Source organism: Scedosporium apiospermum (assembly GCF_000732125.1).
Source record: "Scedosporium apiospermum strain IHEM 14462 chromosome Unknown SEQ_SAPIO_0087, whole genome shotgun sequence".
NCBI classification, from domain to species: Eukaryota; Fungi; Ascomycota; class Sordariomycetes; order Microascales; family Microascaceae; genus Scedosporium; species Scedosporium apiospermum.
This window is the reverse complement of record NW_015971788.1, coordinates 842,000-956,177: the sequence shown is the minus strand read 5'-3', so window position 1 is coordinate 956,177 and position 114,178 is coordinate 842,000. Positions and strand designations below refer to the sequence as shown.

Below are 114,178 nucleotides of genomic sequence, written 5' to 3'. Positions count from 1 at the left end.
ATTCTGCAGTTGATTCAAGGCCAACGTGAGACCCATGCAACCGAGCTGATATTACTACTTCGTAATTCGCCCAAAGCTCAGCACACTCCAGATCTTTCCACTTCCCCCGGCAAACATAATACCCACAAAATCTTCCTCTTTCGGCCGTTGATGTGGGTAAACAGTTCCCTCATGAGGCTGAGGGAACTATTTTCCATCCTGAATAGGGTGGATTGGCGTTACCACCAACGCCGCACCGGCTTTTGGCATCCGGCAGTTGATCATCAGTGTGTGGGAGGCGAGTTTTCTCTTCACTTCATTTCTTTTACGGCGAAACGTCTCAGCCATGGAATAGAACCACATGCTGTCATGACTTGAAGAGCAAACACTACACACAAGTCTCATCCAATAACGTCGACCGTGAACGCAACTTGGTCTCCCGTCATTCGCAGCGCACGCGCATTGCAGATATCACTCATTGATTGGATACGGTACATCGGAACTCCTGCGAAGTCATGGTGTTGGTGGCGGACTCGAGGTTTGCGATTCTCGAGGTTGTATCATTGCATAGACTAATCCTCCAGGTTTGTCCAGTCCAAACTCATCCTCGCAGAAGCGTGTGCCTCGAGCTTCCTCGCAGTGTTTGCAAAATTGATTTCTTCATCCGCTGGAGCCAACCAAGCGCGTGAAAGTTGGAACGTAGTATCTTGCTTCACATAATATCACCTTGGCTGGATAATCCACGACCCTGCGGAACCAAGAAAAGGCCCCGGGCACATATGGAAAAGGGGGGGAGATGAAGAGACTGCATAAACCCAACCTAACTTGGCCCGAGGGTGCGTATGGATTGAGAAAGGTATTGTCGGCTCAATCATACTAGCAATCGCAGACTGGGCGAGAAGGTTGTGTCTCTTCGATGTTGGCCCTGCGCGGGGGGATGTTTGCTTCATTCGAGGACTATCGTTTGCCCTCCCGCTGCGTACGAATCCGTTTCGCCCCCACACTCCTCCATGATAAGCAATAGGACTTGGCGTCGACATGTACGACCAAGCAGTGAGCCCAACATCGTACAGAGGGAGGTACCGAACCCGAAAAGGGCCGCAGCGGGGACAACAAGACGACTCACTCCCCAACAATCGTGGGAATCAGGTATTCCTTGGCACTATTTCCCAGACACTGATCGCCTCTTGGTCCCGATTACGCACAAGACTCCCGGTGACCTGTTCCTTGCAGATAAAGACAAGACCACGTCGCAGAAAGAGTAGGGGGGGAAAAACGACTGAAGATTTGCTTCGTGCGACCATGCAGGAGGCTTAGATAGGCAAATGGAGAAAGGCCGTTCGCCGGTTGTGCTCAACGGGAGCATGCCGAGACAATAGCAAACTTAAGAGCTAATGGTCGTTAATGATGTGTCGAGTGTGAGCGAGGATTAGGAATTCGCCCGTTCTGATACAGTACCTTTTTTTTCACTTTGGCCTCTTCTTTTGGTTTGCTCTTTTCGTTTGGTCAAATTGATGAAAAACAAAAGCTGGGGAGAGATATGTGCTACAGTTCGTTTTCTCCAAGCAGCACCGAGCATGGGGAGCCGCAGGATAGAGCCATGTGTGTGCCTGCCACGGTTTCCCTTCTGGAGCTGAGGCAACATCCAACGGAGTGAGACTTGGCCTAGACTGGTCAGAAGGGGAACACCAATCGAGTTGCCTCACATGAATGAAGCAGTTTCCCACCGATGTTCCCTTACCAGTGCTATGTTCGTTTCCGCCTTGTAACATCTTTTTGGGACTTGTGTGAGAAAGTGAGGAGCACAATGCTTGCTTGCCCTGTCTCTCTCTGTCACATTTCGGTTTTCCGTTTCCTTTTTTTTGTTTTCTTTTGTCTTTCCGTTTCTTTCAAGTTTATATTCAGCTCGTTTCCTCTGATATCAGGGGACATGGGGGGGAGAACCAGGACAAGACTGGGGCGAACCTCTTATTCAAGACTCTTGCTTGCGCCACTCTCAATAGTTCATTTCCTCTCCCGTCTCAGTCCGGAGGTTAGGTCGGCGTGGAAGAGACAGGTCCATCTCTTCGTACCATTTATTGATGGGAGTTGGTTATTGAAGATGAAATCGTCCTGCTCCATTTGGACGCGTCCAGTTTCCCTCGATTCAGATGAAAGTATATATGCACGAGGGTGTCAAACAGCTTCCTGCCTGACTTGCTCGAAGCAAGACAGCAAACACTCTCTGAACCTCCTCCCACGTCTTAACTGGATCCTGCCCCTCTCGACAGTAAGGGCAGGTCCCCATCCATAAGAGAAACAAGAGAAGCACGGTAACATACATCTGCAAAAAGGCTATAAACTTATCCACAATGGGCCCAGCCAACATCATCGATCTCAGCCAACCCAACCCCTCATTCCCCGACTTCCACCCCCGCCATCCCACCGACCCAGCCCAAGTCACCGCCAACGTAGCCTGCCGCATCATCCTCGGCATCCTCGCTAACCTCAGCATCTGGGTGCCCCTCCGCATCCTCTACCGCCACGGCGAATTCGCCGCCGTAGTCCTCCTGTCCTCGACCATGCTCCTCAACATCCTGACCATCGTCAACGCCCTCATCTGGCGCAACGACGACACGAGCTCGTGGTGGCTCGGCTACGGCTACTGCGACGTCTTCCCTTACGTCTACAACCCCTTGCTCATGGTCTACAACACGAGCATCTTCGCCATCATGCGTCATCTCGCAGACAAGATTAGTCTTATGCGTGCCGACTCGCCCAGCGTGAGGGAGATGAGGAGGAGGAATCTGATTCAGGCGCTGATTATCTTTCCTGTGCCCATTGTGCAGATGGCTTGGATGTATCCACTTGCGCTGCATCGGTATGCTATTTTTGCCCTGGCGGGGTGTACGTGGATGCCGTTTGGTTCGTGGCCGTTGTTGGTGTTTGTTATTTTGCCGAGTCCGCTGTTTGCCTTCGGGACCGTCTATTATGGGAGTGAGTAACCGATTTGTGAAGATCCCGGGAGGAGGAAGAGGACAAGGAGAAGCAGAAGAAGTTGCAGAGTTGCTAACTCGGCCGTGTCATGGTTTTTTTTCGTTTCCCTGAAAAGTCCTCACATACGTCCGCTACAAAGAAGTCGCAGCAACAACATCCTCCGCCCTCACAACCTCCAACAGCGCAGCCAGCAGTCGCGCGCGCCGCGCCAAACGCCGCCTCTACTTCATGACCGTCTGTATCCTGATCCCCTACTTCCCCGTCCAGCTTCTCTGGCTCGTGCACAACATCACGAACTTCACCCCGCTCACTAAGTACGACTTTCCCGCCCTCCAGGCCGGCGCTGTTGATGGCCTGCCCTGGAACACGATTCTCCTGATACCGACGAACGGGGTGGCCGTCGTGTCGCTGATCGATAGGTACATCGCCATCGTCACGGCCATCCCCATCTTCGTCTTCTTTGGGATGACCAAGGATGCCTTGAACATGTATAGGAGATATCTCCTTGCTGTGGGTCTGGGATGCGTCTTTCCGTGTTTGAAGGAGGAGTATGATCCGGACAGGAGACATGATCCTAATCGGTCGACGACGGGAATCCTTGCAACTTCAGAGACTACGCAGACTACCCAGTAAGGCCCCACCCCTCTGTTTTTTATACCTTTTATTTCTCCCACGTACAATCGGAGGATGCTAACACCACGTAACCAGATCATACACCAAATCTTGTTATGCCGAACCTACCATAACCCCCATCTCCGACCCAACTACCCCCACAAAGCCCACAAAACCCTTCTCCGCACTCCCCTCCATGTTCAGCCGCGTAGACCTAAAGATCTTCCCCCAAGGGCGTCGCCCCACGAGGAGGAACGGGCCGCGAAGATGTTCCTGCGACGACGGGGCCGTAGTTTTGGGGGATGTTGCGGCGAATGCCTATCTCCCCGGCCTACCTCTCGCCGTTGTGGAGACTCGGGTTTGGAGCGCCGAGGATGACGAGGAGAGGGTGGGTATTGAGATTCTTAGGGCGAGGGCTGTGATGGATCGTGGTGGTGATGGGTGTTGATGATGGATGGTGTGGTTTGGTGTGACTGTCGCCTAGACTCGGGCCCGGGGATTTCGTTCTCGCGGATTCATGTTTTGCATTTCACAAAACTTGAAGCTGGGCAGTAGTGGGGGGAAAAAGGAAAACAAAATAAACAGTACTTAAAACATAAATCCAAACTCACAATATTGGTATCAAAACCTGATGTGCTCCCTCCCACCTTGATAACAGAAATGTTCTCATATATATAGGTGAAAAAGAGGATATATATATATAGTACATCACCAGTCCTTTCACAATAGTTTCAACCCATACCTAGACTCCCACAAGATATCGAAGAGCACCATGTCCACCCAAGATTGATCGAGAACCAAGACTCAAAAGATAGAAAAAGAGAAACTAGCATCGCTAAGGAAACGTAGCATAGAGTACATAGTAACTCGAGAGGAAGAAAAAAAAGTTCAGATTCAGAATGAGTATAGAAAAGAACCCGGAGGGCCTATAAACCGAACCCTACATAAACGCCGCAGTCATGCTCTATTGGTATCAAGCAGGAAGAAAAAAAGAAACAAAACACAGATAGGAAATAAGGGATGATAATCCGTGGCCGAGAAGAAGAAAAAAAAAACCAGCCCAGAGATAGAAGGATAGAAGAACAGAGAAGAACAAGAAATTAAGATAACGCCTCGACAGCATTATTCTCTGCATACATCGCATGTTCACTAGGAGTAGCCGGTACAGGAGCAATCTCCGGATCTGGAATTTGTATATCAAGCTAAAACATCACTCATTCATTAGCCATGATCACAAAGAAAGAGAATGGATAGTGTTAAGAGGCCAGCCATCTTACCGTCATATACGCCGTTTTCCTCAACGGTATAATCTTAGGAGGCACCAACCCCTCCTCCGTCCCCAAAGTCTTCTCCATCTCCTTATTCCACTGCTCAATCCACTTCTCTAACCGATTCAGCTGGCTCTTACTCCCTGCGAGCCCCAAATCGTCCCAGATCCAACCCGTCAGCAGTCCCAGCGTGGCGTCTAGGATGTTCCGGAAGCTGTAAGGGTTATGTATCCTGACGAGATCCGAGTTGAGCTTCTCGATGACGCGGCGGAATTCCTGCTCCGAGAGCCCCACGGGATCGAGGATGTCCGGGTACGTGTTGGAGAAGGTTGGGGCCAGGTCGCCGGCGATGAGGAAATCGCGGCGGACGCGGATGATGCGCGTCGAGGCGTACTCGGGCGAGTCGACTGGGACGTAAGGGTTGAGGTGGGGGTAGCAGGGGTGTTGGGGGCCCCATTCTTGGATAGCGTCGCGTTGCACGTCCTCGCCCATGATGGAGGAGTTGGACGAGGACGAAATGGGCGAGCCTATGCCATCGGGGACGCCTGAGATGCCGGAGAGGCGGGGATCGAGGACGTCGGGGCCTCGTTCGAGGTCCTTGGAGAAGGAGCGCCCGCGCTCTTCGACTGCGTCGGCGGGGGAGGTGGCTGCTGCGGCGGTCATGATGATTTCTTTGCCTTTGCCTTTATCTAATTTCTTGGGTTGGAGGAAGTCTTGCTGTTGTTCCTGGATGGCTGCTGGGAGAGGCCAGTTGAAGTTGGGTTCGGTGGGTGTCGGGGTGGGATTTGTCGGGCGTTTCTCGTCGTACGAATGGCGAACGGATCGGGGGAGACTGATGCGTTTCTCGCTGGTGCCGTAATGTTCAATCTGCAGGCTCGGCCTCGACTTTGCCGAATGCTTTGTCTGGCGCTGCTCGGAGAGAGAGAGAAGGGGGTAATCGCCCGAACCGGTGCGGGGGAGATTTTCGCTGGGGTTTGTCTCGCTGGTGATGACGGGGTGCGATAGGGGGATGGAAGGTAGAGGCGGAGTCGACGGGCGTCGCTTGCGGATGGTCTTGGCCGACTTGGGGGCTCGTGGAGTTGAGTTTGTCGGGTTCCAGAGACGAGCTGCACTGGGACGGCGGGGACGGTGAGGACTCGCTGAAGCGGCGCGGTGACTTCGGAAGGGCGAATGAAGACGTCGCTGGTCCTGTTGATTTTTGGGATTCAGCGAAGGAGGTTGCTGCTGACGGTGTTGTTGCTGTTGAGGATTTTTGTGGCCAGATTTCGCGGGCCTTCCGACCCGTTGTTGAGGATTACTGGTTGCAGCAAGGGGCGGCGGTGTTAGAACGGTAGGAGCGGGAGTGTTGGCGGCAGCAGCAGCAAGGGCTGCGGCAGTATTGGAGTCGACAGCAGCAAGGGATGATTGCTGTTGCTCTAGTTCTTGGTGGTGCTCGCGTTGTTGTCCTTGTTGGGCGGCGGGTGACGAGAGACCGGGATAAACTGGTTGAACAGAAGGGCTGTGGATTCGCGGATTTCCGGTGGACTCATCCACGGCTACTACGGAGGCCGGGTGTTGTGACTGAGGGTTCGTGGAGGCGTGAGAATCCGTTGGAACTGGGTCTTGGATGCGGCCGTCGGGAGAACGGCCGCGAAAAATGAGGTGCTGGTTGTGCTGGGGGGAGAACCGTTCCTGCTGTTCACCTGACACTGGTTCCGGGGGAGGTGTGGCAGAAGTGCACTCGGCGGCAATAGGCGATGCAACTCGCGGAGCCGAGGCGACGTAGGGAGGAGAGGTGGTGGTGGAGGTGGGAGAAGTAAGGGGCACCACGGTGGCGGCGACGGCGTCGGTGAGCGAAATGTGCAAAATGGGTCCTCGAGGGTGAAGAATTCAATTGGCGGGTTCTCCTCCGTACCCTTCCCGATAAGAACAAGATTGGCGGCGTCGAGCTCGAACACGGCGGGATTGGAAGGGATCGAATCGGAGCCGTGGTTGTTGACTGGATACGAGTCGTCGATTCGGTTTGATGAGCCAGCGACGATGGACGACGGGAGTTCCAGGTGGGCGGCTTGCAGAGTGCGGAACTCGGGGGATGGGCGACGAATTTGGTGTTTTGGATGTGGATTGGTGGTGGGAACTTGGATGGTACAAGTAATACCAGCAATATTAAGATTAGCAGCCAAAGCCAAAGCGCTGGGCGATGAACCAAGAAAATCCGACTTGGGATTGGGAGACTTGGACGGAATCTGGCGGGAAGGTGACAGCGACAGCGAGCGTGACAGTGGCAGCAACAGTGGCAGAGTGGGCGACGATGGGTGTGACAGTGCTGAACAGGTGGCAGCTCTTGGTGGTTGGGGTGGCAGGTGGCCGGGGAAGTCGGAAGCCGAGTCGATAGAACGGTTGCAGCTGGCAGGGGTGACAAGGTTGGGGTCGAGACTAGGCGGCGTGGGCGACGCGGGCGTCCAAGAGCAGGTGCCGCTGTGGGTTGGTAAGACAACAGAGTCTTCAGGGGTCGTTACAACTTTGACGATCTGGGCCGAGAATGGTTTAGTGGGACTGGGCCAGAGTCCCAGCATCATGGAATGCGACGGAAACTCAATATTGTGAAAAAATTGGTCCCCCCCAGCTAGATGCAACCACAGACGGTTGGGCTGGGCTGGGCTGGGCAGGGTCCGGATCCACAAAAGAAGGATTTCCTTTTTTTTTTTTCTTTTTTTCCTCCCCTTGGCTGCTTTGATGGAGGCTGAGGTTGGCGAACTCTTCACCAGAATCACGGTTAGTGTCCGTCGATGGATGATGTATCGATATCGATGCTGAGGATTCGCGGGTGAAGCGAGGGTGTTCGGAATTTTTGGGAGATTTCTTGTCCCGAAGAATTGGTGCGCTGGTAAAACTAGCGTTCAATGTGGAATAGCTTCGGGGTTGAAGGGGGTCACATCAAATCGCATCAATCGTCGATGCTGGTGATCTCGTCGTTCTGCTCTCGGGATTGGATCCAACTTCTAACTCCTCGATGATCTCGTCGTCGTTGGACAATGGGTAAAGTTCCGGGCCGGTTGATTCGTGGGAATCGTCAGATTAAAAAGTGCGAACGGAAAAGAATTGAAATAAAACATTCAAAGAAAAGAAGAAGTGGGAGAAAGGGACCGGCGTAGGTACATTGGGAGATGTAAGTTGAGTTTAGGTGAAGGGGGAAGCTCGTCGTCGTCAGCCCTGAAGTCTGGGGATGACTTGAATCTATATCAAATACCTCGTGCTTCGTACTTACGAAGTAAACTAGTCTATCACCACTTGGACGTGCCCGGACCGGCTCCGGGCTGGAACCTGGACCTGGACTTGGACCTGGACCTTGGCTTTGAGCTGTACACCTCACTGGACATGGACAGGGGGCGTCCACGCCCTCTTCCTCTTCGACTAGATCTCAATATCTAAAGTACGAAGTACTTCGTGGCAATATCGTGGGAAGTGAATGGACCCATCCGTAAGGTATGTATCACCTTGGCGGGGCGAATCGACGACATTCCAAGACACCTGGATGTTTCTTTTTCTTTTTCAAGCTCAAACGGGAGAACGATGCAAGCTTTTCAGTATTAGGAAGTTCCTGTTGGCGGGAGGCAGTCATGCGTTCTTCCTCTTCCGTACGAGCCGGTTTCCCTCAGCAGATTCATCTCGTTTGCTTCTTCTATCAGCAAACTATTTTTATCCAGTGAAAAAGTATTGATTGATCCCATCCATGAATCCATCCATGATTCCATCCATCCCCGGAAATTCCGTCCCCCACTCCTCGTCATGCCTCTCTCACCATACCCCTGTCACTTGGAGATGATGGGGCGTGCGCTGTGTGGAAGGAGGGCTGGCAACCCTGTTTTCTCTGTTGGCTTTCAATACATACTCCGTGGGACCGGAGCTGACTAGGGGGGTCGTCAATCTGGCTCATGTCTTGATGCTGGTAAAGTCGGCTGGGGCGACATCATCGGATAACACACCAACCTCCAGCTCCAACTTTGAACCAGAATTTCAAGCTTCCAATGACTTCACCCATCAACAACGCTCACTCGCCAACCTCCCAAAACCAGATCATTGCTGCTGATGGACCATCCAAAAGCACCATTGCAGCTGAATACCTCGGCAGGCTGTGCCCTGAGGACGAGATGAGACGGACCCGGAACCAGTGAATGCAATGTCTTCTCCTTTCTCTCGCCACTCTGCTCGAATCTGGAACCAGAAGCTGAATCCAGCCACTTTCGCTGTTGCGGTTGGTAGAGAGCTCCAGCGCCGTTGTCTATATTTGCTTCTTCACACACTCACTTACACTTCAAGCATACCAACGACCCAGAATGCTCCTCCAACCTATTGATCCCTGGCATCTCGTGCCTATATTAGAAAGTCATTATCGTCTTACGAAGTAGTTCCATCCTTTATCGTAAATGATATTTCTAATCTTAACGTCCATAAGAGTACATTCCAACATCAATTTCATCCAAGCCCAAGTATGGCACGATTGAAATATCAATACTTTGTACTGAGGTAAATTCCATGCATCTTCTATTGAGGAAATTACAACCACATGGCAGCATCTTCTTCAATCTCCAAGAGATCCAGGATCCGAAGCCCAAGACGGCCTGAGGTCTGTGCGGTTCTCCAGCGCATAACGCTCATTTGATGGATTTAAACGAAGTTGCGATTGTCTCCGAAAAGAATGGTCAAGAATGATGATTCCGATGGAACAACCCCCTATTCTGACATCATACTCAAAAGCTCAGCTCTCAGCTGAGCTTCATTGTCTGCATCTTTTCTCGGCCGTGGAACGTGGGTCAACAGCGTCTCGATGCTTGGGTGAGGACCGGGCGCCGAATATTCCACGGAAATTTGAATTATTCTTTCCTTGGTCTCTATTGTTCTTTTATCTCTTTTCTGCGCATCATTCATTTTATTTTACTGTACTCCGTATTTTTTTTTTTATCGTGTCCTCGAGCCGAAATGGCCATTCCAGGGATGAATACTTCATACTCAGTAGACTCAAATCGGCAAGACTTGCCGAAAATGAACACTAAGAATAGACGAGTGACGACGGGTTCTCAATGAGTCGAGAGTGATGCAGTGTAACTCCTATTTCTCTTCCATTTCTACATCGGACGCATTGGACGAGGCTTGTTTGCCAGCGTACGAAGGATGACATCCGGAAACCAGCATGTGCCGAGTCTGGATTAACTCCCTCACCAGCTTGCCCGAGGAGCTCTCTCATTCTGCCTTTCCCAGTATGGGAGAGTGGTGTGTCTGCGCTGTTTGCGAGCAGTCCAATCAGTCCTGTTGATTGATACTCAGACCCCCGATTTGTCCAGCCCGCGTGCCGATCAACGTCGTCATCATCGTCCATATTGGAACATTGGTCGAAAGAATACGACCGGACCTGAAATCAAAAGAACATGCTTGGTGATGACACGAGAGCGATCTCCATCAAATCGGTTTCGCGGATGGTCTGCAAGTGCAAGAGCGGGTCCGTAACACTATCTGCGCATTTTCGTGGAGAGCAAGCACGATGGCTTACAGGCCAAAAAGCAAGGGTCCTTCGCATGCTGTGGAACCCCAGTATTATGTCTTGCCCCTGTCAGGGTCCAACATCGCCCCCGAGACGTGTGACATCAACACTCTGGGCTGAAGAAGTGGGGAGCCTCTGTCTGGCGGGCACAATTGGGCGGCGCTATCGATGCCAGGCATTCCTGCATATCGTCACACATTACACATGAGGAGGTGGACACATACGAGAAAAGGGGTTCTGAAAAAGGGCCACTGTCCGCAGTCACGATGTGATACAGAGATTGGAGCTACGGACGAGCCACACCAGGTTACTAGTTGTGAAGGACGCGTTGGGAAAGTAATGCCGTGAGCACTGCTGTTGCGAGAACGCCGAACCGGTCAGCTTCGGCTATAGTTTGCTTGGGTTCTGTCTTATCACACTCATGCTTGTTATCTTGTCTCTCGAAGCACTATCGTGAGATGCCCTTGTGCGGAGATTGGTTTAGATCAAATGCGTCATGGCGACTGAAGAGGCCATCTGTGACAACCCGCACCGGTTTGCCTGAGGAAGCATCACGGGCTCAGAATTAATCAAGATACATGCCTTCTTACTACTCAGAAGTCCAGGGTGATACGTTTTGTAGCAGCACTCAAGAAATCGCGTTTTCTTCATCATTCCGTCGCGTCACGTCACGTCACGTCACGGGCTCAATCTCGAGGCACCAGAATCCGGCGGACTGGTGCTTTCACGTCGGGCTTGAGAGCCTGCTATGTACATACAACTAGAGCTGAAGGTGACGCCAAAGTTTGAGGATTCTGCTATAATGTCTTATTGGGACGGCTCTGGGGTGTGGTTTTGGACAATATCTTATCCTCAACTAGTTCGTGTTCTAGCAATCAGCTCTCGATCACCGAATTTCTAAGACATATTTCCCATCCAAACCGGGGACTATTCACGTTTTCTGTCTTTTCTGAGTCCTTGCTACAAAAGATCCGTCAAATCTAAGTCATGAGGCTTCCTTAGCAGGTCCTCCTCAGATTGGCTATCTTTGACGTTGCCACTTCGAAGCTACTGATGAGTAGCGGACACGGTGCCTTTCCCAGCCAAGTCATTCAATTGGACCGTGGCTCTGATTTAATCTTTCCGTGACGAACCTTGGACTAATCTTGACGACTTTCTGGCGGCCAAGGCAAGCCTTCAAGATGCGTATGATTCTTCTAACCGCACAAATGGCGCCCGAGTGTTCAGCATTAAGAGTCTATGATCATCATCCTGCCTCCTGCAAGCAGAGACAGCCTGATAACTTATAACCTTCAAGACTGATTCTCAGATAGACCGGCAGGTTTCCATTTTGATAAAGTCCCTTCTCCCTTTACTTAAGTCCCTCTCCCCTATGCCTCCAGAACTTGCAATTCTCTGAACTTTTCTGTTCTCCTCGACAGGACATTTCTCTCCACCTTAGAGAATCTCCCCCTTCCTAACCCAACATTTTATCCTTTTCCTGATACTCCAGGCCTGCCTTCTCTCCCTCTAGTGCCTGGGAGGCTCTGCCCATCCATCCGAATCGTCTGATTTGATAGCCTATACAAGCCCGTTGGACTCCACGATGCCGTCGTAGAACCCATATGCAAGTTCTTTCCCTGTGTTTGCGGAGCCAGAATGGATCGTCTGACTGTCATATATCCCATAGATAGGGCTGCGTTAGCAAGATCTAGGAGGGGATATCCAGGGTAAATGAAGGCGTGGAAAAGACACTGCCATCATGTGCAGGCTTTCCCTCATCCCTTAGTGTACGCCAAACACGCTCGAAGAAACGTAGAGCTTCAGCCTTCTCTGCGGAGGGGATGAAAATGGAGATCTTCGCTTCTAGGCTGGCATTTCGTGGGTTGAGGAGAGAACAGAATATGGTCGGGGTAAGACTTCCCACCGGGAATTCCGGCTGCTACTAGGTCACAGAAGACTATCGTTTCTGCGTTCAAGGCCCGTGTCCTCACTGCTGGTAAGTAGGAGCAGCGTTGTGGAGAAAGCAAAAAAGGTAACTCGAACAAGGCATAGATATGGAACGCTCACCTGTGACGGTCTTCAATATACAAAAAAGATATCAATTCTAATCTCAAGATTCCATGCTCCTTGGCGGTATATCATAGCCTGCGGCACATGCACAGCTCTCATCCGTCGCTAGTTTCTCCTCTGGTTTAGCCGTTCTGCCCATCATGTAGTTGGTGTATGTGGGTTCCATGCGAGAATCTGAACAATTGGAAGCCATATGTTCCTGCTGGCACCATTAGGGAAAGACTGTCAGACCCCAGCTCCCGGGACGAGCTGACAAGAAGTTGGATCAACGCTTGAAAGCTTCCGTCTGGCATTTAAAGCAGATTACATTGATGCGGCTCTACTTGGCATTTGCTCAAGGTTCCTTCATGGGCCATCTCGGATTTCCTTAGGACCGGACCTTGATACCGAGCAGGCAGCTTTCACGTTAATGATCTGGAGCTAGCTACCCTCATTCTCGAGTACTAGAAAGAGTCTGTGATTTGGTTTGCTTCCATCCATGGACTGCGTTTACCAGACACACTTCTACTAAAGCCTTCGCCAAGATGCTTCAGTACAGCCTCAACAGCCGCGTTGAGCCGCCTCGAGAGTCCTCCCTCCCGCCATCTAGGCAGGCCAGAAGCAGGCCAAAATTTCCATCTCTTCACCATAACATCGTCCCGTCTCCTATCCCAACAATTCCGAGCTTGCTCCGAGCCACAAGGACCCCCAAATGTCCAACACATCAAGCATCCATCGCGTGGCATCTCCTCCACCCTACTTACACCACGGTCGAGGAGCTCCTCGGGACCCCCATCAAGTCCACCTCGGAATCAACGGAGGAAACACAGTTCCTGACAAACATGCCACCGCGGCTCACAAGTAATATCGAAGGGAAAAAAAAAAAATGAATGGGCTCCGCAATCACGACCAACGCTTTGTTTTTCACCCGGGACGAAGCGGCTTCAGCATCTTACACGCCCCACCTAATCACCACCCCTTAAGATCGGCTTATTCCGTCCTGTGCCCCCTTTGTTTCCACTTCATATCGTTTGTGGAAGCGAGATCGATTGTTTTCGAGGCCTGTGACAGGGAAAGATAACGGAGGGGACGATTTGGAGACGAGCAGGAAACTACACGACATGTAAAACTGACTCGGGATGGCTGCCGTTTCCCTCAAAAACATCTATTATATTACGACTTTAGAAGAAGAACCAATCCCCGACACGGAACGGCGACCGTGAGAGGAGCACAGGGTTCAACTCCGTGTTATTACGCGGGGCTTCTTATTGCATTTTCCCATTGCAATATACAGATGAGACGATTCGTTCATGTCATTGGAACCTGTTTTTAGTTTGTCTACCTGTGTATAGCTCGTAAGTCATTCATCACGGAGCGGAAACAAAGACGCGGCAAAAGTAACAATCCAAACGGATAATGATAATGAGAGCCAAAAAACGGAAGTGATCGCGTCAGAGACGCGGGAGAACTTGCCGAGGACGGCACCTTGTTTCACCCGGCCCTCAAACGGCAAAATAGACCGAACTCAATCTCGTTCTGCCCACTTTTCGAGACGGCGATCAAGACGCGCGGAACGAGCTTTCTGGGCCCGAAAGCTCGAGGCAAACAAAGAAGAATACCATAATAACCAGGGGGATTGCCAAGAGAAGAAAAATGATGAGAGATTTTTAGAGAAAGCGAGTTTTCGGTGTGTGCTCTTCACTCAGTTCAATAGGGCGGAAAGAGCGGACTCTCAGCCCAGGGCCCATATAATACAGAGCAATATTCCAAAATCAATGCGACTCTACCCTCACTCAAAAAGGTTATATTGCTGTCCCAGCAGACCGGCTGAGGTCCGACGATCCCTGGCTGATCAACCAGGCAGGATTGCAAGCTACCCCTGACTGACCCTCTCGTCCGACCGGATCACGCCCCAGGTCAAACGGCTTGACCCTCGGATCAGGCATGTACTTTTTGCAGCCGGAAGGAGAGGGACCAACAGCATTCGCTGCCAGTGTCAACAAACGGCGACGAGAAAATTGAAGAGTGACACAGAAATAAGCAGAATGGGCCAATAACTGGGATGATGGAGAGGGCAACCCAAATTGAAAGAATCCTTCCGTCAGACCCTGGGTAGCCGGGCACTGTCTCGGATGGTCCAGAGCCCTGCATGTAATATGGAAGTCATAAAATTCACGTTCGATGAGACACTCGATGATACTGACAGAAAGCAGGGATGGGAGAAACACAATCTCGGATTATTTCCCCGTTAAGTGCTTCGTGAAAGCGCGCACGAGCGTGATGAGAGATTTTACAGAAACGCTGCTCTGCTCGAGATGCATTGATATAATTACGTGGAAGATGCCAAGTGAGGCTATGAAAAAAAAATGCCAACACCAGACGAAGTGGGAGGGTCGTCCTCTCTCATGCGTGAATGTGCGTGTGCCTGGCCATGATCTTCCTGCAGCTCGTGGCGTGGATCCGATTGCCTGAATGGGCGTGTGAAAGCGGGCTGTGTGGATGTGAAATTCATGCGAGGAAGTGTGTTCGGCAGGGGTCCTTCGGGCTGACTTGACACTGAAACCTATGAAGTATGTATGTTTGTATGAAGTAACGTGCATCCTGTGGAGCGTATACATAGCGTATACATACTCCTCAGACTTGATTGAGCTGGGCTAGCCAGCCACTTGTGGTGGAGAGGATTGCTCCATCCTGACGTGGCTGCCAGCAAATTGGTTTGAGCTGCTTTTTTCTGCATTCAGTGAAGAAAACTGCGCAGCGTAGCACGACTCTGCATGAATCCAATACAACCCTGACAACGACAACAGGTTGCAGGTGACGCTCGTCCTATCAACGAAGTCCGTGTAAGTTGTTGGAAGAAGATTCTCAGGGCGCAGCCAGCGTGCCTGACTACACCTTCTAGAGTTTAGCGCCATCTTGGGATCTGGGAGTCCCTTTACCGTGATTGTTTTTTCTGCTGGAGATGGGAACTAGTCTCCACAGCCAACAAGTTAGTGCACATTACAGAAGCTGAAAATCGTGGAATCCTAAGACCGGAGAAGAATTGAACCCTCATTAAAGTCGTCCAGTACTAATGAGTATGTACTTCGTACACTACTTCGTACACTACTTCGTACTCCTCGTCGAATCTGTCTTCTCCAGGTATCGCCTGAAGAGATCTTAGAGACAGGGCTCGCTCAGCGGGGTGGGACTGTAATTTCCCCCCCAGAGCTGCCCATTATCGATCGACTTGACTGAACGATTGATCGATCACCTGGCCGAATTTGAGAAGGGAAAGGCTCTATGAGCTTCGGCCTGGCCATTGGTCTCTCTTTACAACATACAACTAGCGGTACGTTGGCTGGAGGAAACTTTGCTGAAGTTGGTGAGAAGCTGCCACCGCACCTTGATACCTATTTCGTAGCGTAGTCGTTGCTTTTTAGATCCTGATAGACGGATGTCCGTCTTGAGGATACGTACGAAGTGTAAGATACTCCAATGCAACCCAAACGCCACACACTTGCGCGGTAGTTCCCGCTGGTGTGTGGGCACACTCGTTCTCCTTCCTTCCTGGTGATGAGATGATGAGCCGGTGATTGGTATGGCGGTAGAGTGCTTGTAGGAACGAACCTTGTTCGACATGTGGTTGGGGTCGCATGCAACAAGAGGATCTTTCGGAGCACGGGATGAGCTAGTGCGCAGATTGGAAGTGAGAGACGACGCCATTCCCATATTCTTTCTGGCATGGTAGTGGCGGTATGTGACTTGACCGTCATGTACTCCTTGTAATAGCGTCCAGTTCAATTGGCAACGACGCCACTAGGATCGCTCAATTAGCGGTGGACGGGTCGTCACCTCAGCATGCAGGGACAACAAGCAGTGCTGCTAGGCTGCAGTTTAAACCATGTCTAGCCTATCACTAGCGACCCAAAGAGAAATTTCAACAACACCGACGTGTCAGTGCAGGCGAGGAGAGGTTGGGTTCTGGCAATGACTTCCTTTCTGGTTCTTGTCCTGACGCGGTCATCTTAGGTCCTAAGAGTAAGAGGTCAGACACTGGTTAGAAGTCCTTGAATTGCCGCAACGTCTAATATTTCACACTTATACTCGTATGTAGAGGACAAAGAACGAAGATTGGGAGGTAAACGTGTGCGATCCGTCTCGCAATGAAATTATCGTCGCTGCGATGCTGAGCACAGAGCTCTTGTAATTACATTCGATTCTGTGTGGCCTAATTTAATCTGCAGAATTCAACAAGCTAATCCTCCCAACACCAGACCATCCTGCGTACCTGGATTGAGAAACTTGTCCGTACGGAGTAAGGCCTTGGCGGCGATCGGGTATCCGGAGATGTTGCTTTATCTTGCGTGTGACCGTCTCCGATCCATGTGATCAATCTCTTCTGGAAAGAAAATGAACATCGCTGAGATTTGCACCTTTGGATGTACTAGCAGAATACCATCCGCAGGGTAGAATCTGCTGGAGACCTCCGTTCAACGTTGGGAGGGTGTTCTTACTAGACTCCCGTCATCGGGCATTTTCTCATGCGAGCACTCTACCTCGGTACTCCGCAGGGATGAGGCGGGCACGCTGCGAAGTTTACGAAGTGGTGAATGAAGTTTTTCGGTGTTTAGCTGTCTGGGTTTGACGGAGAGAGCCCGGCAGAGACATTCAAAAATGTTGCAGTGGAACAGAGTGACATCCGGCTAGGGCTCCTGATCGACACACGAAAAGGACGCTAGGAACCCCCGATTTCAGGTGGAGGGTGGGTGAGGGGGAGCTCTGACTGGTTCTTGCCCCATTTCTCTGTCCAGATTAATGACGCGGGTACCTGACCGCGAGATGACGCTTCAGTGTTCCAGCCTGTGGGAAGTCGCGACCGGACGAAGTATTTTGTGGTGTAAAAGTAGAATGATACCTCGCCTGAAGCCTGGCAGGGGCGAGATTGTCTTATTGGCCTGCCAGGCCACTTGATCCCTGTCCAATCATCGACGGTCGCATGTTATTACCGTCCAGCACGAAATTTTGGATGAACTGTGCTTAACCTCAGCCTCTAACACACCCGAGCTTGTAACCGGGGCTTCCCTGTTTCCCTCGAGGAGATCATGCCGAGTCGCTCGAGTATTGGATTGTGTACGTCGGAGGTAATACTCGCACACACTGTAGAAGTATTGAAGTATTACAAGCACGCTTTTCTTTGGGTTCTCAATGGTCCCAAAAACAGTCGGGCTCGGCTCATTGCCAACATTGACGTCCGTTGATACGCCGCTTTCCGACCAAGCAGGACCTGCTTACACCACCCAAACTCCCAGCGGCAGCCCACCAATCCAGCCACTAACGTTGCGTTCTCCGGGCTGCATCTGTTGACGAACATCATTCGGACTCCTGGGGAAATGATTCTCTGTATGGTTGGCTCCTGCTCTTCGTGGCGTCCGGTTGTCTGGAACTCGCTATTACCTACTTCACAGTTCATAGGAAGTACTTCGTACAGGTTGATGTCTTGCCACGAATGGAAGCCGATTCTCTCATCCTCCCAAGCCGCCTTCCCCACTCCGAGAAATTGAGGAAGTGACGAACAGGATGTTCACGCCTGCTCATACAATCTTATAGGTCCGACCGCTCGTGTCATTCAACACAGCAATCTGGTTCTGTACTTCCTTCGATAGGTACACTTACGTGGACTTGGTTTAATAGACTAGGAGCTCCATTGCATGAGCCGTGCACATACCGTACTGCTGCTTTCCCTGGAAATACTAGCATCAAAGAGAGGGAATCTGCTGAACATGATCCATTTCCCCAAGGCGCTGGAAGTAGCCATGTGGCTGTTAAGCATCGCATCGTCTGTGCAAGTCAACTACTCTCCGAAGGACATCCACACGCCTTCTTCCATTTTCATGACATTAGTCTTCCGTTTTCATGTACTCGGCCTGGTGTCTTAGCGTGAGCTCCATTATCATATTCTCAGTCTTTTATCATTGTTTCTCGCTTTTTGCCGTCTCAGCCTGCTCTGATGATTGGCCATGGTGCTCTTTCTCAGTCGACCCTAGAGGCGGCTGTTTGACCCCGTCTTGCCTTCCCGCTTGTTTCTTCTTATTAGTTCGTATAATCCGCCAAGCAAGCTGCACTTTCCAAGCTTTTCTATCATCTCCACAAATGAAGTCATCGAGATGCTAGATGCCCCTTCTCCATTAATAGCCATCAATATCCTGGTCTCGAATCTTGTCCGTCCTGATCCCGCCTTCTGGTTTGATCTTCGAGCCCACTTAAAATGCTTTGCACGCCTTCCGTCCAAGTATTTGACAGCAGGAATCGCCCAGCCTCTAGCTCATGTACGAAGTAGTTTATGTACTTCGGTTTCACGCCCCTCGTCCTATATCCCGGTTGAGGCCTTGTCCCTGCCCCTTTACTTTTAGTGTATTTTCCCTTGATCCCTTCTTTTCCGGTCCCTCTTTCTTTTTACTAATCCCCACCCCGGGGTTCACTGCTCAGTACCCGGAACCCTTACCCCCTGTCGCAGCATGAGAGCTGTTCCTTCTCCTACCTTAAAGAAACCCTGTCTCACTCCCCACGCATTGCCTATGGTCTCCAGTCCTTATATGATCTCTCCCTCCGCCACATCACACACCCCCAGCCAGGTCACCATAAACTGAGCTCGTTGCATCGTCTTGGGGACCCGGATTCTGGCTCGCCTTATTACTCCATTCCACTGAGGCTGTATTACGATACGAAGTTTACCTCGGAGAGGCGTGTGACTTGAGGTGTCCAGTCCGTGCATGGTCTTTCTGTCCGCCAATCCGACTTGCTTCTTTTCGACTTACACGCTCCTGCTTCCATGCATTTCTCAGCTCCTTTCTCTCTACTCAAACCTTAGGAGGAGAGTTTCCGAAAGCGACGGATCCTTGCTATACATATCCTCCCTTCGGCCCATTCCTTCGGTTGTTTCCTTTCAACATCGTCAACGTTACAAGTCTGTTAACATTCGACCGAAAGAGTTTTGGGATCATGCCGAGTTGCGCCGCGGACCAAGGTCGAGCCCTGGACTGAGTGTAACCCGGCAGCTCCACCTCGACTCGATCAAATCGACTCGCCATATTGTATCTCTCGAAACGCAAATATTCTATACCAATACTAACTCGAAAATGTTACGACGGCGGCCCCGCCTATGGGCTGTCTTGCTCTGCCTTTTCTTATGTATTCAACTGGCGACAGCGAGACCGGCGGGACTTGTCCGGAGGCAAGATGAAGTCTCACCGGAACCGACGCTAGAAACGACGCCCAGAGCACCGGAGCCAACGAAGGCGGTGACCGACGCACCCAAGGACGATGAGGAGCCGACACCAGTCGCGAGTACGAAACCAACAGACGAAGCAACTCCGACTACGAGCGAGACATCGGCCCCGACTCCAACAGAAAGCAGCGGAATTGATGACCTTTTCGACTGTAAGTATTGATCAATTGCTTTTGGAGGACTTGATACTAAGATACGCAATCTTCAGCTCCCATTCCCGAGGGTCAACTACCACTCCAACCAAGGATTACACCCGCCTATGGCCTAGCTGGTGTATTGCTCCTAATATCTGGACTCGTGTATAACACTATTGGCATCAAGAACTCGTGGTTGCAGACCTTCTTTTCCGTCACATATTTGGGCAACCTCGCCATCACCGTCTTGATACTATATGTAATGACGGTACCCATAAGCGACGCGATCCAGGGAGCGTACCTCGTTGCAATTGTCCTCACAGGACTAATTCTTGGAGCCGGCGCCACGATTTTTAAGGAGCTTACCGAAGGACTCGGCTGTATCCTCGGAGGCTTCTGTGTTAGCATGTGGTTATTGACTCTTGTTCCTGGCGGATTGCTCCCCCAAACCGCATCAAAAGTCATTTTCATCGCCGCTTTTTCCCTCGGTTCGTTCGGGTTCTACTTTAGCCACTATACGAGAGACTACGCCCAGATTTTCCTGCTAGCCTTTGCCGGAGCCACGGCCGCAGTTCTCGGAATCGATTGCTACAGTCGTGCGGGTTATAAGGAATTTTGGGCCTACGTCTGGGATCTCAACGAGGATTTGTTTCCCTTCAACGCAACCACCTACCCAGTGACGAAGGGGATAAGGGTCGAAGCAGCCGCCATCATCATCCTCAGTGTTGTTGGAATAATCTCCCAGCTTAAACTATGGCGCGTGATTCAAGAAAGAAGGGCGAAAAAGGCTGCAGAAAAAGCAGAGGATGAACGGAATCTGCAGGCCGAGGAGGAGGCGATTGGTCGACAGGTAGAAGAAGCCAACGCGAGAGATAGGAGGGACTGGGAGAGGGTCTACGGTGATGGCGATGGGCAGACCATCAGCTCTGGTAATTCAGGTTCGGGAGATCTTGAGAAGGAAAAGCACATGATGCAAGCTGCGGCGGCGTTACCCGTATCATCTCAAGCCTCCGAGCGCGCTGTGGGAGAAACGGAACCACTCTCGGAACCGGCCGGGAATACCCCGTCTAATATGCCTCCAGAGGTCCCGCCAAAATCCGAACCCCCTCCGCTCATGGCCGCCGATCCGGAAGGAGATGCGGCCAAGATTACAGTCCTTGTTGTTCCTGAGGAATACCCTGCACCAGACCGTGGCTCGATACGTGACCCTGAAGAGATGGCCTGGGTCTCCAACGCAAGCCAGAGCCCTCGAACCCTCCACGCTCCCGGCGATTCGTCGAACCGCGTGTCCAGGTCCATGACCATTTCACCCCAACCGGATGTCGTGCCCCTGCCTTTTCAAGTTACGGTAAACGACATCGACGGATCGGAGGCTGATCGAGATACAATTGGAGCCCGCTCATCACTTGCAGGTACCTTTGCTGACGACGACGAAGATATCGACCACGAACGCCCTCAGAGTATGCGCCGCTCATTGGTGAAGAGGCTGTCTCAGGGGTCCATGAATCTCCTACACAGTCTATCTCACAAGTCCGACAGGAATCTCACCGGAAAGGATAATAATGGAAGTCAAGAGGGATTGGTCAACCGCAGGTCTCTGGCGCGTACTGAGGATGACAATGGGTCCGTTGCGGCGACAGTCGATATCGAGAGTGTGGATGATGACCGTAGCACCGTCCGAGGCGAAACGGATCAAGACATCGAGATCACCGCCGAACTCTCAGGAAAGGACACAACCGAACCGGAGGGCAAACCGGGAGTTACGGAGTTGACGGAAGGCGTTTCAGCCCTCGAAGTTACTAGCAAACCTAAAAGCGGAACCAGCGAGGCTGGCGCGACACTCGATCTGCAGGTGGACGAAGGAAACGTGTCGAAAAAGGGTAAATCGACGACCTCCGCAAGGTCTTCCCAAGTCGTTGCTCTGACCAAGGACGCACTACCGGACCCTCTCTCGCGCACGGCACTCAAGTACAGGACAAACGAGTGGGTCAAACACTCTACCAGCGCAGACGTACCCGAGCCGGATGAGATTCAGCTTGAAGACTACCCTAAATCCCCCTCGCGGGTCGAAAACGAGAATGCCGCTCCGGTTAACGTCGATGAGCTCCAGCTAACGGCAGAGAATGGTACGCCTAAACCAGCCCAAGTGATGCGCGCAGCAACGGCTACGCCTAGGCTTTCCAGCCATGGCGGCTATGAGCAAGGCCGGCTTCCCATTCAACGAACGCCCTCCTCTTCATTGGCCGTTCGGCCTATCCCAGAGGAAGAACCGGCCATGCGATCAACTAATGTCTCTCCGTCCCCGGAAGAAAGCCGCAGCGTGAGCCGCAACTCAAGCAGCCCACCGCTCGGAATTCCGGCCGTTGTGCCTTACGCTAATGCCAGCACTCTCCTGGGGCAGCGGGAGTCGTACCTCCGGAATAAGACTCTCGGGCCCTATCCGGCTCAGGGAGGCGTTGACTACTCTGTTCCCCTTGACCGAATTCCTAGCGAAGCCGGATCGGTGCGCAACTATTCACCGCATGGGTCTCGCTCGCGGACTCCCGACGAAGACGACATGCCGCTAAGCCAGCGGAGGGCGCTCATCCGACAGAGCAGCCAACACGGACAATCGGCTACGTCTCTTAATAATCTCCGGGCTTCAAGCGCCAATTACCTGGCCGTCCCCATGACTGTCGACAACATTCCGTTCAACTCTCATCAACCACAGCGAGTTTCGTCTGTACCTACCGCGGCGGTACGCGAAGCGCAACTTGCCAACTTTAGGCAGTCCGTAGCGGCAGATCTGCGGGCCGGTGCGCCTATCGTTCCGAGCACTGGCCGCGAAAGTGGACTTGGAGGCATTTACGGTGGGTCTTCCACCTCTTTAAACGGCCCTCACGGCTTCGGCCTAGGGTCTTCTCGGGAGGATGTGCACCGGACTATTGAGGCTCAGCGAGCCATGATGCTTCGAGAAAAGGAAGCAGAGGCGCAGGCGAGGGAAGCAGAGAGGTGGGAGAGGGAGAGGAACGAGCGGGCGTTTGAGCAGATGATGAGGAGCGGCAATCTGCTGGACGCTCATAGGGAAGCCATGCGACGGCTTCAAGGCACGGCGCGGGAAAAGTAATTTGTGTAGGATGGGATCTAAGAGCCCAGTCCACTCCTTGTGATTTTGGGGATTTTTTTTTTTTTTTTTTTTTCTAGCTTTCAGGCTTTATACCCTTCATATCCACGGAGGGTATGAACACATAAGAGTTGTTTTGCATATTACCGGGCTGGGAAATTAAAGCGGCCTGGTTAACAAAAGTCGGTCGTCGGGGATTATTTTTCTGTTCTTTTGATTTTGAATCAGAACAAGAATCATTTTGCGAGGAGAGGGCGGATATGTAACAAGATACCATGAACGAGATTTAATATAGCATATATATTACAAGATAGAGCCTACTTCCCGCGGTGCCTTGCATGCTTGGTTTACTCTATGATGGGTGTCATGTTGAAGTTCTCGTGGCAATGGAGATTGACAGACGATGGTGTCTGCAGAACTTGCTCAGCCTGGTTCAATGTTCCGCGCATACCTCAACTTCTGCAGCTTTTCGACTCGCTGAGATGGATCTTGTCGCAGCACATGAGTGCCTTCAATCATCGAGTTTCGTTTTCCTCTTTCCAAAGCTCCTTCTCAGCCTAAGTTCCAATGAATTGGACAAATCTTCTCGCAAGGATTGCCTAGTTGTCTCGCATCACCACCTAGGCAGCCCCTCTCTCAACACCGAACATGTCCCTCCTTCGATTCGGTAGATTAATGTCCGCAGCTTGCATTTCATGCGGCCTGGGGTCTCGCCACGCGATGGAAGTCTCCTAATTGGCCCTTTTTTTGGCGACTAAGTGCAAGTGCAGATGCCGTAGGCAGCAGGAGCAGAAGGCGAAACAGGCCACCATTTTGACCATCGGGTCGGTGACGTGGGTGGTGGTTTGGTGAAGTCCAGAGGCAGCATATAAGGATTGATCTTGAAGGGTTATATTGATTTGGAATTCTCAGTCTTCGAAGACTGGTTTACCTCGTCCGAATTTCGATTTCCCAAATTTAGAATTCGAATGCCATTCACTGCCTTGGTCCTTCCCAGATACGCTTGATAAACTACATTTCGGTGTACTTCGTTACTTGACGCCACAAACCCCACAATCGTCAGGAGGTTTCGTCATTGTCGTTGTCATCAAACAATCTGATTGCTCCTTCCATTGTTCCATTGTCACTCGATAACTCGATAGAGGGATCGAATCAATTGATTCAACCGATTCCATAAAAACCTTGTCTACTTCTTTACTTCTCTTCCTCAGACCAGCTCTTTCCTGTTTACCTTCCAAGACGATCGCCAATTGAGACAGAGAGCCCGCTATCAGAGTTGGATGAGACCCGAGTTTGCCTCGACATTGCCGTAGCAGAACACAATCGGATCAATCTTTCGAACTGCTGATTATCAGACAACGCTGTTGTTTACTCCCCCCGGCTTAGCGAATCCGACTTTAATAAATAATACCCCGCCAAAACCCCGCGCAGCTGTGGCAACTTGCAAGCTGGTGATCTGAACTTGAAGCTTCAAATAGCTGAGCACCGAGGACATTGAAACGGCATCTCTCTGGAAGCCCCGAGCCTTTTGGGAGACGAGCATTTCTTGCACAGCTGAAACTTCCATTATTAGCTCCTTCCCCATCGACACCTTTCTTTGGACGGTTCTTCACGATCCCAGTTCACGTTGTCATATCAGGCAGGTGGAACCAGTGGCTGAATAACTGGCGACTCATCCAGCTTCTATTCACTTCCTCCTCTTTATTCCGACCTCTTCATCTCTAGTCAAAGAATCTCGAGACCTTTTCTCTTTCTCTTCTTTTCCTCCCCAACCTCGAAGCCTCGCATTTCTCGACAAGTTTGGTAGGCGACTCGACCTCCTACCTCCTTCGCCCTCGCCCTCGCCCTCGCCCTCTCCAAACCCCGACGCTGTTACTTATTTTCCCCAACGCTTTTACTACCAGCATGTCTGTCGATCGAGTCCTCAAGGGTGCTTGCCATTGTGGCCGCTTTGGCTACTATGTTGTGATGCCTGAGGAGCATGAATTGGCCAAGGTCATATTCAGCACTGATCATGTACACCGTAAGAATCGCGACCCAATTGCTTCTTTCTTCATGACCATCCATTCCTTCCCTGTCTTCCCTGCCTTCCCTATTAACCACTTTCCTTCTTGAATAGAGGCCACAATGGCCAACCCTCTCTCCGCATACTTGCGCGTCCCCTTCATGTGGTACCGCAGCATCATCAATCCGCTCCACTCCTTTGAGACCGTGTCCATGATCCGTCGCCGCTACGATTACCAGTTCGACGACTCCGAGCTGGAGGGCCACCGTTACTTCTGCGGCCTTTGCGGTACTCCCATCGCGTACCACAGTGAGGAACCGGAAGAGTCGGACTACATCATGATTACCCTGGGCAGCCTCGATCCTCAAGACCTCCGCGATCTTGAGGCCATGGGCCTCATTCCCACCGAGGAGAGCGTTGAATCCGGAATCTTTGCTGAGGCCGGCAAGACCGCCGTCGCTGCGACCTCGGAGGCTACGGATACCTCTATCGATGACGCCCTCCAGATCCTCGCGGGCATCCCCTGGTTCGACTCGCTCGTTGAAGGCTCAATTCTCGGCAGGCTCACTCGTACCCCCAAGAGCGAGGTCATCGTACCTCGCGATCACACCAAGGTCATTATTCAATGGGAGATCACCGAATTCGAAGACGACGAGTCCGAAGAGGTCAACGACGCCGATGTCAAGACGGAGACACTGTTTGGTAAGAGGAAACTCAGGGACTTTGTCGAAGAGATGGAGAAGGAGCTGGGATTCTAACTTGTTTTTTTCCTTTGTGGTTTTCACCCATGTGCATTAGTTTTTTCCTAAGGGTTTGCATACCTCGGAGGCATTTTGGCCGTGGTTGATCTTTTTTCCGACTCGATTTTCTTTCTTTTCATCTTCCTTTTGTCAACGAGGCTTCAGGAATCGGCGTTCAGGTCATTTGCTGTATTTTTACTACATTTAAAGCCGACGTCTCATTTGTCGATACCGGCATAGAGTTCCATTTTCTCTCTTTTCCCGCTTACTTCACGACATGACGGCAAACTTTAGTTGAGTCTCCTCGGACAACGCCCAGCTCACCTCTGGATCGTCTCGACAAGACGATAGAACTCTTTATCCTTTCGGATGGGGTTGCCTGGTTTACCTTTGGAGTTCCGACCGGTGGAGACATTCGGCGTGGTTTTGCTTTCTTTTCTTTTTCTTCTGTCATAGATCAGACGGCGATGGTCCAAGACATCGAAGCTCACGCGAAACGACGATGGGTTAAGTTGGGAGAATGTGGTTTTCAAGAGCAACCTTGGTCTGTATATCTCTGGTGATATATAGCTTTCTTTCTTCTTTTTCCTTTAGAGTTGAAATATCGATGGTCAGCCACATAATCGAGTTCGAGGCGGGTTGGTTTGTGCGATGTGCCATAGACTTTGGTTGTTTGCACGGTGATGCGGTACAATGGTTCTAAAATGTTGCTGTTTCTAGCTCTTTTATGCTACGCGTTTCTCGTTCATCTTCTGGGTGGAGGGAGTACGGATGCCCTTGTTCGAATGGGGTCTAAGCTGGTGCACATGACGAAGCCATCCTTATCACGGCCCCCGAGCTTGGATAGACTCTCTCGAGTAAACAGCCACAGGCAAGAAAGATACTTGAGAGGGGTGACCCCCCAGAGAGAGTGGGTGACAGCATACACGATACAACACCATAACATGCATATACTTCATATCATATCAAGGCGTAAGAAGCAGCAAGTCGTTTGCAGAAGGGCAGGCATCTAATTGACCCGGAATATATTATCCCCGTCTCCAGCACCTGCAACCCACGCCCTCTCTTAAGTTTGTTTTTCTTCTAGGACCAATGGCGCCAGCGTCTTGGTTCCCCTCGGGGTTTGAGTGCACGGTGCCTCCGCCGGGCGGTGGGAGACTCCGGTACCAAACTTTCAACGGGCCACGGAGGGCTGGGATTGATGGATCTTTGAATCCGACGGGAATCGACGGAGGAACCTGGATGTTTTTGCTCCCCTGCCTGTACCTCCACGATGTACGTGTATTTCAACGCTCGGTGCGGAATTACAGCGAGGCTTCGCTTTTCGGACCCATCTCTAAGGGGATTGGGTCTATCCGGAGGCAAAGCGTAAGCAGAACCTCTCGCCAAACTCCATCTCATCTCGCTTCGTGCTATCAGAGTGGTGGAGATTCTTTTTGTATGGGGGTGGTTCCACCAGGCAACAGTAGCTTCAAAGATCTCGCTCGGTCGTATGTCCTCCCCGAGATATTCATGATTGGCGAGGTGAGGCGGGTTGGGAAAAGGGTTGAGAGGGGTTGGATACGATAACGGGAGGAGGAGGGGCAGTTGTTATTATCGATATTAGATCAATTGAGTCCGTCTTACCAGGAGGTACAGCGTAAGTACCGTTCCGGGGGGTTTGGCAGAGAGTCTCTTACAACGATGGGCGTAGCGGACACTCGGGCCGGATGCCGGTACTTATAGGTACATCCGGTATGGTGGGGGGAAAGCGGGGGAGGAGTGCAGCAGCGATATTGGAGGGTATCACGTACTTTGGGGGCTTATTGCTTGCGTTAAAAAGCGGGCGGAACCCTGGTAGCTTAAGAGGGGTCAAGCTGCATCTCTCTGTCTATTGTTTGGGCGGATCTATCTTTGTACGAATCAGTCAAGAGCTTGAACTTGTTTGGGACTTGGGACTAATGCAATAGGATTTGACAGCCATTGGAACCAAACTGGCAGCTTTCTGGAAAAGGAGGACTTGGGAGAAATGCAATGGATGGCTGGATCATAAGAATCTGGGGTCAAACGCCACCACGATGTTTCCCCGCCCATCTCCTGGACATTAGAGAGAGAGCACAAGAGCACCCCGTGTCCACGACTTTGGCAGTTTTGTTTTGTAACGGAAGACACCATCGCGAGGTTGCATCAGTTGTCCCCTTGAACGTCCGAGCCGCCGCAATCGTGCGCTCTCGCACAAAGCACTTACGGAGTACGAAGTCCGGACAGGGTTGCCATTGGAGATGCCCGCCTAAGAGAAATTGATGATCGTCCCGTGATGCTAGCCTGCATGATCGTGGATGGCCGTGCTGGAGTTGTGCAGTTGTGCACTATTCATTTTCTAGAGTTGAGAGAGGATTAGACTAGCTACTTTTAGGTCTCTTAATTGCTTCTCCAACCAGCCAGACCTCGATAGCATTGAAATATGGCTTTTACCCAGCTCTGCATTGTTAGAGCGAGACAAGATCTCTGCTGGAGAAGACAACTCTGACAAGCTCAAACGTCTTTGTTGTTCCGAATCGTTGGGGTAAGCAGGTATTGATCTCGTCCCGGTTTCCCCGAAGTGGAATGAGGGAATCTCGAGAACAGGACCTTGGCCAGTCAAAATGGAGTGTCTGGGTCGACGATGAATCGTGGAACCTTGAGAAGTTGGATGAGGGAAGAGGTTAAGTCCAATTGCCATGTTGGTGTCCCCACATTTTTGCTGTCTCCGTTATGCCGGTTGGAAAGGTGACATTAGCACAAATCGGGCACAAAACAGGCATAAACCAAACACAACGATCTGTACAAATATTATGCTCATGCATGGTTTTGTGCAATTCAATTTCACAAACCCATGCATGAGCACACCTGTTGCACTCGGCATAAACTTAGTCGTGGCACTCTATCTATCCCTGTCCACTGCATTTCTCCCATTGGTCCCAATTCGCCCTCGCTTCCATCCCATCAATCCCATTGCCAGGCTTCCGTCCAAAGTCCACGCAAAATAGCTTACCACGAAGGAGACAGAGCCTATCCCAGGCTCAGTCTTCCTCGCTTCTGCCCTTCTGTTCCCCTTTCGTTTGGGGCTCACTCCTCTCCGCATATCATCCGTGGACCCACGCCACTGGTCATTGATGCCACTCGCCGCAAAACCTCCCATCAAACACGAACACACACATGACAAGCCCACACAGGGATTCCCCAATCCAAGGAACGGGAACGGCCCAGCTCCCACCAAGTACAATGTCGCCGTCCTTTCGGTCACGACGGTCCGATACGCGATACACTTGCACAATTTTGAATAAACATAACTCTTGTGCTATGCCTATCCTGTCTTATTCATGTCTTGTGCTCTTATGTGTATTTTATGAACGAAATGTGCGAGGCGGACGCTGTTCCGAAATATCGAGACCCCTCCCCTCCTCCTCCTTCTCTCCTCTGACCTCGTTACTTTGCTCCCTTTGTCAAGACGGCCAACGGGCATTGAGTCCGGCTGGGCATACGAAGCAGGGAAAGGAGGAAGGAGTGTCATCCCATATGTTCCGCCCCCTGGACATGTCTAATTGTAGTTTTGTAGTCCTGGAGATGGGTAAAAGGTCGAGCAGGACGGGTCCACGTCCAAATTTTATATATATAAAGACGTGATGCTCCTGCCCACCCTCCCCGGTCCTGTTGATCTCTTCTTTTTACCTTTCGTTTTTATCCTCCTTCTATCCATTCTTCTTGCTAGTACGATCCTGTTCCTGTCTCGTAAGGAAACTCCATACACGCAAGACTTAGTGTAGTTCTAAACACACTTTGATAAAACATCAACATTCCATACATTATCCCTAAGATCTCGAACCAGGTCTCCATCTTTTAACCTTCAAAGATGTCTCTTCCCAAGGACTTCCTCTGGGGTTTCGCCACCGCCGCGTATGTATCATGAACCCTGTTACCCCAGACTTTTTTTGCCCAGATAAATTTCCCCATCAAGTCACTTCCGTTTCATCCACACGCTGCCTTTCCACCCCCGCCTTGCATCACCGACCGACAGGTCCACCCTCACCCATGCCACAATTGCACCTTCGGAGGGCTACTCGGAGAGAGGCGTTGGCGAATCAAATCGGCGCCGGCCTCTTCGCCTCCGGCCCTCGGACCCAGTCATTTAGCTACACCTTGTTTTTCTGACTTTATATCCCGCTGTCAATTTCGCCCAACAAGAGAGTCTTGATATCCGGGGCAAATTACTCTGGTGGTTTTTTTTTTAAAACCTCCTCTTGGAAATTTCGCGTTGCCTATGCCTGTGTGCATTTTCCTTGTTTTAGTTACTCGCTCTACCCGCCCCGCCCTCCGCATCTCCGGCCCGGCCTGCCTAGCCCGAGACTAAAAACCAACTAACACTTTTCCGTCTCCCCACACTCTAGTTACCAAATCGAAGGCGCCAGTGAAAAAGACGGTCGTGGCCCCTCCATCTGGGACACCTTCTGCGCCATCCCCGGCAAGATCGCCGACGGCAGCTCCGGCGCCGTAGCCTGCGACTCGTACAACCGCGCCGGCGAGGACATCGCCCTCCTCAAGGAGCTCGGCGCCTCCGCCTACCGATTCTCCATCTCGTGGAGCCGAATCATCCCCCTCGGCGGCCGGAACGACCCCGTCAACCAGGCGGGTATCGACCATTACGTCAAGTTCGTCGATGACCTCACCGACGCGGGAATTACGCCCTTCGTCACACTGTTCCATTGGGATCTCCCCGATGGTCTGGATAAGCGATATGGTGGGCTTCTTAACCGTGAGGAGTTCCCTCTTGATTTCGAGCACTATGCCCGGACCGTGTTCAAGGCTCTTCCCAAGGTGAAGCACTGGATCACCTTTAACGAGCCCTGGTGCTCCGCCATTCTTGGTTACAACACGGGTTTCTTCGCCCCCGGCCACACGTCGGACCGTACCAAGTCCGCCGTCGGCGACTCGGCCCGCGAGCCCTGGATTGCCGGACACAACATGCTCGTCGCCCACGGCCGAGCCGTCAAGGCCTACCGCGAGGAATTCAAGCCCACCAACGGCGGAGAGATCGGCATCACGCTGAACGGCGACGCCACGTACCCTTGGGACCCCGAGGACCCCGAGGACGTGGCGGCGTGCGACCGCAAGATCGAATTCGCCATCTCGTGGTTCGCTGACCCCATCTACTTTGGAAAGTATCCGGACTCGATGCTTGCACAGCTCGGGGACCGTCTGCCCACTTTCACGGATGAGGAACGCGCTCTCGTGCAGGGTTCCAACGACTTCTACGGCATGAACCACTATACGGCTAACTACATCAAGCACAAGACGGACACGCCCCCCGAGGACGATTTCCTCGGAAACCTGGAGACTTTGTTCGAGTCCAAGAACGGCGACTGCATCGGTCCCGAGACCCAGTCCTTCTGGCTCCGTCCTAACCCCCAGGGCTTCCGCGACCTGCTCAACTGGCTCTCCAAGCGCTATGGTCGTCCCAAGATCTACGTCACTGAGAACGGCACGTCGATCAAGGGCGAGAACGACCTGCCTAGGGAGCAGATTCTTCAGGATGACTTCCGCGTCGAGTACTTCGACAGCTACGCCAAGGCCATGGCGGACGCCTACGAGAAGGACGGCGTCGATGTCAGGGGTTATATGGCCTGGTCGCTTCTGGATAACTTCGAATGGGCTGAGGGATACGAGACGAGATTCGGGGTAACTTTTGTGGACTATGCCAATGGCCAGAAGAGATATCCGAAGAAGAGTGCCAGGTCTTTGAAGCCGTTGTTCGATTCTTTAATAAAGAAGGATTAGGAGGGGATTTTTGTTTTTTTTCTTGCGGCGGAGGGATTCTGAATTAGTGGCGAGGTCAAATATATGACTCATGAGAGCAGAATGATGCATCTTTTTGAAATTTTGGATATTTTCTTGGATTTATTTGCTGCGAAAATGTGACGTGTTGGTGAACTCGCGATATTCAAGTCGTTGGATGCTCTGACTCCGTACCTTCCACTTTAGGCTCCGGCCCCACCCGGATGCGCGGAGCCGCGATGTACCTGTGTAGACTTCGTAGTGTGAAGACAACCAACCAGACCGAGGACGGAAGACGCATTTAAGCATCAAGCGCTCAAGCGCCCGCATGAGATTGAACGTTCACTGCTCATGTATAAATTCTAGTGCGTCCCTGTTTAGACTTCTATTTGTGGGATCGTAGGCTGGCGATTCGAAATTTCCCGTCCTCCCAGGCGCTACTCGTCTGAGAGCGGCTATCTACTCTTCGGTGCCTTCTTCTCCAAGCATGCTTGCCCCAGCATCACCACTTCCCCTCTGCGGCGCTTTGGGAGTCTCCGAGGCAATTCTCGCCCTCTCAGCCTGTCTGGCTTTAATTTCCACTATCCGCATATCCCGCTTTGGTAGTAAGGCTACTGCATCATCAACGTTCAGTGATCCCTCTTTTACTCTCCGCCATAGTGAAAAGAACTTGATCTTGCTTCTGGGCAGTAGCATTAGACGAAATTATTGGATGAAGAATTTAGTCGCTGCTGGTAACTGGGAGTGGCGTTCAGAGGGCAAGAGGGTCAGGACTCGAGAGTATTCTGATTTAATATAGAGATTGAGATTGGAATTGAGGCCGGAGTCGGTTGAGCGCTGAACGATGGTCTCGATCAATGCTAAAATTGACAACTTAGTGATAAAATTTCTTCGGTGAATGCAATGGAGATGTCTATTTACCATGCAAATACGGTTCAAGGCGTGGAAATCGACACTTCGATCCAGGAAGAGCAGAGTGTCCGAAAAGAAAGATGGCCCATCGAGGTCCAAGTGCCAAAGAGAAGAAGGGTGGATCAAAATTCCCACGGTATCTGTCCTCGATGATGGACGCCGCAACCGATATCCAGGCCAGCCAGAACTGCAATCTTTCGCTGGTTTGAGTGATCTGAATCGGAGGTCGTTTTGAGCTTCTTCTGTGTAGCCGTGTTCAACTAGCTTTTCAAAAGCGGACTGGAGCGCATCATCGGCGACGGCGATGTAGACGTCACTGATAACTACATCGGAGCCGTAAACAACTGTAGCTAGGTCTCCGACGATGCAGGCTCGATACCCGTGTTTCTCGAGAATTTCTGCGGCGAAGATCTCTTCTGACAGGTCCTCGGACCGTCCTAGTTGTTCTAGGTTCCAGGTGACGGGAAACTCCATGAGGGTAAGGGTGGCTCGACCTAGAACACAGCACGGAAGCGTTGTATGGCTGGGTGTAAAGTTGATACAAGGGGAGTGGATTTGGAATTTGAAATGGACGGCTTTGACATCAACATAGAGAAGCGACTAGAGTGATTCAAAAAAGTACGCTTTTCTCATGACTAGGCTTAATCTGGGATTGTTCGTTCCTTTGAGTGATTCATGACCCTCTCAAAGCAAATTCCACCTGACCCTCCATGTTTATACCCCGAAGAAAACCCCCGTCCATTAAAAAGAAAGAAAATAGAAAAAGGAAGGCACTAGCGTAAGTTGGGTAAACCGTATCGAGATTTGGTTCACAATAGCGGGGAGAATTATATTTGATTCTCAGCTCAATGGAACAGATTGGGAAGAACAGAAAATGCAGTGGTGAATAACATTCCAAGAGCCTGTGAAAGAAAGTCTCAGACCGCCACCTTGGGACCGACGTATACTTTTTCTAAAATTATACAGGGAAAAAAAGTGAATGTATCGATGATTCTTCGAGCTTGAATCATGCCGGCTGTCTGATCATTTTGGCCCAAAATTGAACGATCGAAACTTGATTGTTGGAAGAAGCTTCGCTGCCTGGCGTTTGTCCCCTTCGTTTTCCTGATGGATTCTGAGGGCAGATTGAACGGACACGGGATTGAGCTACCGGCGTGGAATTGGGCCGTCGGGACCGGGATTCGGCGTGGCCGGGTCCGGCATTGAGGTCTCTCTGTCCGGACTGAATTCCGTTTTTCGCTTGACTTGTGGGAATTAGTGGCGGCATGGTCTAGCCTGGTGCTTAGCAAGACGTCAGTGGATTGTTCCAGAAACTCAACTGTTTTCTCTATTACCTTCGTCTCGACCCTACCTTCACTTCTCATCCGTGCTCATTGCGTTTCTTCTTTTATTTATATATATTTTTATTATTGAGTCGTCGCGAAAATGGCAGCGGACATGCTCGCCGTCACGGCCCCGACCTACTGCGACCCATCTCGGTATGAGCTCTCTACTATACCACGACCAAGAATCACAGAGCCGACGGATGTGATTATACAGGTTCATGCAGCGAGCATCAATCCTGTGGATGTGAAGAAGGCGGACGGGGTGTTTAAGCTGGCAGTCAAGGAACAGTGAGTTACCTTGATTTCACCCTCCTCTTACGTTTTGGGGCTGATGTCTGTAACGTAAGATTCCCATACCAAATCGGATACGACGCTGCAGGTGTGGTTACAGAGATTGGAGATGGGGCTCAGAAATTCAAAGTTGGGGACGAGGTTTATACGCGATTGCCCGAGGTTGGTAGAGGTAATATCTAGTCCCATTTCCGTCCTGTGTGACATCGTCATCATGACTGACACTTTGGGCAGGTTCGTGGAGTGAATACGTGAAATGCGCCGAGTCCTATGTTGCTCTCAAGCCCAAGAATCTCTCATTTGGCGAAGCCGCCTCCCTCCCACTTGCAGGCGTCACAGCGCTGCAAATCTTGCGACAGTACAAGGGATCGCTTGAGGGTAAAACCGTCTTTATACCCGCCGGTTGTAAGTTGCGGCCTCAACTGCTCCCGCATTCGATGGTGAAAAGGTGAGAAGGTGCTGATACGCTGGGTTTTCTTTCTTAGTGAGCGGCACGGGTGCATTTGCGTGTCAACTTGCCAAAAACGTCTTCCACGCCGGCAAGGTCATCACTACGGTTTCTACGTCCAAGATTTCAAAGGTTCCCGAACTCCTCGGCCAAGGCGTAGTAGACCAGAGTGCGTGTCTTATTCCTCTTCCTTACTCTCCATCGCTTTGTTGAACTAACCCTATCAGTTATCGACTACACGAAAAACGATCCGGTAGATGTCATCCCTCCCCGGTCTGTCGACTTTCTCTTCGATACCACCGGCCAAGCCATGCAATTTCTTTCTCTCATGGTTCCTTCCACTAGCCTCATCGCCTCCATCTCCACGAAGCCGTCTGCGACAACCCTCCAAGGATCGAGTGTCATGAAGCGGCCTGATAATCCTCGTATCCCGCTGTTCGGGCGCCTGTTCCTCGATGCGGGCGACATGGCACGTAAGCTGCGAGCCCGGCGCTGGGGCGTGGAGTATATGTACTGGTTCTTGGACCCGAATGGCGAAGACCTGGATACCCTGAGGGGGTACGTGGAGGAGGGGAAGTTGGTGCCCGTGGTGGGTGCGACTGTGGACCTGAGGGACATCGGAAAGGTGCGAGAGGCGTGTATGATAGTTTATAACGGAAAGGGCGGATTGGGGAAGACAGTCTTTGAGGTTATCCAGGGGTAGGCGAAGCTCAAGGGAATGCTATTGGGCTTTGAATGAGCAAGATTTCGCCCAGGTCGAGATGTGCGGCGGATGCCGACTGGACTAGAAGATGTTTATATGGTTGTACAGTGGCAACCAGAACATAATACCATACATTATAGTTAGAATGTGTCGGTCTTGTGGCCCATGATCCTCAGCGAGATTCTCATGCCGGACGCGGATGACGCGGTCAACTGTGTTCCTGCCTTCCTTTCCTTTTTCTATTTCTTTTTTTTATTTCTTTCCTTTATTGTGTTTTTTTTATACCCCACTCTTTCCTCTTCCTGTCTTTTTCGTGCGATTATTCAGATGCTGGCTTATTGACTTGAATCAGATCTCTGCTTGCTCAATTCTGGAAACAGGCGGGAGCGGAATGGTTGATACTCACTGTCCGGAAGTATGATCTGAACCGCCCGCGGAATCTAATCGAGGGACTTCGTCGATCTCTGCTTCCATGCCTGCTTGCTTCTCTCGTCAGGAGACGGCAATCTTTTACAGCTTCATCAATACTCACTATGGAGGGCTCGGTCCCACATAGCATGGGCCTCCAAATCGCTGACAAGAGGCCTAAACGCCGCTCCATCCTTGTGCTTCTGTAGGCAGTGCATTCTCGAGTTTGACCGGACCGTCGTCTTGTATCCTGGTGTATCTGATGGGCATCCTGGGCATTTTGTTGTTGAGAGAGCGAAATGACTAGCAACATGCACTTTTGGATCAGGTCGATGTTCCCAACTGTATGCGGTTTTGTCACAGTCCTTGTGCGGGAATGCTGTCTGCTCCTTGGCTTTCGGTTGGCGCTTGTCCTCGTGCTTGAGGATCCTGGGCTGCTCGTATGTTGTATACGACTTGGGGCATCCTCGGTCTTTGTTCTTACAGAACACAACATGAAGGCTTCATGGATCCCTCGAATTCCCAGCACTCGGACCCTCCCTCCCTTGATTAAATGCATAGGTGTTGACCTCTCCCGTTCCCGCAAGTTCTCCTTCTACGAACTTGCGACGTTTCATCTCTCGGAGCTGTAAACTTGCCTTCTGGCAGGCGGGCATCGATATCTTACGGCCGCCGTGTCTGGCGTCGTTGGCCCCGTCATCATAATCGTTCTCGACAGAGGGATCAGCGTTCCTCTTTGTCGCCGCAGGTCCCGCTTCGATTCTGCCGAGTCCGCCCTTCTTCGTCCGCAGTGCTTGATATTGAGGCCAGAGCACAAGTAGGCTTTGGAAGAGTCAGGATTTCTCTCGTCCTCAGCCCACTCGAGTTCTTTCCTTCTAAATGTGGCCTTCGGCCTGTCCCCTGACAGGCTCTTGCCAGTTGTGCCATGATTCCATCGTCGCGACTCCCTTCCCATTTCTATCTCATTCCCCCTTCCACAGAATCATAGCTCCCTCCTTCCTTAATCCGCTAGCCTGTGTTCCCAAGACTAGTTCATGACTTCTTCTTTCGTTCCGAGACCATGATTCATTCATTTGGCCCCATCACAGGCTCACATCTTCATATATCTAGCTACACTATAGCTTCCTTTTCCATTGCAAAGTCTCCGCTCTCTATCATGTGCGTCCAGCCAGCCTGCCCGCAGCTTCCATTAGCCCTCTCTTAATATCGCAGCCTTCTGATTCATAACCGTTCCCTCCTAATCTCACGGGTTTCTTCCTTTCCAAGTTGTCTGGTTCTTTAACTACTTCTATACTATTATATTACTTTACTCAACTTCTCCGTCTGTCCTCCCCCTAGAGGGAGACAAGATGCACAGTTCAATACGTCTTCTTCCTTTACTCCTTCCTCTACTCTTTACTTGCTCCTGACTCACTCCTCCTCTACACCTCCAGTACCAAACTATATAAGGAGGTCTATTCCTCCTCCCATCCGAATTTCTTCTCTCCCCTTTCCCCTACACACTCTCTATATATACCCCGAGTAACACTACTACACCCGCCACTACCCAACTATACAAGTATTGATGTCTATTCCTCATCCTATCCTAGTTTCCCTCTCCTGTTTTTCTACGCACTCTTCAGTGTATGCCTCGAGCAACCCTACTACACCTGTCACTGCTTCCGAGGGAAGGAAATATTGTCTCTGCTCTATTACGTCTAAATTGTCGAGACGGATCGAATCCCCAAGGAAGCCTCTACTCGAGCACATTCTACACCGTTCAATCTGAGCGCAAGCCAGATCGATTTGAGTGGCTGGCATATTTGTTAATGCTGAGGGAGCACAAGGAGTCAATTCCGGGAACTGTTACGCCAACATGTTGCCTGTTTGCAGGCTGTAACCACTGCACCAAAAGGGCCACCTGCGAGGACTTGCCTGGCAGGTTGTTACAGCGCCGTATGAAGTCTCGTAACGTAAAATCTCATCAGAACATGCATCGACCGGGCATGGTTGGACATTTTCACATTCGACGGTCGAGACATACCTCCTACGGAGGCAGCTGCTCACAGCAAGAAAAGTGGATCATGGAGTTCTACGAGACCTTGTGGCCCATCGGCCAAGAGCTCACGGGCACGCATCAAGTGTCCTCTAAACGATTAAAGGGCTCACTGTTTCCAAAGTCAAGAGGGCCATATCCGGGTCTACATCTAGAAATTCGGATCAGGATCCCCAAAGGATCACAACAGAGGCGCACAAGATCCTCGACATCCGCCGGCGGCCCAAATATTGAGCGAACGGGTGTGGAGAGTTTATACATCACGGGCTCCGTTCTTCTCATCGACGTATGTACCGAATGGGAAGGAGGACCCGAAGAACCGAGTTGCCGACGATTCGCCCGACATGCCACTTTGGCCCACGACCGGTGCCACATCTTATCGGTCTCCTTAACCAAGGGTTACATATTCATTCGATGCTAATTATTGGAACCGCGCCGCCGAGGCAAGTGGAATTATGACGCGGTTCTGCGAGGCAGATTTGAACTTGGCGATCCAAGAATGGAGAGACGAAGGTGATCAGAATGCTAAGGCTTGGTGGGCAACTTCTGAAGCTGGCCAATTGGTGGATCGAGTCCAGCTATTTCGGTCGTGCCCTTGGAAGAGGCGGTGACGAAAGAGGGAGAAGGTTGGAAGATACGGCACCAACCCGACACGTCGAGCGAGATGGAGCTCGCAGATAAAGATCCTCGGAAGGTGAACCGAGTGGAGGACATACTTACGATGGATAGCCCTGCCGCGATACATCGGGCATATTCAAGGAGTGGATCGTGGTGCTCAACAGAAAATCGGCTCTGAACTGGGGTCCTGGCCAACTACCCCGTACAAATTCCTCCGGGAAGGCACTGAATACCTCCAACCTGTCATTTTCCCCCTCTCACTTGGAAAATGCGGCATGATGCCACGGATTTACGGTCGGCAACTCCCGATGGGCACGTCGCCAAACTCGCAAGGGCACCACTCGTCAGTGTTGAGTGGGGAGAGTTCGACACCTTATGGAAATGGCAGAGTTACGGTCGGAAAATCAAGAAGGAAGTGGTACGAGAAAAGGAGTGGATCACCATGAGGACGCACGGATGGCATTCCTATCCGACTCAGGCCAAGAGGAGTTGCTAGAGTTTTGGAGAAGAGGAGTGAGGACACGATGGCGGAGGTGCCACGAACACCCTGGCAGAGAATGAACAGGGACAGGAAGTCCGAATTTGGCAACGTCGTGTGATAAGAGCGACGAGAAGCGCGGCGGTGATAGTGAGCACAGCGGCAGACCGTATCCGTCCGCAAGATCACACCAAGTTGACACGCTGAGTTGGCACTCAACCCGTTGCCAAGTATCTACGCATGCTATGTAGATTTAGACTCACTCTTGTCTCTTAGGTTATATAATCACATGTTCATTCAATGTTATTCATGTCCGCCATCATCTAAGCTACCTCAGTAGTGCTTGTGCCGGTGACATTTGGCCCGAAAGGTAAAATCGACCCAAGTCGCAACGATAGCCTCGTAGCAGGTGATTTCAGGAATATGATAAACGAATGGGAGCCCCCCCAATCATGGCTTGATGTTGGTTTCTAATGCTCCGTCCCTTTGGTTCTGTCCTGACCTTCCACTAATCTTTCTCTCGCCGCTTCCAGTTTGCATCCCCGATACCAAGGAACTGAACAATACCAAACTTTCTTCTATCGCGGCCTATGTGATTCCGATATTTCCTTCCGGTCTACCATGGGCCTCATAAAAGGAGTCTCAGAGGGGCTCAACCTCATTTATTCCACGCTCCGATCAATCTTGAAACCTTTTGGCCCAACTCCTGAGGGGGAGGAGAGCAATCGCCCCAAAGAGAGTAATGATGAGGAGCAGCCAGAACATCCCCAGCCCCCGATCCAACGTCTACCTGACGAAGTTTTATTAGAGATTTTGTCCCATCTCAGCATAGAATCCTTATTCCTTTTAGGCCGGACCTGCCGCCTTTTCTCGCGTCTGATCCACGACCGGACTTTCCAAGCAATGTTCAAGCCTTACCGCGAGGAGCCTCAACCCGGCCAGAGGTCATGGAGAAAACCGATCTGGGGTAAAGCTTCGCGCAATCGGGTATGCCGTCTACTGCGTAAAGACAAGTACTGCAGCGACTGCTTCCGTACACATGAAAACGGGTATTTCTCATCATCCCGCTCATGGATGAAGTCGACCCTCTTCTGTTCCGGCTGTCAGACCACCCACCCGAGGTTTCTATTCTCTGCCAACCAACGAGCTCAAGCCGATTCGAATCGTATCTGCATTGGCCGGCAAGGCTGTGTGAGGGTGTGCGAACACAAGTCGATCACCTGGTCAGACATTGAGAAGTGGCCTAGGCAAAGGAGTCGGCGATGGGAAACGATCGTTTGTAGAGAGTGTTGCTCATTCAGGGAGTATTATATGTCTCTTGGGCTATCTTACCCTACCAAGATTTCGTGGGGAAGGGTTGCGGAAGCTCTGAGCATCATGATTTTCCGGCAAATTCCCGTTTTTGAACTGGGTTGGCGTCTTAGCCAGCCACCGCAAGCAGAGCTCGAAGAGCTTTGCCGCACTTCACAGAAAAAGACGGCTTTCGACGAGTTTGCCTGCCCACATATCGGGCCCCTTGATGGACAGCGTATGCTGGCAGCCTTCGATCCATCCACATGCGCATGTGTTAATACCTCAGATATCAACCCTTGGAGATATTATAAGAAGAGGAGACACTCGTTCTGCTTTTCCTGCGAAAATACGCGCAAATACAATCGAGAGTTCATCTCTCAAACATCTTGTATTCTTCCGTGCAAGGGCAAGTACCGCACGCAAAAGAAGGGTAGGCAAATGGTGGTGGACGGGCTCAAATACCTATGGTGTCTCGAGAGACCTGATCAGATAGAGTGGGTTGTAAATCTTGACCCTAACTCCTATTCGATTACGGAAGATGACGAAGGAAAGCATATTACCTGGTGCCCTGACCCGACATGTAAAACTCAGTACATGTGGTCTGGTATCACCCAGGCCTTCTGCATCTATCTCCACAGACAATTTCTGGGGAATATGGACGATATGGACGATGCGGACGATACGGACTATACGGACGATCTGGATGATTTGGATGATCTGGACGGTCTGGACGATATGTCAGATATGTCGGGCATGGGGGATATCTCCGATCTGGAGGAGATGGAGGATACGGACGACACGGACGATATGGATGCCCCATTGACATCGTCCTGCAGTCCATCGTAACGCCTCGAGATTAGCGCAGTTCTGCGAACCTGGGAGGATTGGGTATTACATTTATGTGCAGTTAGTTGACTGCTAGCTGACCTCGAGAGAAATTGAGCAAATTCGATGAAGCCGGTCACGAAACATCAAATCTCGAGACCTGGGTCCCGTGACCTGTGCCAGGCATCGCCTCACACTGTACAAGACGCTAAGCACCGAAGTTAGCATTGTACGGCCAGGATAGTAACTTGGGCTTCTGATTACATGTGACATCAATGCCGGATCGAGGATTCCTACGGCGGCAGATTGAATTGTTTTCGACGATCCCAAGGGTCGACGACTTGGGTACTCAGTATATGTGGTGTAGTTCTGTCCACTCCGCCGTCTCGGACATCGAGGCGGGGCAGGAGCCCAATGACAACATCGGACTTGAAGCTTCATCCCGCAGGTAAGTAAAATATTGATGTATTCGAGGGTGGAAAAGACAGACGTATTAAACGCACTAACTATGCACCTCGAAATAAGGCAGGGAAGCTCGTCGGAAGAGAGAAAACGTTTCGCAAGGGAGTCGCCTTTATTTTTCTCGGTCACGGCTTCCAATTGGAGTCGCGTCTAATGTCTCCGTGACTCGAAGCTTGGACCGCGCCTTCCGCATCCGGGTCGAGATTCTCGGAGCGGCACGGTACTGTGTCAAGACCAACTTGTTATATATAAATAACATCAATTGACACTGTCTACCTCAGTAGCCTCAATAAGATCCAGCATTAGCAGTGCTATATCACAGTATTGAACTTCAATGTGGAAGGTCAAAGATGGACAAACACAATATTGTGTATGTAGGTAGCTAAGATGGGTAAGAAATTTTTACCAAGTTGCAGATTAGGGGTTTTCCTTCCTTTAATTGACCAAGGAAGAATTTCACCTGAACTAAAGCCTTATTGTCTGCACTTTCCTTTGACTACACACGACCTCTTTTCCCTCTCATAAGCAGGTTCACAAACACATGTGCTTCTTCTTCCCCTTGCATATCCCCAAGTTACCATTTCTCGCAGCTATTCCCCACAAGAACTTCCACCTGAAGGTTGATCGTTGCCTATTTCAAGTCCAAGTCGCAGATTTCTTTATCTACTTTATACCTCTATATATCAGCCACCATGTTCTTCATGTCCAGTGGATTCACACTCATCTCCTTCTACCACAATCTCATCAAAATCTGCCAGCTCTACCAAACCCGATCTGATTCACCCCATACCTCCAACAAACCAGAGGTACGGTTGATGGTCATCTGATATAGTGACCCATATCTAACCATATACCTCCAGTTCCCTCCCCGAGATGGCCATCACCCCGCTGGAGGTGGACCCCATGGAGGTGGACTCCCCGGCTTCCAGCCACAGCGCCGTTAGTGGTCCCGCCAACCAAGAGCCAGCTTCAGCAGTCGATCCTGCGCCCAAGCCCACCGGGGGCTCGCGAGTCACCAAGAAGACCATGAGAAGGATGGAGCAAAAGCTCAACATGTTACGGAGGCAGCATACCGACAAGCTGTTCCAGCTGCGGGAGGGAGGTGCGGAGATGAGCGAGGAGGCTGTGAAGCAGACTCGGGTTCTCATGAAGTTGATTCACTATGGCAAGGCTGTTGATGAGTTGAAGCTGGAGATGTTGGCAGATGCCATTGAGGATCTTGGCTGCGATGGTTAAGTTTGTTTTTATGCGAGGCTGACTGAGGGATGCCAGTGGTTGTTTTCGTACATCTTTATCGTGAAGTTTACAGAGTTTCCCTTGTTTGGGGCTGTCATACTCTGCAGTTAATGAATTGAAATTTATCATGAGCGAGATGTCTGGGATTCCCACAGGCTCAGGAAAGCCAAAAGGAATAACTTGTAGACATGCAGGACGCTTCTTGCCGCCAAGATCCCAGTTGGATCCTGTATTCCCAAACCCTCCACCCATGGGCTATCGTACATAGATAGCCTCAGCTTATCTCCATTTCCTGTAGCATAACCCTTCCATGCTCAACTCTGCAATATTTTGGGCCCTGCCAAAGTCCACTCTCCTGACAGGCGTGAAAAATAGACAGAAGGAGCAACACAAGCAGTCTTAGAGAATTGAAAGGAAGGTGCAGACTAACCAAGATTGCCTCCCTTAAGGATGGCAAGTGAAGCCCACAGCCAATCCCTTTACTTCCTACATCTATTCATCGTGGATATTCTACATACCGACTTAATATCTTCTTACTCTCCATCACTCCTCATTTCCATTTGCTTCCTAGCCTTGCTGTATGTTACCCACATCCGAAAGCCTACTGCACTGCATGCACTAGAATATACACCATTATTAACATCACCTATGGCTACTCCAGGCCCCAACGGGCTCAACAGGGTCAACGGACTCAACGGGCTCAACTGCAATCATGTGCCACCCCCTCCCCCAGACTCGCTAGATGATGAAGACGACGCCATCGAGTCGCTCAACTCGATTATACAAAGATACAAGGACCTCATGCGTGTTAGTACATCCGAGCTCAAGACGCTCGTGGTACGCGAAACCCACCCCCAGTTCAAATCAAGTCACACACACACACCCCCCCCGGGCCAAGGCTAACAGATCTGGAAAAACAGACCATAACATGCGAAATGTCAATCCGAAGCCTCATCCGCGGACCGAACGCTATGACCCTCCCCCAAGCCCGCCACTATTTCATAAACAATTACCTCCGCTATGTCCGCAAACGGATCTCCATCGGGCTCTGGATAAAGTACATGGAGCGGAGGGCGGAGGAACTGCCGGAGGCGAGGGACAATATCAATCGCGTTCTTGACGTGACCCGCGAGGTTGCCGAGGGGTACGACGAGTACACGGATGCGAATTGGTATGAAGGGGATCTGTTCAATCGGCTGGTGATGGAGCTTTGTGAGGAGATAGATGCGATCATGAAGTTGAAGATTCGCATCAGGGAAATTCGGAGGCGGCTTGTTGCTGAGGCACGTTATTATTTTCCATACGTATAAGGCTGCAAGGGTGTAGAAGTTGGAGGAGGAGGAGTGCAGGAACTTCTCGATGAAGCTGTAGCGAATGTTTGTCTTTCTGTTTCCTCCAGTTCGGGCGTTGTAGCGATTTGCTTTTCAGTTTTTACTTCTCGCTCTTTCTTTTCTAGGGTCGATTCATCAGGGGAATGGGATTGAAAAGAAGCGCAACCAGCAGTTCACTCTGTACATAGATATCTCAGTAGAACAGAAGGATAGCCTTGGGTCGAACTCTAAATTCAAGCAGTTCGCCAACGGCTGTCTCAACCAATTCCGATGTCAGCGACTACGCCAAGAAGAGCAATTCCAACGAGTCCGGTTTGCAGCCCCAGGGGAAGCACGACAGAACATGTTAAAATGTGGGCATGGCTCAAGTATGGCAAGGCTAATCATCCCGAGATGTCATAAGTTGAGTTCTCCCACTCACCTCTCTGTACTCCATCAGGCCCGATACTCCATAGATTCGGTCTAAATGCAAAATGGGCTCGCCCGGGCGGTGGACATCCTCTGCCAGCCCAGACCATTCCACAATGCGCCACCCACCGCGTAACACCCAGAAGCCCAACTTCGCGCCGAGGTTCACATGTCCATATGATCGAAATTTTAACACTCCATTCCGTGATGGAGACCAAGAAAGACCCGTTCCTTGCATCAGGTGCCCACGAATACTAGGGCTCTGAAAAGCCGGGCGTTCTCCGACTCTTCTCCGTCAACTAGCACTTTTCAGGGCCCCCACTGCGGACCCCGTAGAGGCAGTAGTGTAAGTCGTCTGAACTTCATTCCACGGATGCATGCCCTAGCCGAACGCCGCCGAGGTCTAGACTTTGGTGCACCGACTTGACCGTAGAACTGAGAAGTGGATCAATTGACGGTTTTTAAGGCATGGGTTCTCGCTCATTGACGTTTCAGGACTCAGCGCTCAAGGTTGAGATGATTTTGTATATTCCCAGCGGTATCATTCTATTTCGAAGACATGGAATAACTGCAATTTTTGTTTCCAGAAATAAAAATAAATAGGGGAAATAAGAGTAAAAATGAAAATTGAAACGAAGGGAAAAAAAGAGAAAGAAATGTGTCGCAAGGCAAAGGAATGTAAAAAATCTCAGCGCGGAACAGCTCCAAGCATCACGACACAGACAACACGAGAGATTCCCCAAAAATAGGTATCAAGTCATAAAACATTCAAGCAGGCAAATATACAGCCGATGTAGCCAAAACATACATACATACATACATAAATTAAAAGCCCCTTCTCTTCCCAAGAAATCCCTTTTTTTCATGCATACTCCGCCCTTAGTTATCCTTAGCCCAAGCCCTAAGCACGTTCTTCCTAATCTTCCCCGTGCTAGTCTTAGGCAGCTCCTTGAGGACCTCGACCTCCCTAGGCACCATGAAACCGCTGATACCGCTCTTGCCGGCCTTGGGGTCGGCCGTCTTGCCCTTGGCCCAGGTGATGACGGCCTCCTGGGTGGGGGGGTTCGCGGGGTCCTTGGCGGTGATGTAGGCCTTGGGGCGCTCGCCCCAGTGGGAGTCTTGGACGGCAACGACGGCGACTTCGAGGATGTCGGGGTGTTCGGCGAGGAGGGATTCGAGGGCTACGGAGGAAATGTTTTCACCGCCTGGAAGTAGAGTCGGGATTTGAGTTAGCTGCGTGAGAAGAAGGGGGGCGGGGCGCTATGAGTAAGAAAAAGGGAAATGTTTACCTGAAATGATGATATCCTTGGCTCGGTCGAGAATTTGGATAGAGCCATCAGGATGCCAAACAGCCAAATCTCCCGTCCTCAAGCCGCCACCGGCGTACATCTTCTTGGTGGCCTCGGGATCCTTGTAGTAACCCTTCGTGCAAATGTTTCCGAAGAAGACGATCTCGCCAATCTCCTTGCCGTCCTTGGCGACATCGACGAGGACCTCCTCGGCCTCCTCGGCATGTTCCGTGGGGTTGGCAGCAGCAGCGGCGGCAGCGGCTTCGATTTCTTCGTCAGACTTGGTCTTGACGACGCGGGCGGGGAGGGAGGTGATGAAGCCGTGACCTTGGCGGGCGAGCTTCGAGAACTTCTCCTTGGGGGAGAGGGATTCCCATTCGGGGAGGGGGTAGGAGACCGTTAGGGGACCGTAGGATTCGGTGAGACCATAGACATGGCGGGGGATAAGGTTAAGGTTCGTCTGGGGAAAGCAAAAAGTGGCGTTAGACAAAAATTTGGAGATATTTCCAAAAAGGTTAAATTTTAAGATCTTACCATTTGCTCGAAGAGGTGAGCGGTCGGGGGGCTGGCGGCAACAGTGACCTTTACGGGCCTGGGAAGTCGCTCGGCCGCATCGGAAGAGCAGAGGAGAGTGTTGACAGTGGGGGCGGCGTTAAAGTGGGTGACACCCTCCTCCTTGAGGAGCTTCCAGATGAGAGGGTAGTCAATCTTCCTGAGACAGATGTGTGTGCCTCGCACCGCACAGACAGACCAGGGGAATGTCCAGCCGATGGCGTGGAAGCTGAAAAGGAGAGGATGTTAGTCTTCTGTTGTCCCGTAATGAGGACCTGGAACACCGGATACGTACAGAGGAAGAGTCCAGAGGTACCTGCACCTGCCGGGGTCAACGTTCAGGTTGGACTCGACCACGTTGGCAAGGGCGGCGAGATAGGCACCTCGGTGGGTGTACATGACACCCTTGGGGCGGGAGGTGGTTCCCGAGGTGAAGGGGAGTGCGACCAAATCATCTTCGGCAGCGCACTGAGCCTGGAGGCCCTCCCATCCCTTCTGACCAAGGGCGTGGTCGTACTGAAGACCCTCCCAGACAGCCTGGTCGAAGGGACCGTGTAATTGGCCAGCCGAAGAATCGGTATCCTGTGCAATTGATTACTTGTAAGCTCCTCCTCCCATCACGTAGAAAGACGGGGTGATACAGGTTTCGAGTTCTCGCAGGAGCAGAAATCCGAGGTAGAAAAAAGCAAGAAGAGCCCAAGGCTTACCAGATCAACTAGAACGTTCACGTTGGGGTGAGTCTTCCGGAAAGCAGACAAGAGCGGCTCGAACTCCTTGTCGGCAATGATGAAGTCGACCTCGGCGAAATCGAAAATGTACTCGATATCCTCGGGTACGAGCCTGTAGTTAGCCGGCACGATGATGCCTCCGGCGGCGGGAATGGCGTAGATGGACTCTAGGAAGGCCGGGGTGTTGGGGGCGAGAATGCCCACGCGGCGGTAACCATGCTTGATGAGGTAGTAAGCCAAGCCGCGAGCACGGTCGGCGAATTCGCAGTAGGAACGGCGGAGGACGCGGCCGTTCGTGGTGAGGTGGAAGATGGCCTCGGCGTTGGGCTCGATAGCGGCGGCGCGGGGAAGGAAGAAGGTCGGAGAGAGCTGGTGAATGTGAGGGGCCGAGGGGGTGACGTGGGTGTTCTCCGGGTGGTGGCCCGGGATGAGATGGCTCAGGATGCTCTTGAGACGGGAGGGAGGGGTCGACATTGTTGCGGCGGCGTGTGGTGTTGGTTAATTGATTGGGTTGTTGAAGACCAACTTGGGAGGAGAGAGAGAGGAGGGGGTTGTTGGTGAGGGGTGAGATTGATCAATCAATGTTCCGTCGCCACACGCGGCAAGCTCTCGAAAAAACGCAAGGTCACAAACACAGCAGTACAGAAGAGATGGAAAGAGAGAGGAAGATTCCGAGTAGGGCTCACGATGGCACACAATGACATTTATAGTTTTTCTTTTTTCCTCCTTCTCTTTCTTTTTTTAATTCTCTCAAGTACACTTGGAGGAATCCGGCCGAGTGGAGATTGTTTTCTTGGAGATATCTCGGGAATTGGAGGGCTGGTTCGTCCCATGAGGGGCCGGGGCAAAACTGGGGAGATCTGGGGAGCTCACACCTTAGAGGCTGGTTGGGGTTGGAATACCGAGGATAATCGAGTTGGGGAAAGGGGGAAGGAGCGCGAGCGCGGAGGGAAGGTGGGTATCCCAAGGTACTGCACTAGTTGATCCCTCTGCTTCTCCAAAAATCGAAGCGAGGTTCCCCAGTTGCCCCCTCCTCGTCCTCGGCGTTGGTTTCATCAACCATTGATTCCTTAACCGAAAATCTCCTAGTTCCAGACCCCAATTTTTTTCCCTTCCTTTTTCTCCCTTTTTCTTTTTGTTCCCTTCTCTGTCGTTGACTTGGTGGAGTTACACTACGAAATTCCGCAACAATCCGGAGTTGTGGTTCCCCTGGGCGTTGTCGTTGTCTCAAAGTTTATCAGATTTTTGCTCAAAAAATTGGAGAAGCTGCTGTGGCATCAGTTGTCTGGAACGTGGAGAAAATAACCCGGTTCTCCGGGTAATCCAGGCCCTCCTCACAGAACTGACCCTGGGTCCAGGCTTCTCCGGCATGGGGTACCGGCAGTGACTTTACCCCAGGTCCAGCATTAAGCATCGATTGATTTGATCTGGGGTACAAGTACGAGGTACTCTGCGAGTCCGTGAGTTCCTCGGTGAGCACACGCGTAATACTGATTGGGCAAGAGAGACTTGTACTTCGTACGATTATTGTCGCAATGGGAGGGCCAGGGTTCTGTTGACGTCAGGATATTGGGGAAGCAGCTTCCCCATTTTTACAGCATTAGCTGACATTGGACCATCCAGAGCCTGGAGAAGAGTCAATGTCGTGTTGACTTTTTGTGAGGCTTTTTGTGGGGAATGCCCCCTTTCCTTTTCTTTTTTTCTTTTCTTTCTTTTTTGCCTTTTTTTTCAGTGGAAGCGGACCAGTGGTCAAATGCTCCCCTTTCGGGAAACGGAATCGCCGATACAGTACCGTATCGTTCCATCAATTTTTGGCCCTTTTCTCCCCATTTCGTCACGTCCCTCTCTGTCCTAGATTCCACATATCCTGAGAGTATATATCATATACGGGTGACATTACATGTAGCGATATGGATAAAATTGACGATAATCAGTATCGCTTTCGACAACAAGTTACTTCCAGCGGAGAGTATTGTAGTTTATGAATTTGTAGTTTATGTCCGAAGCAATGTCATGGCTTGCCGATTAACTGCTCACCGCCTGCCCCTTTTGGTAGGTTGCCACATGGGCCACAATGGATGAGTCGAACTCAACCCGCCCCCACCTCGCAAAGCTCAGCCAATTGTTTGCTCGTCTATTACGCTTAATTTTTTTTCAACCTCACTCCGACGCCGGCCTGTCGCAACGAAGTTATCTGCGACATAGAAATCTTCACTCGGTTGGACGTGGACTCGGATTTCCCCTTTTTGAAGTCGTCTATTTGGCATGGTCTAGGCCAATACCTGGCTACAAGTATTCATCATGGCACGACTCGTGCGTTGCCCTCTCCCATCGTGACTGCATCACTGGCCGTCCGGCGAAGCAAACTACCTTGATGCATCATCGACCCCCTCTTTCGTCCACGTACCCACCAAAACCTCGACGCAATCTCGCCGACCTGAAAATGGCCTTTGTAGAGAGCAATTGCTCTGAAGTCTCTTGACCTTGCGTCTCTGCGGTCTCGAACATCCGTCGCCCGCTTGCGAACCCCGTCGATAGCTGCGTCCCAGCTGCGTTTATATACCACCGCCATTCCCCGAAGACAGCAAGCTTTCCACTCACAACTCGAGAGCGCTCCCAATGCCGGCAACCTCCAATCTTCCCAGAAGGCCGCGGCGCCCACCACCCCGCAGACCGCTACCGAAAAGATATTCCAGCGATAGGTGGACTGTTCCCCGTTGACGAGAAGCTTATTGCCTGGTATCGCGCCAAAGCCACCACTGCAGCACTAACCGACAGCCCCGCCAAGGAGCGCATGAACCATGAGCAAGTAAACAGGATTGCGGAGAACCGGCTCGTTGCCGACCCAGGTGCTACGTATGCCAAAGAGTCCTATCTGAACCTACCCACGCCCCCGCCATGGGTTGCGGGACCCAATTCGGTCAAGGTCGCCAACCCTCTCAAGAACCTTGAGCCTCAGAATATTAAGATCGACAAGGCTTATTTGGTGTCCTGCCCTAATTCGAGGGCGAGCGATATCGCTGCTGCGGCACGAGTTTTCCGCGAGGCTGCCACGGACGGCCAGCCAGCCAAGGTTGCTAGTGGTGTTCGCTTCTACCTTGGCGCGGCCTCCCTTTCCGAGCAGAAGATCGCCGAGGAGGCTGGCGATTGGAAGGTCCTACTCGACGCCGGCGCCATAGAGCTCCCGGCTGCGTGTGGGCCGTGTATTGGCCCAGGTACAGGCCTGCTTGAGAAGGGCGAAACGGGTATCTCGGCAAGCAACCGAAACTATAAGGGCCGCATGGGGGATCCGTTGGCGAAGGCGTATCTTGCCAGTCCTGAAGTTGTTGCTGCCAGTGCTCTTGCGGGCAAAATTGCCGGCCCTGGTTGGTATCAGAAGCCAGAGGGCGTTGAAAAGGTGATTATCGGAGAGGGAAGCGGTGATTTCGCTGCCGACAAGGCTCTCTCTCTTGAGGGTGCTTTAGATAGATCCTTAACGAGATGAATGGCATGATTGCTGCCGCTGAGAATAGTCAGGAGACGCCTACCACAGCTACCGCTGCCGAAGACGAAGCCTTGACTAATGTTCTACCGGGCTTCCCTGAGAAAATCGAGGGCGAAATTATTTTCTTGTAAGTCCTTCTCAACCCGTTGCTTCCTTTACCTATATACTAACCCAGGGCAGAGATTCGGATAATATTAATACCGATGGCATATATCCTGGAAAATACACTTATCAGGATAACCTCCCCAAGGGAAAGATGGCCGAAGTGTGCATGGAGAACTATGACCCCGAGTTTACTAAACTCACCAAGCCAGGTGATGTGTTCGTGACTGGTTTCAACTTTGGTGTGGTAAGTGATTTTGTTTATTTTTATACACATCATTATCCCGATCAAGACCCAAGAGAATGATGGCTAACACCCCTTCCCTCCTTCGTAGGAAGTTCCCGTGAGCAAGCCGCCACGGCCATTCTAGCTAGAGACATTCCTCTCGTCATCGCAAGAAGTCTCGGAAACATCTTTAGCCGCAACAGCATCAACAACGCACTGGTCTCTCTGGAAATCCCCCGCGTGGTCGAGCGACTACGCGAGGCGTTCAAGGACGACGCCGAGAAGCCCCTGACGCGCCGCACGGGCTGGAAACTTCTGTGGGATGTCCGCCGCTCCAAGGCCGTGATTACGGAGAAGGATGGCACGGTGTGGGAGCAAAAGGTTAGCGAGCTGCCGCCCAGTGTGCAGGAGATTATTGCTGCTGGAGGTCTGGAGAATTGGGTCAAGTCTAAGATTTAGGGTTGAGGAAGAAGATTTGTTTGTAATTGCTATGTGTCTCTTAGAAGATTTCTTGTTTTGTCTAAGAAAAGTCATGTTTTGGACGTTTCCACTGGAAGACCGCTGGTCCTAAAATGGGCAATCTCCGCTACCACTGCTTCGTTCTGACTGCAACGCAACAGACCGAGTGGTCAAAGAAAAAGCGACAGGCCCCACATGGCGGCAGCTGTCTATTACGCAGTCCGTTTCTGAACCGTATATGATTGGGATTAAGTTGGGAGGAAGATCCGACAAGTAACGGTGCCCCAGACAGAGGCGACCAACATCAGCTCCGTTTTATGTGAATTTCCCGCATCCCAACCTTGACACACAAAATTAAGCTTCCGGTCAACTCTTTCTGGCCTCAGATGCATCCTATTTTCTGGAAGTTCCATACCTTTCTGGACCCAGAAGCTTCTATATTCGGCATCCTTTTCACCGGAGAGCCAGCCTCATAGTGAAAACACGCGATTCCGTCCATTCTCGCCTCCCGGGTTGGCAGATTCCTCCACGAGTTGGCCGGTGAGACTAGTGGATCCCTGGCGTTGTACGAAGTACCTTAGTACTAGTTATGTCCCTTTTTTTTCATTTTTCTTTTCTTTCTTTTTCCTTTTCCTTTTTTTCTTTTCATTTCCCCGCCTTTTTTTCTTGGGGTTTTGGGGTTACTTAGTCCTAATCAGGAATAGTTGAAATAAGTCTGGCTGTTGAGGCCCGATGGGGCAGTTATTGAGCACCGAGGTTTTTCAACTGGAACATAACCGGTCATAGGCGGCAAGCCGGCCGTGGTGGCTAGTTTAGCGGGAGCGGCTGCCAGGGCTGCCGCCCACTTGAGGTCGACGAAGTATCTCAGGACTCCCCACGATGATCAATGACTTCTCCAAATAATTAGCTTCGAACCAGTGTGGGGGATGGCCGCTTGGGCTCTTGTTGAGGGGATGCACCTTCCCTTTTGCATTTGCGCGTAATGTACCGAGGTAAGCGCGAATCTCTGATGGGTCTAGCCTCTTTCTTTCACTGAGATGCTGAGCTCTCGCAATTACTTTCAATTCGATCACCACTCAGCTAGAACAAGAACGATTAAGCTTGGGCGGGAAAGCATCATCAATGGTGCAATTGCACGGCCTGTCAGCTCTGCTTTGGATCTCCCCCCAGTTCCAAGCAATTCGACCAATTTCTACGCCAGAGCCAGAGTCTCTCTCGACGAGCTGTCATCTTCTCTCTTAAGGTCGGGGAACCTTGCATGCTCACTGCTTTACGGGGGCGCAACAAGAGCGAGCAATTGTGGACAGGTTTCGGGATGGCGACAATTTCCTGATTTGATGTTAATTCCTTGGCTGATGAACTAGCAGCAGGCAACCGTCACGGACCCGCCGATCGAGCCCTGAAATGCGATGGGGTCAACCAGGTTGCCAGCTCACTTCGGCAAAGATGGGCTGCATTACCGGGGCTATGTGTACTGAGGTACCCCAGTATATTCTTGGCCGCCAGTTCTCAACACCGGACAGCTGCCAGCCACTGAGCCAGCAATCATAAAAGCACCGAAATACCCACTTGCCCTCTGGGTTCTGAACTCCCATCAAATGGCAGCTTTCGTCTTCGGACATAGCGCTCCAATCACAATAGAAAATGTCTTGTGTCCGCCGTATGCTATTCAATCAATGACGCTCCGAGCGGCGAGGCGTAGTACTGCCCCGAGCAGACTCACCGATCTTTATTTCATTTCAGCCTGGCTTACGGGCCCCCCCAGGCTTCAACACGTTTGCTCACCCATCCATCCCTCTGCTGACGGCGGTCGTTCTCCTAACGGGACATCCGAGCCGGCGCCACTCTTGAAAGGGAGAAAAAAGCGAGGCAAACGGCTCGGATCTTGGTCCAATCATGACTCCCTGACTTCACCCCAGGTGCGGTCGGGTCCGCAGCAGCCAGCCCTGCAGCGCCACACCGGTACCAGTTGGGAGGTTGACGACCCTAATGGTCTGTATCGCTGACATGTATGTCACTTGCTGACGGCGGCTTTAATATTGAGGATGTGTGTGACGAAAGCTTGCTGGATTTTCGTTCACGACCAAAAGATAAGTCCACATGCGGAAATCCTTTCCATTCAGGGGATGTCAGACCTGGCATCTCTTGCAGGCTAAGCCGACGTTATGGGTTAGTGTCCTGTAGGAAGCAAGTCGCATTCAGCCCATCGTGCTGTTTGAGGGGTTCTTACTGGTTCTGGGACCCCCGCCTGGCTATCGACATTTCGTACTCGTCAGTTTTGTTTGTGGGCTTGCGTTACTTCTTTCTCTCCAGAAACATTGAGTTGAGGCTTTGAACCCAAGCCAACATTGAAGGTGTAATAAGCCCGAATCCCACTTCGATCATCCCAAGTTAAAATTCAATATTATAAGAACAGCAAGGCTCTCATTTCTATTCCATGTTCCCTTTGCCATTTAGTTTCTTTTCTTGAGCGTGAGTATGCTTCGTGTTTCTTCAATTAATCTACCTAGATCCTCTTTCTTTGTTTCAATCTGATTTCGAATAATATCAAGTGCCCGCATTTCCAACATGGCCGAATCTCAAAATAGCACGCCCCAGGTCGGGTCGTCCTCCAGCTCTTCCTCCGCGAAGAAGCACCCATACAAGAAACGTCTCATCATGTGCTGCGACGGCACTTGGATGAATTCCGACAAGGGCTCCGAGGATCGTTTCGGCCACACGACTCTCCAAGTGCCTTCCAACGTCACGCGCATCTCGCGGTCGTTTAAGCGGCTTTGCGACGATGGTTGCATGCAGATTATCAACTACGAGTCTGGCGTCGGGACGGGAAGCAACACACTTGACAGCATTACGGGAGGCGCTTTCGGGACGGGCTTGTCCGAGGTGAGTAAACTAACCCTCCGACGCAGTTGAGAGAACAGAATTGCTGATAAGAGGGTGGGGGTTATTAGAGGGTGCGAGAGGCGTACCAGTTCATCTGTGCCAACTACTGCGACGGCGACGAGATCATCCTCATTGGCTTCTCTCGTGGGGCGTATACCGTCCGATCCGTAGCGGGCATGATTGGCGACATTGGTCTACTCACGAGGGATGGCACGGAGTTGTTCTATCCTATTTTTAAGGATATGGAGAACTGGATGGACAAGGACTACGACGATCCTTTCCCTACCCTGCCTTTTTCTGAGAAGCCCAAAGGTGCAAATGCTTCTAAGGAGTACAAGGCGAGACTTGAGCGGGTATGAGCAACAGCTTTTTTTTTTTTTTTTTTTTTTTTTTTTTTTTTCAAGTCTTTGAAAAACATTCGGGCATCACTAAGAAACTGTTGTGTAGTTGGGCCTTACGCGAGTCCGACAAGATGGCGGAACCGGCGACCTGATCAAGGTCAAGGCCGTTGGTGTATGGGATACCGTCGGTAGTCTTGGCATTCCCGAGGTCTCCTGGCTTAGCAAGATGGGCGTGACGATAAACAACTCAGAATAAGTCTTCGCCTTTCCCTCCTTTGGCTTCGCCTTCTACCCTCCCTTCCTTTCAAGAAGCTAACTTCTGGCCACGTTCCAATTCTACGACACGAACCTATCGGCCCAGATCGAGCACGCTTTCCAGGCCCTTGCTCTCGACGAGACTCGCCCGCCTTTCAGCCCTGCCGTTTGGGAACGTCTCCCTAACAACAAACTCACCACTGACCTCCGTCAGGTGTGGTTTCCCGGGAACCACGGAAATGTGGGCGGCGGTTGGCCTGATCAAGGCATTGCTAACATCAGTCTCGCATGTACGTACCGTCTCCTTCCGCCCTATTACCCAGCCATAATCTAACCTTTCTCCCAGGGATGATGGACCAACTCGCCTCCGTTGGCGTCGAATTCGACGAAAAGTCCCTCGAGAAAATCTTCACTCGCCAAGTCCAGCACTACGACTCCCTCGCCAAACCCTCCCCCTCCTCCACGCCATCCTCCTCCTTTTCCAGAAAGAAAGAGCAAATCCTCTGGGCCGTTGAGCAAATCCACAGCCCGAACCACCCCCGTCGTCCCTGGGGCCTAGGCGAGATCAAGCGCGCCTCGAACCCCCTGTACGCTCTCGCGGGCAAAAAGGCCCGCACGCCTGGTCTGTACCACGAGGTGGATGCCAAGACGAACCAGCCCAAGAAGGAGTTCCTGCTCGACACGAACGAGAGGATTCATCCGTCCGTGAGGGTGAGACTAGCGTGTAAGGGGTTGGGGTTGGATGACCTGGGAGTTTGGGAGGCGGAGTCGTTGAAGAAGTGGAAGCTTGTGAGGGTTAATGCGGGTGCTGCTAACAACGGAGGCACCAACGGCATTGACGCCAATGGGAATGCGGTGTCCGAAACGACGGAGTGGTGGGGCCCGACCAAGGTGGAACAGGAGGATATTAAAGATGCCGGGCTTTGGGCTTGGGATTATGTTGGGCCGTCGGGGGATGCGCCGCCTGTGAGGAGGCTGATGGAGGAGAGGTTGGGGCCGTATGAGAGGTACTTCTTGAAGCTTTCCGGTGGGACGCCGAATTCGTATCAGTGGGCGGGGGAGTCGTTTAGTGAGAAGAAGTAAGAGGCTCGCTGGCTGCAAAAGTGGGTTCGGGTTTCCAAGGGAAGACTGTAATAGTTATTTTTCTGGGAATTTGTCTGAGATGATGGGAGTTTTGGGTAAACAAGAGAAGGGCCATGGAAATTGCTTTGTTTGATAAAAATAAGATAATTGAAGAAAGAATACCTATTTCACCACTTCTCCCTGATCCCGAATCAAGCAAACTTTTGCCCCTATTATATCTTCGTCCTTCTCCCTCCGTTCTTGCATTCTCCTACTCGAATGCCCTTACAGCATCAACACTGCCATTCCGGTCAAAGAAACAACAATAACAACAACGACACTAGTTCGCACCATCCTAGCCCCGTTCTCATCCCCACCCGGCGTGCCAGTACTCGTTCCACCAGTCTCCGTAGCGTTACCTCCCGCCCCATGCCCGTTGTGAGGCAAAGAAGAAGAAGAAGAAAAAGCACCGCTTCCAAGAGGAGTAACCGATGACGAGCTCTCTTCAGAAGATGGCCAAGGGTCGTCCGGATATCCCGGGAAAGCAGTAACACTAACCCTTGTAAGAAGCGTACTGGACGTCGTCGAATGGGTCTTTATGATTTCCACGGTGGATGTTGGCAGGGCGGAGAGGGTGTCCGGGGTTTGCCCTGGGGGCGTTCCGCCGTGGCTTATAAGCGTGGGAGGGAACGGGGAGGCTTGGAAAGTGGTTGTCGTTTGGGTGAGGGTGAGGGTATCTTTGGGTTCCGCTGGGGGGAAGCTGACTACGATGACGGTGGTCAAGGTTATGGGATTGAGAGGGTTCGAGCTGAAATATGACGTTAGCCTCAGTGAAGATGATAGAAAAGGGGGGGAGGGACTCATGGCTTACAATGACGCTGGTATTAGTGAGGTTGTAGTACTATAGGTGCTCAGCGAGGCGGTACCAGGTTGTGCTTGTGCCGAGTTGATCGTTGTGCCAGGAGTGGTCGATAGGAAGACATCTTTGGAACTCTCTGTTGCGATCGACGCAGTCGCAGCAGATCCGCTGATGTGTGAACGTTAGAAACGAGGGTCCATAAGTCGGGATATGGTGAGAGATCAACTCACCTCGACAGAGAATTAAGCCCTTGCGATCCATCACAAGGATCTGCCACACTACCAGACAGGTTAATGTTGAAGTCGTAGACAATGCAGAAAGCTGTATACCTACATGCTGAGAGTTGGAACCGCAGACTCCTTATCAGACACTCGGAAGTTTACAACAGAACCGCTAGATGCAGTATCCGTGGAGAAGGCAGCCTCTCCCGTAGAGGTAGTTGAAGCATCCAAGATGCTGGAGTTAGTAAAGCTGAAGCTCGCCAAACTTTCTGATGCAGAAGTGCTCGTATTGAACGCGCTGGAGACCGATACGTTTTGACCAGATGGGAAAACGGAAATGATATTGACTGTAGTTGTGACTGGGCCCATGGTTGGAGCCAGGGGGAGACTCGTAACGATAATGATAGTTTCGGTAGGATTCAGACTTGCGGTTGCATTAAGCGCAGAAGCCGAAGTAGTTGTGATGCTAGAAAAAGTATCGATAGATGCACTTTGTGCTTCAGACGTCGCATTCAAGGCAGCCGTGGACAATGCCTCTGTCGCCGCAGTACTAGAATTAGGCCAAAGGAGAGTCACCGTTTCTAACACCGTTGTCGAAACAAGGGAAATTGATTGGGCTGTGACCGACGCCGCTGGAGGAACACCATCGAAGAAAGAAGGACGGGAAGCAGTGGCCGACGCTGTGACAGTGGCCGGATTTCCCAGCTGCTCGAACTGACGACGATCTGGATTCCCAGGACCCGCATGGCGTTCAAACATACCCTCGCTACCACCGAGATCATACTTCCGCTCCGGATCGTAGTCCGGGGTGATAAGATAAGGAAACATCCTCTGGAACGAATTGCCCTTACTATCCTGTCCCCGAACGACAACGAAAAACTCTCTATCAGGAAGATGTGCGATGGCACCAAAAGTGTGAAGATCCGCGTGGCCCGGGTATTTGGTGGCGTTGAGGCCCGGGAGCATCTCGACCTCCGTCTCCTCACCCGTCTCAAGATCAACGAGATACCACCGGGGCGACTGGAAGTCTCCGTACAGCTCCCCGATGAGTACGACGTTGGTTTCGGCCAAAGGAGATCCCTCGATGGGGAAGAAGCCCTGGTGGCCGGGCCGTCCGGCATTTTCGGCAAAGTAGAAGTCGGCAAGTTGGATTGAGCTGCGGGCTTGGACGTTTATGTGGAAGACGCTCGTGGTTGGGATTCTGGTTGACCAGAGACCTGGTGGGGGATTGTTGATGGTGAAGATTAGCCGGTAGGTCTCGCCGTCTTGCTTGAGAATAACGGGATCAGGGAGGGTCGGTGAGGAAGGGTCACCAGAGAGGGAGAAGGGTGAGCAGTCGTCGCAGTCGACAGAGAGCACAATCTGGTCGGTAAACTCGTCTATGCCAACCTCGAGGTTGAAAATCTCGTCCGATTCCATGCCGGCCTTTTCAAAGATTTTTGTCAACTGGTGTACTGGGTCCCAAGAGGCATCCTGGGCACGGAGAGATTTATGGGAGCTCAGATCCGTGGTTGACAACCCATTCGAAAGATCCGCAACAGATTTATAGAAAGGATCAATAGTACTGGTAGACGAGCAAGCGCTTTTCAGCTGGGCGACGTTGACAGAAACCGGGTGTCTTGAGAGGAAGTTGACAATCCACCCAAAAGCAGCGTCGTTCTCGCGAAGAGGCTGGGAAACGATAAGAGTAACCTCGCCGCCATACCGCAGCTCTTGAATCCGCGCCAGTAATATTTCTGGATCGACGTCGGAGCAGGCCACGCTTGGAGTCGCCGGTAAAAGGCCGTCGATGAAATCCAGATCTGATGGAGTCCGGATGGGTATCCAGCGCGGGAGAGCGGACTCGGGTCCGAAACCAGTGGACAGCAGTCTGACGCCTGTGAAACGTATATCCGACTTTGTGCTATTGATTATGAGAGATTCTAGCGAAGACCGTAAGAGTTGGCGAGCTTGTGACCATTCCTCAGAGCGGCGGAGTGCGGGATCGAGGACTATCAGCGAGTCAAGGCCGATTCCGAAGAGTCTCTGGACTTGTTTAGCAGAGACTGAATTTGGGAGAGCTTGTAAGAGCCGGATGGATGCTGCTACGGCGTTGACAGCTGCCCAAATATGTCGTTTGGTATCTGTTTGCGTGTCGTCATCGGTCACCATGTTCATCTTGAGAGCTCCTTCAGGATCCATCCCCAGAGCTCTTAGAAACTCTTCGAGAACACCTTTGGAATCCATTCCCATAGCTCCTAGAAGCTCTTCGGTAGTACCTTTGGGATCTATCTCTAAAGCGTTTAGAAGCTCTTCGAGACAATGTATTAGCCCAATTCCGTTACCATTGACAATTTTAGGGAATCATACGGTCTATGTCGTGAACGGGGATATACTCTGCGTCCTTCATCTTGTCGCCCCACATCAGGATGTCCTCAGACGTGTAGCCACCGAAGGAGGCTCGACTCCTTTCCCGCATTTCAAGGACCGACGAACAGTTTTCAGCTCTATATTCTCTCCAGTCAGTAAAATAAAGCATCCAGGAAGGGAAGGTACTCACCCATATCCAATCACATCCTGAACAACATGCAGCACCTCACCCAACGCCTCCCTCGCCCTAAATACATCATCCGAAACCAAAGCCTCAACAACCTCCTCCTTCAACCCCTTCAAAACCTCCCTGCCCTCGGCACCATTCCCACCATCGTAATGCCACCCGTCCTCGTCGTGGTCCCTATCCGCAAAGGCGCAGGCCCTAGAAATCTGCGTGCGAGCCTCGAGCATATCCTTCGACAGGCTGGCACCGTAGGCTTCGCGAGATGCCTGCATGGCTTGGGGGAAGAGCAGCTGGGCTGCGAAGTTGAAGGCATTTTCGGTGATTTGCTCGTGGGATATGCCCGGGTGGGAGGCGAGGTTCGCGCGGAATTTGGTGGGGTAGAAGGCCGAGACTGGGTAGGTTAGGGTGAGGAGGAAGAGGAAACAGGAGGAAAGCATTGTAGGTACAGGTGAAAGAGAATCAAAAGAATGGATAATATATCACCAAAAGAGATACAGGTTAATGAACAGAAATTTCGTGGTATTTGTCTTCGAGTAAGGCTATTGTAGAGAAAAGGGACAAATGGGGTTGTTATATAACTCATCTCGTCTGTTTTCTCTCCTCTTCTTCCTCCTCCTTTGTGAGCACGGCTGGATTGGAGACGCGCCATATGACGGGTGTAACTCCTCAGGAATCCTTTCCTGCCTCCCCCACCCCAATCTCGCCGTCGCCTCGTCGATATTCACTAGCACTGGTCGAGATGACAATATGCCAGTCGCCGACCGAAGAAACCAGGACGTAACAGATTCGGGACTCCGACCTTCTCGCTAGATATTCGTCCTGCCGAACCTCCACCTAGACCCAGACAACGGATCATACGAGCCCCTCTTCCTGAGTCGAGCAGTAGTCAATACCTGGACAGCACTTTCGGGCCTAGTTTGGTTGTGCTTCAGCAGATCCCGCCCTATCCTCTCACACGAACTCTAGAAGTCCACAATTTGTTTGATCTGACAGCTCTGCCCGTCGGCAAGGTGCAGGCTGCGTTCCTTGAGGCATCATCGGATGGGTGTGACAGTACACGACGTTCCTGCAGGGCGAACTTTTCGCTTTGGTAGTACGGTCTGAAGACGGTAGGCCCGGGCTAGTACACGTTCAACCATCGGGGAAGAGGCATACGTTACTTCCGATTATATGCTGCAGTGCACTCCTTGAAACAGACTGAGTGTGTTACTCGAGACAAGATGTGGAGTAGCTCAGTTTGTTAGTGTCTGCTCCCGGAGCGGGATGTGGTACTGCAGCTCAAGTCGTCCAACATCGCCAGTCCGACAAAGATCAGTGCCCAAACTAAGTCGAGTTGGGCGCAAAGTGATTATGGCGAGTACCCGTTGCTGCCTTTGACTTCTGCAACACAGCTGTTCAACAATGCCCCCTTCATTATCCGTGCCAAGACGCGTCCCCGCGCCGATCAGGTTCCCTTGCCGGCGAATGAAGAAAATAATGCGATTAGAATGACATTGATTAAGGCACACATCGCTCTCCAACACAAGTTCCACCGCCTATACCTGTGCAACAAAAACTGACAAACCACGATCCGAGAAGAAAAGACGAGAAAAAAAAACAATTGATTCCCTTCCTATCACATGCCTAACCGGTATTCCCACCCCTTTAAAACGCCTACCCTATTACCAGATACAATGAATAGAGTCGCCGATTCGATCCTACCCGATCCTTCAAAAGAAGGGAAGGGGTTGGGACGGTCGAGACCCATGAGAGCAGAATCCGTAACTCCAGATCCGCGGAGAAAAGCTGACCAAAGACAAACGTGGAATACAATCGTCGTAGAAGAAGAAAATGACGAGAAGAAGAACGGAAGAAGAGGGTATTGGCTATAGCATCAGAAGAAAAGAAGGGGCTGGAAAAAAAAAAGGCAACCCGAAACCAATTGGTCAAACCGAGGTTGTCCTGTATAGGACAGAAGGGTGGGTAGGATACCCGAGTCCTTGCTCGCTTAAGGCGCGGAGACTACCACCGAAGGTAAAATCATTCCTACTGAAACTATCCGTCGTTTGCGTTCGGGGTAGTCTCGGCGATGGCAACAGGGACGTGGGTTTGATCGACGTGCTCGACATGATCCATCTGATCGGGCTGGTCAACTTTGGTCGTGGGATCCTCGATGCCGTGGTCCTCGAAGTATCGCTTGTAAATGTCAAGTCGCTCATAAAGGTTGGCACACTCAGCCTTGAGCTTCTCGTTGGAGACACTGAGCTCTCCGATAGCTTGCTCAGTGAGGAGCTTTTCGAGGGTCCACTTCTCAATGTTGGAAGTCTCGTTGGCCTTGAGAGTTTGGATGAACTGCACAGCCTTCTGAAGGATCGCACCCTTGTTCTTCTCACAGCCAGGAACGATCTTCGCCAGCTCATTAATACCCTCATTGATGGTTTCGCGGCGGCGTCGTTCAACTTAAAGAATTGATTGGTTAGTCAATTCACATGCTCTTGCTGGTGAAAGGGGTATTTCTCATCTGCGAACCTTCTTTATGGTTGTCCTTTCGAAGTTTGTGCCATTCTTCAGTGCCTACAGCAGGCTTGCGGTACTGATAGTCGGCCCTCTGGGCCTGCTGCGGCTGGCCCGGCTGGCCAGGAGGGGGGATCTGGGGATGGTGGACATGCTGGACGGGTTGAGCCGGCTGGGGCGGCTGAGGGCTCTGGTGGGGAAGAACCTGAGCTTGCTGCTGCTGAGGTTGGGTTCCGTTGGGGGCAAGGATGGGAGCCGTGGGAGGAAGAGAAACGGCGGTGGGGGCACCCGCATCATGCTGGCCAACGTGGCCAACATCGGCAAAGACACCAGCATCCTGAGGGTTAGTTCCATCGGCAGCAGCCTGGACGAACTGCTGCTCGGTAGTCGAGGGGACGTGCATGGTGGGATACATGGAGCCGAGAGCAGCGGCAGCGGTACTCGAGGCACTCGAGGCATCGGTTACGACGGGTTGATGAGCAGCAGCCTCTGAATGGTTGGCAGCCTCGTTGGCCTGCTGGAGAGCGCTCAAATCTACACCGACGCCGACACCGACAGCGGACGCTTCATTAGCAGCAGCCTCCAGGAATCCGAGGCTGGTAGAGTCCGCAGAAGGGACCATGTTGGCGGCAGGGGCTGCACCACGCTTAACTCGGCGGTCCTCGGGGCTTTGGTCGCCGCTGCGCTTGCGTTTCTGGCCCGGGGAAGTGAGCTCCGACTTCAAATCAGGAGTCTCCGTGATAATGTCTGTCATGGCTTTGTGTGAATCTTATCGTTGCCGTGATCAGTACTTATGCCCAACGAGAGGCGTAGGCCCTAAGGTGGAAGCCCTTACGTGTCACGATACGCTTAAATAGTAAAGCGAACTAAACTAAACCGTTAGTACACATGATTCCAAGAGTCAAATCAAATCGATCCTTAAGTCTATGTGGTTGGCTCAGAAATTTAAAGCCAAAGATGGGGTGCAAAATCCTCTGAGCAATCAATCCCAATTCTGACTGCATCCTGCGTTTCGCTGGCCACAATGAGCCATACATGACTGAGGTGAATACCGCAGAGCGTATCGCGTCACTTCGCTTGCCTTCATCGCTGCAATCGCTCCCAGCCCGACGTCATAGTTCCTGCTAAAGATGAACGGCGACGCGTAGACTCAGCATATCGCAAGGATGCAGTCCAGAGAATTGATCCATCCCAAACACCTTTTAGCCTCATTTTCCCGCTCTCGTCAATGTCTGGCACGACATCGCGATGAAACAATGTGGCGGGCGATGGATGATGATTGACGATGAGCCAGCTCGCCAGACTCGACCATTGAAAATGCCCCGTCATTTGGACAGGATGCCCCAGGAAAAGTGGAGGCAAGGGAGAGAAGACCCAATGCGTAGGGCGAGAAATGAGATTCAAACACATACCTAGACGATCATGTGCCTTGCCGCCTTTGCTGCTTTGGAACGACGTGAAGGAACAGCGGTCGGGTCCGGATCACGGGTTTTGGCTCCTTTCACGTGGATGCGTGACAGATCTCGTGATATACCTTGGCTATCGAGGTATCGCCAAACACGACGTCGCGACGGTGGGTGGAATGAAGTCGGGGAATCAAATAAAGTGAGAACGAAGTGAATAGGATTTATGTTTAGAAGAAGTTTTCCTGATCGCGAAAATCAGAAAAAAAAATTAGAATGAGGTAAGTCCAATATCCGTTCTCTCCTGCAAGAGTCGCTGGTAAGACGCCTACTGAGAGGAGTGATGGTAACGGTTCTTGATAGGTGGTGGTCACGAGGAAGAGGGAGAGGGTGAACACGTGCAAGGTGGGTGAGGCTGGGGGATAAATAGGAATCCTGGGTAGGTCGCGATTCATATGGCCTGAGGCAGGAATTTTCAGGTGGCCAATCAGATGTTTCAACGCCTGCACTGGGGCTGACAACCAGTCTGAGGAGTTTACAATTGCGAGGGTACCCAGAGAGGTACTTCAGCTGCTCACAGTCCAAGACCAAGGAGTGAATGGAATGATTCACTTCATCCAGAGGAAAGAGCGAAATAAACACTGGTTTTTGTGTTTTGTTTTTTGAGAACTTGGTGGAGCATGGCATTTATTATTCCATGCGCCAAAAGATGCGTAATTCTGTCAATAAATGTCCCGTGACTTTTGTATACTCTCTGTTCTAGGCCAAACATCGAACCAGTTCAGATGCAAGCAACTGCACTCTGCGGGCGGCGGTAAGTACCTTGGCGACCTGCGAAGTAGGAGGGTACAAGCTTATCGCCCAGATAATTCAATGTCCCCCTCTCAAGTCAATCGAACTGACTCAAGGAGACCCCTTTTGATTGATCAAACCATTAATACCCGCCTCTACGTAAACTAATGTCAGCGTCGAGAGCAAACCAGGAAGCATGCAAGGCAAGACGCAAGCATAAGCGCAGCAGAAAGCCAGCCCCCCACCCAGGTTGAAGCACTGACCCAATAGCATAAGCCGCGCCGGGCGCACCAAAACACCTAACGGCACGAACCGTGACCCTCCATTTGCTTTGCCCCTCTTCATAGAGGAATCTCGAGAGAGTCTTTACCTCACCCCGAAGTTGTTAGGCCACCATCTCCGTAATCACCTGATCATTCCTTGTTGGTGCGAAGTGGATGGCACCATCACTTGACTACACCTAGGTGAAACAGAAAGAAAGGATGGGAAATTTCGACGTGGGCTTTCAACGTTGACGGGGAAGAAGAGGGTGCAGAACGCAAGGGTACCTCGAGTACCTCACGGAACGAGTCGGGTGCTTCCCCGCTCCAACTCGACCCTCCAGAAGCTCTCAGCAGTCAGTCCAGCTTTAAGGTGGACGCATCGTCAAGACTTGAGAGGCTCTACACAACTGGAGCGGACCGACACCCGAGTCCTCATAATCCCCAACGACAATGTAGGGCTTTTTTCCCCTCGAGGGATGAATAGTTACCTCGTAGTTTACGCATGGAGCACCAGGCCTATTTTTGTGCGCCATGTTCTCCTAATGTTCTTCAAGCGAGCCTTTCGAGCTCAAGTGGGGCCTCAAGCCGGAAATCTGCAGTTCGCTTCCAGTTTCTTAGCGAAGGGCAGCCTTGCTGCGCCGTTGCGGATTAGGAAGGATGTCGGTGTAGCCCGGTCACTGATTGCTCGGTGATGATTTCCATATTACTCCGTTTCGCGACTTGCAGCACGTAAATGTAATTATGGCGTCCAGCCAGGGACGCATCCGGTATCTATTGCATCACAGGAGACCCCACCGAGACGCGCCATCACATCTCGCCTTGTCAACACTGTTGCTCTTCGAAACCCTGTCGCTGATGCGACTTCACTGTGGATTTGTGTCGCTATCCAGTGGCAGACCGAGCCGAGTCCGCGTCCGCACGAGGTGTTGCTCTTAACCCCACCTCTTCCGCTCCGATTGAGCAGGTCGACACTACAGAGTCCACTAGGCAAATGTGACTGCGCTACTGCCCAGCCGGTTCAACAAAGTAAAAGCTACTGTTGGCTGGTATCAAGCGATGCTTGAGCAAACTCTGAGTGGGGCGCAGAGGAGAGCTTCGTTCACATTCCGTTGTCAAATTGGTAAAGAGCTCTTTGCTCGGCCGTAACAAACAAAACAACCTGGTTGGCCGCGAATCGGTCTCGCGTTCTCCCTCCGCGCAACTGCGCAGTGCGCCGGGCAAGCCGGAGGATGAGGTGATTGGGCTTGTGAGCTGCTGGACCCTGCCTGTAAGATTACTTTGGGAAGGCGGTGGGCTGTATCCAATAATACTTGTAGGCGGGGTAATTCTGCCGGCCTTTCGCGATGTAGATTGTACCTGGACCTTGTCGAAGTTCTGCGTCACTGCTTCTTTACTGTACAAAGTAACATAGCTTCACTGTGCTCCCAGCCTGATCCATCACCGCCCCCCCCAGCCGTCTCCTGCCCATGAAGAGGTACAAGCCGGGCTCCGAAATCGAATAGCCCAGCATCGGAATACTACGCATCCTGACGGACCCTCACTCGGCCTTGCAACTCGTGTAGACGCATATTCGGGCCCCCGCTTTCCTGCTTAGTGGCAGGCCCAAACGCAACGCAACGATGGCGGACCACGAACACATGGCCATCAAGCACAGCGACCACATCCTCCTCGACCAGCCCCTCCTCCGCCTCCCCTACGAACTTCTCCGAAATAACTTCCGCTCAGCCCACTTCGCCGTCGAAAAAGAGAGCACGGGAATCAAGACGTCTCTCAAGGATGCCACGACGGGGTGTTTCAACGGCAAGTCGAGCCAGGACGATCTGGTCCGGAACCTGGACGATATGATCGCCCAGGCCAAGGCCCTGAAGCGGAAGCTAGCCGCCTGCGCCGAGGAGGAGAACAGGTTGCTGAACCAGGAGCGGGCGAGGATCACGCATGTTGAGGACCTTTATTCAATTAATTCGTTCGACGATGTCAAGTATGAGAGCTGGAGCCGGACGAGGCTGGATAGGCTGATGGTGGATTTTATGCTGAGGAGTGGGTGTGGAAATAGTGCTGCTGCTTTGGCGGAGGAGAGGGGAATACAGGAGCTTGCGGACGTCGAGACGTTGGTTTCTATGAACAGGATACGTGAGAGCTTGAAGAAAGGTAGTGTGCAGGAAGCTCTGGTGTGGTGCTCGCAGAACAAGAAGGAGCTGCGAAAGATGGATGTGGGTGTTTCCCCTCTTTTCCCGTGTTTATTATCCGTATTCATGCTCTAAGAACCTCCTCGGGTGTTACGTTGCAACCGCTGACGAAGACCACAGGGCCGACTCGAGTTCGATCTACGTTTCCAGCAGTTCGTCGAAATGATCCGGTCAGGAAGCGACCCGCGGGCCTGTCTCGCACACATCAAGAAATACCTAATCCCCCACAACGCCCTCTTCCCCAACGAAGTCAGAGCTGCCTGCGGCATGCTCGCCTTCCCCTACGACCCGAACAGTAACAGCACCCACGGCTACGATGCTTACTTTCAACCCTCCCGGTGGGACATGCTCGCCAACCTCTTTACCGAAACCCACAACACCCTCCTCAGCTTACCCTCCGTCCCCTTGCTCAACGTGGCGCTATCGTCGGGTCTCTCGGCCCTGAAGACCCCGGCCTGCCATGCGGCTGCGCGGGAAGCTGCCCCAGGATCGAAGGAGATCAGCCATGGCGCGACCGTCTCGCCGTCTGGGCAGCAGACCGTCTGCCCGATCTGCTCGCCTGAACTTAAGGACTTGGCGATGAATGTACCGTACGCGCACCATACGAAGAGTATTGTCGAGCATGACCTGGTGGTCTTGCCGAATGGCAGGGTCTACGGGAGGGAGAAGTTGGAGCAGCATGCGAAGAAGTTTGGCATGCCTGCTGACCAGGTGAAGGACTTGCAGACGGGAGAGGTTTACGAGGTTGATAAGCTGAAGAAGGTGTATATTACCTAAGTGGCTGTTTAAGAACTGCTTATTACATGGTGGGTTGTATTTTTGGGGGGTTCAGACAGAGTCGGACCGGCGCTTAGATGAACATCCTTTCAAGCACCCTTTTGTACATGGCGTTTGGAAGTAATGAGTTAGTATGAATCAATATTTAGCTCCGTACTCTTACCTTTGTCTCATATCAGTGAAGTACAAGCCGCAAGGAACGAAGCATATGGTTTGAGTCCCAAACATCACCCAGAGTACCGTCCGCGTGTAGGACAAAGGAAGAAGATATCTTTTCGGCCTCTATAATCTCAGCAGTCCAAATTCATTATGTACAAGTATCTCTCCCCCCCGTATCACACACACGTCCTGTCCTCTCTCTTATATTTCCCTCGCTTTAATGCTTCTCCGTGCCATGGCCTTCGCTATGTCCGTGGTGGTGCTCATCGTTGAGGAAAAAGTGCTCGTACAGGCAGTAAATCGTAAACGCCACAGTCGCGGTTCCGAGGCCGGGAAGGGTGCCCTTGAATCGGTTCCACCTCGTGAAAGGGCCTCGGTATCGCCACGCCTCGCTAAAAAAACAATCACACACTCATGTTAGTCTTCTGAAGAGATCCAAACTCGCACAAAAACCTCGTCCGGGGTGACGAGAGATTGAAGCACCAAACCAAGGTGCGGATAATGGTTTAGGAAGGGGGAAACTAACGTTCTCTCCCAGGGATCGTATTTGGGGGTGCCAGCAGCTGCTCGAAGTTTGCTGATGTCGAAGCCGGTAATGTTGGGCTTTGCGCCCTTTGCTGAGCGTAGTATTCTAACGCGGGGGATCGAATGGTTAGCAATAGGGAGGCTCGGGAATGGGCGAATTGGGCGGCAACGAGAAGAGAACGGATCAATTGATCTAGTCGCTTACCTTGTGGCGAGCATGGTTGATTCCTGGAGAGCGACTGGGCAGGTGGTCCTCGACACGCAGTGAAGTGCTATGGAGAGGCAGAGCGAAGACCGACGATAATTTGAGGTCGAGTCTGTACAGTCAGCAAGTCATGTCAGGAAGTTGCATTTGTCGAGGCTGTGATTGGTAACTTCCTTGTCTCCGTTTAGTTCGAAACATCTCACGTGACTCACTTACAGCGAAGCACCAAGCATTGAGTATCAAGGTTCTAATTGAGGTTACATGCTTCCTTTCATTTACCAAATACTCCATCTCTCTCATCCAAATAATCTGGTATTTTTCCTTGAAAATCCTTCAATATCCTTGACATGCAGTGTTTGGACCTCGAGTAATACACTTTCATCGACCTTCATCAGATCCAGATCTCCGATTACCTAAGCTCCCCAAGATCTATCCGTGCGAGTCTCGTTTTTCGGCCCTAGCTAAGCACTGTACGTACCGCTGTCTTGCACTGCGTACCTCAGTACATGGCACACCCTTGACAAGGCTCTGGCCCAACCGGAAAAGCCAAGCCAAAACCACAACCATCACCATCACCACCAGTTCCCAATCACCCACATTGTTATGTTGTGTGGGATCGCGTGCATCTCAACACAATCTTCAAACAATTGACTACAGACCCCTAACTGACTGCCAGCGATCATCTTATCGAGACAGAGAGCGTGAAGCATAAACCAGCGCAATTACCCTCTTACCAACCCCATTGTTTCGACCGCCGATCTCGCCGCCGGCCCCCCTCCCCCTCGAATTCAAGGAACCAGAGTGGTGGAACACCCCTCGATTGGCCCTTGACCTCTCCCTTTTCGATCTGAGGATCGCTCGTCCAAGGCCTCCCCAGGCTTTGACTTCTTACTCGGCCTTTCGTTCCCAATGAAGAACTGGAGGTCTCCTTCGAAAAGAAAATCATACACCAGGAGGAAATAGAGATTGCTTCCTCGTGATCCTTTTAACCGCAGCCCTTCGCGAGACCACACCCGAGTTCCTCCGTATATCCCAGGCCACGATCCGGGCCCGGCACCTCGTCTTATCCCTCCTACACCCCCTCCGCCTCCGCCTTCTCCCAGTCCGGCTCCGGTCTCCCAATCTGCACGAAGGCCGCCCCCTCGACCTCCCCATCACCATCCGTTTAGTCTCCGGCCTCTCAACCCTGGAGTTAATACTGTAACACATTAGAGACGTTCCCCACCGGCTAGGTTTGAGACTCTGCGACTATTTAAGAATCCCTCTGTGCGATCGATCTGGCCGACCCCGACACGACCAGAAAATCCGCGACTGATCTGGGCGCCAACACCACAAGATAGGCTCATTCTGTCTGTATCTCCTGGTCTACTCGCGCAAGCTACTCAAGCTCCGATATATCTACCAGCAGGGCCTGTTTCTTCCGTTCAGATCCCTATCCGTGTGATGCCGCCGCATCAAATATCAAGGTTCGCTAGCGGGCCGACGCTAGCGTATCATCAGCAACAACAGTTCCAATCGCACGCTGCGCAATCCCATGCCGCCGCCGCCCATCAACCGCCGCTCGCCGGCACCCACTCCTACATAAACGCGAATGCGCAACTGAACGCGTTCCAAAACCCGACAAATGGTGGTCTAGCAGGAGTGGGTGGTCTGAATAGCGGCGGGTTCATAGACGGACCTCGTCTCGCTTTTCAGGGGGCCGCCGGCTTCCAGCAGCAACAGCAGCATGGGCAGGCGCAACACGCCCTCGGCGTCGAGTACCCTCCCAATGTCCGCGCTCAGTCGAATAAGGGCCGGATAAGGGAGGTTTGGAAGCACAACCTTCACGAAGAGATGGCTACGTTACGGAGGCTCGTGGATAGCTATCCGTACATTGCAATGGTAAGTTTGTGTGTTTCAAGAGTGGCCGTGCTATCCACAAGCGTCTATTCTTAGCCTTTGCGCTCGACGTCTTTTTTTATCTCATCTATAGTCCATCGTTCTCACATATATCTCCAACAGGATACCGAGTTTCCTGGTGTTGTCTCGAGGCCAATGGGTAACTTCCGTGGCAAGAGCGATTACCACTACCAATGCCTCCGAACGAACGTCGACATGCTCAAAGTCATCCAGATCGGTATTACACTCTTCAACGAAGCGGGCGAGACGATCCCCGCAAGGCCAAACTCGACCGAGGATGCCCTAGGAAAGCGCGGCAGCCAGGCGTCGTTCCCTTGCTCTTGGCAATTCAACTTTAAGTTCTCATTAAAGGACGACATGTACAACGAGAAGTCGATCGAATCCCTCCAGAGCGCGGGGATCGACTTCAACGCGCTCGAACGCGACGGAATCGACCCGCACGACTTCGCGGCTCTCCTTCTCCCGTCCGGCCTCGTCCTCGAAGATGACGTCCACTGGATCTCGTTCCACGGAGGGTACGACTTTGGTTATTTGACAAAGCTCCTGATGTGCACGGCTCTGCCGAACGACGAGGTGGATTTCGAGAAGCTTATGAAGACGTACTTTCCATCCACTTTCGACGTTAAGCACCTGATGAAGTACGCCATCAAGCTCTACAACAGCGGCATCCTCGCCACCAACGACCCTAGCATCTCGGAAGTTCTGCAGAAGTTCGAGCATAAGAGCGGCCTGGAGAACATTGCCGAGACGCTCAAGATTAAGCGCGTGGGCGCGGCACACCAGGCCGGCTCCGACTCGCTCCTAACGGGTAAAGTCTTCTTCCAGATCCGCGAGAGGATATTCGGCAACGAGATTGCGCCCGAACACGTCGGCAAGGTCTGGGGCTTGGGTGTGCCTGATGTCTTGCCGCATAGTCTCCCCGCCACCAACTCCGACCTTGCCGCAACAGCAGGCGCCAATGGAAATGGGAACGGGAACGGGAACAACAACAACAACAAGGGAAACAACGGAGGACCTAGCACCCCGAACACCGGCAGCGTTGGCCTCGCCAGTACGCCTGGCACGGCGCAGACTCATCACGGTGTTAACGGAGGATCGATGGGACCCATGACGCCGGGAGGCGGCGGCGGGGTCTTTGGCAACTTTGCCTTTTCCGGCGCCAGCAGATAAGGAGATAAGATGTAGTTTATAGTCTCTCACTGTCTTTCTCTCTTTTCGCTTTCTCTCTTATCTGTCTATGGGCCTGTTGATTTCTCCGGTACTCCGTTGTGTTTTTGTTAGTTGATTTTCCCTGTTTTTCGGTTCCCCACCCCATGATGTTAGGTAGCTTAACCCCATGAACAGCTTTGGTTCTTCTTACAAAAACCCAAACATTCCCGTTTTTACCTCCTTCCAACTCGTGTATTTTTTTTTCTTCCTTCTTCTTCCTTCGACAATAAGCGGCTGTGAAATATATGGATTTGTGTTTACAACGGTAAAAAAAGGAAATAGTACTCACGGGGATGAGCAAAGGAGAGAGGATGAGAAGAAGCCGGTCGGGGAGTTTCTCTGCGTGTGGGAATACAGGCGGGTGGTGTTTTCGAGCTGGGGGTTTCTTGTGTCATGGAGCGAAGGTTTTGGGTTCTTCGTTTTCTCTAGTTTTGGTAGGGTGTTAGATAGCAGGTGCAATAAGCTCTTGTTCTTGTTCGTTTTCCTTCCGTCTTTTGTGTGAGTGTCTACCTCCCTCCGTGGTTGTCCTCGCGCTTGCTTCTCCTTCGACTTCATGGGATTAAGTAGGCCCCGGGAGCCGTGCCGTGATGTTTCGAACCATGGTCTGAAATCGATGGATAAGTCTCCCTCTCATATTCCATCACCCTTCCGCCGTTTGGTCTATCACCGAGTCAAGTTTGTCGCCGAGATGGATAAAATGAAAGCAGGTTCTGATGATGATCATGTCCAATGAAACTCGATCTGTCGTTGCAGTCTATATCCCAATCTATGGAATCATAACCAATTCCCAATCCATCCCAATCCAATCCAAAATCATGAAAAGCCCCCAAAGTCCTCTCCCCCCAAAACCGGAGTGTACCTCTACATACCCACCCGATTAACCACATCCAACGCCCCCTCAACAGCACTCTCCAACGCCGCAACAGTCTGCTTCAACCCCTTATTCTCATCCCTCAACAGACTAACAGTATCCCACGCGACTCTCGCATCCCCACCCCGACAATTCGCACAGCTAGCCGCCTGTCCCCTCGCCGCCGCGTTGCCATCCTCTCCGTCTCCGGCAATGCCCTTGAGGATCTTTTGGAATGCGCTGAGGCGCTGCGGTTGTTGTTGTTGTTGGTGGTGGAGGCCGCGGGGTTTGTTGAAGGGGACGGGCGTAGTTTTCGGTGGGATGGAAGTCGTTTGCGCATTCTTGCCTTGGATGGGTGAGGAAGAGGGAGAAGAGTCAATAGCGGTAGCAGCAGCAGCAGCTTCGGTGATAGAACCCCCAGGAGGAAGCGTAGGACTCCTTGACCTCGAAAAAACACTCCCCCCCTCAAAACTCTCCTCATCCGTCTCAAACCCATCCCCCTTCCCCCCTTCCCCCACACCCTGCTGCATAATCCACCTCCTCCGTCTCTGGTCCTCATCAACCCCCAAATCCTCCGTCAAAACCGACTCCCCTTCCCCTCCTCCGCCAACAACCTCATCCAAATCCCTCCGTACAAGAACGACGCCCTTCTCCCTCGCCGCTTGCTCGCATTCAATCCGCGCCTTCTTCTCAGCCGTCAGTTCCTCCAGGCACGCCATCAAGGCTTCCTCCTGCTCAGCCGCTCGTCGGGCGGCGTCTTCCAGGCGTGCTTGGAGGTGGCGCGCGCGGGCGGTCATGCCTGCTAGTTCTTCGCGTTCGGCGGAGCGTTCGGCTTGGATGTCGCGGAGCGCGGAGGATTGGGCGCGGTAGGCGGTTTGGAAGCGGAGGAGGAGGTGCGTGGCTGTGTCTTTTAGGGAGTGTTGTTCCTCGAGAGAAGAAGTGGTGGTGGGGGTGGAGAGGGCGGTTTCGATGTTCATGTTGCAGAGCTCGTCGTCGGGGGCGTGGGTGTTAGGATGCTGTGTTAGACGGGAGAGGGCGGACATGGAGGATGTTATGAAGGAAAAGGCGGAGGAGGAACTGTTTCGACGGGAGGATGGGTCGTTGAGCTCTGCTGGTGTTGGTGTCGTAGAGCCGATGGTGTGGCTCTTTTTTAGGCGGGCGATGGCGGGGGTTTCGGGCGAGACGGTGATGGTGCTGGTTGTGGAAGCGGAGGAGAGGAGTCGTGAGGAGCGAGTGGGTGGGCTCGTGAATTCGGTGGAGGAGGAATTGCCCGCCCACCAGGTTCCGATCTTGGACCCTCCTCGGGGAGGAGAGTCGCCCGTGAGAGCCATGTCTTTGATGCCGAGTCCGAACTTCCACCAACTTGATGAGGAAGCTGTGGCGGGTTGGCTGTTGTTATTGCTGTTAGTCGGCAGGGTGCTAGTCAATGCAGACAGGGGCTTCAGCAGAGACGAGGTGATAGATTGCGCGTCCGTAGGAGAATCCGCAGATGAAGCTAAGTTGTCTTGCTCAACAATCTGAGAGAAATTCGTCCGTCTCGAAGGTGCAGGTGAAATGGAAATAGTAGGGATGTCCACGGCGGACAACACGCCGGTATGGCGCCCGGGGCAATCGATGTCAGACGTATCCGACACAGAAGTAGCAGTAGTAGTGGTGCTAGTAATAGATGTCCTCGTAGAAGAAGGAGCGCTGTTAGTGTCCTCAAAGAATTCGCTCGAACTCGCCGTCAACGGTGGTGAAGCTAACAGCTCTTGGACCTGCTGAGCTTGGTTGCCGTCAAGCTTCTTTGGCTCGTCGCCACTTTGTGAAGATCCACGAGAATTCTGGTGCATTGCGGTCCTCGTGCGCTCGGTGGCTGCAGAAGCAGAAGCATGCGGGCTACCAGCACTAGCACTGGTGGTGGTGGTGGTGTGCGTGCTGCAGACAGCACCTCGACTGAGACGGGGGCAAGGGCGGGACCCGGGGCTTAGCATGATGTATTAATGTTTGAGGAACCAATAAGACGCAAGTCGTGCCTAGGCAAAAAGGGTTCTTCTTTTTTGTCAATTTTCCCCCTCTCTCTCTTAGTTAGACCCGGCGCGGTTTGAAAGGAAGCCCAAGCTCACCCGAGGAAGAAAAGACGAAAGTCGGGGGAGATTCGAGGATATTATTCTCTCTCCTTCCTGTTCGTGTCCGTCCTCGTCGGTCGTTTGGTTTGGGTTACTTTCTTCGAATTGGTAGGGACCACGGATGGGCCAGTTCGCCCTCTTTGTGAGGGTGTAAGTGTCGCAGATTGACGCGAATTGATCGGATAATGATCCCTTCGCCTGATCGAAACCAGGGATCAGAGGTTGTAACGGAAATCCCCTTCTCGGGCCAAGGGTCAGGAAAAGGGCAGGACCGGACGAAGAAGAAACAGGTGGGAAAATCACCGTTCCTCGAATAGGTTCGCCAGTGAAAGAACCGAAACGCTGGGTATTTTGCTCTCGTCCTTCCGGTGATGAGCAGCGATCAAATTTCGTGGGCTTTGGAAGGGAAATATCAGAATCAGGTGAACCACTGCCAATCTGGAGTGGTGGAGGTCCCGGAAATGATGCTTCCAGCCAGCGGACCTGGAGCCGATTGTTTGTCGAAGCGGGACGGCTGTCTCTCCTCTATATTTATGAATTTGTTCCTCTTTTCTTTTCGGCCTTTCTTCTATTCCATGCACTGGACTGTCAAGCGGCGTAATCACTCTACTTCGTATGTTATATGGAACCCAAAGTTTGGGTGCCGTGCTCCGTGGGACGTGGGATCGAGCCGGGGCGCATCCCGGGATTATCGCATGAACAGGAAGCGCTGGGCTGCTTTTTGTCGAGGTCGCGAACACCTTGGCGAAATAGAAACGACTATGGGAGGAGGGCCAACGAGTAGAACCGTGAAATAGATAAGCGCACGGCCTGGCAGAGAATGTAGAGAATTCTACTCTTTTTTTTTTCCGGTCGGCGGAACTGGACTACACGTTGATATTGTGGTCTGTAGATCCTCCGCAATGTGAGATGCCTGCTGGAGGATGCTGGGCCCCAAGATTCGAATCACAGAGGGGTAGGTGGTATCGCAGCCGGAGTCTTGCTGGTGGTCTGGTGGTCTGGTGCCACAACTAGTTTAGCAGAGGCAGATCGTCCAAGTCTGTGCGGGAACTGACAGGGATCGTAGGACAAGGGCTGTGAATGCGATTAAAGCGGTGGATGTGATGGAGACGCTGTCCCGCTCAAGGCCCAAGAACGGCTCCAACTCTTGAATATGGTCCTTGTTCCTTCGAGTCCACGAGTATCCGCACTACTTCTTCGTCGGCGAGATGCCAACTGCACCTATCCAAATCCAAATCCAAATCGGCTATGCTGCCGTCCTTGATGTAAATGCGTGGCTACTACACTCTTTATGCCTCACGCTCAGTGCCTGGCAGGGTTCCACTAATTAGCGAAGCGAGAAAGGAATGCCAACGGTTCAAGCTGCCCTTGCAGCCAAGCGATACAGTAGGTGTGGCGTAAACGGGGGAAAAGCTGTCGAATGTACTTCGTGAGTGCGGTCGATATATTAGGCACGGCAAGGGGCGCGGGTCTAGATTCCCCAGCAAGCGAGCGGGAGAAATAGAAGGCCATCAACCGGAAAGGGGTATTATTCTTCGTATGAGGGAAGAAAAATGGACAACAGCATAATCGATTTTATGGATGCCTTGGAAGAAACTCTGGCCAGTGCAGAGATGTGGACGTGAGCTATCCCTCAACAGTCTTGTCTTCGTTGTCGTCCCGCCACTCTGTGGGCATGTCTTAAAGGAGAGCCACAAGAAGGGCGTCGCTATTAAGGGCTAGACTGGTGGTGGTACGAGGCAAACGTGTCGGACTTGACTCTCGACTCGATTCGACGGTGGCGGGAAATCTGTGACTTTTCTTGGCTAGTCTTGAGAGAGTCGAGAGTCGAGAGTCGACTTGCAAGCATCGGAAATGCCACGCATAAAATCTAGGATAGTTTGCTCTTTCTCAACCGGAAAAGGCAATAAATCAACCAGAACATCACCCATGAAAAAGCTCTCCAAGGATCCGATTTACAGCTCGATATTCGTACACAAACAAACACATTCATCCGTCCCTCTGACCAAGGCAGCAAACGCAGCTGGCAATTTCCTTTCCAGCTTCCAACTCCCACCGACGCCGAGTACGTGGCTCCATTTGCTTTTCCCGCGCAGCCTCTCGGCATCCCGCTCGTCAACCTCGTTCGCTAGTCTGGGCAGGCCCGTGAACCCTTGCTTCGCCCGCCGAAGCTCACTGCAGCTATCTGTGCGCCGCCTGCAACCTCTTTGCTACCCTGCATGACGCTCGTTCCCAATATTGTCTTTTTCCCCCCCATGCGCTCCATGCGTGGCTGGAGGACATTCGTCATAAGCTCACTCTCGAGAGTACGCGTTTTATTTCGTCTCTGCTGCGATAGGGTAGAGGATATAGCCATGTTTTCTTTTTGGCGCGAAGGGATGCCAAAGCTGGAATACGACAGACGATTTATTTCCATTTTGGTGCAACTCGTGCGAGATCAATGACTAGATTGATCAATATCGACGGGAGCCTACAGAAGGCAGATTGCTGCTGGGCATCGACGCCGCCCAGCCAATTTCCCTTCTCTCTCTGCCTCTCTGCCTCTCTGCCTCCCTCCTTTTTTTTTTTTTTTTTTTTTTTTTTTTTTTCTTCTCTTCTTTTTCTTTTCCGTTGCTTGCTTCTTTGGAGCCGGGTTTCTTCAACTTGTTCTTGGCCCAGCCATCCCCTCCAGCCATATCTCTCGTCTGCATTTCTTATAACTCCATCACAACAGCAGGAGGCAGGTTATATGAAGCTCTCCGTGGTACGATAACCCGCTGCTTTGGGCACGGTAGAAAAGTGAGAGCCTACAAACCCATACCTAGAAGGGGTAGATGTGCACCATGAGTGCCCAAGTCGCCGAGTCGCCAGCTCTCATTCCGACCTATCGAGACTGGGCAAGCTCCATAGTCCATGAGTCCATGTTAGCCATCGATATCGTCCCCAAGTGTAAATCCATAGTGTGTGGTGGAGGTTCTCCTTCCCCTCCCCCGCCCCGGTAGACGAGCCCATCAATTGTTTCTTGTAGAGGATGTATGTTTACTACCCCTTATAAACAAGTAGCTCTTAGGGCAGAAATAATACCACAAGTGCTCATCGTAAAATATCACTCGTGGCAAGAAACCTCCCAATCCGCTCTTCTATACTTCCCACCAATCATCCCCAATGAGGCACCGAGGCCGACCAAGTACTAGTAAACGCCTCCGGAGGAAGATAAGCCAAGCTCAAAAACATCTCAACCATCAGATAAAGTCTCGCCAGGACATACGGCACAACGAAGCCCACCAAGATGATACCAGCAACCTTCCTCTTCCGCCATTTGGCATCCTCCACCACTCCACTCATCTCACGCCACGGATCCCACGGATTAAGGTCCATCCAAATCATGAGAGGCATCACAACGCCAACAGGCAACATGGTCGTGAGAATGGAGCACACCCTCCAAGCAATCATCTCGCCTCTCGTTTGAAACGACGAGTTCCACGCTAAGCAGTGTAACCCGCCAAAGAGAACCCCACCAACCACAGCCCCCAGCGCGAGCACGGCAAGTTCGTCGTTGCTCCCGAGGCTCATCGAGAGTCCTCTCAGCCCCTCGTGTCGCATCATCACCCAAGAACTGACGAAATAGGATTTGCCGGCGCCGTCGTTTGGTATGGGAACCGGCCCCAATGACGGGTCGAATGAAATCGGTGTCCGGTTGCCTAGCCAGAGATACGCCGGGCCGTACCGCGCCAATAAGTCCGCGCGGACCGCCCACTCCTCAGCCGTGGCGTCGTCCCCGGCTTTAGGCTGCACGACGAAGATTGTTTCGACGCCCTGGGGTCGCTCCCAGTAGAGAATGAAGGCTACGGCGCTCGAGGCGGCAAAGGCCAGCGTGGCGATTTCGAGCTGAGAGGAGGGGAGATTATTGGCTTTGCGTACGATCAATTGGATGATGTGATAGGCCGCTTGGAGGAGTGCGAGGGTTTTGACGAAGACGCCGCTGCGGTTGAGCTTCTCGAGGTGTTCGGGGGCTACGTTTGGGAGGTCGGCGTATCCATTTTCTCCGGCTGCTATGTACCACTGCTTCGAGTTGAGCGCCCAGTAGCGGTGCCGCAGCAAGGCTCTATTTATCGCGACGGATGAGTCGTTGCTGAGCGTGATGGTTTGGAGACCCGGCTCTCCCTCTTCACTTCGTACGGTATCGAGGACAAAGTAGCCAGCATTCGCCATGTAGGCATGGATCTTGTCCCATTTGTGATCTGGCACTCCATGCGGCTGCCCCATTTTGGGACTCCGCGACGGCTGGGTCCATTCGAGAGAAGACCTGGCAGCGTTGCGCTCACTCAGAGCCTTGCCTATAAGATACTCCGGCAGCAGTATTGTCAGAACCATCCACTTCACCTTAGTGAGGTTATCGTGGAGGGCATTCTTCAGCATTTCCGAAAAGGTCTTCGGGCGCGGCCTGATGGCCGGGACGTTGAGGTGTTGGACAGACCACGTGCATAGGATTATGACGGCTAAGCATTCCCAGACGATGCTTAGAGTACTGCGCAGGTTCAGCGCAGAGACGTAGGTGGTGCCATGTGGAGGAGATGTGCAGTTTGGCCGGAAGGTGGATGCGTAGCCGGGGCCAGTCATCAAAGATATGACGAGCGTGGAAATGATAGCCCTCGCTATCTTTGTGACTAGCATTTGTCCGAGTAAAGTGTGCTAAGAAAACCCTCTCAATGTTGTATTAAAGTTTCCAAGATGGGATTTCGCCTGAGAGCATTTCTTCTTGAATCTCGATGTAGGAGCGACTCTAAGTCCTTTTCAATCCAAACCCCCCATTTCAGGGCAGGGCTGCTGATCGCGTCTCTTCACTCGCAGCCTGCAGCGCCCTGCTTGGAAAACCGCTTCGCCACTCTGAAGCCAGCCCAAGCTACCTTTGAGCCGCTACATCCCTGTGAAATATTCAGCCGCTCTCAGGATGGCTGATCATTCTAGTTGAGAGGGGGGCCAATGAGCTTATCGTGTCTCCAACGAAGATTCAAGGCTTCCTCCGAAGGTCTGACCCATTGACGCCTCCTGTCGTACAGAGCCCGGGGGTTCAAGTATGCAAGGCTCGAGCCCCCGCATCTTGGCCAGGCCAGTCCCTTCTCCAAAATGACGCCTACAGACATCGGACTCTTCCCTCTACTTCCCGACCTTCAATTCACCCCTGTATCAAACGATGGCCGAAGACATTGAACACAACATCTGCAACGATTGTCGGAGGAGAATCAAACCACACCACGAAAACCATAAGCTCCTTGCATTTCGCAGCGACTCCATCTATTTCTTTCACGCATCCCATATAAAACAGCATCGCGAACGGGAAAGGCTAACCCACGACTTCTTCTTGGCCGTCGTTCCGGACCTCGACTCAGATCGCCCGAACGAATACGACTCCAGTTGGTGCAGTATCCATGCCCGAGAGAAGGGGACAATCCATTGCATTGCATCTAGGAGTGAACAAGGGAAACTTCAAAGGTTATCCTCTATCCCCAGGTAGTTGGCGAAACAGTGGATTTCTCCCTTGTATCACGGTGATTATCGTTCTGCGAAGAACATCACGGTAGTCGTTGCCTGTGTTCAAAAAGTGAGGCAAGAACGCGCTTACGTAGCTTGCGTGTCATTAACTACAAGGAGACGCCTCCACGGCTAGAAGTTAGGCCCTTTACGGATAGATATGTTGCTCTGAGCTACGTATGGGGTCCTGGACTACCAGAGGCGTGGCCAAAAGTGGTTCTGGACGCTGCGGCAGTAACACTTAGTCTGGGATTGCAGTATCTTTGGTCGACCGGTTTTGCATTGATCAATCCAATCCTACAGAGAAGGACTACTTTATTTCACATATGGACTTGATCTATCGGTGTTCGGAGCTTACTGTTATAGCAGCTGCTGGACTAGATACCAGTTATGGCCTTCCGGGTAGCGGACCTACAAAACGGAGTGCTGAAACCCAGCCACGGATTTCGGTGAGCCAAGACCTGCAGCTCATGTCGAGCCTCGCAGACCCACGACTCATAATCGAAAAGTCTGTATGGGCATCTCGTGGATGGACCCACCAGGGAGGGTATTTAGCAAACCGGAGATTAGTCTTTACCGATCAAGAAGTCTACTTCGAGTGTCGGGGTATGGCAGTCCAAGATAGTATGGACCTACCGCTATCTCTGCTCCACGAGGACTCTGGAGAGAAAATGGAAAACTTCATGAAGTTGGGTATATTCCGCGGCTCTAGTGATCCGCTTTATGTCACCGCCTTCAGCGCCTGGGGCTTTGTCGATGATGAGTCGCCCAAGGCTTGATCACCGCCTCCTCCGGTTAGATCAGCATATCCATACCTTTGCCACGAGGAGCCTGAGCGATGATAGAGGCTCCCTTAGAGCCTTCACAGGCGTTTCGAATCGTTATGGCTCTGGCAACGGACTCGGGATGCTCGTAGGTCTTCCCGTTTGGAGCAATGGATTTTCAAAATGGGGGTCATCAATCTTGCACTCTTTCGCCTTGATTATCTCCTCCTGGGTTCATGAATACGGTCTGCCTGGCGTAGATGATCGAGCCTTTGGAGTTGGTGCCGTAAGAAGGGAACACTTACCGTCCGGGACTTGGGCTGGATGGAAGGGTCCCATCACCTGGGGTGCACTCAGAGGGGTGTACGCATTCCTCTCAGCCGCAGCAAGCGCAGAAACGGGGTCTCACAAAGGTGCGGCCGTCGTCGTGTACTCCCCGGAGATGGTACTTTCGAACGGCTCGACGGGAATTTCGCTGCGGCTGTCGGAGCTCAACGCCGTTGACAAGCTACCAGCTGACGGCCGCTATCTCCTCTCAATTCCCAACGCATTCGTCCTAGATTGCCGCCGTATTAAGGCGGAGGGATGGTCCGTCAATGTGTTGGGCAATGTGCGATTTTCAGGTGAATTGAGATTATCGCCTCGACTGAGCGCGGCTGAGGTTGTCGCGGGATGGAAAGTGAAGAATTTGCCGCTGTTCTAGTTTATGCGGTCAATCGTGACGGAAACACAGCAATGTTCATCACCCTGCGTCGAGGCCCTAGAGGCGTCTGGGAAAGAATGGGCTCGATGAACCTTGGACCAAATGGATGGGCTTCTTTCGAGAGCTTGGAGAAACTTCGAAACTGTTTATCGAGGGAGGAACACTTTTCAGTCTACTTCCCATCAAATCATTTAAAGATACAATTTCTATAAGATGAAGTGTTATCTTGGCCCGGCGAGTCCCTTCCCCGAATATATCGACGCCTGCGGGATGGGCAAGAGAGAGTTACCGTTGTCGATATACAAGGCATATATACACTTGATACGGTGAGCGCTTGACGGTCAGAACTGGAGTGAGCTCCGTGAGTTTCGATGAAAGTTATATTCTTTATTAGAGAAAATATGACTCCTCGCTAGGCTAACCACCTCTCATGACTCGGGTGGTCAATTTCAGTAATGCATTCTCTGTTAGCAAATCAAAAGGGCGCACCCTGATGACGATGCTGTATTTATTACCCCCCAGTTTTCTCCATCCCTAGTCGACCTAAGAGTTAAAGAACGATTTGAAGCAAGTATTAAGCATGTTTTTGACAACGCCAGAGTACGGCTGGAGTTTCATCGATGTAAGAGCCGTCCCGAGCCAATATCATAATGGAGAGCGCCAAGGCGAAAAGAGGTATAATAAGGAGATATCACGCGTATAATGGAAAGTACTTCCTTTGAGGGCGGGGTTCGTGGCCAAGGGGCCGCTAAGAACGCCATGGTCCACGATCCGGACCATGCCCGGGCCCATGTCCACGTCCATGCCCTCTTGCACGGCCAGAGCCTCTTCCGCGCTGAGATCGGCTCGGACCGATTGAGCCTTGCGCGCGAGCTCCGGTACCGCCGCCTCGCGGAGGCGCTTGAGACGTTGGTTGTGTCTCGGGTTGTTGCTGGCGACGAATAGCAGTCTTCTCGTTGATCTTGCTGATAAAGAGGCGGGGCAGCTTCGACAAATGCATCAGGCCACGCTCCTTTCTAAGAATTTTGTCGCTCAGCACGACGTACTTCGCGGAGAAAACCTTCCAAGCACTCTCTATGAAATCATTGCCCGTATTTGGCTTGGGGCAGTAGAAGTTAGTATCAAGAAACGCTTTTACCGCCTTGTCAACACCCTTCTCATCAAGCGTTATGTCCTCGCAATCATCAAAGTCGAGCAACCATAACGACGTTGCCCTTTTGGTGAAATCGGCGGCAGCATGCGTTGTTTCTTCGTAAGTACTGGTAACGGTTTTCAACGACAACAAGCGAGAAATATCAACGTCACTACGGACCATCTGTCCCTCGACTGGGGAGCTCCCGAGGACGAATTCAACGTCTTTTGCGTCGATGTTAGTATGCCAATGCAAAACTGCAAGGGCATGGGCCATGCCAGTGTTCAGTTCGGAAACGTTCAGGCCCAGCTCATGAATCTGGTTTGAGTGCAAGATGAAATTTCGCAACGAAAAAAAGGACGCCCCGGCTCCGTACTTTAGGCGACCTAAACAGGGGCGAATAAGACAGTCTTTGTTCGCCTCGCTTTCTTTTATCGAGTCTCGCGCCTGAGGCGGGCAGAACTTGTCAACGAGAGCATGTCGAATAGGTTGTGGCAACGGGAAGACACGCTCCATGTAAAGAACATGGCGCGGCTGTCTGGGAAATTGTGGGGTGTCTGGAAACCGTTCGAGGTGCTCGTTCCAGAAAGCCGAAGTGGCTGGGGTACCATACCAGAAGCATCGAGGGACTTCAACTTGCCCTTCGAGGTACGGCAGCTTCTGGAAACTATACTGCACGCGTTTATGCATAACATAGTTATTCCAGAGCTTCTCAGGCTTGTCTGAAAGTGGTAGTTTGTAGACGAAAACCGTTCCTGGGTGTTCAAAGACCTTCCCGATGGACCCCGTACCGATTTCTCGGAAAGGAACACTAGTATCAGTAGCGGCTTCCTGTTGCCGCGTAGCGAATGATGAGGCCGTCGAGACAACGGATTGCGTCGACAGCATTCGAGTCAGGCGAGCCGCAGGGCTTTCTTCGGTGCCCTCGACGTGCCCTGCCAAGGCTCGATTTTGGAGAGCCCGCTCAAGTGGAGATGCTTTACCGAACATTGCGGAATTCGTCGTCTAACGGCAATGCCATTAAGACCGAGGGGAGAGGGGGTTGGGATGAAACCAGAGACGTGAGGCTGGGTATGTATCAGGGTGAAGGTATTGATTGCGGTAGAGATGAGAGGCCAGGACTTGGCTCGGGAGATGAAGATGAAGGGAGGAAATGGAGGGGAAAGAAAATTTAGCCAGGAAGGAAGGCAGATACAGCAGCTTCCATACATGGACCTAGAATGGCAATTTAGTCAGTCACTGAATCAGTCAATGGACTACAATTGTAGTCAATGAACCAGTCAATGGATATTATTCGGATCGAGGATCGCACTTACTGAATTTGGCGGGGATGCGTGGGATCTGGCCTCTGCCCTCGGATCCCCGTTCAAATGGCTCAACGCTTTAAACTCATCGAGAATCGGCAGGGATCCCTTTGGCGTAGACGCCTCTTGTTTCGACAATTCTGTCCATGAGCATTTCTGGTAGCCGGGCAGTCGTTGAGTCATTGCCACTTAGCATGAGTTGGCTAGTCTCCAGAAAGCGTGTGCGAAACAAAACCCACAGCCTCTCATCAGCCGGGTGCGCTGATCCAGGTCGAGGGTAGTATGGATCGTTGCGCCAGAAGGCTCTGGCCGCGATGTCAACTCCTGATTCATCCAGAGGAAGGTCTCCACAGCAATCAAAATCGAGGACCCAGATGCTATGACGCCCGAGTGCACCGGAATCAAATGTCGTAGGCCCGTTATCCGTGTCGCTGCTACTCCTGGGTGCGGCAAGGACGAATTCGACATCATTGGCATCGATCCCGACGCGCCAATGCAGGAAAGCCAAGGCGTCCGCCATACACTCGGCATATTCTTCTATCGCGAGGCCAAGTTCCTCTATCTGATCGATATGCAGGGGAAAATTTCGTAGACTAAAAAAGGTGTGCTGTCTAGGTCTTGCGTCCTGTGTTTGGCGATGCCTGCGGCGACCGAGATAGGGCCGCACTAAGCAATGGTGATTTTTCACATCTGCCATGATGGCATCGATCTTCTCCTTAGACCCTCGGAAATACTTCTCCGCAAGGATGCGGCGCACTGCTCGTGGCATAGGGCTAATCTTCTCGCTGATGATTGCATTGCAGGCGGTGGATCCCGCGGGTAGGCGAGGTAAGATTTCAGACCAGTGGTTAGCCTTTTCATCAAGGAATGCGTAGCATGAGGGAATGCTGAAGGGCATATGTAGGGTTTCCACGCCGAGCTTCTGGAGTATCCGTTTGTGGACTTGGTACTCATTTGTGAGTGACCTGCCAGGTCCTCCATCGCCTCGCTTCATGGCAATCGTAGAAGCAGCGTTCGTTTCAGCTTCATCGGGAACTAATTCAGGAACATGTTCGGCCCAAACGCTGCCGCAGAAGCCCATGCCTATTCTTTCGAGGCAGGCTGACGGTTTCCTTGTCCTGAGGACGGCTATATGAGCCTCTACCTCTGGAGGATATTGGGGTAAGTCGGGCATCGAATCTTTCGTATTTTGTGGGGTTTGAATGTGTTGCTGCATATTCGGGAAAAAGACGATCTGGTATGAGGCAAGTCGGTCATCGAATCTTTCTTATTTTGTCGACTTTGTCTGTTGCCGTGGATTTGGCGTCAAGACGATCGGTACCTGTGTAGAGACCGGTAATTTGAGATCTTATGACCAAGATGACGGTATGACTGTGTTGCTGCAGATTTGGGGTCAAGATGACCGGCAGATATATCAGTAATTTGATATCAAGATGACGGTATGACTGCGTTTCTGTGGATTTGGGATCAAAATGATGGATGATGGGAGAGTGGACGTTGGCTCTTATATAGGTTTGAAATCCCCTTGTCATGCGGTAGTGTAAACGGACTTGCATGTGTAAATAGATTTGCATTAGCGCAGGTGTACCCGGTCGTTTCCTATTTGAGTTGATCCCAGGTCGTGATTGGTACCAGCTTTATCTGTGTAAATAACTTGGATTAAAATAGAAATCATGCTTGACCTATTTGAAAAAGATCATGAAAACTGGAAGCTACGCTTCAACACCTCGCCCTAGTTGCTAGTTCAAGTGAAGCTCCCAAGGGAATGAACTATCGAATCGATTGAGTGCTGGGAAGCCGGCTCCTGAAACTTCAGTGGTGGGCAATGATACGTCCTCCACTTGATCCTCTGATCCATTGATGCTTTCCCCCTGAATCGTGGATACATCGCTTTACTGCTTGTGATTGATGATGGACGGATAGAAAAATTCCCACGATCATGACCAGGCTGAGTCAATCACATGCCTTTCATTCCAGAAAATGCGTTAATGATATCAAATAGTTTACATTTTTCGGAAATGGCGACTCTCAAATGCAAAAACTAGCACGAGCTATCGAAACAACTGCAAGGCAGGACTAATCTCTTAAACTCCTGATATGCAAAACATCCTCGAATCTTGGCATTTGCGGCGAGATCGGGATTGACCTTCCCTTCGTGTTGTTGGGCCATCTCCCTCGCCGTTGCCCACAACATTAGGGGCCAAGACTCTAAGGCCAGGGCAATCCGAACTCATTGTTTTTCGTAGCGAGCCTCGGTAAGCCTGGTGGTTCCCCCCTTCTCTATCCTATCAAATATTAGTATCAACGATGTTAATCGGGAAACTGGCGTCACGCCGCCGTTCCCCGTATCGCACCTCCCAACTTCCTCCTAACACCGCTTCAACAGCGACCGACGACAGCATTTCCCGATCACCACTACCATCTGTGGCAAAGCTTCACGTGAAGCGGACCTAGATTGGCTCCACGTGCTTAGGTATGTATAGTTGGCTTTCGTGTTTTGGTTCTAAGGCGATGTTGAGAAGGTGCTGGTTGTTCGCTTTAGTCTCTTGGGAGTAGAGCCAATCTTACCCTTCGAACTGGGCCGGGAACGTGATGACTTGTCAATCCTTATGCGACAGGGTAGCCACGACTTTCTTGACATCATCTTACATGTGACCTTCGATCCGACGAAGAAGCTATTAACTCCATCAAAGTTCAAATCGCGCGGGCTCCGTGTGTTTAAAGCAGCTTTTCTTCCAGTACAATGTCCTCTGAAAACCCCTAAACGGGGAGTGGAGATCGAAAGAAAACGTAGGAAACTCGACCTCGTGCTGGAGGCAACACCTCATCAAAAGATAAAAGATTTCTTTATGCCGGGTAGAAATCAAACTTGAGTCGACTTAGCCTCCTGAGTTTCGAAGACATAGCGCAAAAAAATTAATCCAAAAAAGAAAAAGAAAAAGAGTCAAAAACATACAACACCGAGGATTCGCTGGTCGTCACCGACCCAACTACTAGTTCGGCGCTTCGCAGCTTGTGTACAGGGGAGCGGACGGGACCCTCAATGATCTGCGAGCTATGGTCGTATGTGCTGAGTTTGCGCATGGAGAGAGAATATATTCATACCTTCATTCCTTTTCTTGGACGTTGGCGGCCGAGCATTATCTCTGGTCGAGTCGTGTCAGTGAGGCTGCGTAGTACATATGGGCGATGTTTATGCCGATGATATATTGCTTGATATCGAGATCACGTTTTGGTAAAAAGGGAAATAATAATAAGATCAGACCTTCAGATTTCGAAGACGAGAATACGTGCCCTAAGAATGTATTTATTACCTTGCGTGTTTTCCCAGAGATCCTTCGGCAAATCATCCGTGTCTTGGTGGCAAGTCCCGGACTACGTTCTTGGAATAATGCAGGCTGCTCTTGCTCCTCGCTCTCTTTCTCCCATCCTTCTCAAGTCACAAGTCACGAGTTCTCGTGCTGCCATCGCTTTGCACCTTGGGATCCCAAGCTTTGAGGGCGCAGTCTCCCCAATATATAAGGACTTAGAAAAAACGCCACACTTCTAAGGAGGTTGGGAAAAGGTCATATTCTGTGGATGCTAGTCTAGTAGACCCATCGCCTCCGTAGAAGCAAAATATATCTCGCCCTCAGAGGAGGACCGAAGCAGGGAGCGTCCAAGCTTGCTGGACCGACAACCGCTCTCTGCCATCTTGATCATCATCCCCAGCTAACAAAAAACACAGAAGCTCATACCAGCGAGCAACCCCAAACTTGACGCCTTCCCTATACCTCTTCCTCGCCACTCCTCCTCCCTCACCGCTTAGTAGAAACTCTCCACCATAGTGTCCTTCATCTGAGTATTAATATTACTCGGCCCCGCCCCCTCACCCAACCTAAACACACTCTCTATAACACTCAGCTCCGTCGCGGTAGTATCCAGCCCCGTAACAGCCAACCAATCATTCACGACCATGCCGGCGCCCACGAGGTGGCTGCCGCGGTTCACGCTGCCCGCCACCAGCGGTACCTGCAGGAGGCTCGAGAGCTCGTCCTGGTCCTGTATCGACGTCTTGGGGTGCACGAGGCCTCCCTGGTTCGAGAGCGCCATGTAGGAGCCCACGAGGACGTTGTCGGCTACGGTTTGGCGGAAGACTTCGACGCCGAGGACGTCGGAGATGATTTCTTCGGTTTCGCGCTCGAGGTCGGGGTGGATTAGGGCGATGTGGTCGTTTGTGGCGATGACGTTGCCGAGGGCGGAGAGGCGCTCTTCTATTCTCTGTTTGGGGGGTGATTCGTTGTGAGTATATATGGACGAGAAAACCAGCCATTAGGAGGAAGTCAGTTGGGAGCGTTGTCGTACCTGTATCCGGATTTCATCTGGGAGACTGTTCCGTAGATGTTGAAGCTCTTGGTCTGTGGTTGTGGTAGGTACAAGGAGACCCTTTCGGTTTCTGTTCGCCATTTCCATCGTTAGTTTCTCTCTCCGCATCACCCCCGCTGCGAGGATCGCAAGTCGAGGCAAGAGGAATTAAAAAACCATACCCAGCTGTTAACCTTCCGACAATCCTCGTGCCAGCAATAGTCGTCCTGCAAATAGGAATCACATCTTGTAACTCCGCCTCAAACACACTATCATCCCCGCCCTTGTCAGCAACTACGTCCCAATCTCCTCTCCCGCACCCCCTCAGTTACCATGATCGCATCGTACCTGTAAAAGTTCTCGCTCGCACCCACGGCAACAAGCGCATAAGAATTCGTCAATGTCGCAAAAACACCAACCCTGACATCACCGTCATTAGCATCATCTCCCCCCTCAATCTTGTATCCTACCCCTCCTCGTCCGAAAAAAAAATACAGGGCGAAAAAGGTGGGGCACGTACTCGTTGGAGTTTTCAAACTGCGCTCGTACCGCCATGATTTCTTCCTATCGTCGATAAAACCGTGTAAAAAAGTCGAAAGAAAGTTAAGTCGTAAAAAGGAAAGAAACGGAAGAGATGTGAAGCTTCCCTGTGCTTTGTTGTGGGAAGCGTTTGGATTGGGGGGAATTGATGATTTGTCTGATCAATGGAGGGGAAGAAGGTCAAACGAGGAGGGGACTTTTTCGCATTTTTAAATGACGACAGAAGAATAATTGCCCATGTCCATTTTTTTTCTTTTTCTGTATGGGAGCTTTTTTGCTGCGGGGCAAACCTGGACTTTCGCCCCTCTCAAAACTGCCCGCCCCGCGAAACATCCCAAGTCACACTCACAGCTTGTCCCCCAGTCGCCTTTCCAGGCGCCTGCCAAATATCCAGGCAGCCGTCCAGAACCGCTAAATCGCCAAGGAGCTCTCTTCCGAATCCGTGCTCTTGCCCCCAGTCCCTCATGGCGTAGCTTCACCCTGGTTCAACTAGAGTCACTAATATGACTCACTAAGAAAAAAGAATCTCGGCTTCGCCACAGTTTGTCTGTCTGCGCCTCTTGATCCCTCCAAGCTCCTGTGCCGTTTTCTGGCCAGTTCAATGCTTGATACTGTTGACAGTGGACTGCAAAGTCTCTGCGTATGACTCGACCCTTTGACCCTGGATCTTCCCATTCCCTGTTCCTGTTCCTGTTCCCGTTGCCACTAAATTGCGGGTAACGTGGGCAAGGAAACTATGATGCCGAATGACTAATTCTGACGCCAATTTCCAATGTTACTGCATCGTGCATGTGGTATAGTTCTTACACTTCTCACGCGGTGAGACGATGAACCATCACCAACAGCTTAAAGCTGGGTAGCTGGAGCTCCTACCGCCACCACATCGCACATGTTGCAGGGAGATAGATGCGATTGAGGTTATAACAAGCATAGGGGGTATCATTCCGAATAAAAACCCAGATAGTGTACAAGAGCTATGTGAGCGTGTATCCCTAAGTTCGTTCCCCTTTCACCCCCGTGCGTATGTGCGCGATGCAGCCTCATGCAAAACAACCACGGGCAAGGCTTGTAACAGCAAATGTCTGATGGGAGGTGGTGCTAGTCCAACAAATAATATGCTAACCATAACTCGCCCGCCCCTTCGTCATTTCATGAGAATACATCCATTCCCAAAAGGAGAAGTCGGTGGCTCCCCGAAAATAAACCCATAGTATATGCTGGCGGACCCGATCAATATGCACCCTGTACCCATACGCAAAAGGTCCTCCTATCCTCCTATCTCAGCTACGTGTCGATAACCTTCGAACTCCGTAATGTCGAGAGAGAGAAAGGACTGTGTGAAAATGAAAATCCCATCATGTAAACACCGTCCCAGGTCCCGGCTCCGATTCCAAAATACGTTACAAAAGAGAAATCGACGGGAAATATCTCGGTCCCGCAAATCCCTTGGCCATGACCGTCTGGATATCAATGTTGCTCGTAGGGTCATGGTGCGGGCTCCACATCTTGAGCAAGATGAACCGCCCAGAAACTGGCGGGTCAAAGTGAATGGTGCACTTGCTCCTGCCCTTCTCAATGTTGAACTTGGCATGCGGGGCCATCAGTTCGCCCTGCGAACTGGGTCCCCTAATCGTCCCTTGCTGCTGCTGCTGCTGCTGTCCCTGGCCGTTTGTGGTCCCAGACGATGTCGGTGTCGTGTCAGAGTCGCCGAGAGAGGCAGAAATATCCCGAAGGCCAAACACGGCGAGGTCGTCGAGGAACGGCTCATCGATGCCATTGCTGAAGCTGTCTTCGCTGTCACTCTCGAATGGTAATATCCCGATGCGGTTGGGAGCGCTACGACCCACCAGGAATGGCTCAATGCCCTCGTCGTCATCGCTGCACTCTGTTGTAATATTGAAGGGAGGGAGTGCCGTCGTAGAAAACTCCCTAGGCATTTGGGCGAACCGGTGATCCTCGTCCTCGTCGTCATCATCGTCTTCCTCATCATCCTGCTCATCATCTTCCTCTTCCTCCTCCTCCTCATCTTCTTCCTCTTCTTCGTCTTCATCCTCTTCGTCCTCGTCGTCCTCATCGCGATCGTATTCTAGTCCAAGATCATGATATGAACTCCTTCTCCTGACGCGTCCGGTACCATCTCGTCGCCGCCAAGCCGCCACATAAGCTCTTGCTCGGACTCCAGTTTCCTCGGCTCGATCGTCGGTGCCTGCACTAGAACGCCTAGCAGCAGCAGCCGTCGTTCCGTACTGAATTTGATATTGTGCCGTCCTCGTGAGTCTGTCGTCATGGTGCATCGAGACGAACACCATTCCTTGGCGAACTCTAAGTAAAGAAGAAACATGTCAGCTAATTCTCTCTTCATGCACACTTCCGTAATCAGAGGGATATATGGTATGCATCCAACTTACGGAGAAGAATAGTTCGACCCTGGAGCCTTTATAATCAGCTCCGTCAAGTTAAACACTGTTGCACCCTGGTGGCGAAGCACGATGTTGCACCGGTTCCCCTTGGTACAATACACCGACGCGTCGTTCTTCAGGATATTCTCGGCCGCATACGAAAGCTCGTTCAAAAACATGCCACCATCGCAGCTGACGATTTCCATCGTCAACGTCCCAGGCTCCACCTGCCCATAGGTACCGTATCTGAAGCCCTCGAAGTTGGGCACCAGCCGATCGGCGTCGACCTTGCGTCTCTTCACCCTCCGGTTGTCCTCCAGGGCCTCCTGCCGACGCTGTGTAGACGAAGACATGCTGTTACTGTTACCCGGCGAAGGGTTGCTGGCAGTATTACCTCCGTACCGGACAGAGCTGAGCTGAGGACTACTATGCGCCTGCTCGAGTATGGCCCGCAGATGGAGATGCGCGTTGGCTTCCTCCCAGCCTTGGCTTGCGTAGTGTGGCCTGTAAAACCGGGACAGAGACGAGTTCCGCTGAGAGTTTCTTTGTCTCGAAGCTCCGGTTGGGATTCGATACCGTCGATTCGCCGTCGCGGAAGTGACACTATTGTCGTGGGTGGAATCTCGACCTCTGGGAACGACGAATCGGAGGGAGGGAAGGGTCGTGAGGTTGAGTCGAGGCAAGCCAGGAGGGGAATCTTGCTGATGATCTCGGTAGCTTCGTCGAGAATTTTGATTTTGGTCCGACGACATGATTAAGGCAGCTCTTTAGAGTGCGTCGTGCACCGGGGCAGGGGAGGGGGGAGGGGGGTGTGTGAATGGTCAGAGGAGGAAGGGGGGGGTGTGGCGTGAGAAATAGCTATGCGTCGTTCGCTGCCTGAGAGAGGACGGGCAATCGCGCGAGAAAATATTATGTGTCGACGTTTGCTGCCGTGGTAGGAACGAGAGGGAAACCTGGGCGCGATAGGTTCTGGGGTTGCCAGGTTGGTCCCTCGCTGTGACGTTGCCTGCAGTTATGGCAGGGCTGAAGGCGATAGAAGGGAGGAAGGATCATGGACGACTTAGATTATTTCCTCCTTCTGTTTCTTTTTCCGTATCCCTTAGTTGTTCTTGTAGTTTTTAAGAGTCTTCCGTCCTTAATCCCAGCGTCTTTTTCTGCTTGATTCGGTGAGGAAGAGAAGAGAAGGATGTTGTGTGCGACGGCGGGATCCAACGAAAGACAAGGCAAGGGGAGGGGTTGAAAAGCGGGCCCCTGTCCTCCTCAAGGGTCTTGTTGGCTGGCGAAGGCGATTGTGGTTAGCCCTTGATTATTTTTTTTAGGTTCGTGGCGGTCCCGATCCTGAGCTGCAACTTTGCGGTAATTGTAAGCCTCATCAGCTCTGGAAAGAGAAGGAACTCGTTGTCGGGTTTACAGTGCTAGAGGCAGCCTGTGCGGGGGACATGAATGCTCGACCTTAGCCGATATCGATCCGACTTCTTGGTGGCAAGTTCAAGTAGGAAGTACGGAAGTGGTCAGTTCGGGATATCGAAGCTGCAATGATGCTAAATAGCTTCCGTGGAGAAACTCTGGGGCAGTTGCGACCGTGCGATAAGCCGTCGGGAAAACGGGGTGCCGCCAAATGGATTCTGCTGGACCTCTTGGACTCTGACCCCGTGAGACTATTGATTTTCGAGGTCGAGGTCGAGGTCGAGGACTCAGGCTAGCAGTTGCGTGGAATTATCACACGAATCGGCAGCTGAGCGTGGGAGGGAAAGACGGACGGTCAAGTTGGCCAAGCAATGTAAGAAGAACACGAAAGAAGGAAAGGAAGGAAGTTGAAGCGCCGAAGCTCGAAACCGGAAAAGAAGGAAACGATAAAATGATGTGGGGAGAAAACGGGGCACGCAACCGTTTAGAGGAAAGAATGACGGGAATGACCTGTCTGTCGGGAATTATTGCGTAGCTCCGTCGGGACGAATAGGAGCGTGAGCTTGAGGGCTGTTACAGCAGATACACAGGTAGATAATACTCCGTACTCTCGTAGCAAGAGATGCGTGGTCGGCTCTTGATGACACCCGCGATCAGTCATGGGGAGCACGAGGAGATTGAGACTCGCACGAAGAGAGAACGTGCTACCGCGGACGGCGGGTTCAAAATGTTGGGGTTAAGATTTGGCTATCCACGCGCTACCTCCCATGTCTTGGGAGTGAACTTTGAAGAGGGGACTTTGGCGTCATCTAATCTCAGAATGTATCAAGTTTGGTTCGTCTGCACCTCGCCTCGTGGGTTGAATCCTGGATCATGGCCGGAGAAGGCTCGGGTAATACAACAAGTACAGAATCAGTCCGTCGTGTGTAGCACTCACTCAGAGTCGCTGTGCATATTTGGTTTGATGGTTGATCCAGAGAAACCGGGAGACTCTCCAATACGGCCCGTTTTGAAACGCGAAATCCATCTGTCTCCCAGGCTCCAGGCATCATCATTGCTCGAAACAGAGAGCGTGAGGTACCTCTATGAAATTAACGACATAAATGCTTGTGTGTCGCGTCGCGTTCCTTCACCTGCTGCCAGCTGTTTCGCGTTTTCGCTTTTGTTTCATGTCAGCAGTCTCATAAATGTTATAGCGATACTCGGACTAAAGCACTCTTTGCGTGTGGAATGAAGTATCACTTAAACGGCGACCCGCTTCTTGGAATCGCCGAAGCTCCGTTTGATTTGATTTTAACCTCAGCCAGCCTCGCATCTCAACGTCCACCAACACGAATCCAAGGCGCGTGAGGAATCGAAACACGCCAACAACCGAGAAGGCCTGAAATACGCCCTAGCCAGAGTCGCGAAGCTCCCGTCGGAAAGGTTCCTGTTGGGATGGGGTCCCAAGGGACGTTACACGTGCCTCCTTGCCAGTCTTGAAGCTGAAGTCTCCCACATCCTCCTTCTTCATCCTTGTCAAGCTCATCGGCAGCTCTACCAAAATCCATTCAGCACATAGAACTCCCCCACCCCGTCAATTTCAAAGTAGACGTTCGACAAAATACCAAAACATCCCAGCAACATACCTAGGCCCTACCAATATCCACCCGCCCTCGCATTTTCCCCACAACCCTCAAATACAAACACCCCCCCTCCCATCGCATCTTACATCACCTCCCTCCCTCCCACCTCACCTCTCCACCCCTCACCACACTCCCCAAACAAACAAACAAACAACCAAACCATCACCATGGAGCCCTCCCAAAACAACGACTCTACAGCCATTAGCGAAGGTAACCTATTCCCCTCCCTCACACCCCCACCAATCTGACAACACTCACCTCCTAACCCTCCCCCCCAAACTAACAACTCTCTCCCATAGACGAAATCGCCCTCTACGACCGCCAAATCCGCCTCTGGGGCCTCCAAGCCCAAGAAAAAATCCGCAAAGCCTCCATCCTCCTCCTAACCCTGCGCGCACTCGGTACTGAAATCGCCAAAAACCTCGTCCTAGCGGGCATATCCTCGCTGACGATCCTCGACAGCGCACCCGTCTCCGCCGCCGACCTCGGCGCCCAGTTCTTCCTCTCATCCCAGCAATCCGAGTTGCCACAAGACGAGTCCGCCATTGGCAAGAACAGGGCGATCGTGGCTGCTCCGGCGATTCAGAAACTTAACCCGCGCGTTGCTGTGCGCGTGGATGAGGAGGCAGACCTCGAGAAAAAGGGCGATGCGTTCTTCGCTCAGTTCGATGTTATCATCGCTACGGATTTGGACACAGATGCGTTGGAGAGGGTCAACGACGCCGCGAGGAGGGTAGGCAAGCCATTTTACGCCGCGGGCGTCGGCGGCATGTACGGCTTTATTTTCGCGGACCTAGGACCGCACCACGAATACGTCATCCAGCGAGACGCTGGTAACCTCGCCACCAAGACGGGTCCCGAAACTCCCACGCGCTCCGTGCTCTCCGTCCGCACAAAGAAAGAGGGTCCCCGCATCGTCGAATCCGTGACCAAGCGCGAACTCTACTCCCCCTTCCAAACATCCTGCCTATCCGCTAAACTCCCCCAAGAATACACAAAGTCGAAACGTCGCCTGCGCGGCGTAACGCCCGTGCTCTCTTGTCTCCGCGCCCTATGGTCCTTTTCTTCTCCTTCCGAAACTGCTACCACCACTACTACAGAAAACGGAACTACCGCTCGTCGCCTACCCCGTCAAGATAACCGCGAAGACCTTGCCGCATTCACCCAGCTCGCCATGGCCAAACACGCCGAGTTGGGCTTACCCCCCGAGACGTTGACACCCGAGGTCATCCGTCGATTCCTGCAGGGCGTCGGCTGCGAGATCGCCCCCGTCACGGCCGTCCTAGGTGGTCAGCTGGCTCAGGACGTCATTAATGTTTTGGGAAGGACGCAGCAGCCCGTTCAGAATGTGGTTGTGTTTGATGGCGATAAGATGGAGGCGCAGATGTATGCTTTGCATCCTGAGGCGGATGTGGATGGTGCGAATGGGGGAGCTTAAGGCGGATGGGGAGTAAGAGATCTCACGTCGTCTCTTCACTATGAACTGGGTCAAGTTAGAATTTTTCGGATGGTAAAAGTTAAGGAGATAGATAGTGGCAGTTTACAAGCCACCATGGCGGTCTTCAACTTCAGGGTTGAAAAGAAGAAGAAAGAAAAAAGATAATTCTATTAGGCTCTTCGGGTCAGCGAACGCATCATCGAATGCTCAGTACTTCATAGAAACACCCGCAAAACAAGAAAACAAGTTTGCTTTTCCTCCGTTCCAGTCTTTTGTCAACGTACAGCAGGAGGCAAATGCAAAAAGAGCAAACAAAAAACTACCGCGACAGATCCGTCGCGTTCCAAAATAGTAATATACATGCTCCGAACCCTACCTCTAGGTTCGCTATGCAAGTGGATGACGAAAACAAACCACAGCCCATGATGGTGCGATGTCCTCCACCTCTCCCCTTTTTATTAATTTTTTTTTATTATTTTAATTTATCTATGGCCACTTCCTTTTCAGTCCCAAACGCCTCGAGAATGCAAAGTGGCAGATATCCGCTAGTGGCGGAGAGAGCAATAGAACATGGTGGCTAGACTGGTAAATCAAGAATATCAAGAAACGAAAAAAGGACAACAAAGGTAAAAAAATTAAACTACAAAAAAAAGAAAGGAAGGAAGAAAGGAAAAGAAAGCAAAACGAGAGCGCTCTGGCAGGGCTATTCGAGTCTCCACATCCCCTTAAAGCTCCACCGTCTTCGCCCTAGCTCGGAGTCGTGCCGAGCGCCTGGTGGGCGCGTCGGCAGCGGAGGGTTGGGTTGTTGGTTGGGTTGAGTTGTGAGATGAGCTCACTGGCATGGAGCTCGGATGTATCTTAAGGATGATCCTTGGTCGAACGGTGGTGTTGTCCGCCGAAGCCGCGTCGTTGTTAGGAGGGATAGCATCGTTATTCGGAAGAGTGACAGTATCGGTCGGGACGATCATGCCATCATTGGGCTGGACTTCGCTCTCCTCGGTCTTGACCTTCTTGGCCTGAGTCCTCTTCCGGGCCTCCTTCTTCTGGCGTCTCGATTTCTTAGGCTTCTTCGTCAACCCGCGGCCAGGTTTAAAATCGCCATCACTATCGTCTTCGATCTTCTCATAAATAACTTCATTTTCCGGGGCGCGACCTTCATGATCAAAAACCTCAGAGGCCGCCCGACTCTGCTGCGAAGTCTGGGGCGGGATGACAATAGATGGCAAAGGCTCGTCGGCGTTTGACTGTAGCAGCTCGGGGTCGGGTTGTTCATCATTCTGCTGGGCTTGGGACTGAGCGGCCGTCGTCTGCGCCGTCTTTCGGCCCTGAGCCTTCTTCTGGCGTCTCCGGTTGTTATTCTTAGTGGTTCTGGGCCTTTTAACGACCTTACTGTCCGCAGGTAGAGGGACTCCAACGTTCACCTCCGCCTCTGCATCGCCAAGATGTTGCAGTGCCTCACTCTTCTGGGGCGCAATCGGGGCTGCATTCATGTTGGACAGGTAATGTGAGGGACGAAGCGCGGGTAGCTTGTCAAGTGGAAGATTTTCCAGGTATTCCCTCTGCATCTGAGCTTTAGCCAAAGCTGCTCTCCTCATCTGAATCGGGACTTCGATGCCCTCTTCTTCTTCCTCGATCGGGTAGCTAAGAGACAGACCGGAGGCGGGGTCAGTCACCTATCCTGATGCGTCCTTGTCGTCCCTTCCCGATCTGACGCGCTGCTTCTTGGCGCTGTTGTTAACATTCCAGCCCCTGATAAAGGTTGGGCCGCGGCCGGGCAGAGGCTCTACAGCTGAATAGTCTTTGATATCCTCGGTTGGGTTGTAGCCGACTGTTCGGAGTTGGGGTTCAGAGTTCCAGCCCATCCTGTGAGGGGGGATGGGAGCTGGTTCGAGCTTTCGATACTTGCTATTTTGCTGCTGCTGTGGCTGTTGCGACTGTCCAGGGGGAGGAGGAGGACCTTGGAACGAAGGACGAGATCTGGGGCTTGAAGCGGGAGGAGAATTTCCTCGAGGAGGCGGGGGAGCTTGGGCAAGGGGTTGATATGCCGGCTGGGCCGGTGCATAGCTCGGTGGGCTGGTAGCAGGTGGGCCGTAGTACGGCTGCATGGAGAGGGTGTCGCCAGGCATACCCATCGCGTTGTGCTGCTGCTCTTGGGGAGGGAAGCTGGTATGGAATGGGCGAGCAGGACCTGGGGGGTAAAAAGATCCAGTGTTGGTAGATACCATGCCGGGGTGAGACATGGGCGGTGGGTTGGCATAGAAGGGAGGGGGATGTCCCACTTGACGGGGGGGGCGCAGCGGAGGTAGTCGGGTGGTGACTGAAGGTCGAAGGGGCTGCGGAGATGGGGCAGCATATGGCGGTTGATGCTGTTGTCCTTGGCGAGGAGGAGGAACGCCGCCGTAGTGATGCTCGGTAGGCGTAGGATGGGGGCCAGGAATAGGGCCTGCCATGGGAGGAGGTTGGGGCTGGCTCGGGGGCACCGAAGCCATCACTGTATTGTGCATGCTCATCATAGGCGGAGGCGCACCATATGGAAGAGGCGATTGGTGTGAAGGAATGGGTGGTTGTTCGTAAATGCTTTGGGGGTTGGCAGGGGGTTGAGTAAGGTGTGCTCGAAGTCGTGGATCGATAAGAGACTCTTCTTCTTGGCCGTGATGCACAGCCATTGGATGTTTGTTCGCATCGAGATCCGCGTGGCCCATTGGACCAGTTTGAAGGTGTTGTTGGTCATGCCGAGCCCCATCGTATCTCGCGGTATCATAGAGAGGTTGATGGCTCGATCTTGTTGCTCGGCCGGGAGGAGGATAGGCCGGCTCTTCGAAAGAGGGTTGAGGCAGGGATGACTCTACAGGCTCCATTTGCCTGGGCGGCGGTAGAACGGGAGGCTCTGGCACCGTTTGCAACTTAGGTGGCTGAGGGCCGGTTTCGACACCCGCGGGCCTAGGTTCCCAATGGCACGCCTCTGCAAGAAGACTGAGACTAAAAGGCTGCTGCTCAGGCTGCGGCTGGGATGGTGCTGATGTTCCGAAGACATCCCTGATGGCATCGTACGGCCTTGAAGCCGATTTCGCACGCGCCGAGCGGGCTGCAGCGTCCTCTGCGGAGGCCAGTATGGCTGCACTGACCAGGGAAGACAGCATGTTTGGGCGTTCGGCTCCGCCCTCGACTTCGGTCGTGGCGGGCTCAGGTGTTACCTCTCGGTCAGTCTCCTCGGCGGCGGATGATCGTGTTTCATCGCCCTCTTCGAGTTGGATCAAGCCAAGGGAGGGTCCGCTGTATTTCTCCGGGATGTCTTTCTCGGCTACTACGCTTGGTTCGGGGATCTCATGTTCCGGGTTCTGCTTGATGAACTCACTCATGGCTGACCTCAAGGACTTGCCGATCTCGTAATCGGCAGCGGACCTGGCTGTAGCAACAGTAATCTGCGATCGAGAGGAAGTAAGGGTCTTCCCGGACGGTGTGATAAAGACGACTGACATGGGTCGCTCGTTCCTAGGCGCCGGCTCCTCCTCCTCGTTGAGACTGCCTTGGACGAAAAAGCCATACCTGGGGTGGACACGATGCTTGGCGACCAGGTCTTCGTCCATGTCCTCCTCGGTCTGGCATCGGGCATCGTAGTTCCAAAGAAGCGGGTCATAGTAAAAGGCATTTGTGTTGGGTTTATCGAGGTATTTTCCTCTGGCAGCGGCATTCTTGATTTTTGTGGAGTCGTTGGTAGAGTCTCTGAAGCCGATGTCAATGTCGTCGAACTGGAAAGGAGGTTTAACGGCAAAGCGGTTGTTCGCCTTAGGCCCTCGGTGAACTAAGGCCGTCCCATACTGGTCAAATTCGCTGAGGCCCTTGGGAGGATCCGGGGATCGTTGGCGTGGGTCAAGGGCAATGGCACTGGAGTCGTCGGCCTTGTCCTCCTCGTCAAGGTCGGGGGATACGCGGGGCGTGGCGGCAGCGGATTCGGTAGCACCGTCGTTATCTAAAGCAGCTGGCAGGAGGCCCATAATATGCCTGGCAGGTGCGTTGACGGGCTCTTCGGAGAGAGTGGTGATATCGGGAGTTTCGACGTCTTCGTCGTCATTGGTCTCAGCCCGCGCGGCGCTTCGAGTGGTGGGGCGCTTCGCTGAGGGCTGATTATCCGGCAGACCCGTGGCCCTTCGCTTTATGCCACTCAAACGACCTCGAATAGCGGAAGCCCTCAGGTCACGCTCACGTTTCGCCTTCGCAGCAGTCTCTTGAGCTGGCTTAGGAGCGTAGAGCGCATTTATCCTTTGGGCCTTTTCGTACATGGCGGTTCCTGGGACCCGGGAAGGGTAAGGGACAACAAATTCACCCTCCTCGTCGTAGGCGACGTATGTACCACGCTCTTCATATTCTTGATCACTGATCTTCTTGTAGTTGAATGAATTATCACGGACCTAAAGTAGCAAAGGTTAGTTGAATCGGGCTCAGCGTGGAAAAGAAGGCAGTGAATACTTACATCCGGGGGTACTTGGTGATCGAACATCTCTTCAAGGAGGCGGAGACGCTCCAGCTGGGCATCATAAAATCGATCAATGGCATCCTCAATGCCATTCTGCAGATATAAATGTCAGTAAATCACGTGAAAAGGAAGAAGAAGAAACACAGATTATGCTAGGATGAAAATGGACAATATATGGAAGCATGTGGAAAAGTTGATGTACATCAAGATTGTAAACAACGGAGACAGAAAAACGGGATGGATAGAAAATGGTGGCAATGCGGGATGGTCTATGGGGGAGTTGGGAAAAGGAAGGACGAACGAAGAAATGAAAAAGAAAAAGACTAGAGAGGATATACTCACTTCATGTTGTAGGCCGATAAACTCGCGATCCTTCTCAAAAGAGAGATTGAGGAGGGCCATCTCCTTATCATAGTCGGCTTGAGCCTCGTTGAGGACCTTGGTCAGCCTGGTATCAAGCTGTTCCGTGATGATGTCAAACTCGGGGACGGTCTTGTGGACCTCGGGGTCCTTCTTGAGCTTCTCGATATTGCGAGAGGCGAGTTCTTCCAGAGCGGGTTTCATGTGAGAAATGATGGATAGGTAGGCAGATTTGACTTCTCGCTGGCGCTCGTAGGCTGCCTGAACGCGAGGGTCGTTGTATTGCTTGATACGGCCGCGACGGCCCGTGGGGACTGGCTTCTTGACGCCAGCAAAGGTCTTTGCCTTGGCGAGGGATTTCCTCTTGCCTCTTCCTTTGCCTTTTCCGCGGCCACGTCCCTTGGAGGGAGTGTCCACCGCTGTAGGCGAGGAGGGAGCGACGTGCTCCTCGGGGTGGTCCTTGTCACTCATGATGGCGAGATCTGACAGTGAACCATGGGGATGATGAGGTAAAGTTGGAATGGGGGTTTTTGTAGAAAGAGACAGGGAAAAATTAGATGGGATGGTTTGTGATGAGAAAGGGAATCGGGAGATGGTGTTTTTGGGATGATGAAAGAAAAAGATGACTGGATCTGATGTCCTGATGAAAGTTGGATTGGGTATGGGAAGAGGGAAAAGAGAAGAACTCAGTTCTCTTGTGAGGGATGTTGTGGTATTTGGTAGAAGGGGGGGCGTGATAGAAAAAAACGCGACAGGGCTCAAGGAATCAAATCGAGGTTAGAAATGTGCAAAAGAGGAAGGAGAGGACGAGATGGCTATTGAGCCTATTCAAGATTTCTGATCTTGATGTGGGCGGGAGAGCGTGATATTCGCTCCTGCCTCGCCAGGGATGGGAGATTTTTATAACGAGATGAGGTTTCGCTGGCAAAGAAGCGCGGTCAGTGGAGTGGGTGATACTGAAACAGCGCATGCGTGACGAATAGAGAAAAAGAAAGAACAATATCCGCGCTTTCAAGAGACGATAAACAACTCGTCGAAATAACGGCAGAGAAGACAGGATGGCCGAGACGCATCAAGGGGATTTATTGAGACTTGAGGTGAGAAGAGATGGATGGCTGAATACCAGTTCTGAATAATTGCAACGCGGCGCCAATGGGCTGCGCCGAGCAAAACGGGCAACGGGCAACGGGCACACACCACCAGACACTTGCACCTGCCTTGTGAGTGGCCAGCGAGGTACACTACAAAGTACACCAGGAAGTACACCAGGAGGTACACCTGACAATAAGACACCAAGAGCCAAGACAATAAGAAAGGATACTTCTTAGAAAGTACCTCTCCTGATGTGGGTCCTCTCCCGACAAAACCGCAACAACTTTGCACCACCTCGGTCCCCCTAACCCACCCACTGAAGGCCCACTAAACCCACCGCCCAGCCTCTGTCCGCAACGATTCTTCGATGACTAAGCCTATCCGCAGATTCGGCAGTAACATAGCATCCATGTACCCCGGCAAATTGGGGAGAGTACCCTACAAATCTGGTAGTTTTTAGAGCAAGAATAACACCATGCCATTGGCCCGGTCCCTTAGTAAATCCGGTAAACTTCAATATTTCGTGCTTGTGATTGGCTGGAGCCATGGCCTCTAGGATTGACATGCTGCGCAGCAGTCGATTAAAGTAACAAGTAAGAAGAGGTGAAAGGGCTCGCCGGACTGCCTGTCCACTGACCTTGCTGGAAGGTTTTTTGCTGGCAAGGCCCTGCATCGATCGATCGCATTCTTCAGGCATTGACGTGCGTAGTTGTCTGTGAGTGCGACGATATGAGAAGGTGTCTGGTCCGGTGCGTGAATGTAATGATCTCTATGGCATAAGGGCAACTAATTAATCCGTTGAATGCGATCAGCTAAATACGGCCGAGGAGTCCCGCCTATCCCGAGGAAGCATGCTTCCTGGTATTTGAACCCCGTTTGGCTCCATGAGTGATAAGAGCATCGATGATTGATCCTTCTACTGCTCTCGTCTAGGCACAGTGATGGCAATGCGTTCGCCCGAGTATCCGGGCTTTTCGAGTCATCTACAGGCTACCGCATCCGGTTACATGCCAGGCAAGCCACTCCAAGGATCGCAGACGGAAGCTCCGCTTCTTCCGAGAAACACACTTGACAGCGGCTCGCTACATCTGCATACGTCGATTTCATATCAAGCAGGAATTCACCCTGTCGTCAGATATCGACCGGAGTTAACAAGGCTACGAGATGAAGATAGTCCGCTTGCTTCCCATCAGGCGGTGATGTTCGGAGCTGGCTCGCCTCAGTCCTATGCCAGCGAATGGACGAGGTGGATTAAGGTGACGCCCTAGATCCATTCGATACAATCAACAGGGAATTCCCATCGTGCCATCATTGACCTCCTCTGTCTTCCTATTCACGCTTCTCGTCCCAATCTGCAGTTTTGCCCTACTTCGTACCCTCGCGGCCCCAATTCCTTGGTCATCGTGTTAGCCAAAAACCTCAAGTAGGGTACAAATTTAAATCCAAAGTATCTCCGTACCGCAGAAAACCGTCCCCCAAAAAGTCACTCCATGCCCGAAGTCAAACGAAACCCGGAGTGACGCTGCAGTGGTACGTACCCTCACACTGCACGAATTCATGCCAGAATGCAGCTAGTTCGCACGCCCCAATTTCATTTATCGCCACGCCCCCAAGTCCCTCCCCACGCGTGAACCCGAGCCCGACCCGCCGGCGCTCGTCCCGCTGGTTAAATTGTTACTGGCAGGAGAATGCCCTTCTTAGTGGTACTTTCCCGTTTTAGAGCGGGCCCCTACACGATGATGTACTTCATCTGAAGTATTATGAGCGCACTTAAATATTCTGCCCTCCTTTTTGGGGTGGTCCAGGGGGGCGAAATTTTTCACTAACACTGCCAGTCTTGCTGGCTTGATGTGCCGCAAGGGACACCGCAAGATATTAGTTTCAGGAATTCGGAACATGAGGAATGAAGAAATTAAGAGGAATATGCAGCAGAGGAAAGAAATCAGAGATTCGAAGAGATTCGGTGTTTCTCTGTTGGACGGATTGTCTGGCCCAGTCGTTCTCCCAGAGTGCCGTAAATCGACACACGTCCGTAGCCATCAAACAAGGGACATGTACCACACGACTTGTCCGTTCTGATCAAGGGGTTCGGCGATCCTCACAGCGGTCCCACGACTTCGAGGAAATACTCAGCTCTATCATGCCAGTATCCAACGAAAATACACAGTACGAGCCAAGTTAAACTCTCTGAGCAATCTCCCCGACAGAGTACAATAACTTAAATCCAGAAACAGTTCAAGAATACCGAGATACGTCCGACCTGGACCTCATGCCATCCACCACAGTAGTCTTTCTGTCTACTTCGTTTCTTATGCCGCAGGCAGTCTGATAGGATCGACAGAGTCGATGTCTTCCTATACCTCGTAATTTTGCAGCAAAGGATCCTTTTCGGTAAGCCGATGCTAGCAGGATCCCATGTAGATGCTTCAACGTTGGGCCACGAGACTTCGACAAGGCTATCCCAGGGGAGTATCAAGATGGGAGGGAAGCGGCAATGAACTGGCAGTAAGTTGCCGGGCCTTGTATTATCGTAGCTCCCATGTAAGCATGAGATGCTTTACGTACGAAGCCAGAATGTCTATGACTATGAAGCATCTCGAATGCCTAGTTGCGCCCAAGACAAGCAATATTGATATCCGACATGTGCCTAGAATGTTCTTTTTATATAGCATACGAGGAAAGTGAGATTGTCTGCGAGGGGTTGGCGAAGGGTTTACAGATTAATGGAGAGCAAGCACTATCCAAATTCCTGAGTATAAATGTCTCCGGCTCTGCCTTGGGAACCTGTATTGTGTGTCCTCCCCATTCTTTCCCATTGATCAACGGATCCGACGTCTGTCAATTCTTGCGGGGGCTTTAAAGGGGCTCTCTGCAAGTTCTAGACCATTAGCCGCGCAGCTGTTGTTGCTTTTCTGTTTGTGTGATGTTGCCGTCAGAGCCGCACTGATCCGTCTCACTACGTTTCCGTGTGAAAAAGGCACAACCTCTTCATTCATTTGCTTGTTCTTGCCAATCGCAATATACGACAGCAGCCAGGGCAAATTTGCTCTCACACCATCGGTCGTATACCTTCAACTTCGCGGCATCAACCACCCTGGTCTGAGATAACCAAGTGTAAATAAAATAGAGAAAGAGCTACTATCTCCCTCTCCTTGGCATCAATCCTATCACCAACCACTTCTCTCCATCTAAACTCAGAACAGCCGCCAACCTCCTCCCCCTACCAAAGTAAGGCAGCCAGCAAGAGAAATGCACGAAGCCAAAAAGAGAAGCGCCATATTAAAGTAAAAAAAGTCTCCCGGCGCCATTATAAGACCTTATCGACCTCAACTATAATACATACCCGCGAAGCTAGCCCAACAAGGCCATCTCCTCCATCTCCGCCATCCCTCCCTCTCTCATCCAGTTCAAGATGCCACTATATAGAAAGGGAATCAGAAAGAAACGCAGTCATGCATGAAGCGAATGCTCAAATATATCCTCTCCCCTCTCCCTCGGCGCTAAATATATATGATGCAATACCCATCTTCTCGCCAAATGGGACGAGTGAAAAAGCGACAGGCCATGACGAAGTTCAAAGAGAGAAATGAAATCGAGAGCATAAAAAAGAATAACAATGGTTTGGTATCAATTCCACTCCTTGACATTGCCCCCGCCCCTTTCCTAGTGTTTCGCCGTTATGAGAAGTTTTCCATTTCTGACTCCCCTAGCAGGACCGAAGCCAGAAAGATTAATAAAAAAAGGTATGTGTAAAAAACAGAGCCAAGGTAAAATGAAGTAAAAAAGGAAAGGAAAAAAAAAAAGAAAACGAGAAAGAAAGGAATAAGAAAAAAGAAGCCATATGTGCCAAAGCTAATGTACAAACCAATGCATATTTTCCGTTTAAAAAAGCTCATGTTATCAATCCCCCTTTCTTAGCAATGACTCCAATGTTTTCGCCTTATCCATGAATTCGCTTCCATGTTCCGCTGCCCTTACTGCACCGAAACAGGCTCACTCATCGCCTCCGTACGCGCCGCAGCATCGCGAGCCTCGTCCTCCAGCCGCTGAGCTTCCTCGTTCTCCCTAATCAAGGCTTCTTCCTGGGCGCGGAGGTCTCGCTCTTCTTCAGTCATTAGGGCCTCCGCCGGCTCACCATCCTCTTCTTCAGGTGGCGGGGGAGGCGGGGGAGGCGGAGGAGGAGTGGTGGTGGTGGTCACCTCCATTTCTTCTACGCCATCCAACTCCTTCACGCGCTTTGATACAGGCTCGTGATGGTCATCTACTGGTGTGATAACTAGAGGCTCCTCCTCTTCAACCCGCTTGCGCTTCAGGCTCGGGCTACTAGGCGTCTGGGATGCGGCGGCCTCTTCGGGGCTCGAGCTGCCTCCAGGGGTTATATCAGCCATCAAGGAATCCTCTTTGGAAAGGACTCCATTGGGCGTGGCTAGGGCTGGCGGTTCTGGCACGCTGCTAGCGTGGTCGCCGTTCGTCGCCGGCTTGGCGCCTTCGCGGGCTGCCTTTTTCTTCTCGTGCTCCCTGTATTTAACGACGGCCCTGTCAAGGAAGTCTTTGACATAAGACTTGACCTTCTTTGATTGCTTATCGCTAAGAGTAGCTGTGGGGTCTTGAACGCGATTATTCTTATAGTCGGATGCAACTAATTTCTTGTTAAGCTCTTTGGCGAATCTCTTGAGTTGATCACGAGGAAGCTTATGCCGGAACTTGTCTAAAACATATTTGATATGAGGGAATATCTGAAGATTGGCACAGTCAGTCACAGAGCCTAGACAGGCACAAATGATAGATCGGGGTCGAAGAAAAAGGTGAAGATGGGAAGGGAAAGAAAGAAACTTACTGTATTTTCGTAAATCTTCATCTGCTTCTCGATCGGCAACTGCCGCCATTTCTCCGTTGGAGCGTCAAGCAGGGGCGTTTCGGAAGATTCGGGAGGCGTCTGAGTAGAAGAAGCGGGCGCTTCGGCAGCAGCGAGAGCCAGCCTGCGCTGCTCATTCGCCACGTCGTCGATAATCTTTTGGATGATCTGAGCATTCTTCTCTGCTTGCGTAGGTTGCTTGGGAGGCGCAGGTCGCTGCCAAGTCGTCTGGCCGTGTTTGTTGTAGTAATAAACTTGACGCTTCTGGTCGACAGCCACGAACCAACCCTCCGGTAGCGGGGTCTCGTTCTCGTGGCCGAACTTGGGCTGCCGATTACCACCACCACCGTGGCGGGGGAAAGGCTGGTGGCGCCGGCCGCCACCTCCCCGAGGACCGTGAGGGTTGCGCTGAGGCATGCTGTTCTTAGGTCCCTTGGGAATGTCGATATTAGAGGGTAGCGGCGAGACGGGTTTGCTAGCCGGTGTAGACGTTCCCGTGTCGCGATCATCGCCGACAACAGCATCACGGAGGGCTTCTGCGGCGGAGGTAGTTTGGGCATTAGGATCGACCTTCTTCCTCTTAATACGGTAGGCCACTTGGAGTTTCCCCCAATCGTCTAGAAGCCTCGTGGCGGTGGCTGAAATATCCTCATTTTGGGAAGTCTGGAGTCCTTGGATGGTTGCTTCAATATTAGAGTCGACGATCTTGTTCTTGGTGAGCCTCGGCATCCTGTTCAAGACGTCAAGCACCTGTAGGATGACATTATCATCCTCACTAAACGAGCTGATCATCGTCTTCATGATCTGGTAGGCGTGCATCCTCATGACGAGGCTCAGGACGTAGTTATCGTCGCACTTTTGGATACGTTCCAGGAGCTTGATGGCAATCCATTTCTCCTTGCACTGCATAAGCGCAGCCATGACCTTTCGGGCGCCATCCTCGTCGAGGCTACGAGCTTGTATGCTGTTAACATATTCTTCGTCGTCCTCGTCGGGTCGCTTCCGCCGAGGCTTCTTCGCAACGGTTGTATCCCAGCCGTCACCGTCCTCAATGCCGAGGGCTTCTAGGACTAGAATGGGGAGCTTCGTAGCCCGCTCGGTCTGGGTCTTGCCTCCAATGAAGCCAACACATCCAGGTTCTGCACAATAACAAGGCTGAGGATCCGCGCCGTACCGGTCGACATTGTAGTTGAACGTCAATTCCTCGCCAGCGTGGATCTTGCGCAAGACAAAGATGCCCATCCGTAACTTGTCGCCAACGACCCACTTGTCAACGTAGCAGTTGGGATTGCACGAGTGGTTGCAAAAACGGCCGAGGTTGCCTTTCTTGGTCGCGTCGACGAATTCGCCTTTCGTCAGAGACATGAAGTAGAAGTGCTTGATTCCCTCCTCGTCATATTGAAGCATTCGTCTCCGGAAGGTGGGCTCGTTGATGACCTCACCAACATATTCGAAGACAAAATCGTTTGCGTCGAGATCGGTATTCGAGCGTAGACCATAGCCCTTCTTTTCGGTCTTAATGACGGACACGTTTGCGTACTGCTTTCGCTGAAACCGCTGGTTCTGACAACTATCACCGCAACTTCCCGATGCGCCAATGACGCACTCGACACGGGTCGCGCGGTTGATACAGTCTTCACCGCAGGCGTAGTTGACGCCATCATCTGCGCAAAACACCACGGTTAGGGCCGGCCACGATACATCGCATGGACGAACCGAAAAGAATGGGACCTCGTTCCGCCGGAACTTGGGCCACTGGGGGGGTTGGGGATAGGAAGGGAAAAAAACTTACGCCAATCTTCTTTGCAGTCGCAATCGAGCGCATCATTATCCGTCGAGCCCATATTTTTCGAGCCATAGAGACAGTCGGCAATCACCTTGAAGGAATTACACGCCTCTTCAGTCGCGTCTGGTAGGTCGTCGAATAGCTTTGGCTCTCGCTTCAAAGGTTTTTGCGAAGCCTTGCGAGAGAGTCTTGGCGGTTGGGGTTCATCGGGGGTGGCAGAACCCTTGCTCGCTCCGGTTTCGTTCTCTCCAGGAGACATTGTGGAGTTTCTTGACTCTCTCTTGATTCCGTTGGATCGCAATGCGCGACCACTCGAAGTGGGCACCAAGTCGAGTTCGTTCGAGGCGAGGGCTTCCCCGAGCTGAATATTGGCCATTTTGGAGGTGTTCCGCTCTACATCACCCAAGGAAGCCGGCATCGAATGTATGCGTGGGGAATTCGGAAAGAGATTGGGCTCGAGTCGTCGCGATGAGACTGGGAAACGCGGATTTTGCAATTGAAGAAGGGTCGTATCGGGATATCAGGTCGTCGCAAGAGAGGAGAAAAGGGAAAAGAGAGTCGACGAAGGTGGACGGGACGAGGGGAAGTGGTGGAAAATTCGGTTGGCGAAATAGGGAGGAAGAGAAGTATGGCGGAAGGAAAGGGGGGTCGGGGAAGGGTCGCTACTGCTAAGCCGATATTTTGGGATTGCGACTTGCAGCAAGCGGTATTTGGTGAGAGTTGGTGACAGACAAGAGGCAGGAGGGCAGACGCAGTCCGTGACTTTGAGAATATCTGAGGTCAGATTTCCTTTGGTTCAGGCGAGTGGTGGTATTTAACCGACTTTTAGCCAACAGCGGAGATCTAGACGTGGGGAGTTGAGATGTTCGTGGACGATGAACCACACAGGGCAGGGTACTGTGCGGGGATTCTAGGAAGAGTTTGAGGGTTTAGCAGGGTCTGCCATTCCATGAAATCGATCAATTTCATCGAAGGACCCTAGACCGCAGGCCAATTGATGATTGACTGTAATGATAGTGCGGACGGCGTTGATTATAACTGAGCCCAGCCGACCAGGGCAAGGGGCGATTTGATGCTGACTAGAGATCCACAGGCGACATAACAATTTCTGGGGGTGTTAGTTCGTCCCTCTGCGCTTTCCTTCATTAACAGCGCTTTCTATCTTTGGGGGACTTCCTGTGGAAACCAAGCAACTAAGGAAGGCGCTAAGTTTGTCGAAGCCATCAATTCATGGATTGTGCTTGCGTACTTTAGGCAAACTCTAATCAAAGCAGCCTTTAGTTCGACCTTGACGGCGTCCCTAGGGACCAAGGAGTAGATAAAGTGCATTTGATATCTCGTACATAGGACGTTCGCGCTCTCTTTTGAAGGTGAGAAGAGTTGCTTCGTCCCAACTTCTAAGGAGAATCATGGGGAAGTGATCAGCTGTTTGACATCTCACATCGCCATTGTCTGATTGTTTATGATATTTGATTGTACCAAGTATAACTTAGTGGCAACATTATAATCCAGTTTCCTGGAATACCATCATCTCTCTTCGAGATTTCGGTGAGTCTCGGTGAAGCCTTCCCTCCCGTAGTGAGAAAAGTGGGGCCGGTGAATGTACAATCTACAAGGTCACTTAAATTCGTCAATACCCGCTCCCATATGAACCCCCACACACCCTAGCCCTGCTCAACCTGGGGTCAACCAAGCCAATCAACTTACACCACTAACTGGGATACCGTTTCCTTGTCGCAGCCACGAAGGCTCCTTCCGAAGTGTGATAAAAATAGGGAGCAGGTTGAGAAGCTCGGAAGGGAATATCGACGATTTCGAGTGCTTCGAAAGATTCATAGTTTTCTGTCTCACCGGACACGCACAGTTGACTGAGCTGAAACACTTGAGTCCGACGTGGTGGGTGTTACTCGAACTGCGCTCTGGAGGGCTTACAATATCCCAGGATCCAAGAGCCGAAGGCTTGGAAACGAAGAGAACGGTGGCAACGGCCGATTGGATTGCAAATGTAAGGTTAAAGAGCATATTATATATAGTATAGAAATATAGAGTAGGAAATAGATGGGAACGCTCCGTCCACGGATTGATAGGACAATGTGAATCCATGTTGACATAACCATCCAATCGCATTGGGAATTGAACTTCCAGTCGACAGGCAACTAGCAAAGACATGGGGCACTAACCGGTGTATAATGTTGCGCATTTCGATTTCAATTCCAGAATTGCAACTCTGGACATCTGCGGGTTCGCTAACTCCCGTTTTACCAAAGTGAGTGTCGTCAATTTCTAAATAATGCGATTGTTCACCGCTTGTTTCCAGCTTGCCGTGTGGTTGCGTTGGGCATCCTTAGCTACCCAAATAGGGCTCAAACTAACACAGGCATCCCCGCCTGGCTAACACGGTATTAAGCATACAACCCATTTGACTCATATTGGAAACACGGACTAATATCCTTGCTGAATTGGAGGGGTTGTCTCTCACCGTCGAGGACGAGAGCCTTGGGTCTTGATCAAGGAACGAGGACGGATTAAGAAGACAAGTCGGGACGATAATGATTTGCCCCCAGATCGCGGGGTTGGGACGACGATTATTTAGAGGAGAGATTGGCACAATGGTGGCGACGGAGGCATAGCAGATTATCAATCGCACCCGGGAAACTTGGCTATGGCGGACTTGGAACCCCAAAACGTGGGTGGATCCCGGCAAACACGATGCCAACTCATTGTGCATATCCTCCCTACCCGGACCAAGAGGAAATCCGGGGCCGGTTGAAATAGAAGGGAAGGCGAAGCAAGTCAATGACGTGTTAAAGGTCTTGCGTTCCCCAGGGAGAAGTGCATAATTGGGCTCGGACGACAGAAGGGTATAAAGAGGGAACATGCGCGACACATCCCCCAGGTTGAAATGAATAAAAGTCTGTGAAGTGAGGGTAATCGCGTCCACGGTCGCCTCTAAATATCACCAAAAGCGCAACGGCTGCTGTCGATGGGCCACTCTGCTGATGGAAGCAGGTGGCATCGAGGTGGCTTGTCTTGATATCCTGATCCTCAGCCTTCGATCAGGCCCAATTCTCCACCAACCCCGATGATCACAAAACGAACCACAAAAAGCAAATCGAGAAAATGTGATTGCGGCTCTCTCCGTCAGAGATGTGACGAACTCATGGTATGTGCTGTGGGAAGCTGTCTTGAGGTCATGATTGAAGAGCACTGGTCAGCCACTTCCAGTGGACTATGCCGACAAAATTTCAACGCCAAAAGTCTGCCCGGGATGCGGTATCCAATGGGCAATCAGAAGTGTCTCTTCCGGGCTCGCCAGGCCCCAGCGATTGGTTGGGTGACACGACTTGAACGGGAGGCAAACGTCCTCGCAAGTTTGAAAGGTGTCTCTCTCTTTTTCGTTTCTTCTCTTTATTTTTCTCTTTATTTCCCTTTTTGGTCCATCTTCGGACGCTCACACATTTTGTGAGTGTTGCAGGTCAGCAGGATATCTCCGCTTGCAATGGCAGCTGAGCAGGCGGGTTGATGAACCAATGGGAGAGATTCAGCCATGCGTCCCCAACCCATAGACTGGAGAATTCGACGCCTCCTTTAGCCCCAGACGGGGGCACAGAACCTGCTGTGCTCTGCCGCTTGCTCGATTCGGATGGCAAGAGGATGCGGGCGCCAGAATTCGGTGAAGCCTGTGGAAGCTAGCGCTTCTTACAAGCCGCACGAATGTCGATTGTCACCCGCCCACCCCCGCTTTCATCCCTACCCTTTCGACGCCTCACAGGGTGGAGTGTACAAGTCGAGTCGAGGTTTAGTGTGGAGGGGCAGCTTGATCAAAGATTGGATCTGTGCCACACCTCGGATCGCATCCACCTGTGCGCGTGAGCAGACGCATGACTTCTTCCTTTCTTTTTTTGTGGATTTTTCTAGTTCACATACAGATGCGCTTTCTGTTTTGGATTGAATGGATTGAGTGGTGCTTTCCCGGGTTTCCCTTGGTGGACTTGATCTTACGTACATTGGTGGAGTCCATCAACGTCAAGTACCGTTCTGGGAGGAAGGAGGAGAGGACGGGCGTGAAGGTGGCAATGTCTCAGTGCTGCATTGCAAAGGCGGCTACAGAGAGATATCCGTGGCGAGGTGCCCACGCACAGGGTCGCTGGTCGCTTGTTTCGCCCACCGACTACGACAGACGGGAGACGGGCTATGGACCGCTGAAGCCTAGAGGCTAGAGACATGCGTCTGGTGCATATTAGCACGAAGTACTAAACACTACGGCATAACTTAGCGACATGGGCAAGGTCCCGTCGCCGCCATCCCGTGGTTGCAGGCGTAGCTGCATCCGGCCACAGCAGTTCTGGTTTCATTGATCTGATGTTTATCCCAAGACATCCATAGGCGGACATTGGCGCCGACTTGCGCAGGGTCGAATTGATGTTCTAAATCGATTGAATCGGGGATGCATTTGCTTGGCCGCAGAAGCGCAGGTGCGACCCTGGCCGGCGATGTTTGCTGAAGGTGCAGGTGCGGCCTGGAGCCTGGCAATTGAAGAAATTCATGTGAGACGCAAGCCCCTCCCTGGTCAGTCAAGGTACCTGCATGGAGCGTCTGTCCATCCTCTGAGCAAGACCATCGATGGGGGCGAGCGACAGGACTAGGACCCTTCTGTCATTTCTATTCTGCGCTCGAAATTGCCAACCCTCGCAGCCAACTGGGTCGGGTCTAATCAAATGCACGCCTGCAGTCACTGCAGCATTCGTCCGATATTGCAGAGCGCCAATGACGGGGAGGACATAATCCTTAGAATCCCACTCAAACGGTGAAACATCGAAACACCACGGAACAACAATGTATAATGAGTGGATACGTCGCTCTTGATACGCAATCCATCAATGCTTGCTTGTGCATCGTGGTGTCCACATCGTCGATGCCAATTCGCCATCTTCGCAACCTGCGGTGGCATGGGCGCGTGGTACGGGTTGATCGACCTTTACTTGTAAGGTCCGTACCAGCAACACAAGCAATATTGCCAGGTTTTGTTTTTCGTTTGACAGACGAGGTCACAGCTTGCAGATCGGTTCGCCAAGCAGAGCTCCCTCACTGAAGCGTCACTCGGCTCGTCGCATCTTCAAACCTCGCTTTTCGTCCCGCCATCCAAGTATATGCCTTGAGATTTTTGTTGTCGCATTTGCTGGGCTTCTCTTCACAGATCTCCCACATCTTTCTCCAACATTTGAGATCGCCTCTCCTATACGCATGAGCTCCACGCCAGTTAGAGCATCGACGGAAATAGATATATTGCGACTCGAAAGTATATCAGCCTTTTCTCTGGACTGCCGCAGACCTACGAAGTCAAAAAGCAAGTGGGAAAGGACAACTTCAGGTCACTTTCGATCCCCCCAAGTCCTCGCTACCTCAATACCTTGCAGTTTGGCTGGCGTCGGTATCTTTTACGTACCAGTTGATAGTGTCGGTTCTACTCCTTGGCTTTGCGAACCAACATTTTGGCTGCGCCAAGCAGCCTCCATCAGTGCATCTCTCCTGCAAAGTAACTAGGCAGTACCACACGGGTACATGCATGACCCGTCATCGTTTGGTACAGGTCCTCGTCTCGGCCAAGGGTCATCCTTGCCTGCATCGCTAATCCACATCAAGCCAGAGAGGTAAATTTCCCAAGCACCGCACACTAAAAAGCTATCCAAAGCCTGAAGCTCAACCTCTTTTCTTGAGGCTTGAGTGGTTCGCTGGCCACGGTCAAAGAACGGAGAGGAGAGCTTGAGCACATACCCTCATCATCCAACATCCACTCACCGAGACCCAACGGTGAAAACAGGAATAGTGCATCGGGCTTACCCTGGCCCCTGTCTGACTAGTGACTGGCGAGCTTAGACTACCTCTCTCATCAGGTCGCGATATTGAAGATTGAAACTTTTCCCAGCCACCTTTTCCTTCGTCTTCCACGCATTCGCGCATTCCCATTCCCCGGACACCGTTTTTCTTTCTTCAATACCTTCCACCCCTCCCCTTGCAGGAGTTGGACCCTCCCCCGTCTTCGCATGCCGAAAAGGAATCAATCCAATCCCTACTACTTCTGCGTCGTGGCGCCCCTGTCCTTGGCAAAGAAGATTGAACTTTACTACCCACCGAAGGAGCCTTTCTTCTCACTTCTCGGCGAAGACCCAGCATAGTATCTACGAGCCGTGCATGATACGATTGGGACCAGACAACCTCAACCTACCGTTTTGCTTCCCACGGCCCCTTGCAGGGCCATTCTTCCGGCGACCTCTCCCAAAGACGCGCGCTTGAGTGCACTATCGCGCGTCTTCTAAGTTCCAGGTTCTGCGCCTCTCCTTCTGCCTGTGTCCCACTATTTCCGAAACGAGCGGCCTCAATC

At 51.8% G+C, this 114,178-nt stretch overlaps 20 protein-coding genes and 7 pseudogenes across 20 annotated transcripts; 13 read left to right on the top strand and 14 right to left on the bottom strand.

Annotated features, from left to right (window-relative positions):
• Positions 1-2,330: 2,330 nt before the first annotated feature.
• Positions 2,331-4,015, top strand: SAPIO_CDS2964 (uncharacterized protein; the record flags this gene model as incomplete). The annotated part of the gene is made up of 3 exons (XM_016785858.1): positions 2,331-2,955; positions 3,095-3,584; positions 3,664-4,015. The coding sequence occupies 3 exons, from the start codon at positions 2,331-2,333 to the stop codon at positions 4,013-4,015; spliced, it is 1,467 nt and encodes a 488-aa protein (XP_016644640.1).
• Positions 4,016-4,667: 652 nt separating this feature from the next.
• SAPIO_CDS2963 (uncharacterized protein) lies at positions 4,668-7,390 on the bottom strand (the record flags this gene model as incomplete). The annotated part of the gene is made up of 3 exons (XM_016785857.1): positions 4,668-4,769; positions 4,845-6,395; positions 6,518-7,390. 3 exons carry the CDS (start codon positions 7,388-7,390, stop codon positions 4,668-4,670), a joined length of 2,526 nt encoding a protein of 841 aa, XP_016644639.1.
• A 12,112-nt stretch (positions 7,391-19,502) lies between these two features.
• SAPIO_CDS2962 (Uncharacterized protein) lies at positions 19,503-22,891 on the top strand (the record flags this gene model as incomplete). The annotated part of the gene is made up of 2 exons (XM_016785856.1): positions 19,503-19,803; positions 19,860-22,891. 2 exons carry the CDS (start codon positions 19,503-19,505, stop codon positions 22,889-22,891), a joined length of 3,333 nt encoding a protein of 1,110 aa, XP_016644638.1.
• Positions 22,892-25,015: 2,124 nt separating this feature from the next.
• SAPIO_CDS2961 lies at positions 25,016-25,651 on the top strand (annotated as a pseudogene; the record flags this gene model as incomplete).
• Positions 25,652-29,504: 3,853 nt separating this feature from the next.
• SAPIO_CDS2960 (3-alpha-(S)-strictosidine beta-glucosidase) lies at positions 29,505-31,426 on the top strand (the record flags this gene model as incomplete). The annotated part of the gene is made up of 2 exons (XM_016785855.1): positions 29,505-29,548; positions 30,040-31,426. The coding sequence occupies 2 exons, from the start codon at positions 29,505-29,507 to the stop codon at positions 31,424-31,426; spliced, it is 1,431 nt and encodes a 476-aa protein (XP_016644637.1).
• Positions 31,427-33,760: 2,334 nt separating this feature from the next.
• SAPIO_CDS2959 (Uncharacterized protein) lies at positions 33,761-35,102 on the top strand (the record flags this gene model as incomplete). Its single annotated transcript, XM_016785854.1, has 5 exons — positions 33,761-33,948; positions 34,008-34,123; positions 34,186-34,356; positions 34,437-34,568; positions 34,627-35,102. The coding sequence occupies 5 exons, from the start codon at positions 33,761-33,763 to the stop codon at positions 35,100-35,102; spliced, it is 1,083 nt and encodes a 360-aa protein (XP_016644636.1).
• Positions 35,103-40,018: 4,916 nt separating this feature from the next.
• SAPIO_CDS2958 lies at positions 40,019-40,780 on the top strand (annotated as a pseudogene; the record flags this gene model as incomplete).
• Positions 40,781-41,913: 1,133 nt separating this feature from the next.
• On the top strand, positions 41,914-42,457 carry SAPIO_CDS2957 (uncharacterized protein; the record flags this gene model as incomplete). The annotated part of the gene is made up of 2 exons (XM_016785853.1): positions 41,914-42,027; positions 42,095-42,457. The coding sequence occupies 2 exons, from the start codon at positions 41,914-41,916 to the stop codon at positions 42,455-42,457; spliced, it is 477 nt and encodes a 158-aa protein (XP_016644635.1).
• A 648-nt stretch (positions 42,458-43,105) lies between these two features.
• Positions 43,106-44,138, top strand: SAPIO_CDS2956 (uncharacterized protein; the record flags this gene model as incomplete). The annotated part of the gene is made up of 3 exons (XM_016785852.1): positions 43,106-43,294; positions 43,378-43,628; positions 44,066-44,138. 3 exons carry the CDS (start codon positions 43,106-43,108, stop codon positions 44,136-44,138), a joined length of 513 nt encoding a protein of 170 aa, XP_016644634.1.
• Positions 44,139-45,075: 937 nt separating this feature from the next.
• SAPIO_CDS2955 (2-succinylbenzoate-CoA ligase) lies at positions 45,076-47,239 on the bottom strand (the record flags this gene model as incomplete). The annotated part of the gene is made up of 5 exons (XM_016785851.1): positions 45,076-45,401; positions 45,486-45,945; positions 46,020-46,266; positions 46,333-46,619; positions 46,745-47,239. The coding sequence occupies 5 exons, from the start codon at positions 47,237-47,239 to the stop codon at positions 45,076-45,078; spliced, it is 1,815 nt and encodes a 604-aa protein (XP_016644633.1).
• Positions 47,240-49,066: 1,827 nt separating this feature from the next.
• On the top strand, positions 49,067-51,036 carry SAPIO_CDS2954 (3-isopropylmalate dehydratase; the record flags this gene model as incomplete). Its single annotated transcript, XM_016785850.1, has 5 exons — positions 49,067-49,078; positions 49,377-50,220; positions 50,298-50,376; positions 50,430-50,593; positions 50,687-51,036. The coding sequence occupies 5 exons, from the start codon at positions 49,067-49,069 to the stop codon at positions 51,034-51,036; spliced, it is 1,449 nt and encodes a 482-aa protein (XP_016644632.1).
• Positions 51,037-53,604: 2,568 nt separating this feature from the next.
• Positions 53,605-55,598, top strand: SAPIO_CDS2953 (uncharacterized protein; the record flags this gene model as incomplete). Its single annotated transcript, XM_016785849.1, has 5 exons — positions 53,605-53,919; positions 53,988-54,272; positions 54,367-54,468; positions 54,622-54,805; positions 54,862-55,598. The coding sequence occupies 5 exons, from the start codon at positions 53,605-53,607 to the stop codon at positions 55,596-55,598; spliced, it is 1,623 nt and encodes a 540-aa protein (XP_016644631.1).
• Positions 55,599-55,862: 264 nt separating this feature from the next.
• SAPIO_CDS2952 (uncharacterized protein) lies at positions 55,863-59,630 on the bottom strand (the record flags this gene model as incomplete). The annotated part of the gene is made up of 6 exons (XM_016785848.1): positions 55,863-56,385; positions 56,449-56,604; positions 56,667-56,714; positions 56,770-58,948; positions 59,007-59,143; positions 59,197-59,630. 6 exons carry the CDS (start codon positions 59,628-59,630, stop codon positions 55,863-55,865), a joined length of 3,477 nt encoding a protein of 1,158 aa, XP_016644630.1.
• A 1,597-nt stretch (positions 59,631-61,227) lies between these two features.
• SAPIO_CDS2951 (Uncharacterized protein) lies at positions 61,228-62,440 on the bottom strand (the record flags this gene model as incomplete). The annotated part of the gene is made up of 2 exons (XM_016785847.1): positions 61,228-61,631; positions 61,702-62,440. The coding sequence occupies 2 exons, from the start codon at positions 62,438-62,440 to the stop codon at positions 61,228-61,230; spliced, it is 1,143 nt and encodes a 380-aa protein (XP_016644629.1).
• Positions 62,441-65,763: 3,323 nt separating this feature from the next.
• Positions 65,764-67,107, top strand: SAPIO_CDS2950 (Protein FYV10; the record flags this gene model as incomplete). The annotated part of the gene is made up of 2 exons (XM_016785846.1): positions 65,764-66,354; positions 66,451-67,107. The coding sequence occupies 2 exons, from the start codon at positions 65,764-65,766 to the stop codon at positions 67,105-67,107; spliced, it is 1,248 nt and encodes a 415-aa protein (XP_016644628.1).
• Positions 67,108-67,483: 376 nt separating this feature from the next.
• On the bottom strand, positions 67,484-68,010 carry SAPIO_CDS2949 (uncharacterized protein; the record flags this gene model as incomplete). The annotated part of the gene is made up of 3 exons (XM_016785845.1): positions 67,484-67,658; positions 67,793-67,897; positions 67,997-68,010. 3 exons carry the CDS (start codon positions 68,008-68,010, stop codon positions 67,484-67,486), a joined length of 294 nt encoding a protein of 97 aa, XP_016644627.1.
• Positions 68,011-69,439: 1,429 nt separating this feature from the next.
• SAPIO_CDS2948 (Ccr4-not core complex subunit) lies at positions 69,440-71,065 on the top strand (the record flags this gene model as incomplete). Its single annotated transcript, XM_016785844.1, has 2 exons — positions 69,440-69,877; positions 69,998-71,065. 2 exons carry the CDS (start codon positions 69,440-69,442, stop codon positions 71,063-71,065), a joined length of 1,506 nt encoding a protein of 501 aa, XP_016644626.1.
• A 900-nt stretch (positions 71,066-71,965) lies between these two features.
• On the bottom strand, positions 71,966-73,927 carry SAPIO_CDS2947 (annotated as a pseudogene; the record flags this gene model as incomplete).
• Positions 73,928-77,197: 3,270 nt separating this feature from the next.
• Positions 77,198-78,661, bottom strand: SAPIO_CDS2946 (annotated as a pseudogene; the record flags this gene model as incomplete).
• A 3,127-nt stretch (positions 78,662-81,788) lies between these two features.
• On the bottom strand, positions 81,789-83,162 carry SAPIO_CDS2945 (annotated as a pseudogene; the record flags this gene model as incomplete).
• A 399-nt stretch (positions 83,163-83,561) lies between these two features.
• SAPIO_CDS2944 lies at positions 83,562-84,650 on the bottom strand (annotated as a pseudogene; the record flags this gene model as incomplete).
• Positions 84,651-87,280: 2,630 nt separating this feature from the next.
• Positions 87,281-88,826, bottom strand: SAPIO_CDS2943 (uncharacterized protein; the record flags this gene model as incomplete). The annotated part of the gene is made up of 5 exons (XM_016785843.1): positions 87,281-87,736; positions 87,821-87,911; positions 88,169-88,240; positions 88,341-88,384; positions 88,710-88,826. 5 exons carry the CDS (start codon positions 88,824-88,826, stop codon positions 87,281-87,283), a joined length of 780 nt encoding a protein of 259 aa, XP_016644625.1.
• A 934-nt stretch (positions 88,827-89,760) lies between these two features.
• Positions 89,761-91,511, bottom strand: SAPIO_CDS2942 (uncharacterized protein; the record flags this gene model as incomplete). Its single annotated transcript, XM_016785842.1, has 2 exons — positions 89,761-90,682; positions 90,769-91,511. 2 exons carry the CDS (start codon positions 91,509-91,511, stop codon positions 89,761-89,763), a joined length of 1,665 nt encoding a protein of 554 aa, XP_016644624.1.
• A 2,447-nt stretch (positions 91,512-93,958) lies between these two features.
• Positions 93,959-95,229, top strand: SAPIO_CDS2941 (Uncharacterized protein; the record flags this gene model as incomplete). Its single annotated transcript, XM_016785841.1, has 2 exons — positions 93,959-94,001; positions 94,091-95,229. 2 exons carry the CDS (start codon positions 93,959-93,961, stop codon positions 95,227-95,229), a joined length of 1,182 nt encoding a protein of 393 aa, XP_016644623.1.
• Positions 95,230-95,954: 725 nt separating this feature from the next.
• SAPIO_CDS2940 lies at positions 95,955-96,719 on the bottom strand (annotated as a pseudogene; the record flags this gene model as incomplete).
• A 183-nt stretch (positions 96,720-96,902) lies between these two features.
• SAPIO_CDS2939 (uncharacterized protein) lies at positions 96,903-100,534 on the bottom strand (the record flags this gene model as incomplete). The annotated part of the gene is made up of 3 exons (XM_016785840.1): positions 96,903-99,638; positions 99,701-99,796; positions 100,046-100,534. The coding sequence occupies 3 exons, from the start codon at positions 100,532-100,534 to the stop codon at positions 96,903-96,905; spliced, it is 3,321 nt and encodes a 1,106-aa protein (XP_016644622.1).
• A 4,595-nt stretch (positions 100,535-105,129) lies between these two features.
• SAPIO_CDS2938 (Histone-lysine N-methyltransferase, H3 lysine-36 specific) lies at positions 105,130-108,172 on the bottom strand (the record flags this gene model as incomplete). The annotated part of the gene is made up of 3 exons (XM_016785839.1): positions 105,130-105,891; positions 105,993-107,674; positions 107,803-108,172. 3 exons carry the CDS (start codon positions 108,170-108,172, stop codon positions 105,130-105,132), a joined length of 2,814 nt encoding a protein of 937 aa, XP_016644621.1.
• Between the last annotated feature and the right edge of the window lie 6,006 nt (positions 108,173-114,178).